Source organism: Marmota marmota, unplaced genomic scaffold (genome assembly GCF_001458135.2).
Source record: "Marmota marmota marmota unplaced genomic scaffold, marMar, whole genome shotgun sequence".
Lineage (NCBI taxonomy): Eukaryota > Metazoa > Chordata > Mammalia > Rodentia > Sciuridae > Marmota > Marmota marmota.
In genome coordinates, this window is record NW_026000026.1 from 80452311 (window position 1) to 80594811 (window position 142501).

A 142501-nucleotide genomic window follows, 5' to 3' on the forward strand; every position below is an offset into this window, starting at 1 on the left:
GCTTAGGTAGGAGGGGTGAAAACATCTAGGTACTGGCTGGCCAGGCTGGTGACCTGCTGTTATCAAAGAAAAGCAGATTATTAGCCAGCTCTCCATCAGGGGGAGTTGGTTGTCTTTTTTTTTTTTCCCCCTTCAATATGCTGTGGAGCCATTGGAGCATCAGTGAAGGTAATATAGGCATGATAGATCAAAATCCACCTTCATGGGGCCCCTGAGATTTTGAGGGGGGCACCATATTAAGCAGCAGCTGAGGATGTTAAACTGAGAGAGGTTCCAATGGCTGAACTAAAGCTTCTGTAGCACCTTCCCCAGCACTGAGGCAGAGCTGGGTGTTCTTAGATTTGAACATCTGACAGTTCTCAGAAATTGCCCTTGATATTTACTACCTGCCAGTTGTATGATGTTGGTAACAACATCCCGAGTTTCAATTTCTTCATCTGTAGTGCAGAATAATATATATGGAATAAAAAGAAGAAAATGATAGCCTTTATTAGACCAGTCTTTATTGATGTCTATTATATGTAAGGTTGTGGATAGATTCTTAACACTTGAATAGTATAGTGAATGTAGGGATTAAGAAAATGTGCTTTGCAGTCAGATGTGACTGGGTTAAAGTCATCTGTCACTTATTAACCATACACATTTGGGCAACTCACCCAAAATCTCTAGTCTCATTTCTTCTCATATAAAAGGAGACTCAAGGTATAGGGTCTCCTCTAAAAAGATGGGTTGTGAGAATTAACTAAAATATGAATATGAAGATCTCTATGAGACACGTGATAAACATCCAGAAATGGGCAATTATGGAGGTTCTGCTTGTTGGGCAATCTATAGGGAGCTGCAAATAATTTACATCCCATTGTCTTATTTGATCCTCTCAAAAACTCGGTGCTAGCCCATTAACTACCCTTTGAAAGGTGAGAATACTGACGCGCATTTAGACTATCTGTCCCCAGTCTAAAGGGGCAGCATAAGAATCAGAACCCAGGTATTGGTTGTTGATTACTATAGTGGTTAATTTGAATCGTCAACTTGATTGGATTAAGAGGTTCCAAGGCTTAAAAGGATTATGGGGGTGTGCCTAGGAATGATTGGCCTGTGGATAGTCAACTGAAATGGAGACCTTCCCCAAGCATGGGCAGCACCAATCAATAGGATGGCTTGTATGAAATAAAAATTGGAAGAACAAAGAAGCAGCAGCAGATTCAAGCTAAATTCTTCTTGAACGGGTTGTTGATTGCTGTTGCCCTCAGGGAGCGGATTCTCTCTCCTGGACTCTTCCAAAGCGGACTCTGACAGTGATTCTCCAAAAGGCTTAGGTCTCAGATTAGGGTAGCAACATCCATCTCTCTTGTTCTGGGGGCTTCAGCCTCTTAAGACTATGCAGCTACTGGTTCTCCCAGCTTTCCAGCCTGCAGCGGCCTTCGTGGACTACCCAGTTAACCTAATAAGTCAACTTTTTATCATTATACTTCCTTTGATTGTGTTCTCCTAGAGAACCCTGATTAATACAATTACCGATGTAGTTTGTGACCTTGGAAACTCTTAATTCGGTGGGCAACAAAACGTGGGGATCAATCATCTGTAGATAAGAAAATTTCTTAAATGATTGTGAAGAGGTTCGTGGCAAAGAAGTTAACCATAATTCATTCTCCATGAAAGCTACAAATGAACGAATGAATGCATACGCCATGTTGTCCAGACCTATGATTAAATCAAGAGGGCGTGATAGGGTGGGACGGGGTGGCTCCTTTACATAAGATTGTCAGGGATGTCCTCCGAGGAGAGGGCAAGAATTTAGAGTGAGACCCGAGACAACAGGTGGCAGCAACCAGTGTTCAGATCCCACAAGAGATGGCCAGTTCAGAGCAGTGAGGAAAGTGCAGAGGACACAGGGAGCGAGAGCTCTATAAAGGCCATGGGAAGCCACGGAAGGTTTTAAACAAGGGCTGGAATTACATTTCATACTTTTACACTTTTTGTTTTACGTTTTTAAAAAGGGCCTTCTAGTTATTGGGATCTTTGGTGGAGAATAAGTTCAAATGGGGCAAGTGCCTTAACTTTCTAGCCGCCTTTTCCCATTCAGGGCTTCAATTTCCCCTTTGCGGGTGGCGCAAAAGGAGCCCTAAAAAGTCTTGGATGAAGATGAGGCAGCTCACAATCTCAGAGCTCTCTAAAGCTCCGCGCAGAGCGCTTCCGCTTATCGATCCTGACATTTCATCTTCCCTACACTCTGCGGGTCACGGCTGAGAACCGATAGGTTGCCCACTTGGCGGTTGAATCACTCATCTCTGGGCCGGAGGAACTGCCGAAGGATTTCGGCCGCGTGGCCCCTTCTGCCAGGACAGCCAATCGAGAGGAGGAAAACAGATAGGGGGCGGAACCCTCGCCGGCCCGGGCCCAGTCATTGGCTGACAGCAGCTTCGCTCGCCTCAGAACCACGTGACCACCTTAGTCCCGGGCTTCAGCAACCGGAGTACGTTCCGCACCACCTTTGGCCGGTGCGTCTTCGCTGCGCTCCCTGGGTCTCGCTTGGCTGGTCCTCTGCCTCCTCCGGGGGCCGGGCAATGGGCGGGGAAGGGGACGGGCCGTTTAAAAAGAGGCCAGCGCTGGGCCGGACAGCCTCTGCCGGCGCTGAGGTGTCCGCTCAGCCCGGCCACGGCGGAGGAGGCGCCGCGGGGCCTCATTGCGTGCTGCTGTCCGGACCCCAGAGGTGAGCAAAGGGGAGGGGTCGGGGCGGCCGCTACGCGATCTGCGGGCACCTTTTAGGTTCAGACTGGCCTTGGTCCCAAGAGTGGTGGGAGGAAGCCATGACCTAGCTTCTCCGTGAGCGTAGTGGTCGGGCGGGGAGAAGTGGGCGTGAGTCCGGGTTATTCCCTTAATCGGCGGTGGCCGGAGCAGAGCCTCAATCTCATGAGGCGGCTAGCTCCTGCGGCCCATGACTGCCCATTTTTCATCCTACACCCCTCGCACCTCGCAGACGCGGAGCTGCTGTTCCTTGCTGAGGCGATTGGCACCCTGAGACCTGGGGAGCTGCACCGAGGTGGTAGGAGCCGCCCCACCTTGGGCAGATGGGGAAACGGGCCTGAAGAGAATACTTGGTTATCTTGGGTATTAAAATCAGACACCTGGTTAGATACAAAGTTAGGACTTACGCTTCCTTCCTTGACTTCCTTTCCTTTTTTTCTCCCTCAAAGCAATAGATTTATTTATTTTTGCTTCTGAGTCATAGAAGGGTATGGACTTGTACTTCTTTAATACTCATACACTGAAGTTGGAATTCTTTCAGTGGTTAGGTGAGGACACTGAGAAGACTTGTGGTCCAGGGCCTTAACTATAATTGCAGAGCTAGGGCTGGTACTCAGCTTGTAAATATCTGGCAGGGCCCTTTTTCTTGCACAGATTGGGGCCCACCATGAGTTAGAAGCATCCAAAACTTGCACTCCTTTCTGGTACCTATTAGTATTTTCACCCCTATATTCCCCCCCTTTTTTTTCCTGCGGAGGCTGGGGAAGAGAGTGGCTGGAGATTGCACCCAGGGCCTCTTGCCATTGCTCCATACCCACCCCTAGCTTCACATCATGGCTTTATGTGAAATCTAGAGCTAATGTGATTTATAGGATTGGGTTAAGCAGAAATTCTTGTTTTTGAAAGTTGGATCAATAGGAAATGGAGGATCAGCGCTGTTGGAAAGAAATGAGTCCGGCCTGGAGCTGTAGCTTAGTGGTAGAGCACCTGCCTTGTACGTGTGAGGCCCTGGGTTCAGTCCTCAGCACCCATAAAAATGAATAAATAAAGATATTGTGTCCACCTACAACTAGATAAATATTTAAAAAAAAGAAATGAGTCCAATTTTTTTTTTCCTGAAGGAATCTCAAAGATTGTGAGAGAGACTTATAGCTGTTGTTTATTAAATAATTGTTATATGCTTAGGTAGTTTACTTGTGTTACCTAATCCTGCAAGTTAGGTAATATTATCTCCATTTTGTAGGTCACAAATTGATGCTAAGTAGAAGGTTTCACCCAGCCCTGAACAACTTTGAACAGTGTAGCTAGGATCTAAATAGAGATTTGGTCTGACTTCTAGAATACAACTAGTGATTCTCCATATGTGGCCCTAAAGCTCATTATTATCCACAGTGCAGAGACTTAGATTCCATACTTGGATTTTTAGGGGCAGGCCTAAGAATCTGCATTTTGATCTCTATTTGAAAATCATTGTACCAGTACTTCAGTGTGCTGCCTCCTAGGGGAGGATCTAGAAATGAACAAATTCAGAGTTTGGGGGATCTCCAGAGGTATTTACTAGAGGTAGACTTTGAGAATCAACACAACATGTTTAGTGAGCATAAACCCCAGGCAGATGTTTGCCAAACTATAATTTCTTGATAAAAGTTTGGTTTTGGGGGGGCTGGGGTTGTGGCTCAGTGGTTGAGTACTTGCCTATCATGTGTGGGGCACTTGGTTAGATTGCCAACACTACATAAATAACCTTAATAAACAAAATAAAGGTATTGTGTCCATCTACAACTAAAAAAATATTTTAAAAAGTTTTGTTTTGGTATGTGGGGGTGGAAGGGTCAGAGTTGGTGAGTTAGTACGAATGGGGAAAATAACTTCCATTTTCTTCCTGAATAGCTGTTAAACTATCAACCATCAACAAGCACTTATTAGATGCCACATAACAGAGCACTCAGGATACAACTTCAAACAAAATAGAGTAAGTCACTGCCTTCATGGGAAAGAAACACAATTATTTATTTAATGGTGCTGTGGATTTTACCCTGAGCCTTTGGATGCTATGCAAGCCCCCTGCCCCTGAACTACCCCTACCTGCCCCCGCCTGAAAGACAGTTTAAAAACTGACAGGGCCATAGACTTAAAAAAAAAAAAAAAATTAGGCAAAGGGGATGAGAGTACAAAGCAGAGATAGACCCAGATGGCAGTGGTGCCATTTTCTATTGTGTCTAAGAAGGAACTAATTGATAAGGTATCCTTTGAGAAAACAGGCAGCAAGCCATGAATATAACTGGAGAAGAGCACTTCCATTAGAGAAGAAAAAAGGTATGGAGGAGGCAAGGGCTTATTTGCTTTGTTTGACTTTTGTCTTGGATGACAGTTATTCTGGCCAAAATGTAATACTGGAGTAAATTTATGTTTTTGCTTCTAATAGGGGAAAAAAAGAAAATGTTACCAAGTATGAATGTAGTATGAAACATAAAAGTAATTTTAGTCTTGGACTTTTTTTTTTTAACCAAACCTGCTTAAGTAGTGTGTTATCTTCACTTATTAAAATTACTAATATACTCAGAAATCCTGAGTTGAGTACTTGTCTACAGACTAATAGTTTGAACTAAAACCTTTTAACAAGGAAACAAATTGGGGGAGACAGTGTTGTTTTATAGAAAAAGCTAAACTTGGAAATTGGAGGATGAGATTTGAGAATTTGATGTTACTAATAGAGCAAGTGACTAAACTTGATTTGTCTCATACTGGAAAATGGGAATTTCTGTTGTGTCCTTAAGTTTATTGAGGAGGCAAGTAGAAGATGTGTATGTAATCTTGAAAGCTGTGAATTACTGCACAAGGAACTATTTATGTGATGGTGGTTTTATATTATTTTCCTCTTGGATATTTTATTATTTTGTCTTCGATTGTGCTTAATATCAGATATAATATGTCATGATGTTTACACTACTGATAAATGCTTCATATTGATTATTTTGTATCATAGACATAAATGAACATTGGTAATTGTGATACCTGGAAAACAAGTTTTATTGTCTTCATTGTATTTACTTGATACTTAGTTGTATTGGCTGCATTCAGCTGTTTCACATAGGTGTAATTCTAGCTATTTGGGGAGACTGAGATAAGAGAATCACAAGTTTGAGGTCACCTTAGGAAACTTAGCAAGACCCTGTCTCAAAATCAAATAAAAAGGGCAGGGGTATGCAGCTCAGTGGTAGAATACTTGCCTAGTATGCAGAAAGCCCTGGGTTCAATCCTCAGTAAACAAAAGTTGTTTCAAGTAAAGAAACATAAATGTTTATTTCCGTTAACGTGAATGCAAGTGTGAGGCGTTAAGTGCTGGGTTCTAAGAGACAAGGATGACTTGATGCCTGCCTATCAATGTGCTGTAATTTGAGAGACATGTTTGCTTAAGTGCTAAATCATTTTATGTAATGTGTCAAGGAAGATTAGCCTAAGAAGTTTAAGTCTCCCTGTGAGGTGGGCCTTCTAGGATTAGAAAAAGAACCAAGATAGAAAGGGGCTGAGAGTGTAGTTCAGCATGAGCATAGCATGTATGAGGGCCTATGTTCATTCCCCAGCACCACCACCACAAAAAAAAAAAAGAAAGAAAGAAAGAAAAAAAGAAAAAGGCATCCCAGACTGAAGGCATAGCATGAGCAAAGGAGCAGACTGCCTAATAGTTTTATGGATTGGTGATTGGAACACTAGTGAATGGAAGAAAGCAAGAGAGGCAGTTGCAGTCTTGTTCTACTTAGGAGACTGTACTAAGGTTTTATTAGACTGTTAAGAGGCAGGGAGCCCTTGCAGATTTTTGAAGAGTATATCCAAGAGGTAGACATCTTATGTTAATGATTTCTTCTTTTGAAGAAGAGGCAGATAGCATAGGGTTACAAAATGTAGGGTCAATGAAGTGTTTAAGGCAAAGTATGTCTGCAGCTTTCAAGTTGTTCAGAAGAACAAGACTCTGTAAGGACAAAGGGTGCAAAAGAACAATTGTCAGTTAAGTAGGTGAATTGTGAGTATACAGGTGTTTCATGTCTTGTTCTTTCAACTTTTCTTAAGATTTTTAAGAAGCTTCAAAATAAGCAGTCAGAAGGCAGAATGTACCTACAGAGTGTGTCCAAATCAGAGAGGCTAGTATTAGGGCTATCATCCTGCTGCTTGTAAGTGCTGGGAGTACTGGAAAATTATTTCCAAATTATACATTACCTATTCCAAGCTATTTTAGATTTTTCCATCTAAGAAGCGATGCTTATTTTGGTAGATGACTTGTTTACCTTAGTATTGAGTTAAGATTTAACAATTTTCAATAAACTTTAGATCTCTAGATTACTTTGGAGTTGACACTAGTTTTCTTGTAATATTTGATGATTTGTACACATATAAGGAGACTGATAATCTATTAGAGGAAAAAGGTTAAGGGGTCAGGATACTTGAGTTGTAGTTCCAGCTCTGCTTTAAATGATTTCACTATTCTGAACCCCTTATTATTATCTACAGAATATGAGGATTGCATTTCATGGTCTTTTATCTTTTCATATATGGCATAAGAGTCTTAGAATTTTGTCCCTTTTGGCTTTTGCGTATGTGTGTATGGTAAAATATATGTAACATAAAATTGGCCTTTTTAATCATTTTACTATTATATTACTTTACAGATAGACCTTGTAATTCCCCATTCCAAGTCCCATTCTTTTTGCTATTATTGTCACACATTTATTTTTTATATGCATAAATAAGACATTCAAGCGTTTGGTTTAGACAGTTATCTTTTAGAGAAATTGAAGATTTTTTAAACTGAAAAAGTTAAGTATATTTTATCTTCATTTGTGCCATTTCCTGAACCTTTATTTCTTTGATGTGTTGACCTAAATTTGTCTGGTATATTCTTTTGCCTAAAGAATCTCTCTGTAACTTATGAGGGAGGATGGGTGCAGAGGCAACATAGTGCACAAACGCAAACTAACTGACCTGCTGGTAATAAATTCAGTGTTTATCTGAGAGAGTTTTTATTTCTTCTTCATCTTTTAAAAGATTTTTTTTCTGCGTGTAGACTTCACTGGTGAAGATATAACTCCATTGTCTTGTGGCCTCCATAATTTCTAAAAAGAAAGATGCTGTAATTCTTACCTTTGTCCCTGTGTAAAGAGTGTGGCTTTTTCTTTCGTTTGTTTATTTTCTCTTTATATTTTGTTTTTAGCAGCTTGAATGTGATATGTATAGGTACAGGGTTTTGTTTTAATTTTATGTGTATCCTTCCTGGCATTCTCTCAGATTCTTGGATCTGTAGTTGTGTCTCATTAATTTTGGAAAACTCTTGGCCATTATGTCTTCACACATTTCTTCTCCCATTCTCTCCTCCTTTATAGATTTTAATTATGCACATGTTAGTTAGCTTGATGTCTCACATATCTTGGATGTTCTGTTATTTTGGTATTAGGTTTCTGGTTTTGTTACTGTTTGAATACCAAACAGCAAAACAGCATTTAGCTGATTTGCATTAGTTAATTTCTGTTGACCTGAGTTCATTGATTCTTTGCCTCTATTATAGTTTTTACAGCATTTCTATTTGATTCTTTTTTTATTTGATTCTTTCTTAATTTACAATTCTCTCATAATTTTTGTTGTTGTTGCTTTTTTGTGGTACTGGGGATTGAACCCGGGGGTGCTTAACCACTGAGCCACATCTCCAATCCTTTTTATTTTTTATTTTGAGGTGGTCTCACTAAGGTGCTTAGGGCCTTGCTGAGGTGGGCTTTGAACTTGTGATTCCTCTGCCTCAGCTTCCTGAGTCACTGGAATTATAGGCATGTGCCACTGTACCCAGCCTTCTCTTATACTTTTCAAGTATTTTTTCTTTTATTCTTTTCAACAGCTCCATAGAAGGCAAAGACCCAGATTTGTTTAGTTTTGCTTTATGTTTCTTTTTGTTTTTTAGGTTTGTCAAAGACTTTTGACCCAGAAATCAACAAGAGCTGCTCCAAACTAGGAGGTAAGAAGTGCATTCAAGCTGCTTAAGAAAGCTGGAAGTGAGAAGATAATTACAGACTGTTTACATTGAGGAACGAAGAGCTACTGTGTCTATCCATCAACCTGATTATCTGCTTAGGGTCAGTAGCCATTTGCATCTATCCTTTTTTTCCTTTTCTGCTTCACAAGACCATCAAAATAACTGTTATTTTACTCTTCAACCTAAATAAAATAAAATTTTATATATCTTGTATTGGTGAATAGGCCATGGGATCTTGGAATGTGGCACTTAGGTTTATACCTCACAAAGATTTGTTTTTCTGTCAGTTATAAAACAGAAAATTGGCCAATTGTAGTGGTACATACCTATGATCCCAGTGATTTGGGAGGCTTGAGGCAGGAGAATCAACAAGTTCCAGGCCAGCTTCAGCAATTAAGAGAGGCCCTCAGCAACTTAGTGAGAACCTGTCTCAAAATTAAAAAAAAATAAAAAGGGCTGGGGATGTAGCTCAATGGTAAAGTGTCCCTGGGTTTAATCCCCAGGACTGGGGGGAAAAAAGAAAATAGAAAATTTCCTGAGTCGTCCATCTGTCTTGACTCTATATATTCATAGTCACAAATTTGTTTGCTTATTTGTTCTTAAATTTATTCAAATATTCTGTGAACCTGCTATCTCAGAGTTATTATATTGTGTTTAGTGATGACTGTACTGATGAACAAGATGTCTTTTCTCCAGGAGACACTTACTTAACTAATACAGAGTGTGGTTACTACTATAATGCAGATGCAAAGTGTTGTGGAACACAGAAGACACAGTGATTCATTTGGATTAGGGGAAATTGGGTAGTGCTTTGTAGCAAAGGTAGCATTTTAACTGGGTTTTCAAAAATGATTAAGGTCTTGACAAGCAGAGAGATGGATGGATATTCTAAGCTAAGCACATAGCTTATGGAAAGTCACTAATTTGTGAAGTATTTGCTAAAAAGTGTTCACTGGACTCCTTTGAGAGCATGATTCTTGTTCCTCCTCTTTTACTCCTAAGATTTTTGTTGTCCCTTCTCTTTTTTGTTATTTTTATCTCCTTTATTTTCCTGTAGTTCCTAGTAGTAGATTTATGGCACTAGTTCTATAGTTTTGGTAGGACCTAGAGATGTGGAAGTTCAAGGCAACATTTTCATCTCTAGATAGCCTATGTTTTATTGTGTGTACTCATAGTAGTCAAGTGGGTCTCTCTTTGCATGAATATGGGCTCTGCCATAAGGCAGATAACTCCAAACTAGAACTCAGTAGAATGGACCAAAACCTTCTATAGCATATATTAGTCACGTGCCCTATCAACCCTCCCCATGCACTTGATATTTGTTAAGTTTCAACATTCTCTTATCAGCTTCTCTTCCCTATCTAAGTAAAGGAGTGCTATTTGAAGATTCAGATGCATTCTGCTGTAGTTTCTTTTTATTGCCCAAAACACTTATCTATACTCCGTCACATACTTTATCTTCTATTCTCAACAATTAGTGGGTCGTTTAAAAATGAACATATACATACACAAAGAGCCATCTTTTTTATTTTTATTTTTTGTTTAGTTTTAGATGGACACAATACCTTTATTTTATTTATTTATATGTGGCGCTGAGAATTGAACCCACTGCCTCACACATGCTAGGCAAGTGCTCCACCACTTTTTCAAGGATGGGTAGAGAAGAGTGAAGATTTGAGACTAGATCCTATTTTGTGGTATGCCTGGGAAGCAGACCATTATTGTATATAGAAAGAAGACAGAGTGCCCCAGTAACTTGTCTGAAGAAAAAACTGCAGGGGTAGACAGGCAAATATGGAAAATAATCCTTAGTGCTTTATACTCTTGGGGTGTCCTGTATCAACCAATTGTTTGCTTTGACCTAGCTGTTTGTGGTCTGGTGCTTGTCTTTTTTCCTCTAAGATAAACAAGGCTTGATGAAGAAAAGAAGGCATAAGATATGTATCCCCAAACTGAAGTCCTCTTAACTTCCATGTGTGTGACAAGTAGGATTGTTAATATACCTGAATACTGAGAACTACTTTATCGGTTAACACTGATATTTTCTCTGGGGTAGGAAGCGGAACCATTTGTCTCCGGAAATGTCTTTGGAAAGTAAAGAGCAACATGACCTTTCACCCAGGGACTCAGCTGAAGGAAATGACAGTCTTCCATCCGGTGTCCTTCTGAAGCCTCAAAAGGAATCAAGTACTGACTTGAAGCAATTTGAGACCAATGATCGACGCAGTTCTTATCCTAGGATCCATATGGAGCCTCAGGAGAAATCATATACTAACATCAAGCAGTTTGTCATCAAAAAGCTACAGAAGAGTTGCCAGTGTAGCCCAACCAAAGTTAAAAATATGATTTTTGATTTCCTTCCTGTTTTGCGATGGCTCCCAAAATATGATCTAAAGAAGAACATTCTAGGAGATGTGATGTCTGGCTTGATTGTGGGCATCTTATTGGTGCCCCAGTCCATTGCTTATTCCCTTTTGGCTGGCCAAGAACCTATTTATGGACTGTATACATCTTTTTTTGCCAGCATCATTTATTTCATATTTGGTACCTCCCATCACATCTCTGTGGGCATTTTTGGTGTACTGTGCCTTATGATTGGTGAGGTAGTTGACCGAGAAGTACACAAAGCTGGCTCTGATATTGCTCCTTCTTTAGAAATTATTTTAAATAGGAGCACACTAGTAAACCAGACATTAGACAGGGTATGTGATAAAAGTTGCTATGCAATTAAAGTTGGCAGCACTGTAACCTTTATGGCTGGAGTTTATCAGGTAAGAAACAGTGGAAGAATGGGTCATTTCTGGCAAAAGTAATCACTACATGAAATCTCAGATAGTGAGCATAATATAACAAAATGCTGGGCGTGGTGGTGGACATCTGTAATCCCAGTGGCTTGGAAGGCTGAGGCAGGAGGATTTTGAGGTCAAAGTCAGCCTCGGCAAGAGCAAGGTGCTAAGCAACTCAGTGAGACCCTGTCAATACAAAATAGGGCTGGGGATGTGGCTCAGTGGCCAAGTGCCCCTGGGTTCAATTCTTAGAACCAAAAAAAAAAAAAAAATTGATAAAAAGAATGGGGATAGGGAGAAGTGTGGATTAGGAATATTTCAAATTATAGATTCTTCTACCTTCCTTTAGAGTTGCTGCTCTGGTGAGTGGACTCTTAATAAAAACAGTTTGCTGGGTATGGTAGTGCATGCTTATAATACCAGCAACTCAGGGAGGTTGGGACAAGAGGATCATAAGTTTAAGACCAGTCTTGGCAATTTAGCAGTACCCTCAACAACTAAGCAAGATCTTGTCTCAAAAAATAAAAAGGGCTGGGAATGTAGCTCAGTGGTAAAGTACCCGAGTTCAGTCATCAGTGCCAAAAAAATATAAAATTTTAAAATGCAGTAGTTCTCCATGGTTATTGGGGAAGGAAGGGATAAATTGAGGGCTACTATATAGCAGCCAGGAGAAAGGATTAAAAATTAAATTATTCTTGGGTCTCCCATAGTAGCCACTAATTTGCTGTTATCATTATGCCCTGCCTGTTAGCATCCATAAGTCAGCACTGACATTAAACCTCTTCTCTAATGCAGGTGTTTGGAACCAGTGGGCAAAGGGGAAGATTGGCTCACTTAATTTGGTGTTTGGATGAGATAGGGAAAGGAAGGTGAGGTACAGATGAGTAATACTCTTTAGAGTCTGCTTTTTCTTTGGTTTTAGTATGTCTCACCAAGAATTAGAAAGTTGTGATAGAATTCTGAGGAGCTGGGAAGAGGAAGAAATAAAAAGGTGTTAACTGTGAAAATACAAGATTATTATTAATATTGGTGGCAGTGTGGTATAAGTATATACATACTTAATGGAGAACAAGTTTTACAGAAGTTAGATTAAAGAGTTCTACGGTAATTTTTAAAGTGTGATTCTATTTTGATGTGATTTTTTTTAACCAGTTATAGCTCCACTTTTAAAGTAATGATTATGACTTAATGAAAAATAAGTGGTTTCTTAAATTGGAGGAATTTTTCCAATTTGAGTTTGTATGTTTTCTTGTGGACCCTTGAGAATGTCCTTTTGAAAAGAAGTATGAACCTTATTCAAGTTTAAGAAACATTGTATGGGAAGATAGATATCCAAAGTTGCTCCTTCACTTGGACTAATGAGTGACAGTGTGACCTTGGGCAAGTTCCCTCTCCTTGTAATATGAAAAGATTGATGCATGATTGCCTTCATTCAATTTCTGACCTTCTGTGATGCTCTGATGGTTTGTTTCCATGCTAGAAATGTAGTGTAATAGAAAATTGAGAAGCACTTTTCTGTTTCCATTTAACACTTATATATCATCTATTCCAGGTTGCAATGGGCTTCTTTCAAGTGGGCTTCGTTTCTGTCTACCTCTCCGATGCCTTGCTGAGTGGATTTGTCACTGGTGCCTCCTTCACTATTCTTACATCTCAGGCCAAATATCTTCTTGGGCTCAGCCTTCCTCGGAGTAGTGGCGTGGGCTCATTTATCACTACCTGGATTCATATCTTCAGAAACATCCATAAGACCAATCTCTGTGATCTCATCACCAGCCTTTTGTGCCTTTTGGTCCTTCTGCCAACCAAAGAACTCAATGAGCGCTTCAAGTCCAAACTCAAGGCACCAATTCCTACCGAACTAATTGTTGTCGTGGCGGCCACTTTAGCCTCTCATTATGGAAAACTAAATGAGAATTACAATTCTAGTATAGCTGGACATATTCCCACTGGGTTTATGCCACCCCAAGCACCAGATTGGAGCCTAATTCCTAGTGTGGCAGTAGATGCAATAGCTATTTCTATCATTGGTTTTGCTATAACTGTATCACTTTCTGAGATGTTTGCCAAGAAACATGGTTACACGGTCAGAGCAAATCAGGAAATGTATGCCATTGGCTTTTGCAATATTATCCCTTCCTTCTTCCACTGCATTACTACTAGCGCTGCTCTTGCAAAGACATTGGTTAAAGAATCAACAGGTTGCCAAACTCAGCTTTCTGCTGTGGTGACAGCCCTTGTTCTTTTGTTGGTTTTACTGATAATTGCACCTTTATTCTATTCCCTTCAGAAATGTGTCCTTGGTGTGATCACTATTGTAAATCTTCGGGGAGCCCTTTGTAAATTTAGAGATGTGCCCAAGATGTGGAGGGTTAGCAGAATGGATACAGTTATATGGTTTGTTACTATGCTATCCTCTGCATTGATAAGCACTGAAATAGGCCTGCTTGTTGGAGTTTGTTTTTCTATGTTTTGTGTCATCCTCCGCACCCAGAAGCCAAAGATTTCATTGCTTGGTTTGGTGGAAGAGACTGAAATCTTTGAATCCATATCTGCTTACAAGAACCTTCAGACTAAGCCAGGCATTAAGATTTTCCGCTTTGTAGCTCCGCTGTACTACATAAACAAAGAATGCTTCAGATCTGCTTTATACAAAAAAACTCTAAACCCAGTCTTGGTAAAGGCAGCTCAGAAGAAGGCAGCAAAGATAAAGCTCAAAGAGGAAACGGTGACTCTCAGTGGAATCCAGGATGAAGTTTCAATGCAACTTTCCCATGATCCTTTGGAGCTGCATACTATAGTGATTGACTGCAGTACAATACAATTTTTAGATACAGCAGGGATCCATACACTGAAGGAAGTTCGCAGAGATTATGAAGCCATTGGTATCCAAGTTCTGCTGGCTCAGTGCAATCCTTCTGTGAGGGATTCTTTGGCCAGAGGAGAATATTCCAAAAAGGAAGAAGAAAACCTTCTTTTCTATAGTGTGTACGAAGCAGTGGCTTTTGCAGTAGAATCTCAAAAGCAGAAAGGAATATGTGTTCTCAATGGTCTGAGTCTGTCCGGTGATTGAGAAAGTAGTTGAAAGGAAGAATGTCAAGCCAATAGGTTAAGATTTTAAGTGTGCAACATTTTCCAATAATTTCAAGTTGCACACTTGAAATTATTCTTCCTTTGAAGTTTATGGCCTTTGTATATTCTCAAATGCAGCAGAGCTTATTGTTGGGCAAAGTTAAAAAGAAGAAAATGTTGTAGTTTCAAGCTTTCATACAGATATGAAGTATTTGGGGGATGCAATAAATATCTACTGAATTAAAGAGTACAGTAGTCCCAAGACTATTACCACCTTGTTTTAGGGGCTATACATTTGGACACTTTCTCCTCCAGGCAGAAAAGGAGTGAAGTTGGGATTTGCATTAGAAATATTTGTGCCTTTGCATGGCTCTGTAGACAGGAAGGAGAAGAAGTCAGGGAGAGTGTTGAACCTGCCCTTGAACGAGCAGCATAAGGGGCTTGTGAAGCATGAGGTCCTAACTAGACAAGCTCGTTCTTGTGCTTCTCTATTCCCAGTCTTTGTTCCCCAGATAGCAGTAGGATCTCTGGATTTCAGTAGGAGAGAACCAGTCCTATCCTTAAGGCAGGGAACTGTAGGCACAGTCTCATTAGGAGTCTGATGGCCAGCAGGTTTGTGACATACTAACATTTTACAGAATAACCTTGGTAATATATTTAATGTTTTAGTCATAGCTTTTTGTTTAAGGTCAGTAGTTCAGCAAAGAGTTTGTCAAAATTAGAAATGTTCTGCATTGGGAATTCTCTTTTCTGTGGTCTTTATCTGACCATTTATCTACCATTAAGCTCTGTTTCAGCATTAAGTTATCCTAGTGTGTTTTCCCATGGAATCTGTCCTAAGCTGGCATTTCTGAATATCAGTTTCAGTCGTGTCAGATAAAGCAGGAGCTGATTTTGCCTTTTCTAAAGTATTTTAATTTGCTACTGGCGACTGAATCTAAGAGTTCTTAATGACTGAGCCACATTCCCAGCTCTTTTTTTTTTTCTCTTTTCTTTTTGGATACAGGGTCTCACTGTGTTGCTAAGGCTGGCCTGGAACTTGTGATCTTTCTGCCTCAGCCTCCTGAGTCACTGGGATTATAGGCATACACCACCATGCCTGGCCTTACAGTATTTTAAATGAGCTTTGGGCAGACCGTCAAGGACAGATGGCAAAAAAGAATGGCTGACAGTTTCCCTTAAGAATTAGTTTATTTGGCAGTAAATTTTATATCCCTCCCCCCTCATATCATTTTAGCAAGGGTCTGCTGGGGACTAGATAGTCTTTCTTAAATATAAGCTGCTGCTCTGGAAAAGAATGCACAAGAGTGGCAAGAGTGCTTCCAAAAGGACATCAATAATTAATTTGTATATGTTTTAGTGAAAACAGTGCTGGTGCTTACTGCCATAGATGTCTGTTGATGTACAGTAAATATTGATGACAGTGACAGCTTTTAACTCAAGTCGCCTAAAACTATTACACAAAATAATTTAGAAGCACATTTGTAAAAACCCAAGTATGGATGTATTGTTTCTGATCATTGGCCACAAGTTGCGAGTTGAGAAATGGTTTCTTTAGAAAATCAAGAATATCTGACATTGAAAGCTTATAATTCTATATCTGGACCTTCAAAGGCAAGAAAAAAGCAGGTTCTCCAAGTTAGGAATAGGGGATTAATTTATGTGAGATTTAAACATTTAGCCAAGTCTTTTAAAAGAAGTGCAAAATAATTTTTTTAGCCTGCTTCTATGTTCTAAATAATTTTAGATATTATAAGAATCAAGCCTTATATACAGGGCTCCTATTGAGGTGGGATGCTTTTAAACATACTATATTTGTACTTACTTGACACATACATATATATATTTTCTTTCTTTTTTTTTTTTTGGTATTTCTGTTTGCTCCATAAACTGCCAGTGTTGCTTGTCTATTATAGGACTCTCCCGTTTGTTTACATGGAAAAATACCTTTCCATTATCTTGACAGAGCAGTTTCTGAGTACAAAGTCTAGATTTCTATCTTCTAGGTGATTAATGTTATGATTAGATGTAATGTTCTGAATTTTGACATCCTTTTAGAACTTTTGCTCCCTGATGTTTGCCCTTTCTATCCAGCCTTATGAATAATAATTGTCAAAACCCGTGTCTTGGTCAATTGCTTTTTGTCCCTTCTTGTCCCTTCCCCAAGCCAGGTTTGAATTGAGAATATTATAGATGTCAAACACTCTGACAGAGTAATGAGTACATGTTTACAACAACTCTATAATCCAGTACCAGCATAGCCAAAGAATTTCATTTTGGTCAGAATTTGGAAAATTTCTTAGGATGAATGACATTGTTTGTGCATTGCCTAAACTTTTACCAATGTGGATATGAACAGTTTGGGATCTTTAAATAAGCAGTGAGCATTATTCTTGAATAATGTTCTGATTTGCACCTGTCCTACCAAGATAAATAAGAGTAAACAAGAGATTCTGCTTTTAGTAGGCAATTATAAGGATATTTTAAGATTTCACTGGAGTTGTTTCATTCTTTACTTGGACTTGAGGTCTACGTAAACTTAAAAATTTTTAACATCTCTTTGGAACCAAAGGCTAATTTGCCATCGTCACTACAACCAAAAACTAGTGTGTGTGTGTGTGTGTGTGTGTGTTTTGTTTTGTTTTGTACTGGGGATTGAACCCGGGGGTTCTATCGCTGACCTACATCCCCAGCCCTTTTTATTTTAAAGACAGTTTTTACTGCCATCCTGGCTGCTTTTTGATATTTTTAAAATTGCTTTGATACAAAATTATTTTGCTTATTCTAAATGTGAGAGTCTAAGTGAAGCATTTTCTTGTTACTTATTGATAAATATATAATCTCTATCTAAATGGTTATCATTTCATTGAACTATAGACTGTGCATACAATTTGGATAGTTAAAACTCTTATAACCTGATTTTTAAAATTTGTTACAACAGAAGGGTAGAGTCTGTCAATGCAGGAATAGACATATGTGCAAGGAAAACAATGCAGGGAATAATCACTGAAGAGACTGACCTATAAAGGGAGACAAGGAAGGGACCCAATTGAACAGAATCCAACTCCTGGTAAACTCCACACAATAGTGGATTAGGATTAGGTAGCACACCTCTGAGAGCAAGGTCAGAACTGGTTTCTGTTTTCAGAAGAGAAGAGTCAGATTCACCAAAGCTGAAAGAGCTGGTTTGAACTATTCTAGAGCACTGTCTTCCCTCTAAACTATGTGACTCCAGTATTCTATGTGATTCTGATATGGTAATAAGATTGACATGTCTAATTGATCTTTTTAAAGTAGAACAAAAAGAAAAGGAGGGTTTTGTTTGTTTGTTTGTTTGTACTGGGAATTGAACCTATGGATGCTTAACTACTGAGCCACATCCCCAGCCCTTTTTTTGAGAGGGTTTCTCAAAAAAGAAAAGAAAAAAAAAAAAGTTGCTTAGGGCCTCACTAAGTTGCTGAGGCTGGCTTTAAACTTGCAGTCTTCCTGCTTCAGGCTGCTGACTTGCTGGGATTACAGATGTGTCCCATTATGCCTGGCAAGGTGTTTTTGATTGACAGTTGGCTTAGCTTTTAAATGATAGAGACATTGATTATAAAAATTTATTGTTAGATTTATAATATGGTAAACAGTGAACTTTAAAAATGTATGGAATTGTTGTGCATTATTAGACTTATAATATTAATGGCTACATTTTAATAAGAAAAATAATTCTGTGCAGGGGTATTCTCTTAGTAATTTGTTATTGAAGAACACACTGTCAACTGGGTGGGTGGCACATCTAGTAATCCCAGGTTAGGAGGCTTTGGCAGGAGGATCTCAAATTTAAGGCGAGCCTTGAAAACTTAGACCCTGTCTCAAAAATACAAAGGACTAGGGATATGGCTCAGTGGTAAAATACTCCAAGATTCAATCCTCCATACCAAATAAGAAAACAACCATATTGTCAGGCTTAGCCCTGATCTTAAAAGTAAGAAAAGGGATGAAGTGCATTTCTTGGGAACTTAAATTCAGTCTCCAAGTTACAGTGATAAACTCACGTTCTGTGACCCTTCTTAATGAATTGTTTTCCTCTATGTGTTGTTAGAGTTGGACTGTGGGTTCTCTTTACATTAATGTAGACATTACCTTGTATATTTGAGGACCTACCCAGGAGTCAGGGACCCTGGGCCAAGTACTGGTAGTATGGTACTCAATAAATAACACACTGGGGGGCTGGGAATGTGGCTCAATCGGTAGCGCGCTCCTGGCATATGTGCGGCCTGGGTTCGATCCTCAGCACCACATACAAACAAAGATGTTGTGTCCGCCGAAAACTAAAAAAATAAATAAATAATAAAATTCTCTCTCAATCAATCAATCACACACTGGGACCCTTAGGGGATGTGCTTTGTAGAAGAGTGTTGAGTTGAAGCTTGACTGAGAGTTGAGCAGGAGCCAGTGATACCCCTGGTTTATTCAAAGGAAGATTCCACAGGGAAATGGTAAAAATCCAGTTGATAGGAATTAGATTTTGCTCAATTTTTCTGTTCTTTAGTGGCCCCCCCCCCTTGTTTTTTATTCTAGTGATGCCTTATTTAAAACTGGGCTTAAAAACTGAAAAAAAGGATGAAATGGGAACTAGAGCACTTAAGCTTTGAACTAATTTGCTCCTCACCCCTTTTTGGTGGTGGTGGGGGGGAGGTGGGGAGAGAAGGTAACCAGGGATTGAACCTAGTGGCACTTAAACACTATGCCACACATCCCTATCCCTTTTTATTTGTTTTGAGACAGGGTCTTGCTGAGTTGCTTAGGGCCTCACTAAATTGCTGAGGCTGGCTTTGAACTTGGGATCTTCCTGCTTTAGCCTCCCTAGCTGTTAAGATTACAGGTTTGTGCCACCACACCCCTCCCCCACTTTTGCAGAAAGATTTTAGATTGCCATGAATTACAATAATAAAAGGTAGATGGAATAGGACAAAATAACAAACATGCTGGTTTGTTGTTATAGCCTATATATCTGTAGATGGACACAATACCTTTTTATTTTACTTATGTGGTGCTGAGGATCGAACCCAGGGCCTCAGACATGAGAGAGGAGTGCCGTAACGCTCAGCCCCAGCCACCCAGCCCAATTTTCAAGGTTAAAAAAAGAAAATAAGTAACTTAGAAATGGAGAATTTAGATGTAGGAGTGAGGAAGATTTATTTTTATAAATATTTTTATCCTAATAAACAATTTTTAATTTGCAACTCAGTTTTAAAGGAAACATGTTAAGTATTGTTAAGAAAGTAAACATTACACTAAACATTCTTCGGTGTGTATGTCTTTTTTTTTTTAAACTTTGTGTAAAATAGAAGAATATTGAATTATGAAGACTGAATCACGAAGAACACCACCAAATGTCTTTTTAAAATTAGAGATGCTGTTTGTAAGTCTGTGCTAGAATGGGTTTTTACCTTAAGTTTTAATGAACTTATTTGGGGAGTTCTCTCTTCCTTATCCAATACCCCATCCCTCAAATGAGATACCTGGAATCAAATAGCTCTTGCCTTTTCAATGCAAATCAATTGGAAAATTATGATTTGAGTCCTGATGTTGCCATGGCTTCTGTTTCTCAGAAATGTGTATGTGAAAATACCAAAATGGGCTACCTTTGCAACTTTTGTATGCAAATCAAGACAATATCAATTTAACAGGTGAATGAACTCCATCTTGTCTATTCTCCAAAAAAAGTATACTGTCTTTTCCCCCTTTAATTATATTAAGACTGATGACTTTTAGGAATATGTTTATACTACATATTTTTAATTGAAGTGAGTGCCTTGATGTTATTCCTCATAAGTCATTGTTTAATCCCCTTATGGGACAAGGATGAGTCAATAATGTATTATAGCCTATTGGAAAGGAGGGGAGTTGGTTAATAGAAAGGTCTTTTTCTGCTGGAAGGATGTTTGCCTTTTTTTTTTTTTAATGTAAGATTATGTGTATTGAGGTCCAGAGGTGTTATTTCTTTTGTATACTAATAAATTGTTACTATAATAAATATTACTCTAGTTACTTTTGTGTGGGGTTGGGAATCTGCCAAGAAATATTTAGGCACCAGTGGATTTTATAATACAGTCTGTTTATATTTGGAAAATGATTTACTCAGTAATTTTTCCCGACTATAACGATAGTATCTGTCATTATAGAAGGACATAAAACATAAAGAAACCAAATTCTTTTCCTTTGGGGACTCTGTTTTCCATAAGTGAAGAGGAAGGAGGACTAGATTTGCTTGAGGACACTTGGAGTTCTCATATTTCTTGACTCCTATTCCGTATCATGCTAGAATCAGAAAACCCAAATCTGACTAATATTTTACTATTGTTCTTTCTGAACTTGAAAAGGTGATCTTTGGTCCACATTTTCCCTATCAGCAAACTGAGGCTAACACATGATGATTAAGTGAGAGAACTGAGAGTGGCACTCCTAACTGGAACGTGCATTGTGAAGGAGACTGTACCACCACCCTCCCCGGTACCTGCCATGAGGCCTCTTCTGGGTGATACTCACCATTGTTTTTTTTTTTTTTTTTTTCCTTTTTCATCTCTCTGAAGTGGGGTTGTGGGGACAGGGCTAAGGATGGTTTTTAGTCCTCCTTTTGCAGGAGGCATTCTGATCTTGACCTTATTCCCATCTCACAGAGTGAAGGAATTGGACTCTGCATTTTGTGTACTCTCCGTGTCTGCAGACAGCACTGGCATTCTGAGACCTGTCAAATGCACTCACAGTCATTCTCTAGCATCTTCTTTGGCTACCCTGGAGAGCTCTGCTTCCCCCATCTGCCCTTTCAACGTTTGTATCCATGGCCTCTTCATTTAGAACCATTGCTTAAATTTGTTCTTTTCGGATCCAGTTGAGACTGATGAAAGTGTGACTCTTGGAGAAATATTCACATGTGCAGGTATGCACACATAACTATAAAAAGGATGGCTTATAAACTTCCACATCTATGGCTCCACTCATCTTACTTTCTGAGCTAGTAGCAGCTGAAAAAGATTTCTAGCCTGACCTTTCTAGAATGCCAACCAGCTTATCTATATATAAATCTTGTTATCGGACAGCTCAGCTGGGATGCCTAGAGCTATCTCACATGCAACATGTCTTCCAAACAAACTTGTCTTTCCTTCTGTTAACCTACCTTTTTTTTTTTCTCCTTGGTGCTGGGACCCAAACCTAGGACTTTACACATGCTAAGTAAGTGCTATACCACTGAGCTATACCTCTAACCCTGTTAACCTATTGTAATCATGGCATGACCCAGCTACTTAAGCTAGAAACCTGGGAATTTCTCTATTTTCTTTAACTCCCACACCAAATCCACCTACCTTGTAAGTGTCTATCAAATCTAACATCTTGTTCTTGCTCTCAATTTTCATTATTTCTCTTCAAGACAGTGCCACAGCCTAAATAACTATCTGCTTCTCTGCAATCCAGCCTCTAATTACTATATTAAAAACAAACACCTGACCCTTGCTATTTGTGTTTTCAGGATGAATAAAAGATTAATATTCTAGCTGACAAGACCTTTAAAACTGCCCTTACTTACACCTCTAGCCTCTTGTCCTATCACACATTCTTTGGTTGACATACCAACTACTGACCTTAGGTTTCCCCAACAGGCCATTTACTAAATAACACCTGTCTTTTACGCTGTTCTGCCAGGAGATGCCTCCTGGCTTCATCAACCTAACTCCCTACTCCTCCTCCTAGATATTTTTTAACAAGTATCCTTTGCTCTTGGCATCATTTCTACAGAACTCCTCTCCTTTAGGGGCTCCTTTGGACTCCATCTCTGTACTTCTCTATTTAGTCTATGCTTATTCACTAAGAATGACATTTACTACTCATTTTTTCCCTCTTCTATCTTTTGTTGTTGTTTGTTTTGTAAACAGGGCTTAAAATGAAAGCCTCACACATGCAGTGCAAATGCTCCAATGCTGAGCTACATCCTCAGACCTTTCCTTTTATTTTGAGACAGGGTTCTCCTAAGTTGCCCAGACCATCCTTGAAATCCTGAAGCCTCCCAAGTAGCTGGGACTATAGGCAAGTGCCACTGTGCCCCGCTGAAATTCTTGAGGGTAGAATTCTTAGAGCTCCTATGGCCAGTGATGGCTACATTATAAATTCCAATAAATTATTATTTCAAACATGGATATGCTTGGTGGATAATTATTCCTATAACACTGGCTCATTTCTAGAGTATATCTAGCTGTCCAGAGTCAACATGGTCTGTGGTATCAAGTCTCTAGTGGAAAAAGTCTCTAGTGAAGAGATGTGTGATGAGGTAGATTTTGTGGTCCTAGGCAGTTCGTTCCTGGTTGGTTGCTTGAACAAGTCTCACATCCTATGTCTCTTCCCCTTTTCCTTGTCTTCCCTCTCAATCTCTATCACATCACAGAATTTACAAGTGGCTGCTCTTAGGGTTTCTTCAGTTGACTGTTTCCTTTATGTCACCCACCTGTGCCCTCTGGTGGTTGAAATTCCAAGAAATAAGGCCTCAGCATGAACAGTTTTAACAGGTCTGTAACCTTGGAACTAAATTATCTGAGCCTATTTGTGCTTTTGTAATATATATATATATATATTTTTTTTTAGAAAAATTAAATGATAAGTGAAAAAATGCATGATAGGAAAGCAATCTTAAATTTTCTTCCTTTTGAATGAAAGTGCCCTTCTTGAGTTACAAAGAAAACTCTTGGGAGTTATCATCTGGAACACTGAACCCAAGAACTGCTAATGGAAGAAAGGATTGATTAAACCAATCTCTGATTCTATATGATGGTTAAGTTCCAAATAGGAATAGATAGTGATGACTATAGGTAGCATTTAAAGAACACTTAGTCTTTAACACTTTTTTTGTTGTTATTTATTTTTTAGTTCTAGGTGGACACATATCTTTATTTTGTTTTTATGTGGTGCTGAGAAACTAACACAGTGCCTCACGCATGCTAGGCCAGCGCGCTACCATTTGAGCCACATCCTCAGCCCCCAGACACATCTTTTAATCCTCATGACAACACAATTGAGGTAGGTACTGAGTTCTTGCATACTGGCTTACGGAGAGGGTTAATCAACCGGGGCAGAAATGTAATTGTTACTCAAATGGAGCTAGCTTGACCAGAGATTCAGGGAGAAGCCACAGAGGGTCTAATGAGAACAGGCCAAGAAGGGATACTATCAACCACTTTTAATCTAAAAAACAAAGTACCAAGCCAAAAACCCTAATATCCACTAGAATCAAAACCTTAGCCAATGTAAATTAGACTGCAAAGGACTCTGGGATATGATTTTCATCTCCTAGATCTATATCATGATGTTAAGTAAATCAAGAATGCTAGATTTCCTTTTTGTGAAAAAAGTTTAAGCACATATGTCCTGAACATCTATTCTATCTAAGGCCTTTTTAAATAAGTTCTAATCAGTTAAACATGACTGTAGAAAGCTCTTTGATTCATTGTACACAAATCGAGCACAATTTTTCGCTTCTCTGTTTGTACATGAAGTAGAGCCACACCATTCATACAATCATATGTGTACTTAGGATAATGATGTCCATCTCATTCCACCATCTTTTCTACTCCCTTGTCCCCTCCTTTGCCACACCCAAAGTTCCTCCACTCATCCCATGCCCCCCATCATTATGGATTAGCATCCACTTAGATAAGGCCTTTCTAACGAAAGTTCTCTGTGTACAAATAGAGGGGAGAGAAAATAAAATAAAATCCTGCAGTGTTTTTTTTTTTTTTTTGGTGGAAAGACACAGGTTTAACTCCATATAATAGACTTCTTCATTATCAAAAACCAGATTATGACTTGGATTGGAATTGTATTTGAGGTGATGATACAGAAAAATTTTGTAAATCCTTTCATATAGAATACATCACTCCCTTTTCCCAAGCCATTTTCTTATATAATCAATGCTGCTTTAAAAAAACAAGGTAGCTTTGACATATTACATGTGTATTGATTTCTACTTCAAGGTTTATTGACATGCCTAAGATGTACCTAGCACCGTGTTAGGCACCATTATAAAGGCTAACTGGTCTCTGCTCTCATGGGACTTACAGTCTAATCAAAGAGTCACAGAACATTGAGAAAACATTTAAGTGCTTAACTGAGTGGTAGAGACAATGAATCTCTACCACTATGGGATGAGGGAAAAGCATAGAATATGTGCTGGTGTCTTCAAGAAAAAGGATTCTACTTTTTTTCCTTTTCCCCTGTGGCACAGCAGATTGAACCCAAGGTACTTTGAGACAGTCTTTTTTTGGGGGAGGGGTAGTTCTGGAAATTGAACCGAGGGGTACTTTACTACTGAGTTACATCCCCAGCTTTTTTAGTTGCAGATGGACAAAATACCTTTATTTCATTTTATGTGGTGCTGAGGATCAAACCCAGTGCTTCATATGTGCAAGGCAAGCACTCTACTGCTGAGCCACAAACCCAGCCCCCTTCTCAGCTTTTTATTTTTTGAGATAGGGTCTCACTAAACTGCTGAGGCTACCCTCAAACTTATGATCCCACCTCAGCCTCCTGAGTCACTGGGATTACAGGCGTGCACCATGCGTGGCTAGACACAGGGTCTTGCTAAATTGCTTAGGTTGGTCTTGAATTTGGAATCCTCTTGGCTTAGCCTTCTGGGTAGCTGGGATTATAGGCCTACACCACCACGCTAGGCTCAAGTTAGTTCTTGGAGAATATGTATGGCCTAGCTTGATAGAGAGCAGGGCAAGGCATTCTAGTAAAGGCATAGAAGCAGCGATGTGTATGAAATGAATGATGACAATGGCCTGTTTAGGCAGCAAGGTGCACATTGTGCTGCACAACCAAGTTGGAAATTGCAGTCAACTACCTAGGGAAATAACACTCAGCTGAAAAATCTGGTCTTTCATTTTTGTAGACATTTTAGAGCCAACACAAACACTTAGGCAAAGTAAATGGCTTGATGCCAACAGACCTAACAATATGTGCAGAAAGGGACTGCAGGAGGTGAGGGAAAGGATTAGGAAACGTGTCTGTAATCCTGATACAAGAAGATGATGAGGGCAATTAAGGAGCTAAGGATGAGATATAACCACAGGATTTGGCTAGAAGACATTGTTTCCCTTTTCTAAGTGTTAATTTAAAATATGTACAATACTTTTAAATTCTCATACTAATTTGTTGAAAGGAAAAATATCCAAAATAAGCTTTAAAAATCTATATAAACAAATATTTTTTCATGATTGTTGTTTTGTTCACTGTAGAAGCAATACTTTCTATGATTAATCTGCTTTATGTGTTTCAATTAACTGCAGAAAGAAAAATGAATTCCTGTGGGTTTCTGAAATATCTACAAAATCATTCAGGGTGGGGGCAGGTTTAAAAAAAAACCCACCACCACAACATTAACAGATTCTGTGTGTACCCTCTAGAAATGAAATTTTATTTGTCTGGTTTACCAGGAGTATATTCTAGAATTATAAAGAATATTAAGAATGCCTTCTCTAGGGCTGGGGATGTGGCTCAGTGGTAGAGCACTTGCCTGACAAGCCCTAGGTTTGATCCCTAGTCCTGCAAAGAAGAAAAAAGAATGCCTTCTCTATAGGGAAGAAACTTTAATATAAATCTGATTATAAATTCATGTAATTTTAAATAACTCAGAATAAACTTTGATTTCTCTGAAGAACAAGCACAAATGGAAAAAGGCAATTTATGGAACCATTTTAGTAGAGGGAAAATGTAATGTGCCTTCATTTTGATTATACGGTACAGACTGGATTGAGAAGAGTGAGGGACTGGGGCTGTAGCTCAGTGGTAGAGGGCTTGCCTAGCATGCATGAGGCACTAGGTTTGATCCTCAGTACCACATAAAAATAAACAAACAAAATAAAGGCATTCTGCCCATCTACAACTACAAAAAAAAAAAAAAAAAGAACAGTGAAAAAAATCCAAATCAGGGTGTGATCCAAACACCCCCATAGGAGTTATCTAACAAACTCCCCTTTCATCCTGTCTAGAAAGTGAGAGGCACATGATCCTGATTAACAGGATTCTCTTTATTATACCTTCTGTCTCAGAGCATATCCATGTCCCTTTTATGCTCTTTATTTCCCTATACTCCAGCTTCCTAATAATTATATGTTTAAAGCACTATGGATATTTTAATGAGCTAGATGGCTCCTGTTAATTCCTTGGGCACAAACATATGTACCTCTACTGAAAACCTGGATAACTTTTGGGGCATCAAGAGGATAGCTAAGAAAGTTCTAGAGTTAACAAATCAGCAGAAAAGAAGGAGCTAAACAGCCTTGGAGTAAGAACAGCTGACACTTTTCTTTTTATACAGCAATGGAGAGTATTGAGAAGGCCATCTGAAGAGGAGGTACTAGAATCCAGCTATGTCAGTGGTTCTTTAAGTATGGACCTTGGATCATCAGGTGAGGACTTACTAGAAATGCAAGTTCTTGGGTTCCCTCTGAGACCTACTGAATCCAAAATTCTGAGAGTAGAAGTGATTCTGATGTGAGCTAAACTCTAGAAACCACTGATCTAGACTTGTTGGGAAGTAGTTGACTCTGTGTCCATAATGCACTTGATTTTCCTGTGGTTATTTCAGTAGTTCCAAACTTGTCTGTACATTGGAATCATCTGGGGAAATTCAAAACTACTAAATGCCTGTGACCCATCAACAGAGACTGTGATTTAACTCCTCTGGGATATGGCTTGGGCTTTGGAATTATTAGAAGATCCTCAAGTGCTCCTAAGGTGCAGAAAATTTGAAAACCAATGTATTAACCAAAAGGGAACACACATATTAGTCAAATTTCATTCCCAAATTCTGTTCAAGTTTCCTGATTATCTCTGAGTACTGAAAAATTATCATGATAATATTGCTTTACTTAAATTAGTTCAATATTCTATCTAAAGAAATCTTTATTCTTGAAAAATAGTTTCCAAAGTAAAAGAGGCAGTTAATTCCTACATTATTTTGCTTGGAGAAAATCTGTAATTTGGGAATCAGTAAGACTTTGTGTCACTTTTTTCATTAAATATTCATCTATTCCATTTAGTTGTCCAAAAACAGCATCAGGAACCCCTGCACAAGTGGAAAGGAACTGTCTAAGTTTCTGTACACTTGAGATGGCTTCTGTGATAGTGATTTTTGGCTGCTCTAGTAAAGAAACATCCTCTTCCTCATCTTCACTTCCAGCTTCAGCAGTATTTTTGCCAGTCACCATACCCTGGATGATCTCTGTGTCCACTAGCTCTTGAGAGATGATGAGATTATCATCTGCAGTGACAAAGTCCTGGAAATTTACTTCATTTGGGACACATGTGGCAACAGCCACTGAGTGCCACAACTTTTCAATAGCAATGTCTGGTTCTTTGGCTACCATTTCTGCATCAGAATCTGTAAATTCCATAGGGATGATGCCTGCTTTCTGCCAACATTTCACCACTGTGGACTGCTTGACTGACCACCATGCTGCAGCAATCATGTCAATGGCCTGCTTGATGTCCACTTTTTCTTGATCTTTATTGCCACTGAGCTTGAAGAGGATCTGTTTTAGAAGATGACTCCTATATAGCATTTTCATGGTGTGAATTATGCCAAGATTCAGTGGCTGCAGGACAGCAGTACAATTTGAGGGCAGATATCCCACCTGAATCCTTTCTAAGCGTGGAAGCATGTTGTGAGCAGAACAGTTGTCAATAAGCAGGAGGATCCGGCGTTCTGCCCTCTTCATCCTGGCATCCACTTGCATCAGCCACTCATTAAACAGGTCCTGCGTCATCAATGCCCACTGGTTGGCTCGGTAATCACAAGGCAGGGAATGGACATTCTTGAAGCAGTGTGGGCTGGGTGACCTACCAACAATCAATGGTCTCATTTTTTCAGTCCCTGAGGCATTGCAACAAAAGAGTGCTGTCAACCGCTGCTTTGCTTTCTTGCCCCCTCTACAATGGTCCCCTTTAGCAGCAAGTGTGTGCTGGGGAAGCAACTGGAAAAACACTCCTGCCTCATCAGCATTGAATATATCATCTGGGCTGTAGTCAGCAATTAGCTTTATAATTTCCCCTGCATGCCACTCGTTAACTTTATCTATTCCTAGACCATTCATTAACCTGTCACCATCCTCTCTACAGACAGCGTTCAAAGCAATTCCATGGCGATCTCTAAATCTGTTCAGCCAACCCACACTTGCTTGAAAATTGTCATAGCCAAGCATGTTGGCCAAGTTTAGTGCTTTTTTCCGAATCACAGAACCAGTCACGAGAATGTTTTTGGCATGGATTTCTTGAAACCAAGCAAAAACAGCCTTATCGATGTCATCATAGAGAGCATTTCTCATCCTTTTCCTTTGGGGCCCCACAGATGCTTTTCGCACTTTTTCTTCAAATTTGGCTCTATCCTTTAAGAATGTAGATAATGTAGAAGGAGTGATACCAAATTCTTTTGCCACATCACCTTTTCTTTTGCCTGAGTCAACAGCTTGTACAACTTTCATTTTCTCCTCCAGGGAGAACTGCCGACGCTTCTTGTTCCCCTTGTTTGCCATTTCCAGGTGATGAGGACTGGGCCACAACTAACAGGAATGCCAATGTTCTTTCTTGAAGCTTGTTTTGCCACAAGTGTGGAAAACTGAGAAGACAAAAATGGAGTATCTATCAGGACCTAAAGATAATGAACTTCCCCTTTAAAGATGGGTTCAGATTTTTAAAAATCCTATGAGGAAATTACGATGTTAAAGTGAAAAGAAGATAGGATTCATGCTACTGACTTTTTGTCAGTAGTAGACTACTTCCACAGACTCATAGAATGTTTGAAGCAGAAGGGATTTTACAGATAATCTGGTTTACTTAAACTTTCCAGCCTCAGTAAAAATGGGAATAACAAGATCTATTTTACCTGCTATGATAATAGATTAAGATAGGTGATGAAAGAGCTTTGCAAATAACAATGAAGTATAAAAATTCAAGGAATTATTTATCCAGATTGTTTTATGGATAGAGAAAATGAGCCCTGGGGAAGGGGATGACTCAGATTAGTGCTGTATCCACCACTCCACAGTCCTGCTTAAAATTCCACCAAAATGAGCTCTTCAAAGCTTTTGTGCCATCTGGCTTAGTTAAGATTCATTTAATAAATGTTTACAGGTGCCAAGCAGCAAGATGAACAGAGTGAAGGTCTCTACCCTTAGGAAATATAAAACATGATGGGAGACAAACAATAAGTAAACAGATAAATAAGAAAATTATAGTGTGGTTAAGTGCTATGAAGGAAACAAACTATGACAGGGAATAAAAGGGGAAGATAATATTTACAAAGGGTGGTTAGGCATGGCCTCACTGAGAAGATGGCATTTAAACTGAGATTTCCATGAAAAACAGGGGGAAAGGAGAGTCTAGCAAAGGACATAGCATCATTAAAATCTCAAAATCAGGAAAGAGCTTGAGGTATTCAGGAACTGAAGATTTGTATGATTCCTAGTCTATGACAAAGGTGGAGAACCAGACCATTCAAATATGCTGTAGTAAGGAGTTGATATTTTATTCTGAATGCAATAGAAATCCACTGAACAGGCAAGGGAAGGTCATTATCTCTTTTGCATTTAAAAAGACTCACTCTAGCTCCTTTTGTAGAAAATGTACCGAAGGGGCAAAGAGACCAACTAGGATACTGAGATGCTATTGCTGACAACTAGGGCAAGAGACGATGGCAGAAATGATGGGCAGGTTATAATTTAGACCCTTTCTGGGCCTCTTTTCCCATTTTAAAATGAGGAGATTAGACTCAACCAGGTAGGGCATATCAGAATCTGATGTCCAGGCCTGACCTAGGATCTACTGAATGAGAATTTCTATGAGGAAGTACAAAATTTTGAAATGCTCTAAGTGTAATTCTTATATGTCCCATGTTTGTAAACCATGGGACCAGATGACCTCTAAAGTTCCTTCCAAATTGAAGTACTGGACTCTAGTTAGGTGATCCAAAGAAAAATGCCTTTAGAAACCAGAATGGTGGGTGGCATAAGTGAGTAGAATTATTGAGATATATTAAGTGAGATATTTGGAGAATGTTGTCGACTGTGTGCCCTGTCCAGAGCTCTTAAGAATTTAAAACAAACACTTTCTCTGCCAAGTCTGGTCAAATAAAATATCATCCAGGAATAGCAGTTTTGATAATTGCCTGCTTAATTTTATCATGAGTCCTCACAGACAGAAGATGCTGTGCCTCTATGTAGTGACTGTCCCTTCCCAAAGAGAGATTTTTACACCATCTCCACAAATCTATCCTTCCATTCATGGCATCCTGTATGTTTTCAATGCCAGCCATATAGAGAGGGAGCACAGCGAAGATATGCCCTGAGTGTGTGAAATACTGTAACAGAGGTTATAGAATGCCATGTGAACACAGAAGTGGGGATAATCAACTGGAATGGGGCACAGACGGGGGCACTTCAAAGAGAAAGCAATGTGCTGGGCCTTAAGAAATAAACAAACTAGAATTACGAGATGTAAGGAAATATGAGTTAAGGCAATGAATTACTATAGAAAATAAAATGTCATGGTCAGGCATGGTTGGGTTGGGGGGAAGCAGAACCAAATCACAAAGGCCTAGTTAGGACTCTAGCTTGATCCTGGGTGCAGTAAGAAGACTTTGGTTAGCTGGGCACGGTGGCACACACGTATATTCCCAGCAACTCAAGAGGCTGAGGCTGGAGCCTAAGTTTGAGGGCAGCCTCAGCAATTTAGTGAGACCCTGTAAAAAATAAAGAGGTCTGGGGATGTAGCTCAGTCATAGAGTTCCACTGGGTTCAATCCCCAGTACCACAGACACACACACTCACACGGACAAAAAATAAATATAAAGCAGCCTTTGGAGGGTTTTTATAGAATGGCAAATCAGATTTGTACTTTAGAAAAGTCCTGTTGCAGGGTGGAGAACCTAATAGGTAAAATCCATTTTCCTAAGAGGTGCTCCTAAATCTGAAGATAAAAGCAAGCTAGCTTAGTGGACTGTATGCAGCTTGAATGTTAATTTGAATGCAACAGGAAACTACTGTAGGACTTAAAAAAAAAAAAAAAAAGAAAAAGCTTATTGCTGTGTGAAGAATGGAATTAAAAGGTGTTTGGGGAAAAGCAGGCATGTAGCTCAATGATAGAGTGCATAAGCAAGGCCCTGGGCTAGACCCCAGCACAAAATTTTAAAAAAACAAAACAGTCCAGACAACAGATGAGGTGGCTTGGATTAGAGTAGTAATATAGGAAATAGTGAGAAGTAATCAGCTGAGGGTTGTTTTTGCAGGCCTTGTGGTGGTGAGGATATGAGGTCAAAGAGGAGTCAATGACAACTCTCAGATTTCTGGTTTGAGCCTGAACAATCCAGTGGATTGTGATGCTATTTACTGAGATGGGAACCAAATATTGGGCATCTACTGCTTAAACAATTTGTGAAGCACTTTACATACTTAATACTGCTTACTTGTGGCAGGGCTAGGATTCAAATACAGAAAGGCTCATGACAAAATTAATGCTCTGAACACTAAAAAAAAATGTTATATCGTTTGTTCTGAATATTACTGATACTGAAAAGAGACATGTAAAGAGAATGAGGTGGAAGCCAAACCAAAGTTTTGATCAACCTAAGAAGTTTGGTTAATTTTTCTTTTGTGGGGAGATCTCTCCCATGCTAGGCAATGGTCTACCACTAAGTCAAACGCCCAGATCCAGAAGTTTGAATTTTATTCTAAGTGAAAGACAAGATATTGAAGAATGTTAAGCATTTAACATGACAAGACTTACAATGCAAAATGATCAATCTGATTGCTGTGTGAATAGACTGTAGAGAGACAGCAGAAGTGGGATAGACTGTAAAGAGACAAGGGTGGAAGTTCAGGCAGGAAATGATGTTGGCTGGGAGGTTGGTGATAGACGTAGACAAAAAGAAGAAAGCAGATTGTAATTACATGTGCAAAATAGTGAGGGTCGTGCATGAACTTGTTCAAATATAGCACAATATGTGACCCGGGAGACAATCCAGTCCAATCCCTGATTCCCGGAGCCTCTCCACACTCCAGGAACTTGGCTTGAGTCATTCCAGGAACTCACTGTCGTTACTGTCCGTAGGACAGTGGAGACGGATTGTGGACACATCACCGAAGTGAGAGAGGGGATTGATGTGGCCTCAAGTATCAACCTATCCTGAATGAGGACAGGCCGACTGAGGAGGGCTGGGGTGAGGACTCGGATGCTGCTCTGCAGAGGGTGGTGCGGTAGGCTCCCCAGTGCCCGACGTGGCTCTGAGACGTGAGGCGGGGCTCTATCCCTCACGCGTAGCACAGCCCCGCCCCTGTAGTTACCTGAACGCCCCACTGCAGTGCCCCGGGGCTAAACGGCCGGGCACTTCCACAGCCGGCAGCCACACCTTCCTCCTTTGCCCGGGACCTTTGGCCGGAAGCAGTCCGTCAGTCTTAACAGCCCCACTCAAAACCTCTAAACGATTCCTTTGGATCCACTTCCCAGCTAGGGCTAGACTGTTGCGCTTGCGCGAGCGATTTCACGCAGTCACGCGCCGCCGGCCACTTCCGGTGCGCCGCGAGGGCCGCCGGGACGGGTCTCCCTGGCGATCCGTGGTGTGCTGCTGCTGCCGCCGCTGCTGCTGCTGCCACCTCTAGACTAGTGCCGCGGCGATACTTGCGTCCTTGCGCTCTTCCTCGGGCTCCCCGGGGCTCGACCCCCGGGGTCCTCGGCAGGCGTCGGTGAGAAGCCTGCAAAGTGAACTTGAACTCCTGCATTTGCCCTTCCCGACCCCGTATCGCGACTCCGAGGAGGGGAGCAGGAGGGGTGGTCGCGACTCTGCGCCGTGTGTCTCCGGGGGGCCCCGGGGCCGGGGCTCCTCCAGTACCCGGGATGCGCGCGCGAGCCCTCGCCTCCACTTCCTTGTTGCCGCTGTCACGACTGGAGCCGCCTCTCTCCGACAGCGGGGAGCGCGAGTGCGCGGGCAAGCCTCCTAGTCTAGCCCTTGGGCCAGGCGCCTCCGGGAATGTGAGCCGCGCGGCTAGCACGCTCCTCCTGGTAAGTCTGGTTCACGAGGGTCACGCCGCCCTGTCTACCTGCTGGGCGACCTCGAACTAAGTGCCGTCGCTCTCTTAGCTTCGGTTGCCTCTTCGACAAAGTAGGACCAGTGAGCTTTAGTTTCCTCTTCCCTCAGCCCATGCCTTTGAGACATCTGAGACCCAGGGAGGGAACTAAGGTATCCCAGAGTCAAACCTGGCCGATAGTCGAGCCATCAGAAGGTCATCTTACGAGATTCCCAGGATCTGATGGGACAGTGAAAGTGTCTCTAGTTAAAGTGTTTTGCAAATGAGAAAACTAAGGTTTGGAGAGGGTAAATAGGTTTCTTAAGGCCGTAGGGGTCTGTGCTTCTGCTATTAAACAGTGGAAACAACATTAGTACCCAGGTCTTCTGTTCTGTAGAGCCCTTGGCTTTAACCTCATTTTATCCTGCCTCTTTTTGCCCTGATGCACTAGGCCTAGCCGCGGAAAACATTCTTCCCAGACAGATCAGGATAGTAAAACAAAAGCTTAGGGTAGTCTCTTCCTGCTCCAAATGTGGTTGTATTGATGTTGGTTCTTAACTTGTTTTGCCCTGGTTGCTAAAATCTTACATGTCATCCTTTACAGATGTTCTCTTGGAGATACTGATCCTCTCTACAAGGATTTTAAAGGCCAGGAAATCAATTATAAAGGACAAAAAAGCACAGTCCCCACATAACCTTGCTTTGAACTCCAGCTTCCCTTACCCTTTTGCCTTTTGTTTATCCAAGTTGTGAACTATATTTTTTTCCTGGGTTGCAAGTTTTTGTTTTTGTTTTCTTTGTTTAGAGGTTTTTGGGGGAGAGGGGCAGAAGAGGAATCATTTAGAGATAACACAACTATAAAAGACCTTAGGAATAATATGCTTATAACCTGGGATATATATCTTTAAAATATAGGTGAAATATTATTTGTCTTCATTTTCTAGGGGAGGTTTTTAGCTTTCACATTTGTCAAAAGGATTCTTGACTCCTCAAAGGTAGGAGCTACTAATTTCATCCTCTTTGTCCATAGAAAAAACAACGGAAATTTAGGTTGTGGATTGCCTTTGTTTGAGATAATTAAGTAAGAATTTAGAGTTGGATTCAGGTCCCCTGACTCCATGTATAGACTTCTTTTGCTCATTATAGTTGTAAGATGCCTTATCATTTGTGGAGTGAGGTCTAAATGAGATGCAGATGGGCTTTGTAGTACATACAGTCATGTGTTTCCTACCTCTTTCCAGAATCCCGCAAATTCCTTTTTTCCAGAATTCCAAATTTTCTTCTGATAGATTTTCATTAACAACTATTATTCCTCAGGAAATTCAAGTGTTTTCTGAGAATCTTGCTTCTTCAAGGATTTAATTGATAAAATTCCAACCTAGAACTTGATCACAAATAAACGATCTCTTCTTGACCTAAGCATTCAGTGTTTTTTAAAACCCAGAGGGGCTTTATCCCTAAGTCACATCCCACTTTTTTTTTTACCACTGAACTGAGCTAAGTCACCAGCCCTTTTTATGTTTTATTTTGAGGCAGAGTCTCACTAATTTCTTAGGGCCTCACTAAGTTGCTAAGGCTGGTCTTGAGCTTAGGATTCTCCTGTCTCAGCCTTCTGATTTGCTGGGATTACAGGTGTACGCCACCATGCCTGGCTAGGCATTCAGTTTTTTTTTTTTTTTTTTAAACAATCTTGCCATATTACAAGCAATTTTTTTTTTTTTAAGAGGGGGAGAGAGAGAGAGAACATCTTTTTTTGTATGTGGTGATGAGGATCGAACCGGCCGCATGCATGCCAGGCGAGTGCGCTACCACTTGAGCCACATCCCCAGCCCCAGGCATTCAGTTTTTTATCCCTCCTTTTTCCTAGACATAAAAGCTCTCAGTAGATTTTCTGTGTTTTTAAGCCAGCTTCAGAGAGCTAATGTTGATCTATCAGGTTACCATTTAGATCTGTGCTGAGTAGTATTTTGCCACTGTACTCGTATCGGCCATATACAGCTATTTTAAATTAATTACAGTTCAATAAAGCAAAATTAGTCTGGTTCTACATCTAAATAACCTTATGTGACTAGTGGATACTATACTAGACAGCATAGAGTAGATCATTTCCATTGGGGTTTATTGGACAGTTCTGGTAGGGAGAGTTGCCCGTAGCAGTGTAGCATTATGTAAAAAGGACTAGGGAGTTGAATTTTTTAATAAAAAATTAAAAAGGAGCCGGGCACACTGGCACATACCTGTAATCCCAGCGACTAGGGAGGCTGAGGCAGGAGGATTTGCTAGTTCAAAGCCAGCTTCAGCACCTTGGCAAGGCACTTAGCAACTCAACCTGTCTCTAAATAAAATACAAAAAGGGCTGAGTGCCAAGAGCCATAGCCGAGTAGGAATGATGCATGGCATTTTTGGTTGAAAGGTGATGCCAGCAAGCCATTGAGATGATAATGATTATGTTAAGATGTGCATTCAATTGGCTATTAGACCCCTGCTGTCCTCCTCGGCCTGCTACTTTGGAGCTCTTGCCGGGACTCCCGGAGAGTTCCCATTGGTTGGGGAAGTGCGGTAGGAGGGATTTCCAGAGGAGGAATTTCCTGTTGGTGTGTGTCCCGGGAAAAGGCCGCGTGCTTGGCGTTCGTGGGAATTTTGGAAATAAAGTTTGTTCCTGCTTGAGTGGCTTGTGATTTTGTGCCCAGCCAGACTGCGGCACTGAGGATGTGACCCAGTGGTTAAGCACCTCTGGGTTCAATATCCAGTACCAAAAAAATAAGATAAAATGAAAAGGTCTGGTGGCCTTAGGCAAGTTGTTAAGCATCTTAGTTACAAATAATAGTCTTTAATAATGAGTGCTTTCATTTGTATAATACTTGTCTGTTCTCAAATAATAGTTATGTCTGTTAGTTCTTTTGAGACTTATCACTGTAAATCTGTGGGGAGGTGAGACATCTCTTTTTATACATGAGAGAACTGAACCTAAATCAGTTAAAAATCACACAAACAGTTGAAATCACACAAGCTGACAGAGTGTAAAGAAATCTTTTGTACATAGGTCCTTATTGCTGTTTGAATTACTTCAATGAATTGAAGCTGTTTAAGTTGATGAATAACCCCTTAAGGGAGAGGGTGAGAACTTCTGACTCCTGGCCAGGTTGTCTTTTTACCTGTTTCCATGTGGAATTCTTATAACGTGGGGCTAAAAAGTCTTTGAGTTGAAGAATTGCAGTGTTCCATGAGTGAATATGAGTATGTCAAAGGAATCACCTAAGATATTTGTGAAGTATACAAGTTTATATACCTTCTAGAGATTCTGATTCAGAAGAAGTGGAGCCTTGATATTTGTATATTTAGCAAGTACCCATGTTTCTTAGTATCTGCTGAGTTTGGGAAATGACTAAGCCTTTAGACCATGATAGAAGTAAGGTATTATTGCATCTGGAGGCAGTTGCTTCTTTTAGGATAGATTTTTAAAATTTTGTGTTTGATTTTCCTTGCCTATAGCCATGGATGCATCATATGATGGTACTGAGGTAACTGTCGTGATGGAGGAAATTGAGGAAGCCTACTGTTATACCTCCTCTGGGCCACCTAAGAAGAAGAAAAAGTATAAAATACATGGAGAAAAGGCCAAGAAACCCAGGTTTGCCAACATGTTTTGGTTGCTGCTGAAATTTATAAACCTACTGCTTTGAGAGCCATGTTGAAGAATACTTTAAAATTCTTTTAAGAGTACAGTTGTTGAAGTCTTTGAATGGGCATTGGGATGTGGGGAGAGGAAGATGGAAAGTGGAAAGTGGCTGGATACATGCCAACATTTGCTGTTCCTGGCCAGACTTTGCTTATGTTTTCAGGCTGTCATTAAAAAAAAAAAAAAAAATTTGCACCAGACAGATGGTAGAAGCTATGTACAAAAAGAGCTACATTATTTTTTATTATACCGTTGTTTAAATATTAAAACAAGTCATTAATAAAATTATAGAATTATAAATAGTACCAGTGACATCTATAGAGAATATCCAGATTGTAGCTCTAATATCCCTCTTAAATGTGAACACTGCATACATCTTGCTGAGGCTTTCTTAGCCTTCAGGAGGTATTTTTGTTCAGTTAAATGACCAGAGGCCGTGTAAAGGAGTGAAAAGTTTGTGTGATAACCAGCCTGGGCAATCAGCCCCCTGATAGCCTTTCCCTGAGTGGTGCAACAGGACACCTGTGTCTTTCTTTGGCTACATTTGATTTTAAGCCAGTTGGTCCTGCAGGAAAAAGTGGTCCATGGAAAAGTACATCGCCTTTCTTCCAGGTTTCTGAAGGGAGAATAACCACTGACTTGTCTTTACTATTCATTTTGTCCCACCTCTCAAATACCATCTGGGTGTGTTATGAGTGTTTTTTTTTTTTTTTTTTTTTTTTTTTTTTTNTTTTATCTTTCTTGAATCTCACATTGTTTCCATTTTGATGATTCTCTGTACTGTCTTTTCCTCTTTGGTTATGACAGTACTAAAGCTGACATTTTCTGGAGTGAGCCTTAGGCTCCTTTTCTGAATTTTAGTAGAACTTGGAGCCCTTATCTCTTGGGTAGTTAGTGGTATTTTTCCTTTAATAAAATAGCTTACAAAGGCATTTCTCTTATATGTTTTCATATTGCAAATTGATTATGGTATAATTAATTTTACTGACTATTATCAACTATAATCAAGAATTATGCATGGTTAGAGGTAAGATGCCATTGCTTGTGTAGCATGGGGTTCTTTTGTTACTACTGGTGATTATGAAATATACTAGAAGCAAAACTGCAAGATTAAAGCCAAAGATGATGGAGGAAACTGAAGCTTTGAATGCTTGGATTAAAGAACTATCATGAAAGCATTTTGGTTTATATTTGTCAACCATTTTGTTATTTTTCCTTCACAGTGTGACCAAATACATTGGCAGCGATTTAAACAGCAGTTTGGTTTTTTTTTTAATTGAAGTTCCTGCAGGAAAAATAACCTTTCTCTTACAAGCTGAAATCTTTATACTTGAGCTCCAACTAAACAATTGTCTCTATCTTCTTTTTTGATGATATAAAGCAGAGGTTTCTTTTGAAGTCAACAAGTATGTAACAGAACAGGTTATATTAAGTTCATCTGCCACTGCCATTTAGATTTTGTTCTTATTTACTTGACAACTTATAGTCTTAAAGATACCACTTTCTACCTCTTTTAGATTTGTTTATAAGGTGTGAGTCTGGGAAATAATCCCTGGGGGTGGGGGTGGGAGGTAGAATCTAAGAAAAGAAAACCTATTCCTTTGGCTTCCCTATTATATAATTCACAATCTAAGAGCTGGGAGTGTAGCTCAGTGGCAGACAATGTGCTTAGCATATGTGAGACCATGGGTTCAGCCACCAGCATCCCCCCAACCAATGCAATATTTTTGTCCATGATGAAGAAAATTTCATGCAATCCTGGAATGATTTGGTTTTACTAGACACTGAGGATGTAGATCCTTATAAAGACTGAAAATTGTGAGTCATCGGTCATGATTCTTCCTTATCCATATGCATACTTAAATTTATCCTATCTTCACCACTACCACCAAGATCATGAATGGCTTAGCTCTGATACTGAGTGACCCTAGAAGAATTATTTAACTTTTGAGTCTTGGTTTACTCATCTGCAGATAGATCTAGTACCTACTCATATAATGTTTAAAAAGGGAATAAAATCACCTACCTAAATCCTTGCACATTCTGACTTTGTCAATAATTGTCACCCTTGAGTAGATTAAATGTCCAATAAACATATAAGTAAAGGTGTTGTTTATTGAGCAACTAAAATGTGCCAAGGCTGGGTGAAACTTTAGGTGCTGTTCATCTTCTCGTATTGCCTGGTGTGAGGCTGAGAATCTCCCTGCCTGAATGTAGTAGCTTGTCAGAGTCTTTGTGGCAGGCTGCCTCCTCAGCATCCCTTCTGGTCTCCTGCCAAGGGCAGGTCCAGTGTTCCAGTGTTATTCCTTCCAGCCTGTAAAATTAATGTCATCCAGACCATTTTGTTTTCTCTATGCTTGGATTTAAGTGTATTTGCCACCATTTAATCTTGTTCTTTTAATCAGCCAGCTTCAGAGGTTGACTAGAGAATGTTTCCTCATCACCTTCTCCTAAAGGCTCCATAAAGGATTGAGTCTGTCTTCTTTCATGTTTCATCTGAATGTTTCTTTTATTTCTTAGTGTTTCCTCTGTGCTTTAAGTAGTCTTATTAACTTTTTGTTTTTGATTCAAGGATTCATTTGTAATTGGTTTTAGTGTTTCTTCTAAAATATGCTTCTGAAATTATTTTTTTGTTGTTGTTGTTGCATTTAGTTTTAGTTCTCCCTATTTACTTTGAACTCCTACTTCCTTGTTAGATGACTTTCAGTTTAAGTTGAAAAAAATGAAACAAAATGCCCCCTTTTTTGGTGCCAGTTAACCATACAGGGTTATGTTTTTAGTCCCAGGTCTTCTTGATCTTGAGGAGACTTTGCCTTGAGTCAGGTCTTTACTACTTAATAAATTTGTGTTTTGGAAGTTTAATCTTCTTCAGCCTGAATTTCCTCCTGTGTTAAATGCAATTAATAATACTATCACCTAACTTGATAGTATTGTTTTTAAGGAGAAATTAGAGAATAGGTTTGAAAACATTTTCTAACTTTAATGTATTAGATCACTTTTTTTTTTTCTCTTTAATATATTCAGGACACTTCATGGAGCCCCTGCTATGTATATTTTTTCTCACAGTGCTTTCTCAACTTTTGACCTCTTAATCCTTTTTTTGTAAATCTGGGAGAACCAGTGAGGTCAGAAAACCTGACTTGCTGTGTTGAGTTCCATCTTGACCTATTGGGTTGTTTTTTTATGCTTTTAGGGTTTTTATTAAGCATGATACATTCTGGTAAAGCTTATAGACTACTTTATATACTTAGGAATCCTGAAGTATCAAAGCTCAAAAGGAACTCATATTGCCAGATTGCACTCCCTCATTGTATAGATGGGGAAACTGAGACCTCAAAAGAAGAAAGTATTTTCTCAAGACCATGCTAGGCCAGTAGTACAAGCTCATAGTTTTAGATGCCTACATTTTCTATGTGAGTCACCAAGAAGTAAGATTGATTCAAGTGAAGATGACATTACTGTTGACAGAGGCTGACCCTAACTAATTTAAATCAAGAGAGTAGAGTCTTTTTTGGTGCTTTTGCAGAAAAAAATGAGCTAATAAATATGTATCTATTTACTTTATCATTGTCTTTGCTTATCCCTCTTTCCCTGGCTTTCTCATCTTCAGAACTCTAAACTGTCTGCACTGACCGCTGTGGTTCCGGACATTCCAGGTTTCCGCAAGATCCTCCCCCGCTCAGATTACATCATTATCCCCAAGAGCAGCCTACAGGAGGACCGGAGCTGCCCTCAGTTAGAGCTGTGTGTAGCTCAGAACCAGATCTCCCCTAAAGGACCTCCTCTTGTGTCCAGCACTGCCCCAGAGACAGTGTCCAGCCATGCTGGCATGGCAGAGCAATGCCTGGCTGTGGAGGCCTTGGCTGAGGAGGTGGGAACCCTTGCTCATCCAGGTGCTGTACAAGAGATTGCCACCTCAGAGATGCTCGGCCAGGATGTGCTTTTGGAGGAGGCTTCCTTGGAGGTAGGAGAGAGCCACCAGCCTTATCAGACAAGCCTGGTAATTGAAGAGACCTTAATGAATGGTTCATCAGACCTCCCCACTGGAAGCCTGGCTGTGTCCCACCCCCAGGTTGGGGAGAGTGTATCAGTGGTGACAGTCATGAGGGTAAGTGGCTTTGGTACTCATGTTTTTCTTTATCTAGGAGTTAATAAAAAGGCAGCCAGCGCCATGCAGTGTGATTTTGGAGCAGTGATATGGTAAGAGTTCTTATATGGAACTTCTGGTGGGACTAGTTCTCTTGAGTATTTCTGACCTCTGTGCTTGCTCCAAAGTTCTCAGTTTCTCAGGCACTCCTATTAATAATTCTGGCCCAGCTTAATGAGAATTTTCTTCACATAATATGGCACATGAGATTCATTAGCAGGAAAGCTGGAAATTGTCAAAACCAGGACAAAACTGTTAGGCTATTAATACCAGTCAGGATTTTGTGTTCTTAATGACTATTTCAACAAACAGTGGCACCTTGATCTGTATATGAGAATTATTAAAATTTATTCCTGGGTACAGATGGGGTAGGAAGAAAGACACTTTCTTCAAGGCCAGGTTGATGGGATTAAGTAACTTAGCCTAAGACCTATGTTCATTTGAAGGAAAAGTAGCAGTTTCATTGATTGTTTAGCTGGTTCCCAAAAGTGGGGGGATTGGCTACCATGCCCCAGTGTATGGCTTCTGCTCTTTTCCCTGGATAGGATAGCATTCTCAGACAGGTGGGAATCCTAGTAAGTCTAAGAAGGCTTAGTGGTAGAACACTTACCTAGCACGTACAGGACCCTCAGTTCAATCCCCAGTACTGGAAAAATAATATTGACAGGGTTAGAAGAATTGGATTCTCTCACTGCTTATGTGATCTTAGGAGTCCCAAGACTCTTGGAACCTCCGTTTTTTTCATACGTAAAACTAGGATAGCAAATATTTTGTGGTAGTAGTTTTCTCTTTTTTTCCTCCTAATTAAACTTGTCTTCATTTTGAGGTGACTATATATTTGTTTCTACATGTGTACATTGATAAGCACACTGTTTATGAGTATTGGATTTATAGTCTTCAAGTGTTATGAGTGGTCCTGGGTGTTCTGCACTGTACTTCAATGAAACTGTCCTTCTCTCCATTACCTGCAGGACTCCTGTGAGAGTAGCTCCTCTGCACCAGCCACACAGTACATCATGTTGCCTCTGCCTGCCTACTCAGTTGTGGAGAACCCCACCTCCATCAAACTGGTCAGTATGTGGAGAGGTGATAGCATTTAGGGTTCTTCTTTTCTAAAGCAGTTTTTCTCTTTTGGGGGGGACGATGGGTACCAGGGATTGAACTCAGGGGCACTTGACCACTGAGCCACATTCCCAGCCCTATTTTGTATTATTTAGAGATAGGGTCTTACTGAGTTGCTTTACACCTCACTTTTGCTGAGGCTGACTTTGAACTCCCGATCCTCCTGCCTCAGCCTCCTGGGATTATAGGCATGCACCACCATGCCCGGCCTAAATTAGTTTTTCCTAAAAAGGCTCTGACCCTTTGACTGGGGAATGAAATTGACCAAATGATGTTGTATGCATATACGAATATATAACAGTGCTATATGTTATATATAATTATAACACACTTAAAAAAAAAAGGGAGAGAGAGAGAGACACTTAGACTGCTAGACAGTTGGGACTGGCAGAGGTCTCAGGGATTATCCAGGCCATGTGTTCTTAAATTGGGAGTTTTATAGAACTCCACAGGATCCATGAATTCCCTCAAGTTATATACAAACTGCTGGAGAGCATTTTCCTGGGATAGGTTCCATGGCTATCAAATTTTCAGAATCATGCATGCTCTCAAAAAAGGAGCCACTGATATAATTAAATATTGTTATTGTATAGATTAGGGAACAGACCCAGAGAAGAGAAAGGCCCCTAGACTACAAGAGAGCCAGAACCAGGATTCTAGTTTTTTTGATTCTCAGTTGATATTTATTTCATCACACACTATAGCATCTGGGCTGAGATTTATCCCTAAATATTTTCATGTTTTCGATGCTATCATATTAATATTTTTAAAAAATTATCAATATCTGATTGTTCCCTGCTAGTATTTAGTAATACAATTGATTTTTTTTTCTTACCTTATTACATTGTCTAGGTCCTCTAGTACAATGTTAAATAAAAGTCCTAAGGGCAGATAAGATCTTAGGGGAAATATTCAATCTTTCACTATTAAGTATGATATTAGCTATAGGTTTTTCATAGATCCTGTTTATCAAGTTTAGGATGTTTCCTTCTATTTCTGATTTGCTAGGAGGGTTTTGTTGTTCTTATTTTTTGTTTGTTTTCTGCATTACTGGGATTGAACCTAGGGGGCCTCTACCCCTGAACTACATCACCAGCCTTTTTTATTTTGCAGTGTGGTCTCGTAAAGTTGCTGAAACCACAAATTTACTGGCCTCAAACTTGTAGTTATTTATTCTGCCTTATCCTCCCAAATTGCTGGGATTATAGATGTGTACCACCTCACCCAGCTTTCTAGGAGTTTTTATTAGGAACTGATATTGGATTTTTGTCAAATGCTTTTTCTGTGTCTATTGAGATGATTGTGTGGATTTTCTTTTTCTAGTTGGTTAATGTGATTAACTTCATTGTTTTTCCATATGTTAAACCAACACAGCATTCCTGGGATAAACCCTACTTGGCAGTAATCTATTATTATTTTTATATATTGTCAGATTTGATCTACTAAAATTTTGTTCAGAATTTTTGTATCTGTATTCTTGAGGGATGTTGATCTCTAATGTGTGTAGTGTGGTTTTTGTATAATGGTTTTGTGTGCTTGCTTCATAAAATGAGTTGAAAACTATTTTCTCCTCTTCTGTTTTCTGGGTAGTTATAAGTGGAATTGCTGGGTCACATGGTAATTCTGTGATGTTGTGTTCATATTATTTCTTACAGTGTTTGGTAGAATTACCAGTGAAGTTGTAAAGTCATCTAGGCCTGGAGTTTTCTTGCTGAGAGGTTTTTAACTGCAAGTCCAACTTTTTAAAATATACATGGGGCTATTGTTTTTTAAGAGATAATCTTCCTTTATTCCCCTGGCTGGCCTTGAATTTATGATCCTCCTGCCTCAGCCTCTAGAGTAGCTGGGACCACTGTTGCATATCTCGTGCCCAGCTATATAGGGCTGTTTGGAGTACCTATTTTTGAGTGAGCTCTTTGTATATTGTCTGTCAGGGAATTTGTTATTTCATTTAGGTTGTCAATTGTATTGACATAAAGTTCCTAATAAACATTCCCTTATTACCCTTTAAAGAAATTGTGGTAAGATATGTATAATAATATAAAATTGACTATTTTAAACTTTTTTTTTTCTTTTGATACTGGGGATTGAACCCAGGGGTTCTACTACCAAGGAACATCCTCATCCTTTTCTATTTTTTTAAATTTTGAGACAGGGTCTTGCTAAATTTCCCAGGCTGGCCTTGAACTTGTGGTCCTTTTTCCTTAGCATCCTAAGTAACTAGGATTATGTGCATGTGCCACGATACCCAGTCATTTTAACCATTTTTAAGTATACAGTTCAGTGTCATTTAGTACATTCATAGTATTATAGAGTCGTTACCAATATCCACTTCTAGCACTTTTTCTTTGTTCCCAGTTGAAACTCTATATCCATTAAATAGTAACTTTCCATTCCCACCTCTCTTCTACTTTTTATCTATGAATTTACACGTTCTAAGTGCCTGTTATAGGTGAAATTATACAAATATTGTATAATACTTTTTCACTTAATGTAATGTTTTCAGGGTTCATTTATCTCAGACCTTGTATTAGGATGTTATGTCTAAATATTCCATTGTGTGTATATACCATATTTTGTTTATCCATTCATCTTTTTTGTTGTTATTTTTTAAAATATTTTTTATTTTTTTCATTTATTATCCATTCATCTTTTCATGGACATTTGGATTGTTTCTGTATTTTGTCTAGTTGTAAAAATTGCTGCTATGAACTTTGGTGTGCAAGTATTATTTTGAGTCTCTGTATCCTATTCTTTTGGGTACATAGTTATGAGTGGAATTGCTAGGTCACATGGTAATTCTGTGCTTAAATTTTTGAGGAATTTTTATCCTTTCCAATCTGTAGAATCTGTAGTGATTTCATGTCTCTCATTCCTGTTTCTGACAATTTGGGTCTTCCATATTTTTTTTTTCCTGATAAGCGTAGCTATAAGTTTATAAATTTTATTGATCTCCAAGAAACAGCTTTTGGTATTGTTTTCTCTGTTTTTGTTTCTATTTCACTTATTGTTCACTCTTTTTTTTTCTAGTGTCTTAAGGTGGAAGCTGATGTCATTGATTTGAGACCTTTCTTTTTTAATATAGGTGCTTAGTGTTATAAATTTCCCTTTAAGCACTACTTTAGTGGCATCCCACAAATTCTGATAGTATATTTTTATTTTCACTTGGTTTAAAATCCTTTTTTGGATTTATTTATTTGACTCATAAGTTACATAGAAGTGTGTTACATTTTTTGGAATATTTAGTGATTTTCCATATATTTTTCTGTTACTGATTTATAATTTAATTTCATTGTAGTCAGAACTTTATGGTTTATAAAATCTGAGTCCTTTTAAATTTATTTAGTTTTATTTTATCACTCAGAATATGGTCTATCTTGATAAATGTCCTGTGTGCATTTTAAGAGAATGTATATTCTGCTGTTGAATGGAGTGTTGTATACATGTCAGATTAGGTCAGGTTGATTGATAATGTACTTCAACTCTTTTATATCCTTACTGTCTATTTTTTCTATCAGTTATTTATGAAAAAAATTGCAGATTTGTCTCTTCTTACAATTCTATTTTTCTGTCTATATTTGGACTCTTCCTAAGTACATAAACATATAAGATTGTTATGTCCTCTTGATAAATTGACCCCTTCATTATTATGAAAAGATCTTTATCTCTAGTAATTTTAGCTTTGTAATTGACTTTGTCTGTGTCGGACCTGGTTTTTAAATTATAATTATTACATTAAGATCTATCTTTTTCTGTCGTTTTAACCTTTCACAAATTATATCTTGGTATTTAAAGTGTTTTCTTTTTCTTTTTTTTTTTTGCAGTGTTTAGGATTAAACCCAATGCCTCCTGCATGGTAAGCAAGTGCTATACCATGGGCTACAACCCCATCTCACAATCTATCTTAATTGGAGAGTTTAAGGCATTTTTATTTAATATAATTATTAAAATGGTTAAGTTTAGATCTCTTATCTTACTATTTGTTCCATCCATTTTTTTCTGCTTTCTTTTGATTTAATTGTATTTTTATGAATTCATTTTTTCCATTTTAATGGCTTATACACTATTAAGTTTATTTTGGTTCTGTTTGTGAGTTTCTTTAGTGTTAATATATTATCTTTAACTCCTGTTGCAGATAAATGATACATACTTTAATTTTTTTTTTTTTTTTTGGTTGTTGTTTTGAGACTCCTGGGCTCTTGGGCTGAAGCATTCTTCCTTCCTGAACCTCCTAAGTGTCATGGGCTATAGGCATGTGCCACCATACCCAAATAAATAGTATGTTCTTAGATGAAAAAGTTTCAGGATATTAAAACAGGAATAGCTGCTGCAACTTGAAGAAACTGCTTATTTTTTCTTAGTCTCGTGCTCCTGGAAATGACTATCATGTTCTAAAAAGTGTCTGCCAAACTCTTCTAGAACAGTATTTTTTTTGACAGTACTTGGGCCTGAAAATCAGCCTTGAACACTAGCATCTTTTCTTTTTTGCAGTACTGGGGATTGCATCCATGCCCACTATACCACTGAACTATATCCCTAGTCCCCCACCCGCTTTTCTTTTTTTAAAAAAAAAATTTGGAATAGTCTTGATAAGATGTTGAGGCTGACCTAGAACTTGGATCCTCTTGCCTCAGCCTCCCAAGTGTCTGAGATTACAGGTGTGATCTATATTCACACCGCTCTGAAGTCAGTTCTGTTTAAGAGTATTTCCAAGTTCATGGTAATTTTTTTTCCCCTCTTCTTTTTCCTTTTCTCTTTTTATTTTTAATATTTTAATTTTTTTCATAGCTTTATTAAGGTAAAATTGAAGTAAAATAAAATTACATATTTGAAGTATGCAGTTTGATCAGTTTTGACATGTATGTAACCAATACAATCAATAGAAAAAGGATTTCCATTACTTTTTTCAAATTTGAAATCATACAGACATTGTTTCCTGCATGATTTATTACATTAGAAATCAATCACCTTAAAATAAATAGAACCCCATCCCCACATCTCAACTACTTCAAAATTAAAAAGCACACTTTTAAACCAGCAAAGGGAGGAACTACACTCGAACAATAGTCAATCAAAGGAGAAACCAATTCAAAGTAAAAACCAGAAACAAATCAAAATGATATCTCACATGTCAAAGAAGAAAGCACAAAAAAGAAGTAAATAAAAAGTACTTTGAACTAAGAAATAATTTATTAAAATATTCCAAATCTCTGGGATGAAACAGTACTCAGATGAACACTTATAAACTTGAAGTACTACTATCAGAAAGAAGCTAGATTAACAGTCAAATTATTTTCATATTAGGTAGTAGGAAGGAAAAAATAACGAGTGGGAACAGAAATATATGAAATAGAAAAATAATACAGCTAAAAGTTGATAAAAAAATCTAACAAGTGTAATAAAAAAAAAGTAAGAACACAAAAATTAATGAAAGGGGAGCTATCAAAACAACTCTATAGATGCTAAAAATATATTAAAGTAATATTACAGTTGTATGCCAACATATGTGATAAGCTTACATTACATGGGGGAGGAGAGCTGGGTGGGTTTCCATGATCAGTTGTCCCCTGTGTAAGCCTTCTATGTTAGAGAAGGATCTGTGTGTTGCTGAGAAGAAAGTGTATTCTGTCATTGATGGATGAAATATCCCATATATGTCTGTTAAGTATAAGTTACCAATTGTGTTTTTTAGTTTTATAGCTTTGTTTAGTTTTTGTGTGGAAGATCTATCCAGTGGTGAGAGAGGTACATTAAAGTCACCCGGTATTGAAATTGAGAAGGATTTGTTTGATGTATGTATATGCTCCATTGTTTGGGGCATGAATATCATTGTTATGTCTTATTGATGTATAGTTCCCTAAAGCAGTTTGAAATGGCTTCCTTTGTCCTTTCTGATTAACTTTGGCTTGAAGTCTACTTTAATATCAGGATAGAAACAAACCCCTGATTGTTTACAAGATCCATGTGATTGATATATGTTGTTTCCCATCCTTTTACCTTCAGTTTGAGGATGTCTTTGCCTATGAAGTGAGTCTCTTAAAGGCACCATATTGTTGGGTTTTGTTTTTTAGTCCAGTCTGCTAGTCTGTTTTTTGATTGATTGTAGGCCATTGGCATTCAGTGTTATTTTTTAAAATTTTTTAATTATAGATGGACACAATACCTTTATTTTACTTATTTATTTTTATGTGGTGCTGAGGATCGAACCCAGTGCCCTCACCCATGTGAGGCAAGCACTCTACCACTGAGCTACAACCCCAGCCCCTTGATGCTGTTATTGAGAAATGGTTTTTATTCCCTGTCATTTTAATTTGTTTCTGGTTTTTACTTTGAATTGGTTTCTCCTTTGATTGACTATTCTTCGAATGTAGTTCCTCCGTTTGCTGGTTTTCACTTTTATTTTTCATTTTTTCTTTATGAAATTTTTATTGAGAATGTTTTGTAGTACAAGTTTTCTAGTTGTGGAAGTTTTTTTTTTTTTTTTTTAATTTCATTGTCACTTCTGTTTAATTTTGCTGGGTATAGCATTCTTGTCTGGCATCCAGTTTCTTTCAGAGCTTAGTATATATTATTCCAAGACCTCCTAGCTTTGAGGATCTAAGTTGAAAAATCAGCCGAGATCTGTATTGATTTCCCTCTAAATGTAATTTGTTGTTTTCTCTCTCAGCCTTTAAAATTCTATTCTTATTCTGGATGCCTAATATACTTATTCTGTATGTTAGGCATTTTCACAATAATGTGCCTAAGTGGGTCTATTCTAATTTTGTATATTTGGGGTCCTATTGTTACCTCTGTTGACCTTGCTTCCCCAGTGTTGAAGAATAACACCAGAGAAGCATGCAGAGGCAAGGTCAGAGTAGAAATTAGAAGTTTATTAAAGGACAACAGGAAAGACTTCTCCTGGAGGAAGAAGGGGACCAAAGAGGTGGAATCCATGGAAGTGCGGTTGTTTCCCCTTTTTGTAGTTCTTTCAGTGATGAAATGTAGGTTGGAAGGCCCAAGGGGTGGGACACAGGTGGGCCAAAGAAGTAATCTGGGCAGGAAGGACTTCATTAACACTTCTTTGGGATGGGCTATCTTCAAATCTGCTGGGGCTGTTCATTAACATTTCTTTGGGATGGACTTTGGGCCTAGAGCTTTTCTTGGGACTTCATTAACATTTCAAGAGTTGCTCAACTTTTCCGCAAATTCATTCTCAACATGGCCTCCATTTTAGATTTCATTCGATATTAGACCGGATTTACCTAACTACACTGACTGCCTAATTTTAAATCTGGCTTCACTATAAGCCTCCTGTATCTGATTTTTCATTTCATTCTTTAGGTCTGGGAAATTTTCTTACATTGTTTCATTGAAAAGATTGTGCATTCTGTTGGTTTGTATCTGCGTGCCTTCATCTATCCTAATAAATCTTAAATTTGGTCTTTTGAGGTTATCCCATATTTCTTGCAAATTCTGTTCATGGTCTCCTAACATCTTTTCTTCATGGTCAAGTTTATTTTCAAGATTATATAATTTGTCTTCATTGCCTGAAACTCTTATCTTCTGAGTGCTCTGGTCTGTTGGTGATGTTTTCAGTTGAATTTTTAATTTAGTTTATTGATTTCTTCATTTTGAGAATTTCTGCTTGATTTTTTTTCAGAATCTCTTACCTCTTTATTGAAGTTATCTTTCACTTCCTGTATTTTCTATCTGATTTTACTCCTTATGTCATCCTTTACATCGCAGATCAATTTGACTATGTATATTCTAAATGCCTTCTGACAATTCTTCTACTGTGGTATTGTGGGATTCTGTCATTGAAGTATCTTGGCTTGTTTGGGGTGATTTGTTCCTTTGCTTTTTCATGTTATTTGTGTGTCTACCCATCTAGCAGTCCAAACTAGCAGTCTGAGGGAGTAGAGTTTCTACCCTGTGGACTTGTAGTGTTCCTGAAGGTTTCCAGTACCTCATTCTTTTATGGGGAGACAAAAATAACAAAAAATGCGAAACCAAATAGTTCTTGCTGTGACATCTACAATGTTAATTGTAATAATAAACAGAAATGATATGATCAGTTATTGCCCACAGTAAAAACAGTTAATTTGGAAAAGCATTTACAATTTTGAATGGTGGAATGGGAGAGAATAGAAGTGATAAGGATGTGATGATTATGAGGGAGGATGAGAGAAGATATTAAAAAATGAAGAGTGAAAGAACAATAGAGATTGGCTGTTGGTAGAAAAAAAGAAAAAGAGAATTAAGGGAAACAGATAAAGGAAAGGAAAAACATACATATATGGTAAACTTTTTAAAAAATGAATAAAATAATACAAAACAAAATGAAATATACTGATCAGATATCCTAGTCCTCAGAATATTGATCAATGAAAAATAACTGGCTTCAAAAATGGTAGAAATGAGGAAAAAAACAAATATGAATATGGAAAAATGTCCGTGAACCATTAAGGTCACAAACAGAGAAAAGGAAACAAACAAACAAAAAAAAAAAACCAAAGATCTAGATGAAAAGTTAAAGAATTGTGTTCATTGGAGTTCAGGCCAAACTTGGGTTTGCCAGAAATCTGCTCTCTTAGCTACCAGCTCCCAACACCATGGCTACAGAATGGTTCCTTCCTCTCTCCTCTGCATGCAGCCTTGAGGGATGGTGGCTTCTTTCCTGAACAAGGATATTATTCAGCACGCCTTTCAGTTTAGTTGGTGTGTTTTTGATCCATAGACTCTTCATACCCAGACACACTCAGACCTCCTAAAAATACAGTTTCCTTTAATTCCCTTGTCCCTCCACTTTGCTTGTGGAGGGATTGCTCTAGCTGGTGACTCCAGCTGTGGCAGCAGCTGTGGTGTTAGAGATTTCTTATTATATCCAACCTCAGTCCCCAGTCTGCTTTGAATGTCCAGTATTAAATTCCAGTAAAGTTCCCTCCACCCTTTTTTTTGTTTACCCACTTTCTGAGAAGCTGCCTGTCTGCTTTCTTGTTTCACACCACAGAGCAGCCAGAAAAGCAACCTCCACTATTCTGCCATCTTGAAATTCCCATGGTAATTCACTTATAGAACTAACTTAAATTTTTATTCTGCTTCCTGGGAGTGTTCACTATGAAGATTATGTATGGGGTCACAGTCTAAAAAAAGATGAGAGATGTTTTACAGCTCAGTAATTTAGCTCTCACAAACCTATAGAATCTTACAATTTACTAAGTGAATGTTTCTTCATTCTCTGCTTCATTTCTTCCTCAAGAAACCAGTAAAATAGGAAGAGCATATGATTTTTACAGACATTAAACCCAAGGCCCAAGAGTTATGATGACTTACTTCCAGGTCATCCAGTGTGTTAATGGCAAAGTTGGAACCCAGAGCTTGGTCTCTTTTCCTTGGTGCCTGGCCACTTTGTACTCATGCTTTATTTGGTATTGCTTTGATAATCAGCTTTTCTTAAGGCTCCCTGGCAGAGGTAAAAGCTAGTGGCAATTTAGTGTTTCCCAAGGAAGGTTTTTGCTTTTTGGCCAGACTAGGGAAGCTGGAATTAATAGTTGAGTAAACATTATAAGTGACAAAACAAATCTGATAAGGAAATTATTTTTTCAGCTTTAATCTAGAAATGGAACATGGCTAATGAGTGAATAATTCCCATTTGTAGCTGAAATGTAATAACCCATTGTAATACATTTTGCTCAAAGGTTGGTTAGTAGAGATGCTGAGAGCCAATGGCTGACTATATTCATACGCAAACAACTAAATTCTGGTGAATATCAAAGGACCTGATTTCTACTCCTGCATTACCTTATCATTATTTTTTTCCCCGGTAATCATGGTTCTATTTTTATATCTCTGAATTCTAGGTCTTAGGTTCTCTGATTCTTAACTAGTAAGAAGGAAGAAGAAGCAAATTTTTTGAAGTATTGAATCAGAGGGTATACCTAGGTGCACAGAAGGAATCTCGGACCAAGAATCAGAGACATTTGAGTTCTAGTCCAGCTTTGCCTTTGAGTCACTATGTGATTTGAGATAGCATTTAACTACTGTGAACTTAAGTAGTGATAATACTTATCTACTCAGTAGCATTGCTGAGAGTATTAAATGAGATATTACTAAAACGTTTAGCGCTGTGTGTTACCTTGCTCAATTAATAGCAGTTACCACTGTCTAATAATTGTTGTGGTTATAATGGTCAGCAGGGTCTGAGAGGGGTTGGATTGTGATCTTGATTCTGATACTTTATTATTATTATTTTTTTTAACAGACCACTACATACACTCGCCGGGGCCATGGGACGTGCACCAGCCCAGGTTGCTCCTTCACATATGTCACTAGGCACAAACCACCTAAGTGCCCTACCTGTGGTAACTTCCTAGGAGGGAAGTGGATCCCAAAGGTAAGGTTCGTTGACCATTGTTGCTTTGGAAACACAACAGAGTAAGCTTCCTGTTGCCCTTAAGAGCAGATAACTTTTTAAAAATTGATACTTTTAATTTTGACCATCATTTTCATTATAAACAGTTTATAAAATTAAAAAATAATAACAGAAAACAAAATTTTGTGTGTAATTTTTTGTGTATGATGATGGAGATTGGGTCCAGGGCCTCATGCTTGTAAAGCAAATGTTCTACCACTGAGCTACACCTTCAGCCTTTATCCACAATCATATCATCCAAAGAAAAGCCTTATTACTTAACATTTTGGTATGTTTTCTTTTAGTCCATTTTTCTGCGAACATGTTATGTATATTTTTTCATTTAACTTAATATCTATTAAATATTCTTTAACAATATTATCTTTAATTCTTAATTTCCCATGAATGACTACAGTATGCTAATTTACTCACTTCCTGTTAAGGCTAACTTTTTTTTTTTTTTTTTAATTTTTTTTTAAAGAGAGAGTGAGAGAGAGGTAGAGTGAGAGAGAGAGAATTTTTAATATTTATTTTTAAGTATTTGGCGGACACAGCATCTTTGTTTGTATGTGGTGCTGAGGATCGAACCTGGGCCGCACGCATGCCAGGCTAGCGCGCTACCGCTTGAGCCACATCCCCAGCCCCTGTTAAGGCTAACTTAACAATCCATCCCCCACACTGCTTAATTATTATTGTTATTTTTGGTAATGGGGATTGAACTCAGGAGCACTCAAGCACTGAGCCACATCCCCAGCCCTATTTTCTGTTTTATTTAGAGATAGGGTGTCATGAGTTGCTTAGCGCCTCACCCTTGCTGAGGTTGGCTTTGAACTTGCAATCCTCCTGCCTCAGCCTCCCAAGTCACTGGGTTTACAGGCATGCGCCACCGCACCTGGCTTTCACTGCATAGCTCTCATCTTTTCACTGCTTAGCTCAAAACCTTTACTTCTTCTGTAGAAGTGGAAGTCCTTAACTTGGTATTCAAGTCTTCCATCATCTAACTCTAATGCATCCCCTTCCTCCTTCCCACCCTTCCTTCTTTTCTCTTTCTCCATTTCTCTCCTGTAGACAAACAAGTTGGTTATTTTTTCTGAAATGAATGTATAATGATAGATCGTGACTCAGTGTAAATGTTATTTTTTTTCTGTGAAACATACCTAGGTTTCCTTAGGGAAGAATGAATGACTTTCTCTGTATGTATGCCTTTGACACTTTTAAGTAGCAGTTATCACCATTTAACAGTGTTTCTGTTTGTGTCATGTCATAAGCTTCTCCATGATTTTTGCGTCCCCTGCAGCTTTTATCCCTAGAAGATGCTCTTATGGTGTTTTAGTTCAGCATGTTTGTTAACTTGTTGTACAGTTGGCATTGACTGGATAAAACGTACATGCTTGTCATGTTTTTTTATATGATACTAAATTTTTAGGGTCAAAATGAATGGAATAGCCAGGCATGGTGGCACATTCCTGTAATCCCACCAACTGGGGAGGCTGAGGCAGGAGCACGGCAAGTTCAAGGCCAACTCGGCAACTTAGCAAGGCCCTAAGTAACATAGTGAAACCCTGTCCCCAAAAAAAAGGGGTTGAGGGTGTGGCTTAGTGATAAAATGTCCCCAGGTTCAATCCCCAGAACCAAAAAGAAAAAAGAATGGTATACTTAATTCTCAATTAATTCTAAGAGAGATGCTTACCAGGACTGGAATGGATGGGGAAAGTTTTATAAGAGATGATCTTGAAGGATCAATAGCACGTTACATAAGTAGAAAAGGAAAGAGAGGGGTACTGTTTTTATGAACCTTACTTAGGCTAGAATTTTAATAGTCATGTGTTTAACTTGGCATGGTCCACTGAGTTATAAGTTATAATCAACTTATAAACAAAAAAGCTTCATTTGTCCCACAGTTTTGGAGGTTTCAGCCCATAGTCCATTAGCCCCATTGTTTGGGGGCCTGTGGCAAGGTGGTGGCACATCCTGGTAGGAGTGTTTGGTGACAGAAAACTTCTTACCTCATGGCCAGTAAGTACAAGGTAGAGAAAAGAGACCATGATCCCACAATCTCCTTCAAGGATGCTCTCCCAGTATCTATAAAACCTCTACTAGGTCACACCTTCTAAAGATTGTATGTCCCCTAACAGTACCATCCTGGGGAACAAGCCTTTAACACCTGGATATTTGGGGGATACCTTAAGATTCAAACAACAGCAATTATAATACAATTTTGGAGTTACCATCCTTAGATCAAACCTAAGCTTCTCAAGTTTTTAGCTGTGCAACCTTAGACAAGTTGTCATATCTGTATTCCTTAGTTAAGGTTTTTTCTCATCTACCAAATAGAGGTTAATAATAAGGGTCACTGGAAGGGTCCATGAGTGGATGGCACATTTTTCATATATAGTGAACCTTAGTAAATGTTCCTTGTTGGGGCAGCGGTTGTGGCTCAGCGGTAGAGCGCTCGCCTAACATGTGTGAGGCCCCTGGGTTCGATCCTCAGCACCACATAAAAATATTTTAAATAAAGTTATTTTGTTTAAAAAAAAAAGTTCCTTGTTGTCATGATTGACATTTATGTAACTATTATTGCTATGCATGCTGTCACTTCTGAAGTTTTGTTGAGTTTCTTGTTTTTGCTTTTTTTTTTTTAATATTTATTTATTTATTTTAGTTTTCGGCAGACACAACATCTTTGTTTGTATGCAGTGCTGAGGATTGAACCCGGGCCGCACGCATGCCAGGCGAGCGCGCTACCGCTTGAGCCACATCCCCAGCCCCTGTTGAGTTTCTTGTATGGCACGAAAACAATTTTTTTCTTAGCTACTTGCCCTGCCCCCACCCCCCCAATCTTGATTTGCTAAGTCAGAATTTTTTTCTCCAGTGTTAGAATGAATTTGAAAAGAAAAAATAAAAAGGTAACACTTCAGCATCAATAAACTTAAGAATTTTAGAGAAATAGTGACTGGTTTATCAAGTAATTCAACTCTTTTTAGCTGAGAGAAAAATTGAAGTGACTTGCTAAGTTCATATAGTTAATTATGCCAGCACCTTTTCCACTAAACATTTCTTGGACACTACTATGTCATTTAGCTGCAACATCTAAGATTTCTTGAGTTCTCATGTTTGAGGCAGCAAATATAAATTGTTTCTGTAGGCTCCATATGTTTTTATACCAGTCAGGAAATGACTTATCTTTTCTTGTATTGTTCTAGAGTTTATACTGGCTAAAGTTCACCCAAGGAATGTGTGGTATAGTTCCCAATTAATTGGGTGAGACAAAAGATAGCATATGAGGCTGTTTAACTCAAGGCTTCATTCATATAGAGTCTGATAGTGGTAATTGAGTTCTCTCTTAATGGACCGCTGGTTGCATTTACCTTCCATCTTGAAAGAAAAGCAACGTCTAAAAGGGTAGATTAAGTTAAGGAAATGTGGGATCACTGTAGAGTTGTTGCTCAGATTGCTTATAATATCATTCCTGCAAACGATTTTTGTCTGAAATAGCCTACTTATTAAGCAGTGATTTTGCTCAAAAATCACATCTCTAAAGATGGATATAGTCTGCTGTTTTTCTGCTCTTCCATCCTGTGCTAAAAAACTCTGCAGTTTACTTGGAACTTTCACCCTTGCTTATTCATCCTTGGGCTAGTGTGTGTTTGAATTTGAGAATGCTTTACTGGAGAGCTCTTAAATGTCATTGGTTATTGGTGTGTACCCAGAAACAGTACACTACCCAGGTAGCTTTGTGAATACGAGGGGTTTTTGGTAGTCAGTAGGTGAGTTTTAATAACATTAGCTTCGGATGCTAAACTTCCTGGAACATGCAGGAGGTTCCTGCACAATAAACTGAGCTATCCAAAATGCTGGCTTGCTCCTGCTGACAAACACTGAGAGTCCAACCCTCTGTTATTTCATAGTGGGAACATGAGGATTCAGAAGAAGCTTGTCTTAGATCATGTAACTCATTAGGAGTGAAGCTGAGCACAGATGGAACCCAGCTTTCATGTTTTGTGTGTGTGTGTGTGTGTGTGTGTGTGTGTGTGTGTGTGTAAATGCTATTGTCTGTAGAGGTGCTTCTTGGATAAAAGATAAGGGACCAAGGACTTTACTATAAAAAAGTAGATTTGAGATAGCAGATGAAGTTTTTAATGAATTGGAATATTTTCTAGCACATAATTAATATGGATGAATTAATTTGTCCCAGTATGAAACATGTGACATATATGCAAGTCATTCTAAAGACTCATCTGAAGGAATCTGGTGAAGGCAAGGTTTTCCACTAGGGAGTAGAAACATGATGTGACCATATTGGTACCACCAAGGTAAATAGCTTTGGACTTAGAAGCCCAATATGACATATGTCATCCTCTTCTCTAGGAGCTTTGAAAATTAAGACTAAAAAATTGCCAACGTTTATTTGATGAAAAAGCTGTATGCCAAAAAGAAATTTGTTAGAAGGAGAATAGATTTATCCTAAGTGAGTATTTAACTGTAGTGAAGGTACCTTGGGATCAGAAGACTTAGATTCATTTTGTACTTGTAAGTTAGCCCCTTCTTTGTGGACTTCAGTTTTCTATGTTATTATTAAGAGAATCATCTGAGAGAATATTTGTGTGTGGTGTTGTCACTTGTAAAATGCATACAATATAGTCTTTCTTTTTTCTAGGAAAAGCCAGCCAAAGTCAAAGTAGAATTGGCTTCAGGTGTCTCTTCCAGAAGTTCTATGGTTAAAAGAAATCAGCAGCCTGTCACCACTGAGCAAAACTCTTCTAAAGAAAATGCCTCCAAACTGACTCTGGAAAACTCAGAAGCTGTAAGCCAGCTCTTAAATGTAGCTCCTCCAAGAGAAGTGGGTGAGGAGAATGAGTGGGAGGAAGTGATCATCTCCGATGCCCATGTTTGGGTTAAGGAAGCTCCTGAGAGTCGTGGTACAGCAGTCCCTAAGACGCCAGTTGTCAAGAGTGGTGTGCAGTCCGAAGTCATTTTGGGGACAACTGAGAATGACATTCCTGGACCAGACATACCACCACCAGCTGAGGGGACCAGCACCTCTAGTCCGCTCTCTGCTCCTAAGAAATCTGCAGGGTAAGTCAATATGGTTATAGATTATTGAGACTGTGTCTGTAGCAGCTTTGGAAATGCCCCACATTTGCTTTGTCCCGTGTCCTTAACAGCATTCTTGTAAGAGGTAGCAGAGCCATGATAAAGGTTCCTCTTTTAGAGATACAGAAACCAAGGCCTAGAGACATGTAATGATTTGCCTTTCCCCCTATGCTTTGCTGTCCATGCTCTGCTTTCAGATTCCTGTATACTTTTTCTTGTCAATTCCTAAAGCATTTGTGAGAATCTCTCTGGTACAAGCTCTGGGCAGTATTAAAAACTATGAGTTACCAATCCTGGGTATCATATCTGGAAAGTGAAGCCTTATACCCTATAGAAAGAGTTCTTAACTGCTATTCAGAAGATGCAGTTCTAGTTATAACCTTCCCTTGGCAGAGTCATTTCATACCTCTTGGCTTCAGTTTTCTTTTCTGAAAAATCTTGAGTTGGATATTTAAAAATATCCTCTTTAGGCTAAGGTTGTAGCTCAGTGGTAGAGCGCATGCCTTGCATGTGTGAGGCACTGGGTTTGATCCTTACCATCACATAAAAATAAAGAAGTACAGTAAAAGTATTGCTGGGCGCAGTGGCACATGCCTGTAATCCCAGTGGCTTGGGAGGCTGAGACAGGAGGATATCCAGTTCAAAGCCAGTCTCAGCAACTTAGGCACCTAACAATTCAGCAAGACCCTGACTCTAAATAAAATGTTTAAAAAGAACTTAGGATGTGGCTTAGTGGTTAAACGCCCCTGCATTCAATCCCTGATAGCCAAAACAAATAAACAAAAAAGGTATTGTGTTCATCTACAACTGTGTGACTGTGTAAAACATGCAACTCAGCACCTTACAAAAGAGGCGGATGTCAGTAAGTTTGGGCCTTTTTTTCACTTGTTTCTTCTTTATTAAAGGCTTAACTGGATTCTCCGTGTTGCCCTTGTAGCAGGCTATTGTGTTCTTACAACTGAAGGTTTTTGTTTGTTTATATCAGTGGCTCTAAAGTGGGATCAGCTTTGCCCCCAGGGACATTTTGGCAGTGTTTAAAGATATTTTTAGTTGCCACAACTGGGAAGGGGTTTTTCTGCTAGAATCTAGAGGGATGCTAAACATCCTTCAATGTGTAGAATAGCCTTCCACAACAAAGAATATATCTGTCTCAAAATGTTAATAATACCAAGTTTGAAATTCTGGTTTATATTAATGATTTTTAATATTTATTTTTGAATAGAAAATATTCATGCGATCAAAACTCAAAAAGTACAAGGAATAAACATTAAAAAAAACTCACTCCTATCCCTTTATTTAGTCATTCATTTTTTAGAGACAGTTTTTCCAACAAAAAAGGTATTGTGTCCATCTACATCTGATGCTTCTAGAGATAGTTTTAAGCATATACAAATATGTATATATATGTGTGTTTGTTTTCCTATGTGTGTTCTTTAACACAAATGGTAGCATAGCATACTTCTATGTCTTGCTTTTTTTTTTTTTAAATCTGTATACTTTGGAGATAGTTTAATGTCCTCTAAGAATGAAGTTGTGATCTTTAAGTCAACTTTTGTTTGTGGCATGTTAATCACGTTAGCAACTGAGGAGGCCTTCTGTGATACAAGCCTTGTGCTTAGTATTGGTGCTTCTAAGATGAAGAAAACATATAGTTGGTTCTCCAGCCTCTAAGCTGCCTTTATGTGGGAGGCTTGTACCCTTTAAGCACTTGCTTTAATTAGAGGCAGTGAAATATCATAACTATATACCTATTGGTAGTATACACTGTTGACATTGTTGTATACTTTTGAATCTTTGTAATGATCCCATAAATATATAAGTAATTACTACCCCATTCTACATATTAGAAATTTGAGATTAACAGAAGAGTGAAATCACTTGCCCAGAGCCGAGATACATAATGATTGAATCTGAACTCAGTCTGTCTGATCTGATAGTTTAACTTCTGAACTATCTTCTAATAAAATGCTGTTTGGAAATACCATTTTGGTTTTCTTCCCCTTGGTCCAGAATTTCTAGGAGATTCCCTTCTTGTTTCTTTTTTTCCCCCTAGATTTGACCTGCTCACCACTGGACCCAGAGCCCCAGAGCTTAAAGGCAGAGCACGGGGAAAGCCCTCATTACTGGCTGCAGCCAGACCCATGAGAGCAATTCTGCCAGCCCCAGCTAATATAGGGCGAGGCAGCAGCATAGGACTGCCCAGGGCCAGGCAGGCCTTTCCCCTGAGTGGTAAGAGCTGAGACAGACCTTGGAGGAGGGGCTGTCTGATGGGAGGGGAGCAGAAGTGGGGTGGAGAGTGGAGAAAAGAGACTTGGGAAACTGAATGCATATAAGTCACCAGTTTGACTCCTGGGTTTCTCAGATAAGACTCCTTCTGTGAGGACTTGTGGCCTGAAGCCAAGCACACTGAAGCAGCTGGGCCAGCCCATCCAGCAGCCATCTAGCACCTGTGAAGTGAAGGTAAGACCTATCCCCCAAAAAGGGAGTTTGGAGCTATGGCTGCTTCTATATAATTTATCAAATCCCCTAGGCAAAAGGCAGTTCTTAAACTGGTAGGTCTCTGGGAGGAGGTTAATGTGAATGATTTAAGTCATGTCTTTTTATAAAAGAATATATGTTTTTAAATCTTCTATTTAGAAATAATGTACAATTTAGGGGAAAATTGCCCCCCCAAAAAAGTACAGAGACCACCCACATACTTTTTATTAAGTCACTTATTAGTGTATTAGCCCATTTTACTTTATCATTAATGTTTCTGCACAACCCTCCCCTGTATGTGTACACATACATGTGTATATATAAGATATTCATAATTTAAGAGTAAGTTATATGGCTTTTTACTCCTTAATACTTTGTGTATTTCCAGAGAATAGGGATAGTCTTTTATTGATACATTGATGCACCGTTTAAATAAATTAACTCATGTATTTTGATAGTGGGGATTGAACCCTATCCCCAATCCTTTTTATTTTGAGAGGTCTCACTAAATTGCTTGTTAAGTGCTAAGGCTCTCCTCAAATTTGCAGTCCTCCTCCTTTAGCTTCCTCAGTTGCTAGGATTGCAGGCATGCACCATCAAGCCTAGCTTGATGCATATTAATTTCATATTCATGTTCTAGTTTTGTCAGTTTTACAAGTTACATAAACATTTCCCCCTTGAGTATAGGATCCAGTCTAGGATTAGACATTGCATTTAGTTTTAATAATCTGTTTAGTCTCCCCACCCCCTTTAAAAAGCCACAAGCTGTTTTGCTAGTCTTAAGTCATTTAACAGGTACATGAAATTGTATATTCTAAAATTCAACGTAAATTCACCTTATAGAATAATTAATTTAGAATGCCTTTGTTTTTATTTATATGAATGCATGGTTATTATAGAAGATACAGAAAATTCAGGTAAAGAAAGAAGAAAATAAATCCTTTATGATCTGCCATGTAGAATTAACCTGCTGTTTCAGTTTTCAGGTCTTTTCCTGAATTTGTGTTTATTTTTTTAATATAATTTAAAACCTAAAACATGACTCTTATTCCATGTACTAGTTTGTATCATATCTTTCATTCTATTTAGTAATAATTGCTATTAAAGATTTTCCTAGGTATCAAAATTCCATGTATCCAAGCATATTCTTAGATTTTTAAAATTTTATTTTTTAATTTTTTTATGTAAATATGGTTAGCATAGTTATTCTCAAAAATTCTCTAGGTCAGCATTGTTTAGACTATACTGTGACTTCAGTGACACATCTTTTTGTGTTTTTCTCTTTTGTTTTTTGCTTAGAATTGAAGCAGGGCCTCCTACATGCTAGCCAAGAAATCTACTACTGAGGCACAGTGATAAACCCAGCAGCCCAGTAATAAACAAATTTTTACAGTATAGCCCAGTAAATAGACATATTAAGTATTTTAATGAAACAGTTCCCTTGTTATGTGTTTCCTATTCCTGTTGGTAAAATGGGTTTACCCTTTAAATTTATTTCATGACCTCTTGGGGTGGATTGTAGCCTGTGGTTTTTGAGTGGTCATGGACCAGGTTAGAATAGGAGAATCAATCTGCCATCTCCCTTGCTATGTGCTTCCTTTTTTTTTTTCCTGATACTTGGGTGCTTTACCACTGAGCTTTTTTTTTTTTTTTTTTTTTTCCCCACCCTTTTTATTTTTTATTTTGAGACAGGATCTTGCAAAGTTGATGAATGCTTCACTAAGTTGGCTAAGGCTGGCCTCAAGTGTGTAATTCTCCCGCCTCAGCCTCCTGAGTTGCTGGGATTACAGGTGTGCACCACTGTGCCCAGCTGCTTGCTATATGGTCTTTGTAGGTTGACTTTCTTTGTTTAACATTCTAAATTTGCCTTGACAAATAGCAACTAGCTTTTACTTGGAGGGTTGTTCTGTTTCTCACCCAGATGTGGTGGCAGCTCTGAGTGAATGTATATATTAGTTTGCTTTTCATTGCTGAGATAAAATACCTGAGAAAATCAAAAGAGGAAAGATTTTAGAGGTTTCAGTCCATAGTCACTTGGGGTTTTTGTTTTGGGGCTGTGGTAAGGCAGAACATTTTGCATTGGTGTACAAGCCATCAGCAAATGAAGCTTTGGGGAACATTCCAGATCCAGATTATAACAGTGTATGATTTGGTGGTGCAGATGGAAGGTATTAGTCAACTTCCAGCCCCTAGAATCCCTTCATGTATACTGTCACTTGAATAAACACTCAGTCTTCTCTGTAGTTTCCTTTTGACCAGTAACTCTGGGTGTTTGTTAAAAAGCCACAAGCTGTTTTGCTAGTCTTAAGTCATTTAACAGGTACATGAAATTATATATTCTAAAATTCAACTTAAATTCACCTAATAGAATAATTAATTTAGAATGCCTTTGTTTTTATTTATATAAATACTTAAAGAGCCTTTGAAAATTTTATAGGTAGTAGTAAAGGAGGAAAACAACCATGATCTTCCTCTTACCTTGTGACATTTAGTGACAAGTCTTCCACACTCCTTCTATACTAACATTTGTCAATTATATATTTGTGTATAGAGTTATTATATGTTTTTATCATGTGATAATTATCAGTCTGATTCATGGTGTTCTTGGTACACAGTGTTAGTAGCTATATGGAGAAGTCTGGCAACCCCTGGACATGCCATCTAGCCTTTGGTGGGCTGGTGACTGCTGGTTGGCAGTCCAGAGGACTTATTTGGAAGAGAGCTCAACAAATTCCCCAGGAAGCCATTTCCTTAAGTTGTTTGAGGACACAGACCTCAGGAGTTTGAGGTTTAAAAGTAGCACTAAATAACTTATTCTGATCCACAGATACCAGGTGGCCCGAACAACAGGACTTCTCAGGTGAAAGTTGTAGAGGTCAAGCCTGACATGTTTCCTCCGTATAAGTACAGCTGCACTGTCACACTGGTAAGCCACATGGTGGTATTGCTTTGGTACTTAGGAAGCATACGAAGCTGGGGAAGAAGGTGGTGGTAGCTTAGAGTGAGAGCAGGGTCAGATAAAAGTTGTTAATGTCAAAGATCCTGCCACCCGTACAGATGATCATTTCTGGGTGAGTGTGCTAGGCTGTCTAGGGTTTTTTCCTGATGTCTATAATGCATAAACCAGCTGAGATCAGGATATTTATGTTGAGAGTAGTCAGAGATGAGAATGTAGTCCAGATTTAGCATTCAGCAGTCTTTGAACTTTTTGGCCTAGAAAATGTGATTCACAAATAAGTTTTAAGCATTTTTCTCCCTAAAACAGACATTCAACACTAGTATCTTAAAGGGTTTGAGAAGGAATTTAGTAAAACAACTTGTTTTGTTTAGCCTAGCATTTCCAATGAGTTTCCTTCCCCTTTTTCCTTTTATTTTTACCCTAACACATATTAACATCTTGATAAATGAATGTATGACTTTTGCAAGGTAAGCAGCATGGAACAGTGGAACAAACACTGTAGACAGTTGGAAGACTGTTCAAAAGTAGTTCTGGCTGTGTTCCTGGCCTGCCATACAGTCCTAGATGAGACTCTGTATCTTGTCCTCAGTTTTGCCACCTATAAAATGCTGCATTAGTTTAGGTATCTTTGAGGCTCCTATCACTCAACATTCTGTAGTTCTGTTGGTCCTTAAGGTTACAACCAGTCAGATTGTTTATGGCAGTCTCTCTGGCTGATTTAAGTAAGTTAAACAGATTTTGAAAGCAAAAAAAAAAAAAAAATCCCACTTTATAATGACAGGTTTTGAAAGTGTCTTTTTTTTTCATTCGAAAAGTATTTTTTAAAAAATATTTCTTTAGTTATAGATGGACACAATACCTTTATTTTATTTGTTTTATTATTTTGATGTGGTGCCAGGTCCCAATGCCTCATGCATGCTAGGCAAGCGCTCTACTATTGAGCTTACCCAGGTGTGATGGGGCATGCTTGTAGTCCCAGCTACTTGGGAGGCTGAAGCAGAAGGATTACTTGAGTCCAGGAGTTCCAGACCAGCTCTGTGTATATATATATAATTTAGCATTTTTGTGCCTAGCTGTATATTGAGTATTTAGTAGAGAACAAGATATCACAGTGTAGAGGATTAATGCCTGCTCTGGTCTTATCTCTAAGAAGATTGTCACTTATCATGGAGATCTGCTTATGATTTCTTTTTCTAATGACCTAATTACTGCCTTTCCTATACCTTCCATATCCTCATTTGTTTTGGCAACAGGAAGCTAGTAGGTTTACCATCTACCCAGCTCTCTTCTTGGGTTGATTAGACAGTATGGTCATAGGAGCCCAGATGCTAAAGTTGTCAAGTTTTTCTTAGCTTTGAGTCCAGAAGTCACAGTTTATTCATAGGAGGGCTTGAAATCTTAGATTTGCCATAGAGTAGCACTCCTCATTCAAGTAGATTGCTTACTCTGCCACTGCATGGACCCTGAGGTATTTAGGTTTCTTACCCTTGAAATTCGACTCACTAATTTCATAGATAGTGAAGGATTAAATTATATAGACTGTTAAAATTGAAAAGCATCTTGCTTCAGGACTTTTTGGAAACTAAGCTAAATCTGGTTTGTAATTGCCATTTTCTTCTCTGACTTACAGCTAGTCATCCTGGTTTGAGGCTCTGCCCAGGTTCAACCTAACATTAGTAGAATTAAATGTTGATCTTACTTTTTTAGGATTTGGGCCTGGCTACATCAAGAGGCCGGGGAAAGTGCAAGAATCCCTCTTGTAGCTATGTCTACACCAACCGGCACAAACCTAGGATTTGTCCCAGCTGTGGTTTTAACCTTACCAAAGACCGGACTGAGAAAACTACCAAGGCCATTGTGAGTTCTATTCTCAGATAAGTCCCTTAGCCTTGTGATGGGCTCTGTTAGTAAACCTGCTTTAATAGAAATAAAAGTACATTGAATAGTAGCTAGAGCATCAGAACTGACCTAGGTTGTATGTTCTATACCTCAGCAAATGCTTTCCTCCTGGACCTTGTCTTTGTTGCTGAGGTGAGGGAATTGCCCAGTGTTATAGTCTGTTTTTCTGTTATCCAACAGACTACTTGAGACCAAATAATTTGTAAAGAACAGAGTTTTATTTAGTTCACAGTTCTGGAGGCTGGGAAGTATAAGAACATGGTATCAGCATCTGGGTCATAGAGCAAAGAGCCAGAGAGCTCACTTTATAACAAAGCCACTTCTGTAGTAACTCTTTAATCCATTAGTCTGCTCCTGGATTAATTATTCATGAGGGCTCCCAGTCACCTCCCAAAGGTCTTGTCTCAAATTCCTTAATAAATGGAAAAAAAAAAAGTCTTGAGGATTTAAGTTTCAACCACCAAAGTTTGGGAGATGCATTCAAACCATACATTGATATCTGAGAACCAAGTGTTCATCCACTGAAAAGAATGGAAGCACAGACCTTAAATAGGAAAGGGCTGCGTCCTCTTAGCTCTGAGGCCTGGTACATGACCTGTCAGTTGATTTATTCTTTCAGTAAACAGTAAATTCCAACCTTAAGACTTTTGTCGGTTAAATTGTCATTTCTCACCAGGTTCCTTGGAAAGCATTTTGCTAGTCACAAAGCTCTTGTTATAGCAGTCTTAACAAACCTGTTCACTGAAGCTGGACCAGAGTACTTGAATAGTAACATGCATTCCACTTGGCTCCTTAGGGCTATTTTTTAAAATTGTTAGAACCAGGAAAAATAGGCATTTTCAAAGGTCCTTAGAATTTCCACAAGTGCCTTTAAGAAAATTCTGGTTGTGGGTGGACAGAATGCCTTTATTTAGTTTATTTATTTTTATGTGGTGCTGAGGATCAAACCCAGTGCCTCACAGATGCTAGGCAAGTGCTTTGCCACTGAGCTACAGCCCCAGCCCCAGCCCCTCCTTAGGGACATTTTTTTTTTACAAAGCTTTTTTGTTGTACAGAAAGTAAAAATGCTTTTACAATCTCAGTGTAACTGGTAGTCACGGACAGTTGACTCACCAATCACAGCTCTCCATGTTACAGCAAGAGTCTTACACAAAAAAACCTAACAATGCTTACAATTTTCTGGGGCAAAATCCCCAAGCTTGGTGGTGGATTACCAAGAGGGACTAAAAGGAGGAAGGCGGAATATCACAGGAGCTATTCTTTGGCTTATTGGGTGGGTGGGCGTCCTTGGGTTTGTATCACAGCTCCCTTTTTTTTTTTAAAAAAAAAAAAACAGCTATCAAATCTATGAGCAGTCCAACCAATACTGAACAGTTCTGTTTTTGCAGTTTGTCTGGGGTCTTAATCATCTTCTCCTTCATCATCTGTTTCTCTCTTCCTCTTTTCACCTTTCCCTTACGGGCATTTTTTAAAGTGGAAAAAAGAGAGAGAGAGAGAATATGAATCTGAGAGGCATAAGATGAGGGTAAGCAGATCTGCCTTGCGGGGAGTTGGGAAGGGAGGGTACAAGGTCTAGGGTGGAGTCTGGCCATTCAGCGTATAAACTGAACCTCAAAAGATAAAAGCAGGATTTGGATAGAAGGGGAAGGCATATTCAAGGATGGGCATGAGCAAAAGTAAAGAGTGTGTGGGAAGTTTGGCGTGGGAAGTAAGGAAAACAAGACCTAAAAACATTGGGACCGCATCATGGAAGGTTTTGAATGCCAGGTTAGAGAGTCTGTTCTTTAGGCAGTGGGTCCCACTGAAGGTCCATGAGCCAGGGAGAGGCTTAGAGGAAGGTTGTTTCAGGAGAGAGGCTTATGGGAGTTTGGGAATAGACAGGACTAGAGATGGGGAGAACTACTTCAAGCTGAAAGTTTCTGCATGTGGCCTTTCTGGTGATGAACACCACACCACCACCACCACCACCACCACCACCTTTCCAGTCTGTTTCTGGCCTTGAGGAAGTATTCTGAGGTCACTGACCTTGTGATGAGGGGAAGTGAAACTAAAGTATATAGGTAGTAGTGGCTCCATGGGAAAAGTACTGGGACTAGGAATGGAGAGACCTGGCTGGGAGTGACTCCGAGTTGGAAGCTTCCCTCTCCTGAGCTTTTGTTTTCCATTTGGTAAAACAAAGCAAGTGAGCTGGGCATTTTACTCCAAGCCAGGAGCCCTAGGAAAGACCCAAAATAGAGCTTCAAGGGGTCTGTAAACCCCTGCACTTGTGTGCAAAATTGGTCTATAGCCTTTACCAGTTTTTCTTGGTCCACTGAAGTGCCCTCTGCTGGAGGTGAGCTTTCTTCCTGGATTTTCCATGAATTCTGTATGTTCTTCCCATAGCGTTAATCACATCCTGTATCAACTTTTCTTAACTGGAGACCATAATCCCTTCTAGGTAGTGTATCTGTTTTCCCCACCTCTGACTCTAGAGCTCATATACACATGTGTGGCTCTGTAAATTTGGGGATGGAATTGAGTCTGTGTAGGTAGGTGTTTTGAGCATTCCTTTCTCTTTCCATTTATTTCCTTTTGGCTCTTTATGTGATTTGCAGTATAGAAATGGATGTTGCTCTGTAGGTCTAGGATGGTGAAATAATTTAACTTTTCAGGCCAAGCAGGAACTGTTTAAGGACCTCTATTAAGTGGTAGCTGCCCATGCTCAGGACCCTCATCTTCAGACTTTCCCTCAACATATTTTCCTTCATTCTTCAATCTCCTGAAGATTGGAGAAATGAAATGTAATTATTGTTTCCTAAAAAGTAAAACTGAGGTCAGAAACCAGGGCCTTTGTGTCTGTTGCCCTTTGGAGCCACCTGGTGGCCATATATATCCAGGCAGTTTGCCTTCAGCTACTGTAATTAAGACGTCTCTGGGCTGGAATAGCCTTCAGTTCTTTTTCTTTTTCTTTTTTATAATGTTTTTGTTGTTGTTGTTGTAAGACATTTACTTATTTATTTTTATGTGGTGCTAAGGATTAAACCCATTGCCTTGCATGTGCTAGCTCTACTCAACCTCAACCCCAGCTCCTAGCCTTCAGTTCTTTATCCTTCATTACTAGGTTGGAGTCAAAGGATAGTATTCCTTTCATGTAGTCTTCCAGTTCATGGTTCAACAGGTCATGTTTGGGAACATACACGATCTCCCAGCTTGTCATTCAGCTCTTCTGAAGCCATTACTTCTTTCTTCCTTTCAACTATCTTGCCTGCCATGGGCCAGGCCTTCAGAGGTGAATTGGATGGCTTCTTCTCCTGAGGAACTTAGAATCTAGCATAAAGAAAGATCTGTAATCAATTGTTACAGATAAAAGTTGTTGTAGGTATACAGAGTTAATTAAACTCCTTATTAAGCAATTAACATTATAAAGCCATGTAAGATGTGTCTGGCAGTTTGTGTGCCTTGGGCTTTGTAGATTATCTGGGAACTTAACTTATGAAAGGGTGGGGTATGGGGGAGTGTTGATTTAGCAACTATGAGAGGCTGAATCCTCTAGTAGAAGGATGCTCTTGGGGAGCACAAAGGAGTCAGTGATTCAGGTTGTATTGGCAAAAAGGATCAGGGAGGAGCCTCTATTCAAAAGCGATCCACCTGAGAAGGATCTGTTTCTCATGAGTAATTCAGAACCTTGTTCCTAGAAGCCTCTGTATAGTGTGTAAAATTCCCTTATACCCAGAAGCCATAAAGAATTAAAGACAAATACTTCAAGCAATACAAACTCTTGAGTATTAGAACTACCATAGTCTTCATTGTATCATAGGCACTATGCTAAATTGTTTACTTGTTTTATCTCACTTAATCCATGCAATAACTCTAGATTTCTAGTATTTTTCATCCATCATTTCACAGATGAGGAAATTGAGGCTCATAAATTGCCTTCTACAGGTACAGCCCTTAACTGGTATCACCGGAATTAAAACCCAGGTCTACTGCTATCCTCCTGATGAATGGGAGCTTACAATTAAATCCATTACCAAAAGATGTGTATAATCTCATTTTCCTGAAAGAAAAATAGTCCCTGAGAGAGAGAAAGAGAGAGAGAGACAGACATACAGACAGCCTTTAGCCACACAATGAGTTATTTGCTGAGCTTTTCAGGAATGTAGCTAGGTTTAACACCTCTTAGTCATGGGCCCAGCCCTCTGCTGCCTGCCAGCTTTCATGGTTTTAGCTGGAACCTAGCTCATTTTTCCCTGATAATTATTTCATTCTGTTCCCAGGAGGCAAGCTCATCACTTTCAGATGGGCTGAGTGCCACAGAGCCCCTGAGTGCAGCCCAGAGGGAGATCCAGCGCCAGTCCACACTGCAGCTACTGCGAAAAGTCCTGCAGATTCCTGAGAATGAGTCAGAGCTGGCTGAGGTCTTTGCCTTGATTCATGAACTCAATAGCTCTCGACTTATCTTGTCCAACGTGAGTGAGGAGACAGTCACCATTGAGCAGACCTCTTGGTCGAATTATTATGAGTCTCCATCCACGCAGTGCCTTCTCTGTAGCAGCCCATTATTCAAAGGGGAACAGAAGTAAGTACCCTTTTACTCTGCCCCTAGCTCCCAATGCACTTGACATATTTCCCCTTTCTTCAGACAGCTTTAAAGCTGTAATCTTTAAAGATGTTATTCTCTGCTTTCCTTAGACTTCCAAATCTTTCCAGTTGCTAAATGTAATTAGTAATTGTTATTTCTATTATTATGATCACTTTAGGATTTAGATTACATTCTGGACTACCCAGCATAATATGTGGGTTTGGAAGTTCAACAGATAGAAACATCCACCTAGAAAAAATTAGATCCCAAACTCCAGTACCTTCCTTTGCCCATTGAATTAAAGTGTTGAGAATTTTGCCACTGGTCACTGACAAGTCAGTCTTATGCCCAAGACCTGCATGAAGAGATTAATTTCCCTGTTTTTTGTTGATGATGTTTTTTGTACCAGTTCCCTGGCCGGGCCCCAAGAGTGCTGGCTGCTGACAGTTAGCCGACTGCAGGTGGTGACCGCCCAGGTGAAGATGTGTCTGAACCCTCATTGTCTGGCTCTGCACAGCTTCATGGACATCTACACAGGTGAGTACCAACCTTTTATTCTCCTCAGGCATTTCTAAAGCAGGCTTAAGAACTGCTGTCTGGGTCAAAGCTCTGGTCCTGTGTGCCCTGAATCTACTCAATGGGGCTTCTGAGGAAAAGGGGTCTTCCTTCTGACTGGCTCATCTCCAGAAGATGACGTTTACCTCTCAAATGTTAGGGCTCTGTTGTGAAGAGTTTACAACAAAGTTAGCTTAAAAATTATGGATTTTGAGGGTGGATACATCAAAGTACATTACATGCATATATGTGAATGTCACACAGAAACCTATTATTGTGTACAATGAATACATGATAATAACAATAAATCAGAAAAAAAATAGATCTTAGCCAGGCATGATGGTAGTGCCTATAATTCCATCTACTTGGGAGACTGAGGTAGGAAGATGGCAAGGTTGAGGACAGCCTAGGCAACTTAGTGAGACCCTGTTTCAAGATAAAAATTTTAAAGGGCCAGAATGTAGCTCAGTGGTAGAGGATTTGCCTAGCATGTATGAAGTGCTGGGTTCAATTCCTGCATTACCAAAAAAAAGAGAGAGAGAGAGATTTTTCACTGTGAAAAAGCTGGAGAATGTACACAAATAATAAGAAGAACCTGAAAATTAATAGTGATCCTATTGCCATGAGATGAACACTTGTATTCTCTAGCCGACCAGATATGTCCCTTCATCTATGCAAAATATAAGAAATTATGGAAAGGTTTTTAAGTTTTTCTTTGAACAAAAGGGTATTATGGAACAAAAGGGTACTATGGTAGCCTATTTTTGGAAACATACTTTTAAAATTTATCCATATATCATGTGCCAGCAAATAGAGAAATGACCTTTTTTTTTTTTTTGGTGTTTGAGGTGCTAGGGATCAAACCTAGGGCCTTGAACATGCTAGTCAAGACTCTATCACTGAGCTATATCCCCAGACCTACATGAAAGTTTTTTCAAGAGGTGTGTGGAGCTCCATTTTACAGTCTTGCTTATAATTAGATATTTGTGTAGATCCTTAATTATTTCTCTGGACAAATTCTCACAAGTAGTATTGCTGCATGTTTATGCCCTTGCTTCCCATTATTCATCAGTGTCATGGATTATTGAACACCTGTCATCTACTAACCATTGTTGAGAGTTTGGTTGAATCCTGAGTTTTATATGTGAAATTGAGTACTACTAACCATTCAAAATACTTATTTCTTCTCTTGGTCTTAAGAACCTTATGTTCCCTTATTTTGAATTCATGTTTTTAATTAGTCTTGTGTTGAGTTTGTATTATTTTATTCTCTTGCCAGCAGTTAATGAGAGTACTCATTTCCTTGTACTCGATTATAATAGAGTACCTATTTCTGTATAGACCAATACTTAGGATTATATAGTTTTTAAATTAAAATTCTTTTTCAAATTTACATGTAGTAAAATTTGCTTTGTTGTTGTACAGTTCTGAGAGTTCTGATATATGCAGAGTTGTGTACCTGCCACCTGTCAACATATAGAACAGGTCTGTCACTCCTAAACATATTTTGTTCTTTTATTGCCAAACCCACCCACAGCCTGCTAACCTTTGGCAGCTGATTGATCTTTCTCATCCCTGTAGTGTTGGCCAGAATGTCATATAAACGTAGCAATAGTATGTAGCCTTTTGAATGTGGCATCTTTGAATAAGCATAATCCTGTGAGATTTGTCCATATTGTGTGCATCACTGGTTTGATCTGTTTAACTGTTGAGTAATTTGAATATGCCATAGTACCTAGGATGTTTGGGTTAGTAGAGCTGCTACAAACATTCATCTGCAAGCTTATTAAGTTCTCATTTCTCTTGAGTAAATACCTAGGAGTCAGATTGCTGTTTCATGGTAAGTTTATGTTCAGTTTTACAAGAAACTACCAAACCATTTATGAAAAGTACCATTTTGTATTCTCTCCGACACCATGTGAGAGTTGCATTTATCTTTGCATGCTAGCATTTGGTAGTGTCTTTGTTGTTTTATAGCCACACTACTATTGGTGTGTATAGTGATACCTCATTGCTATTTTAATATTTATTTCCCCAGTTACTAATAATGTATGTATGAATATATGTAGTCTTTGGTAAAAGATCTGTGTTAACATCTTTGGTCTGCTGTATTAATGTTGAGTTTTTGAGAATTCTTTGTATATTCTGGACACAGGTTTTTGTAAAAGTTTTATAATTCTATTCACATTTAGATCTATGATCCATTTCTAATTTTTATATAAAATATGAGGTCCAGATTGAATTCAATGTTTGTATATGTATGTCCAGTTATATCACCATGCGTTGAAAAGACAGTCTTTTCTCCATTGACTTGTTTTTGCTCTTTTATTAAAAATTAGCTGACCACATATGTGACTCTATATGTCTCTCCTTTGGCTAGTACCACAGTGTTGACTATTATAACTGTATGGTGAATCTTACGATCAAGTAGAATGAGCCCTCCAATCTTTTTTTACAGAATTGTTTTTGGTTAGTTTACTTCTTTGGTGTTTCCGTATAAATTTAAGAGTTGTGAATAGCTGCAAAATCCCACTAGAATTTTAATTGAGATTGTGTTGAATTTATAGATGGAAAATATAATATGCTTAAAAATATTAGATCTTCCAGCTCACAAACATGGTTTTTTCTTCATTTTATTAAGTTTTTGTTTTTAACTGTTAACAGTTTTCATCTTTAAAAATTCCATCAGTTTTTGTAGTTTTCAGCACATAGGTCCTACGTGTATTTTGTTAAATTTATGCCTGTGTCTGTCTTTTTCTTAAAGTAAAGGACATGGTTCTGTTTTTAACTATTCATTGCTAGTATAGAGATAGGGTTGAATTTTGTTGACTTTGTATCCAGTGACCTGGATAAACTCATTTATTAGGAGCTTTTTATAGATTAGCATTGGAATGTTTTAAAGTTTGTCAGTTTGATAGTTAAGAACTGGTATATCATTTATTAATGTGTTTCTTTGGTTACTAGGAAGAGAATATGTGTTTTTTATGCCCTTTGTGGGTTTCTTCCTATGTTGTAAATTTCTTTTGTGAATGTTTCCATTCTTCTTTTGGGCTTTGTTTTTCTTTTCTTAGTTTTTTTTTGTACTTGGCATTGAGCCACATCCCCAGCCATTTGTTTTCTTTTGAGACAGGGTCTCCGCTAAGTTGATTAAGGCCTTGCTAAGTTGCTGAGGCTGGCCTTGAACTTGCAATCCTCCTGCCTCAGCCTCTCGAGTCACTGGGATTATAGGTGTGCACCACCATGCCCAGCTTTGTTTTGTTTATTTTGTGTATTGTGATTTTGGGGGCACCAAGGGTTTCTTTTACTTTTAGTTTTGATTTTTGGGTAACTAGAACTTTGACCTTATTGTTTCAGCCTTTGCTATCATACTTAGAAAGTCCTTTCCCTCTCCTCTATACCCCTTTTCACTGGGAACATATATGTCAGAATTTGCTTTTGTGCAAATTTGTGTGTTATATTTCATACAAATGTAAAATCACCTTCCTTTATTTGTCTTAAATTGACTGCGTTTAAATTCCTCTGGTTGTTTTATTCCAGGATTTGGTTTAGGGGTGATTTTATAGCCTTGGATATATCCCCTACACACCCCTGGGCTAAAGGATGCCCCTGACTCTTCCCCATGGTGCACTTGTGTGAGGTATAGAGGAAGAGTGATTCCTTCGGTCCTGAGGACTGAGCTGGGGGGGTAGGGAAATGTTTCTTTCTTTTTTAATTGGAAAAAATACAAATATACTATACATATTATTTCATTACTTTTTTTATTTAATAGTACATTGTAGGCAACTTCTTGTCAGAGCAGTTAGGTTTCCTTTGTTTTAAAGATGCATAGTTTCCTATTTTTTGAATGTACCATAAGTATTCTTCTATTGATGGGCATTTGGCTAGTTTCCATTATGTATGATGTTACAGTCAACTCCTTGTTGCCTTTTTACCTGCAGGTCTCTTTAATGTGGGAAACAAGCTGCTAGTAAGCTTGGATTTACTTTTTGCAATCCGAAACCAGATCAAGCTGGGAGAGGACCCCAGAGTGTCTGTCAGTGTTGTGCTGAAGTCAGTGCAGGAACAGACAGGTAAGGTCATCTTCTTCCCTTTTCCAAGGTTATCCTAAGCATCCTGAAAATTTTCAGTGATAGGCCTTGGTTATGTCCCAGAAGAGTCTGGTATTTTGAAAAGAAGATATTCTTGACTTCCTAATATACTCTTCCTTTTGAGTTTTATAAATGCCAGACTAACTTTGGAGAGCATGAGTCTCTCCATGCACCCAGGAATCTTCAGCAAGGGATCACAGTTGACTTTTAGAATCATATCCTTTGGTCATAAGTAGTGTGGCCTCACAGCACGTCATACTCATTGTGGACACACAGCTCCTGGATGTCTGCTAATAGTCCCAACCTTGTGCTGAGACCTGAGGGTGAGGATCATCCTCTTACTATCTAGAGGCTTGGCCCCTTTGCTATTCTGCTTCTGTTTGTGCTTTCCTCATCCCATTCCCACAGGCTCCAGTCCTTACTTTTTCCTGCTGTGAGTGGAGTGGAGCAAGATGCTAGCGCCACACAGACCTGTGTTTGAGACTTAGCTCTGCTACTTAGTGGCAGTATGAGTTTTGCACAAGTTATTCTGTGCTTCTGTTTCTTCTGTGATTAAATGAGGATAATAATAGCTCCTGGTTTATAGAGAATTAAACTCATGTGAGAATTAAATTAGGTATCATTTTCAAGGCCTTCAGAACAGTATCTCGTACCTAGGAGATGCCTCATACAAGGCAACTGCCATTTCAATTGGTATAGTCCCTTAGGTTGCGTCTGAGCACTGGAAGGCCAAGTGTCTACCTTCCAAATCATTAGTATGCTTGGGTGTTTCTAGGGGAGAATCAGTGTTATAGGTTTCTGTTCTTGCTGGGCACTGCTAATCTCTAGTGCCTTCAGGTCTTCTTTGAACTTCTGAGTGTTCTTGCTGTCCTTCCAGAGAAGACTCTGACCTCAGAGGAAATGAGCCAGCTGCAGGAGTTGCTGTGCAATGGTTATTGGGCTTTTGAGTGCCTCACTGTGCGAGACTACAACGATATGATCTGTGGTATCTGTGGCGTGGCCCCCAAAGTGGAAATGGCTCAGAGGAGTGAAGAGAATGTGCTGGCCCTGAAGAGTGTGGAGGTAAGTGTCTCTCAGTCACCATGGGTGACCCTAAGAACTGTCCTCCCACTTTGGCAGCCACCTTCCAGCATGATGTCCCCAGGGATAGATGGCTCCAGTCCTGTCTAGGGGAAGCCAGTGTCTTTTTTCCTTGCACAGCCCAGGGTTTCATCTGAGGAAAGCCAGAAGGAAATAGGCATTTGTTAACTCATGTATACATGTAACTAGAGGCCCTTTTTAAACCTTTTAGTTATTTATTTTTTGGTGCTGGGGATTGGACCCAGGGCCTCATGCATGCTAAGTACACGTTCTACCATTGAGCTACCCCAACCCTTAGATATACTGTTTAGACCCTTGAAAAATAGTAGTAAAAGATGCAAAGTTTCTTTTCTCATGGATCTCACATTCTGATTTTGGGGAGATGGATAGGAAACTAATATTTGTCAGATAATGATGGGTGCTGTGGAACACAGTAAAGCAGAGCAAGGGGAAGGAAAGGGTGGAAAAGGGCATTTTTTTGTTGTGTTTTAAATAGTTGGGAATATCTCTGAGACGATGGCTTTTGAGTAGAGATCTGAAACCATGTACCTTTGGGAAAAAACATTCCAGACAGAGGAGCAGCAAGAACAGGCTCTGAATCGTGCTCTGCTGGGCACAGTTGAGGAGCAACAAGGCTGTTGTGGCCGGAGTGAGTGGTAGAGGGAGTGTAAGAATGAATGAGGTTCAGAGGCTTCAGGAAGCAGGGCCCTACCTAGGGTCTCGTTAAGTAAGGATTTCCACAGTGAAATGGTCGAAGATATTGGAGAAAAAGAACAACCTAAGCTGATGTGGGTTCTAAACTGAAAATTTCCCAAAAAAACGCCAAATTCGGATGTTATTATGGACTCATTGTAACAAATATCCAAGAAATGTATTACTCCAATCATAGGAGAAGAATACAGCAAAAGCAGATAATGTTTCCCCAATTTATTGTGTAAGACAATATAACTATTTAATTTAATAAAAAGAAAGAAGAAACTGGGACTGATTGTAGTCATGAATACGGATGTCAAAGTCCTGAATAAAATATAGCAATCATATCTAATAATGTATCAAGTAATGCATCATGACCAAGTTTATCACCAGAAGGCAAGATTGTTTTATCATTAGAAAATATATCAGTGCAATTCACCATTTAGCATATTAAAGGAGAAAACTCATGCATAAGTAGTTGGGTATTTTAAAAGCTTTCAGTATGATTCAACACCCTTTTATGACAAAGTCTTAGCAAATTAAAAAGAATAAGAAAAGCTTGTACAGAATTTTTAAAAATCCCATAGATGATGCTTTCCTGTAATAAATCACATGGAGAAGTTAGGCATGGAGTGCCTCTTGGATATGCTAATAGTTGAGCTGAGGTTCGAGGTTTCTACCTCTGACTTCTGTCATAGTGAACTAGAGGACTGGGAGGAGATTAGGCACCAGACCTGCAACTCATGTGTTTACTTCCAGGGAAGATTCAGGAGCTCTGCAGAACAGTTTGGTATCTTTTGTCAAGGCCAGCTAAGCATATTAGGAACTTTCATGCATTTTCCTATCTCTTTCCTCCTAATTAGAAAAACAAAGCACATATACTGATCAAATGCTAATTTCTAATTGAAGGATGGTATGCATAACATGATATGTGTGTCAAAACAAGCATAATACCTCCTGAAGCCTATCTATCTATCTGTCTGTCTGTTTATGCCGAGGATGGAACCTAGGGCGGAAACTAGGGCCTTTGGCATGCCAGGCAGTGCTCTACCACTGAGTTGTATCCCCAGCCTTCCTGTAGCTTTTTAGGTGTTCCTTGTAGATAAAATGAACTAGATAAAAAACTTTATGTGAACCATTGCTTTTGTGCATTTTCTCACCAAATGGCTGTTTCCCCTCTCATTCAAATTGGCTTTCTAATGGTAATAGTAATAATAATGCCACTAAGAATTATTAAGCATTTTATTAAATATGCCTAAGCCTAATATTTGCTAAGTGCTTTACTGAATGACTTAATTCTTACAACTCTATGAGAATTTTATAGATACAGGCACTGAAGCCCATGGGGATTGGCCTAAGCCCACTCAGCCTGGTAGTATGGGTCTGAGATGTGCACTTGGATCTGGCCTGCTGACTCGAGCCTGTGCTGTTTAAGCACTGCTGGGATCACCAAGTACCTCCTGGGTTTTGGAGCTCTGGTGTTTCTCATTTCATCTGACCATCACGGGATTTTTGTTTCCAAAATAGATAGAGGCCTTCCTCTTTGCAAAGCCTGCACATCTCCTAGTCATACCTGGCACCTCCCCTGTCCCAATCAGGGCTCCTCCATCTCGGCATGGAGTAGTATTCCTTCCCTCTCAGTTTGTAGCGTCTCTTCCCTTCTCTGGTATCAGTTACTTCTTTCTCGAAAACCAGGACTTTATTCTGCTTCTTTTGCATGTGAACAGTGGTGTGACTTGGAGGGGAGAGATGTTATGAAGTCTATGAAATAAAACAGGAAGTTATTGAAGGAAAACTAACAGTGCAGTTAGTCACTGAGGAGACTGCTTCAGGGACTAATGATAATAGCCATTCCAGTTGGTATACTCAGTTGGTATTTCATGTCCCTAGCTGCTTGTGGAGAGGGTGGGCTCATTTGGCTCCCTTCCTAGGCAGGTGTGAAATGGTGGTGGTACAGAAGTTTGCCCTTTACTCACAGCTTGCACTAAGCATCCTGTGAAGTGGTGAACAAAGAGGAATAAAATGGGGGAGATGCCTTTGTTGTAGAGCAGTCTCCCAGATTTTAGCACAGTGATTCTTAAACTTTTCAGTGTGGAGGGCTTGCTGGACCCCTCCCACAGGGTTTATGATTCAGTAGGTCTGGAGTAAGGGCAAAGACTTCTAACGAGTTTGCAGGTGATGCTCATGCTGCTAGTCCAGACCACTCACCTAGGGGAATTTTTTCAAATGCAAAACAAGGGGTAGAGTTCATACAGATTAAGACCCAGGTATTTATTTGCTTTTCATGGTCAGTGCTGGGGATTGAACCCACGGCCTCACACATGCAGATGCTAGATGCCTATAATAGATGAGTAATGCTGCCTAGAAGAGGAAATAGCTGTGTACTACACAAGGAGCCTGGGAGAGCCTTCTGAAGGAGGGGAGGAATCCACAGGGCTTTGACCAGTAGAATTTAATTAAATAGTGTTCTAATTATTCTTGTATCCAGGTATTGGGATTGAAGGTTGTGTTTTAGAATAAAACATACATTCACATTCTTGTTTCATCCCTAGCTCTAGTATCTCACCTCATAGATTCCCCCAGACTCATTTATTAGGACTTAACTAAAAAAATGTCTGGTATTATAGGCACTTAAACAGTAGCTCCCCTTCCCTTGCAGACTGTAAATGACATGAATAAAAGAATAGAAACAAAGGGACTTGGGGACTGTTTCAGTCTGGAAGAGTACTATGGCATGGAAGAAAGAAAACGCAATTGGGTACTGAATTGTCAAGTTCAAATTCAGAAGTAGGCCCACAGTGCATGGCTGTCAGACCCCATCCTTCACTGAGCCTTGGTTTCCCGTGTACATAACAAAAGGGAGAAGACTGTTGTGTTACTAAAATTCTGTGGCTCCTACAGCTTGCTTTTTTATTTTATCTTGGCCCTTTAGTTCACCTGGCCTGAATTCTTGGCCTCCAGTGAGGTGAATGTGGAGGACTTCTGGGCCACAATGGAGACAGAGGTGATTGAGCAGGTGGCGTTCCCTGCCAGCATCCCTATCACCAAGTTCGATGCCTCTGTTATTGCCCCTTTCTTCCCACCACTCATGAGAGGAGCTGTGGTCGTCAACACTGAGAAAGACAAAAGCCTGGATGTGCAGCCAGTACCTGGTAAGGCTACCTGGTGGCTGACAGGGGTCAGGGAATGAATGACTCACTCAGAGTCCAAGACATTGTCTGTGGCAAGACAGCATAGTGGTAGAGAGAAAGCCAGGCCCACCTAGAGGACTCCTTCTAGAAAGGTGATAGCCCATGACAAAAAGCCCCTAGAGTTTAAAGTCATGTTTGAGAGTTTTGAAGAGTTATCAGACTATGCCATAGAACACACACAGCTCCCTGTCAGCCCTCTAGGGTGTACTGCACTGAGTAGTGGAAATCTTACAAAAAAAAAAAAAAATACTGATGATAAATCTCCAGTCCCAAAGATTTTCATTGAGAAAGTGTAGGGGAGGCCATGGAATCTGCCTTCAAAACTCATTTTTCAGGTGTTTTTGCAGATGGTTTGAAGAGCCCTCGACTAACTATACAGAGCATAATTTTCTGACAACGTGAGTTTCATTCCTTATTATCCCATTTAGCAGCTCTGTGACCTCTGGCAAGTTCATGGTCTTGAGCCTTTAACTGCAGCTCATAGTCAGAAATGTTTTGCATCATGACATGAAATGATATCTACATATATGCATATGTGTATATATATATAACTGAAACAAAACTTTCACAAAACAGTACCTTTCTTTACCAAGTGCAATATGCTTTGTTTTTTATTTTATGTTTAAAATTCTGGATATGGCCTATTGGGTTGATTTCCTTAAGATACTGTGATCTACTGGTTCTCAAACATTGTTTCCAAACATTAGTTATTGAAGTTCTGTCTAATAGTTGCTGCTTCAAGACCCAGGAATTTTTTGTAAGACTACTGCACAGTTTCCTTGATAAGCCAGTTGGAGCATAGTATATAGAGAGCATTTTTAAAGAGACAGCTACTACTTCTCATTGCTGTAGGTGTAGTAAGTATCTGTCCTCTTGGTTCTAAAAAACAGAAGGATCTCATCCTTAAGCATGGGGGTAGGGACTGCCCATGACCTCTGACTGCTGGTGGCACTGTCTCCCATTAGCACTGTTGTCTCTTGCAGGCAATGGCAGTGCCTTGGTGAGGTTGCTCCAGGAGGGCACCTGCAAGATTGAGGAGATTGGCTCCTACAGTGAGGAGGAGCTGCGGCACCTGCTGGGTCAATGTGGAATCCCCTTCGGAGCAGAAGACACCAGAGTGAGTGTCTGGGGCAGTGGTGGACTCTAGGCTTTGGGAATAGACTGGTTGGTTTGTGTTTCTAAGAAGGATATGAACATTTGTTAGTAGGCACCTGTGTTGGGCAGAGGGTGCTTGCTGGTAGTCGGGGAACCTGGGAGATAGCAGCAGCCAGATCGTGACTTCATGTAAGGTGTTGACCTCCAGTAGGTTTCCATCTGTTGAAAGTTGTGGGCCCAGGAGTTTTTTGTAAGGCTGCTGTGCAGTATCCTTCATTAGCCAATTTCATCAGCATAGTGTAGAGATACCATTTTTAAAATGACAGTTGCTACTTTTCTTGTTGCTGCAGGTGTAGTAAGCATCAGTAAGTAAGTAGTAAGACTCTGGGATCAAGAATCCTGACTCTAATTACTGTGTGTGACCTTGGATAAGTTGTCTTATATTTTAAACGTCATTTTTGTCACTCGTAAAATTGAAATAACTAAAATACCGGCCTCATGAAGTTGTTATAAGAAATGCACATTACATAGTGTCTGGTTTTCAAACTCTTAGAAAGTGGATGCTATTACATACACATGTATGTATGGGTTATATCAACCCATTATTTACTTTCCTTCATATTTCTGTAGTGTTAAAAATGTTATTTTTCCTTCAAATTCAGATTCATGTGTTAGCTCCTCATTGAAGGTTTCTCTGACCTTTAAAAAGCAGAAAAACCTAGGCCCCAGAGTCTGTCAGTCTTGCTGGCTTGCTTTGTGACCCATTCTTTTGAGCCTCCTGTTGCCTGACTGGAAGAGGTTGGGCTGGGTGGGGCTCCAAGGCCCTCTCTGGCCAGGCAGTTGATCCTTTTGCTTTTGGTATGGAGTAGGCACTTGGTGCTGAGCACCAGGCCTGGTCCTTTAGCATTCACTCCTGCATTTTTATTTTGTCTTCCTTCTCCAGGACCAACTCTGCTTCTCCTTATTGGCCCTCTATGAATCTGTACAGAATGGAGCCAGAGCTAGACAGCCCCCACCTCATCTCACTGGGGGTAAGATCTATAAAGTGTGCCCCCATCAGGTAAGAAGATAACAAAGAGCAACTTGGGGTGAACTAACTAATTGTGAACTGCCCACACAGAATTGGAGCCAACTCATTCTTTGGGGGTTGGGACTTTAGTCACCCTGCAGCCTGTGGAGTAGCTGGTGCCATCCTGTGGGCTGGTAATGGAGCTTGGGTCACCTCAGTGTGTGTTTATTAAGCACCCTACGATGTGCTGGACCCTGAGTCACCTATTAAGGGTAGAGGGGTAATAACAAGATGTTATTCCTTTCTAGTTGACCTCATTTTGGGGGGGGGGGAGTAAAGTCACCACAGCTTATGATGATAGCTCTGAAGAAAAAAATATGGGCCAGAGATACAACGGAACAGACCTTCTACCTATAAGACAGCCAGAGAAGGCTGAGACCTTAAAGGATAGGGAAGAATCCCAGTGTCAAGCAAGAGGAAGAAGTGTTTCCCAGCAAAGGGACCATTAGAGGCCAGATATCACAGAGCTTTAGAGGCCAGAGTAACTATTGGGATTTTTATTCTGAGTCATGGGGGACCTTTTGACTGGTGTTGAGTGGAAAATGGCAGTGGTGACATGGTCTGATTTTGGTTTGGGGAAGATATAACTCCATATCTATGTTTTAAAAGAGTGGACAAGGTAGGCACCAGGGTATCTCTGGGACAAGTTGTATACCTGAATATAGCCCCAGAGGATACCAAAACCAAGAGCCAAGTACTGAATATGGTGGTTGAGGCATGTTTCAGCAGAGCCTCAGTTCACTGAGATGTTGGGGTCAGCAGGATGATCTGGCTCTAAAAAGAGGATAAGGTTCCCAGCTATTTGAATAGAAGCTGTATCTTGAGGGAGATGCTTGATGCGCTCCCGACCCCTCCTTAGCAGATCAGAGCCTGGGGTCATCTCATGAAAAGCACCTGTCAGCAGAAGGACTGTGGCGGATTGTCAGGGGAAGCATATCACTTGGAAGCAACAACTGGTTGGATGTGAAGGCAGAACTCTCCAGTATACCCAGAACTGTCCCACAGTGGAATGGTGGTGTGGAGGTGTTCACTAGACTCCACTAGACGTCCTACCTGCACAGCACATTGGGTTTTAGGGGTGGGAGGTCTTGCTCAAAATACAAATACTTTAGACTCAAGAGATTCTAATTTCTTAGGTTTGGGCTAGGGCCCAAGAATCTCCATCTTTACCAGCTCTCAGCTATGGGTGCTGTGTAGCTAGTATTGGGAACCACTAGATGACGCTTGATGGTGTGATGTGGAGGAAATGGGGTTTGGAGGAAATGTCCTGAAGCACCTTTCCGCCTAAATGGAGGGTAGAATGTCCTAATTCTTCTCTCAAGAGAGGATGAGCTGGTGAATTCATTCAGGAATGGAAATAGGAGGAGAGCAGAATGTCATGGATCCCGCTGAATGACTCTGACTTTAGTCTTTAGTCATGAAATCTTCCTGGGAAGAGGTGAGTGAGGATCCTTTTCAGATTGCCTGCAAATTGGTTCCTTAATCCTGGCTGGGCCCTCCATCTCCCCACAGGTGGTCTGCGGCTCCAAGTATCTTGTTCGAGGTGAGAGTGCTCGTGACCACGTGGATCTGCTTGCCTCTTCCCGCCACTGGCCACCTATCTATGTGGTAGATATGGCCACACCAGTGGCCCTGTGTGCTGACCTCTGCTACCCAGAGCTGACCAGCCAGATGTGGGGGAAGAACCAGGGCTGTTTCTCTAGCCCCACAGAGCCACCTGTGGTGAGTCACTTTGCGCGGAACTAGAAAAATCCTTCAGGCTGACCTTGTCTCAGCCCCCAGTTCTTCATGGGTCCCATCTGGGAGCCATCTCTTTTATCATTTTTCTTCACAAATGTTTTGTCTTCATACGTGGGAACCAGCATTGATTGCACAAAATTTTATTAACCTCTGTGTGTGAGGCCATGGAATGTCATGTATTGCATCTGAGGTATCTCATACATGGGTATCTTGTGTTAAAAGAAGTTGCCTTCCAGATAAGATAGAGAATTGGCATCTTTGAGTCATTGTGCATACTGACCAGCCCTGGGGCACGTTGTTTCATTCTGTATCTTAGATTTGTCCATGAGTACACTACATGGTATGCCTTTTCATCATGGGTTCTATTATTATAGTGTCCTGGTTTGTTTGGGGCACTTTCCTCCCTTGTTTTTTCATGTTGTCTAAGTGTCTTCCTTTCTTACAGTGTGGATCTGAGATATTACAGTTTCTTCCCTATATTCTAGTAGTACCTGTGCAGATTGTCTGTACCTCACCTTGATGTTGGGCTTCCAGACGCTGCTGGTGTCCCTCAATGAATGCTACTGCATCCTGGGTCTGGGTCCTGCGCAAGTTGGCATGGGTAGATCTGGGTGGCTGGCTTGACTTCCCGTGGTAGTCTGCTGGTGGGAAGGGGTGGTCCTGCGCCAGAGGCTAGGCTCTAGCGGGTGTCTGCCCTGCCAGGGGAGGGGTGGACCAGGCCTACTGTGAGCCTGGGTCCCGTGCAGGCTGGTATGGGCCCATGGTACACCTTTTGTGACATAAAGACACAGCGATTTTAGAAAACAGTGATTTTGCCTACAGAATGATGAGCTAAATAAACCACTATTCTTTGTAATTTAAAAAAAGAGGAGGATTGGGGTGTAGCCACAGTGAGGCCTTGGGTTCAGTCCCCCAGTACCAATCTGACCTGACCCTCTCCTTTTAAAGGGGGAAATTAAGACCTGGAGGAGACAATGGACTTAACCAGGACCACATAATAGATCAGTGGCAGAGTGCTTATCTCTGTGTCTTGGTATATCATACCAGGCAGTAGTTCTTACCAGAGGCACACACCTTCCAAGGCCCTCCTTTGGCCTTTGCTTGAAGAGATATTAGGAGATACCAGGAAGAAGAAAAAATAGTGAGAGATGATTGTCCCTGCCAGAGTGCATTATGAGAGGCGAAAGCCTCTGGCTTTGCATTGGAGTTGACATTGTCATCACTCCCTGGGGCTCCTAAGCTCTAAAAATTTGTATAGGGGACTCCAGAAAGGTATCTTAGTCTCCCTCAGAGCCAGTGTCTCCAACTCCCTGCAGCCTGAATTAAGTAGGCACAGTGAAAAGAGCAGCTCAAGCATTCCAGTATCTATTGTGGAGGGTCCTATCCCCAATCTCACCTGAGGAAATGGGGACACAGAGGGAGAAGGGAGCAAGCTGGCCCAGGAGAAGGAGTGAGCAGTGATGCTGGGATTTAACCAGGACTAGCCAGCCTCACAGTCTGCTCTCACCTCCCACACAGGTTCTCCCTTAGTCATTGCATTCCCTCATGACTAAGTGACTTCTCATCTCTTCCAGAGTGTGTCCTGCCCTGAGCTCTTGGACCAGCATTATTCTGTGGATATGACAGAGGCTGAGCACTCCGTCCAGCACCCAGTGACTAAGACTGCCACGCGGCGCATCGTCCATGCAGGCACACAGCCCAGTCCTGGTGACCCCAGCTCTGGGCACCACTCCTTGTCCCTGTGCCCTGAGTTGGCACCCTACGCAAACGTCCTGGCCTCCATCGTGAACAGCAAACCAAACAATATCCGCCAGCGGCCCATTGCCTTTGACAATGCCACCCACTATTACCTCTACAACCGCCTCATGGACTTCCTCACCAGCCGTGACATTGTCAACCGGCAGATCCATGACATTGTGCAGAGCTGTCAGCCTGGCGAGGTGGTCATTCGAGACACCCTCTACCGCCTTGGGGTTGCTCAGATCAAGACAGAGACAGAGGAGGAGGGTGAGGAAGAAGAGGTGTCCGCAGTGGCAGAATAAGCCAGGCTGCTGTACAGGGATTGCACCATCTCTCTCAAGCCATAGTACGGCCCTTGCCCAATGCAGATCTCTCCAGGGGACCTGTAGAAGCAGTCACCTGTGGGAAGGGCCTCTGACTGCTGGGACTGACCAAAGAGCTTCCATCTCCTGAGCATGGTGGGGCCCAGGGTTCTTGCTTCTTAATCCTTTTGGGCTGAGGAGAGTTGCCAAGAAACCTCTCATTGGCCCTGAGAGAGCTTGGGGGACATGGTGTGTTTAAGCTGAAGGAGTGGGGCTGAGGGATAGGCTCGCAGTGGCTTCCTGGGGCTTGCTGCTGGTTGGGGTAGAAGCCTGGGTGGGCTGAGGCAGGAGCCCTTGCACTAGGTGGGGCAGCTGCTGAGGTATCTCCCCCACCCCCATCTCCCCTGGGATGAGCCCTGGTTCTAGTCCTCTGGCCACATGAGCTCCTTAGCCTATTGCCTTGACTAGGGGCCTTGGTGCCCTCATTCACACTAGGGTTCTTGATTCTCCCCAAAGGAGGGATGCATTTTTCTCTGACTCTTCCTGTACCCACCTCTGGGGGAAGCTGGGGAGGGAGGGACAGTCAGCCACAGCTCTCTTCCAGGACTGTTCTCTGCCCTGAGTTTTGGGGAACAGAGTCCCCTTCCTGCTTTCCCTGGCCACTGCTGCTGCACCCTACATCCTCTCTGGGCCCTGGAACCCACACCACAGAGGGGATGTGGCCCATGGTTGTGACATAACCTGGCAGCAGTAGGAAAACTCCCTTCTGTGAAGGGGAAGCAGACTGGGCCATATGGAAACAGCGGGACTGGCTCAAGTGCCCACAGTTTGCTTAGGGCCCGAGAATTGGCCAAGTACTTAATTTATTGAGAGGAGTGGAGTAGGTGGCTTTTCCCCCCTCTCTTCCCCAACAAGAATAAAGTTTATTAAATTATCTGGTTTTGATGACGCAAGAGCCAGTTCTATGGTCATTGTGTGTGGTACATTGTGGTGGAGTTCATGAGGTGTTAAGCTTATCACTTCATGTGAACAAGGGATAGAAGGAGGGCCCAGGGAATTTGCAGGCACTTGGGTGGCGCAAAGAACCAGAGACCAGCTGTGTTAATGCTGTTAGTTTAATGTTGACAGGGATGTCCACAGTATGATTGTTAGTTATGGTGAGTCAGCTTGGGGAGTGCATGCTTCTTGCTTGGTGCGGCCTGCCACACGCAAAGGTCCCCTGCCTTCCAGCCCGCGATGGGCAAAACACCCCTCATATAGCTGCCACTTGGCTCATTGTAGCAGTACCAGATCCAGGGTGGGGCGCACTGTGGAGTGAGTAGGCTGCGCGGGATAGAAGGCCTGGTCACACTGTTGCAAAGGAGCCGCTCTGCGGTCTGCAAGCACCTTCCACTCCTGCTCCACATGGTCAGAGCTGTCCTGCCACTTGCAGGGCTGCCTAACCCCGAGGAGCCTTATTTCTTCAATATCAGGATAATTCCTAAGGACTTCATAGACACAAAATCAGTTCATTTCCATAGAGATTAGGAGGTCAGGCAAGTAGAGTGGTTCTTAGAGATGGGAACAGATTAAGAGAAGGAGCTGGGGTTCCACTAGTTGGCATAGCAAATGTGAGGCCAACAATGTGAGAACGGTAGCTGGTGGGTGAGGGGCAGGGTTCAGCCCCAGCCCCTTCCTGGCAGTGGTAGCCCAGGCTCTAGAGTGGGGTCCTCAGTCCTCAGGATCCCTCACATCCCCAAGTTTCAGAGCTGGGCCGAGCTGTTGAGTGAAGTGATCGTGGGTAGAGTGTGTACATTCTCCCCACATCACCCTGTCCTGGAGAAGAGGAGAGGCAGGGCTCAGTCGGCTGCCTCAGCAGAACTGGTAGTTATTGGGCTGCAGCAGAGGCTGGGTGCTCTCTCCTGACTCACAGCAGGCCAAGTGCTCGCTAGAGCTCTCCTCCTCTGGCTCACTGCTGCTGCTGCTGCTTGGCAGGTTGGCATAATCCTGAGAGTGGAGACGCCGGAGACAATCAGATTGGCTTCATCAGGCCCAGTCTTTGCTAGCCAACCACCAACACCCTGAGCACTTCCCCACTCACCTGCTCTCTCCTGTCCACTTGGGCCTGTTCTTGGAGGAGGGAGCAAATCTGCTGGAAGGTGGGTCTGCGAGTGGGCTCCAGGTCCCAGCAGGCCTGCATTATGCTGTATCTGGAGACAGGTTGCCCACATGAAGCTCCCAGTCACCCTGGGAACCATTATATACCCAGAAGTCCCGAGAACTAGTCAAAAGTGTGTTAGGAGCTGAGGTGTAGCTTTTTTTTGTAGTGCTGGAGAAGCCCTGGGTCCAGTCTCCAGCACTGCAAAACAAAGTTCAGTGTAAAACCTGTGCTAAATCCTTTGCATGCCTTCTCAGTCCTCATGGTGACCCTTGAAGATGGGTACTTTCATCACATCCATTTTGACAGATGAGGCCATTGGGATCCTTAGGATCAAGGTAACTAACCATCTGAGTTAAAAGCCCACCATCTGAGGTTAGGACCAGCCCCAGTTCAGAGTCCTCTCTTGGTAACAGCCCCATGCTAATAGGAAACCCTGAACTCCATCAGAGGGGCTTGTTTCAGAGTCCACTGTGGAGGAGGAAAAGCCTAGAGCATTCTGGACAGAAACCAGGGCTACATGCCTTCTCATCCCCTTCCAACCAAAACCTAGGTGTCGTCCTCCCTCCCTGGGACCCCTTCACGTACATGTTCTTCGGGGCAAATGCAGGCTGGGCCATCTGGTATCCATCCTTCACCAGCTTGTAGAACTTGCTGTTCACCAAGATGCCTGGGTAGGGGTTCAGCCCTGCAAGGGCCAGTATCATGCCATGGCCATATTGTCGCTTGCCTTTCTCTTCCCCACTCACATCTCAGGCAGAATGTGAGGGGTCCCACCTGGACTGTGGCTCTAAAGCAGCAGCTGCTCCTACCCAGGACTGGCTGCCATGCCCTGAGCAGCTGGCTTATACTTGGGAGGTGAAAGAAAGCCTCTGCCAGGCCTTTCTATACCACGTGGATAATTTTAGCACAGGCTTTGGAATTGGGTGGACAGGTTGGATTTCAGTAAAGTAGGGGCAATCCCAGGTAGTTATCGAGTTGGTAGAGCACTGTATTTGAGGACAGCATGAGTCCCTGTGGCTAGTCCCAAGGAGCTAGCAGGTAATGCTGCTGCTTCAAGGTTTTGCACAAAGGGATGCAGCACCTGGGCATCCCCAACTGCAAGAGCAGAGATGAAGGAAGAGGCCAGAGGGTGTGGGTGTCTGAGGGGGAGGGTCTGCCAAGCCCACACAAAAGCTGCCATCCTGGGTTTCAGAGTCCTTGCCCAGCCCTTGCTCTGCTCTGGGCACCAGGCATCCTTGGCTAGATTCCTTGAGGTACAAGTGGGGTAACAGAGGAGTGGGCCCCAGCCTAGGCCCACAGTGGGCTCAGTGGCTCACCGAGTGAGAAGATCTCCCAGAGGAGGATACCGTAGGACCAGACGTCACTCTGAACTGTATAGACACAGTCGAAAATGCTCTCTGGGGCCATCCACTTCACAGGCAGGCGGGCCTGGCACAACAGTCCCCATTACTCAGGGCCCTGGCGCTCTGTCCCCCTCCTCAGCGTGGCACACCTTCCCCCAGCACTCACGTTGCCCTTGACAATGTAGTTGGAGTCATTCATGATGTCCCTGGCCAGCCCAAAGTCCCCAATCTTGGCCACGTGCCCATTGGTCAATAGCACGTTTCGAGCTGCCACGTCTCGGTGGATGCACTGAGGGAAAGCACTGCAGGATTAGTATGGCTCTCCACCCGGCCCAAGGTGAGGGGTTACAGAGGCCTGGGTGGAGAGCAAGGCCTGTCCCTGGGAGGAAGTGGACGTGTTCTGGTCCTCTACCCTGAATGCCTGTCCAAACATACCAGGACCCAGGACTGGAGAAAATGAAATACGGTCAATTTGATGTTTAGAAGCCACTGTCACCTGCTTCCTTGCCCTTCTACACCTTTGTCTGTGAGCCATAGAAGCTGTCTTCAAGCTAGGCTCTCGGCCATGGGCCCAGATGTAGTGAGCCTGCCCATTACAAGCAAGGGCAGTTGCTATCTTCTGGGCCCGACTGTTCCAAGTCCTCCGCGAGCATTTGCACATATTCCTAGTTTACCCTGGGACTGTGCCTATTTTTATAGGTATAGACACTGAAGATCAGAGAATTTAATTAGTTGCTCAAAATCACAGCAAGTGGCAGGGCCGGCCACTAGACCATTGACTCCCAATCCTGTCCCAAGGATGATGGCATGAGCTCTGTTCCTAGGCACTGTTCCTGGTCTAAGTGTCTTCTATATGTCATCTCATCCTCATAACTGAGAAAAGTTCTGTTTTCTTCCCTGAAATGATGTGCTTTGTAAGGGGACATAAATGCTGTCTCCTTCACACTATTAAGTAAAAATGAGTGAGTGAAACAGCCTGTCCAGGCTGGGTACCCCATTTCTGCTAAAGTATGAGCATCCCTGGGCACAGCTCCTCCCACTCACTCCTGAGGCCTTTGGGGCCACTGCCCTCCTGCTCTCCTGGACTCCCACTCCTCCCTTGCCCCTCACAATCTCTCCTTTCCTCCCCTACATCCCACCCTCAGGAGTTCTGCCCCCTTCCCCAAAAGGGACCTGGGCCACCACAGGCCCAACTGGTTCTGACTCACATTCTTAGAAGCAAGGAAGGCCATGCCCTGTGCCACTTGGCTGGAGAAGTGGAGCAGGTCCCGGAGCTCCAGAGGCCGGCAGTCCTCCTTGTTCAAGTCTGAGAGGGGAAGAGACATCAGGGCAGCCTCACCACAACCCTACCCCATCCCCCGTTCCCCAGTAGCCCTTCCTTTCTCCCCTGGCCATGTTACCTCCTCACCTTGCTCAGAGAAGGAGTCATTGGAAGAAGAAGTGGAAACAGGCCTCATCTCCACATAGGTGTCCACACCCTGACTGGAGAAGCCACTGTCCCTACATAAGAGAGAGGGTTGAAGGCTGGTCAGTCCCCATCACTGCACTTCTAGCTCAGGCTTGGCCTCCAGCCATCCTTTGAACATTCCTGGCTACTCAAGGGAAGGAACCTCAAGGACGACTTGAGCACCCCTTTCTGATAAGAAGCCCTCCTGCTACATTCTGTCTGTGCGGATCATTGAGCTGGGCCTGGCAATCCCCAGTGCCAGCTACAACCCATTCTATATTTAGATAGATAGATGTGGGCTTTGCCTTAGAAAGTTCTTCACTGCACCTAATGCCAACATGCTCCTTGGATTTTCCTCTTTCTGATCCTTGCTCTATCCTCAAGGGACACCAAGAAGTTGGAGCATAGTTCCCCATAACAATCCTGCTGGAATTTGAGCACATTCTATGGCCACTTCTTTGAATCCTTTCTTCTCTAGATGATACCCTCATCCTTGGCTTCACATTAAAATCACCTGGGGAGCTTTTAACTCTCCCCAGGCCCAGACCACCCTCAGAAACTCTAGGGGCAAGACATTCACAGTTTTCAGTCTTTCCAGGTACAGGAGAGCTCCTTAAACTAACTCATGCAGATGAACCATCTGAGGAAGCTTCTTAAAATGAGAATTCTGACTCAGCAGATATGGGCAGGTGGCCTGAGATATACATTCTAACAATCCCATAGCAGAGGAGCCTGAGTTTGAGAAGTGCTATTCCAGACTGGCCAGCCACTTCTGTTGCTAAAAGTCCAACAAGACACGATCTCTGAACTCCTTACATCCTGTCCTTCTGCACTGAAGATAGGCAGCCTGACCCTACCCACACTCCAGTGTTCCTAGAAAGGGAACTTTATTTATGACCTGATTATGGCAAAAACTACACTCTCCTTTGTTTTAGAACTATGCTTCTTATTAACATAGCCTGGATCCCATTGGCAGGATTGGTTCATGTGCCATTTGCCCTTGAAATTTCTCCACTCTGGAAATACTTTCCCTCTGCAGATTTGAAGGTTAAAGTCAATACTTTTCTTTTGACACTCATTTGGATTTGGTTTGGCTTTTGAAGAGGCCTAGCGTGTGCCACCTGTGAAGGGGTGTCGGGGAATCAGAAGAGGAAGCAGACCATGCTAGCTCTCATTTCTGAGAAGACTAGGCAAAAACAGATGATCTCCTTCTCCTTTTGCCTCCCTGTGCTTGGCAGTAGCTAGTACCTAAATAAGGGCACAACACACACCCTTCTTGTTTTGCTCTTCTCCTAGCCCCAGTAGCCTGGCTCTGGAGCCCCACTGAGCTCCCAAGACAGAGCTTCAGGGTAACAGCATGGCTCCGGTGAAACCTGGACCCAGAGTCAGAAGAGCAGAATTCTAGCCCAGGTTCCACCTCGGCCCACTCATGTGGATGAAACTCGCCACTTCCTCTCTCCAGTTCCCCATGTGGCTCTGTCCATCTGTCTCTGAGTGGCCTCCAGGAATCACAGCACCACAAAACAACAGCAAGAAAGACCCTGAAAGACTCTGATGGCTAACCTGTGGACACGGAGGCCCAGGTGAGCCGGGGACCTGGCTGTGGTCCTGCTGCTTTGGCCTCCTCTCTCCCTACAACTAACAGACCCTTGTCAGTGGTGATATGGGGACTGAGGCTGACTCCTCCTGAGTGGAATGACACAGGGGTGATGGGCAAAATGGACAATGATCCCCCAAGTCTTCCCATCTCTGCTCAGGGCTCAGACATGGACCTCAGTGGTCCTTTCCACACACTGGCAGTGACTTAACATTTTTCTCTGCCATCTTTGGTGACCTCCCATCTTTGCCGTCCACATTTCCAGAAGGTGGTAGGTGCTCAAATATTTGCTCAATGATGGGAATATGTGGTGGAAGAGCAGAGTTGCCCTAAAATTTGGGGTGGCCCAGATGGGAATGTGCAGGAATCCCAAGGCAGAGCTGACCCTTCACATAGACCCCGGCCCCCACTCCCTGTCCACTTCCCATCCTTTGCCAGGGTACTACCTGCGGACATATTTCTTCTCCAGGTGAATGTTTTTGTAGCCAGTGTCTCCCTCAGGGTCCTGACCTGAATCCAGGATGGGTCCCAGCATAGCCTCAGCCTTCCTTCGCAGGAAGTTGAGCAGGTCGCCATAGCAGCAGTACTCGGTGATGACCAGAACGGGCCCTGCAGCGGCCAAGGGTGCAGGGTGAGGGGGTCGCCCTGTATCCCTGCTCCCCAGAGTAAATAGCAGCATGGGGGCTGAGGGCTACAGGGCCCCTGGCTTGGGACCCCACACCCCTGAGTTCAAATCCTGGCTCTGTGGTCAGGTTTTTCTGTGCCTATGGTAACCCTGGCTGTCTAATGTGGAGGAATTCAAAAAGAACTTCAGCTCAAGGACTTTTTCTTCAAAGGAACTCTATGGTCATTCAGTAGAGGGCAAAGCTGTCTTTGTGAAGACAATGGAAGTGGTTTTGGAGTCCTGGGGCACCTCTGTGGTACCTGGGGTGAGTGTACAAGCATCCTTGGGTGGGGCTCTAATCTTTTGTGTGTGTGTATGTTGTGGTACTGGGGATGGAACCCAGGAGTGCTCTACCACTGAACTACATCCCCAGCCCTTTTTATTTTATTTTGAGACGGGGTCTTGCTAAGTTGATAAGCCCGGGTTGATCTCCAACTTGGGATCCTCCTGCCTCACCCTCTCAAGTCTCTGGGATTATAGATGTGTGTCACCATGTCTGACTGGGTAGCAACTCTTAAAAGGTAGATTTGGGGCCTTCACTCCAGACCTACAAAATCAGATGCCCTTGAAACAGAGTCCAAAAGTTTGTACTTCCACCCTCTCCCCTAGGGCTGTGGTGCTCAAGGAAGTCCAGGAGCCACAGAGCAGCTCCACAGAGCTGGTGTGTCACCCTAAGTAGTTTCTCCCTAACCTAGGACTGTGGCCTAGCGGTTTCAGGAAGGCTGAGGCAGGGATCCTACTGGCACTTGGAGAAGATGAGAAGGGGAGCATGGAGCTAGGTGGTCCTGGGACCCTCAGATGCCCCGAAAGTTCCCAAGACCATGGGCCCCCATTCTTGCAAAGGCCCCTCACCTCCATGGGTGCAGGCCCCCAGAAGGTTCACTATGTTCTCGTGCTGGCCCAGGTGACTCATGATCTTCAGTTCCGACATCAGAGCCTCCTTTTCATCTGCATGAGCCGTGGCTGGGAGATGGGCCACAGGTCAGAGCAAGCAGGAGTTTCCCGAGGCCCAGACACATCAGAGGTCAAAGTGGGAGAAAGAAAGCAGACATGCAGATGGAAGAAAGAGGGGGGTGGGCCTGTCACTGAGCTGCTCTTGGGGGGGTTGGAATACAAGCTGTGACCAGGCCATGGTCCTGGCCTCTATGCATCCCAACCTCCCTTGGGCTTAGTCAGAAGCCCCCGCCCACCCAAAGGTTGACCAAGAGCTCCTCGGAGACAGGAGTCACTGTCTGGAGCGTCCATAAAAAGCCAAGTTCTCAGTCCCCAATTTTGGGCTCTATCCTGCAGACTCCAATAGGCTGAAAATGTAGGTGTTGCAGGTGTGACCACAGGGCCAGCCCAGTCCCCAATTCCCCTCTCCTCACTCACACTTCAGCATCTTCACAGCCACCTTCAGGACAGCGTCTTCCTTGCCCAGACCAAAGGCTGTGGCCTCTACCACCTTCCCAAAGGCTCCGGCTCCGAGGGTCTTACCTGTCGTACACATAGTCTCCTTAGGTCCCTGGGTCCAGCCTCCCTCTCAGGGCCCACAGGCTTCTGCAGCCCCCCCGGGTTTCCACAATGGAAGGTATGGGGTGCTGAGACCCCCTCTCACCAAACTGCAGGTTGTTTCTTGGGAACTCCCACTTCTCATTGTAGGGCAGCTGGGTGGGGTCGATGAAGGTGTAGCTGTTGCCCTCGTAGCTCTCGATGATCTTCCAGCGCACCTGGTATTTGGGCTTCTGCAGGCGCGAGAGGAGGCATGAGGTAACTGGGGCTGGCGGGACAGACCTTGATCTCACCTCCCAAGAGCAGGGGGTACAGGGGGTCCTAAAGCACTATGCTGGAGAAGTCAGGGTGGGGCCCGCCATGGGAGGGGGTCATGGCAGCTCGTGGATAGTCAATGCTCAACTCTGCCTTCCCTTGCCTTCAAGCCCCAGTTTCCCTTTCTGCATATTAAAGGACTTGGACAAGATAACCTCTAAGGGCCTTGATATCTCTGATAATTTGGTGATTCCTGGGCCAGGAGGGAGGGTAGAACTCAAGATCTATCCATGGTCATTCACCCACTTGCCCAGCCTCTCACCCAGATTTCTTGTTTTTTTCTGCTGAGGATTGACCCCACGGCCACATGCATGCTAAATGGGCACTCCTCCACTGAGTACTCACCAGCCTTTTTTTTTTTTAATTATGGTAAAATATACATAACATCATATTCACCATTGCAACCATTTTTAACTGTGTGGTTCAGTGGTATTAAGTACATTCACACTGTTGTGCAACCAATTTCCAGAACTCTTTTCATCTTGCAAAACGGAAACTCTTGTACCTATTGAAGAACCACTCCCCTGTCCTCCTGCCTCCCACCACTGACAACCATGATCCTACTTTGTCTGTATGAATTTTATTGTCCTAGGTTCTTCGTTTAAGTGGGATTAGACATTATTTTCCTTCTGTGGCTGGCTTATTTCACCAAGTATAATATCCTCAAGGTTCATCCATGTCCTAGCATGTGTCAGAACTTCCCTCCTTTTTAAGGCTGAATTATAGTCCCATCTAAATATTTTACTGAGCATCTACTTCTTTCAGGCACTGCTGATTCAGCATCATACAACACAAACTCTAGACTCCAGTGTTATTTGCACTTTAGTGGCTCAGAGAGGCATTTAATGCAAGCAAATGTATATGCAGGGAATTCTGCAAATAGTGTTAGTGTTGTGAAGGAAGTGAACAGGGTCACGGTATAGAGAGCAATGTCAGGGAGAACACTTGAGGGGCAGCCATAAGGGTTTTCCAGGCAAAGTACACACAAATGCTATGGCTTGAGATGGGAAAGACCCTGGCAAGTTGGAGGGACAAGGAAGTGGCTGGTGTGGAGGGAAGGTGAGGAGGAGGTCCAAGAGGCAGGAAGGTCTCAAGGGCTATGACAGATGCAGTAAGAAGCCCGCAGGGTCTGGCACAGGTCTGCTGATACAGCCTAGGGGGGTTCCCTGGTGAGCTTCTGGCTCACGGAGCTGGGTGTGGGATCTGGAGAGGAAAAGCAGCTGCCTCTCCCTTCCCTGCCCCAGGCAGCTGCAAGGGGCAATGTGCCAAGGACTGCCCGGGAGAAGTGCTGAGGAGGACTGGGGCAGTGGAGGACACTGAGGACACAACTCTCTTTCCCAGCAGGCCTTGGGATTGGGGATCGACTTGGCCGTGTTTAGTAGATTCTTCCCCAGATACCCCAGCTGGGTGTGTGAACAGATGGTGGCTGCCAGTCTTGCCAGGTTAAAAGACTCTAGATAGCCATAGGGAGCAACTTCTAGTGGGTAAGTTGGGGAAAAAAAGACTGCAGTTAGTCATAAGGAAGAACTTCCAGGCTCTATTCAAGAGGGTAGGCTACGGGCAAACTTAGGAACATCCATGTTATAGCTTGGAAGGAGAGTCTGAAATGAGGCAGAGAGAGAAGCTTCCTGAGTCTCTGGGGATGCAGGCCCTGCCTGTAGGGGCCTAACCCTAGAGACGAGATACCAAGAGTGGGGAGGGCACTCTGACCTCTCCGGCCACTTCCATCTCCAGGAGCCCCTGTGGCCACGGCTGTTTTTTCTCCTTGCCACTTCTCCTTCCTGTGTCCCCCTGCAGCTGGGCTGAGTCAGCCCATCCCTGCCCCCCACTGGGCAGGGGTGAGATGAGGAGGGTCAAAGGGAGAAGAGGTGGAATTTCACATCTGGATCCTAACTCCAGTGCTGAGTTCTGCATCCACCTCGGGAATCCCTACCATCCTCCAGCTCAGCACAGACCCTTCCCAAGGCACTCGCGGCGCCATCCCTAGGAGGACTTGTCCTGTCCTGCAGCCCTGGATGGGCTCCCACGTGGCTCCAGAGCTTCTGCCCAGAAGAGCCTCTCACCACCAGTGAGACTTAAGGTCAGGGCGTTGTCCTGGCCAGATCTCCCAGGAAGGGGACTAATGGGGCAGTGGGTGCTTCCCGAGCCCCTCCTGTGAGCTGGCCCTGGGTAGATACTCGCCGCACATAGCTCATCTGCTCCTGGGCCTGTGCCCCATGACCACCCCTGGCTTCCCTTCTGGGATCCAAGTGGGCATGGAGACTTCAGGAACCATCTAGGCCCGGGGGGTGCCGTGGGCAGATGTCCTGCCTCAGGAAGGTGGAGGCCAGAGCAACTCCCATGGGAAGCTCAGGGGGACCTCCTGGCCCCAAGCCCAGTCCCGGCCCCAGGATCCTAGTCTCTCCAGCGGCCTTCCATGCTGTCCCTCTTTGGCTCCCTCCCTGTGTCCTCTCCTTGCTGCTGGCTGACTCCTGCCCTTTCCTCTTCCCCTGCAACCACACCCAGGTTTCTTTGGGGAAAGAAGGCAATGACTCAGCCCTGAGGCAGAAACAGCCCTTCTTCAGGCCGGGCTACTCTTCATGCCAGGCCTGGCCATGAGGGACAGGTCAGGCTGAATACCTAGCAAAGGGTAAGGTACAGGAAGACTGGATGGCAGACCCTGAGGCAGAGGAATGACTGACTTGACTCTTCTAAGTCTTGTCCCATGGCACCTCAGCTTGGGGGAGCTTAAGGGTGTGTGAGGGGGTGTGGGGAGGAGGACCTCCTGAGGCTGCAGGTCTACTCTTGACCTAGGTGGTCCTCGTTCAAGTTCTAGATGGGAGCAAGGAGGTGACGGTGAGTACATGTTCCAAAAACAGCCCCTTGGGTGAGAGGATATGCTGTCCCTAAACCACAGCCAACGGAGGCAGCTCAGCCCAGGCAGGCAGAAGGGCTGCCGCGGGGGTAGAGTAGGGAGGTACTGGTCCCTTCTCAGGAACCTCCATGAGGTGGCGGCTCTTTGGGACACTGGGAGAGAGTTTTCAATTCCACATAAGGAGGAACTTTGCACCAGTCGGAGCTGCTCTGAGAGGGAACCGGCAGCCACAAGAGTGAGTAAGGTCCAGTGTGGAGGTGGCAACAGGGCCCAACCACCACTCTGGGTGCGTAGCCAAGGAGCCCAGCCTCAGGCCTCGTCCAGTCCCAGATGCATGAGCTCACTTGGGTTCCCCAGCTGACTTCCTCCTGGGTCAGGGTGTGAGCTTCTGCCCTGGAGCACTGTCTGCACCTCATACTCTGCCCAGTCCCTCCCATGTGGCAGGTACAGACCAGAGAACCCCTGAGACATCTCGCCACTGTAACCCCACTTCACAAATGGAGAAACAGAAACTTTGAGACACAGACTCCCCATGATCTGACCAGCAGAGCCAGACCAGGATTACTAACTCCCTGTCCCTGACTACTAAAGCAGACATGCAGATTTTTTTTTTTTTTTTTGTACAAGGGATTGAACCCAGAGGTGTTTAGCCACTGAGTCACATCCCTAGCCCTTTTTTATGTTTTATTAGAGACGGTCTTGATGAGTTGCATAGGACCTTGCCAAGTTGATGAGGCTGGCTTTGAACTTGTGATCCTCCTGCCTCAGCCTCCTGAGCCGCTGGGATTACAGGGGTGCACCAGAGCACCCAGCCCAAAAACATCTTAATATTGGAGGAGGAGGAGCTGGTAAAGGTCACCAGTCTCTTCATACAGGAGGGGAAACTGAGGCCAAAGAAGATAGTGAGTCAGCCAAGGTCACCTGGCAAAACAGTCAGAGGTGGGCCCAGACCCCTGAGTGTTCACATCTTGGGCCCTGTTTCCTTGGGGCTGCATTCAGAGCACCTTCTCCTGTTGTATGCTGGCATGAGCCCAGGGAGCCTGACCCTGTGATCCCCCACACCTCCCATCCTGCCCACTCCAGGTCCCCTTCTCACAAGATCCAAGCACAGATGGCCATGAAAAGGCAGCCAAGGGACCATCCGCCCCCTCATCACTCCCTTGTTCAAACCCACCCACAGCCCTAGATCTACAGGCTGGAGTCCAACCAACCCTGCAAGCCCTCAGCCCCAGCCCTGCTGCCTCCTCTTCCAGGTCTCGTTTCCAGAAATTACCTTGGCCTTCTCTTCATGTGCCTCTCACACACGGCCCTCTTGCCCAGAGCAACTTTTCTCCCAAGCCTCATCTCTCCTTTCTCATCCCCACCCCAAACCTGTTCCATCAAAGCCAAGCCACCTCCCCCAAGCAGCCTCCAGGACCCCCTTGCAGAGGGGACCTCTGCCTCTGACCTCCACAGCCCTCTGGCCTCCACAGCCCTCTGGCCTGGCCCCTTCAATGGCTGGTCATGCTGGGCATCATCTTTTGTGTGAGGAGGAGGCCAGCCAGGTGGCAGAGGCTGTGGGCTCTGATGTGGAGGCACCTGGTCTCCCAGAGGACCCAGCCCTCCATACCATGAGCACATTCTGCACTTGCTGAGCTCAGTGTCCTAACGTGCAGAATGCTGACTTGTACCCGACTCTGCACTCCAGGTTGTCGTGAGGATAAAAGGAGATGATCTGATATTTCACATAATGGCTAAAGATGGCTTTGGGGTCGGTCGTTTCTGGACTAAAAGCTAAATTCTGCCATCCACTGGTCACTGAGCAGGGAAACCATCTCCATTTCTTAAGACTCAGCTTCCAACTCTGTACAATGGGATCAGTGCCAGTGCCTATGTCCCACAGCTGCGGAGGGTGCTCACTGAGGTGACATCAGTAGTGCACTTCACAAAATGCCCCTAACTAAACTTGCCATCACATTGGTTAAGCAGCCAGCCAGGTGGCACACTGAATGTGCAGCAGCAACAGGTGGCAGCTCTGGTCCATGTGGATACTAAACACGGAGGAGGAGGACAAAGCCCAGAGGTCTCTGTCCTCTGTGAATCCGCATGCTACCTGGGGCGAGACTCAGGCCCAGCCCAGGGATGCCCTCTGTGTGTCCATCTTGTCCGCTGGAGTGTGGTCTGGAAGCCCTAGCCTGGGACAGGATCCCATGCCATCCTCTCCCGGGATCCCATTGCTGGCCTGATGGCACCTTTGGCTCCACAGACATACCGTCACTTCTGTGGCTATTGGACTAGTGGCCATTCCCTGTCCTGGAGAGTGAAGCCTGTAGGGCTGAGCACCAGGCGCCTCCAGGACCTAACCCATGTTGGGACCCATCAGACGCATGCTGAGAAGCTGCCATCTGCATGACTGACTGACAGTGGGTGAGAGGGCGCTGCAGGGTGGACTGTGCAGCTGTGGCACGTCCCGTCTGGCTCCTCAGGACAGGGCGCCCCTCCCGCTGCCCCAGCTCACCTGCTTGTACTTGTACAAGAGCAGCAGCAGCAGCAGCAGCAGCAAGGCCATGGTGGACATGCAGGCGACCACCACCGGTGTGAAGAGGAACTCATCCGGGTCCTGCCTATAGGCTTCTGAGGGGACAGGGCAGAGGAGTGAGCAGCTGCAGGACCTCTGTGCCCCCTCTCCCCCCCAGGACCAGGCAGCGCACTGCCAGGAACACAGTGGGTCTCACTAAGTGCTTGTTGACTGAATAAAGTGACCCTGTGCTGAGAAGCCCTCAGAGCCTCAGTGGCCTCTCCTGCAGAACCCCCTGCAGGTACGCCCTCCTCTCCACTCTGTCATGCCCATCCCCAAATCCTGTCCAGAATCATAGCCTCCTATAGCTAGGACACAGGGGGAGGGGGAGGGTGCTCTGGGGTCATTCAGTCTCACCCCTCTGCACAGCCTAGCTCAGGGCCCAGCAACAGCTTGCCAACACCACCTGTGCCCCCAGTGATACAGGAGTCACCAGCTCCACCTCTGGGCAGCTGAGCAGGGCTGGGGTATCTCTCAGTGGCACAGTGCTTGTCTAGCATGCCTGGGGCCCTGGGTTCAGGCCCCAGTGCTCAAAAAAAAAAAAAAAAACAAGCCAAAGAAGGCCTGGTGGTTGCTGAGTGTGGTGGTGCATGCCTATAATCCCAGAAGATCTGGAGGCTGAGACAGGAAGATTGCAAGTTCAAAGCCAGCCTCCGCAAAAGTGAGGCACTAGGCAATTCAGTGAGACCCTGTCTCTAAATAAAATACAAAATATGGCTGGGGATGTGGCTCAGTGAGTGCCCCTGAGTTCAACCTCCAGTATCCCCCTCACTCCCCGCCTCAAAATGCTGTAGGTCACACTGAATTTGCCTCCCCTGTATTTCCCTTGAAGCCTCTCCATGTGTCCTAAACAGCCCCTGGAGGGTATGCGAGCCAGGCTCATGGGTCTGGTGTCTTTTCTTCCCTGGATCTAGAACCCTCATTCTCTCGATGTTGTTTTGAATGACATTAATTTCCTTTCCCTTTTTGGAGCAGGTAGGGGGTCCATTTGAGTTATGAGGTCAAATCCCACCTCTGCCACCCAAGATGGGCGACACTGAACCTATGACCTCAAACTCAGGTTTACCATGCCCCAAACAGGAAGGAAGACAGGCCTTCCCTCCTTAAGGTTATGAGAACTAATTGAGGTAACACCTGCAAAGAGTTCAGCACAATGTCTGTCAACAATGCCAACAACCCAATGTCAGGCTCATTACTTAAAATGCACAGCCACAGTGAGCAGAGAGCAGAGAGGCCCTGAGAGCCATGCTGTAGGCCAGCAGCCTGGGGCACATGAATGATGGATCCCTAAGCCAGGCTGAGGCCAGGGGCCCGCTCTGTTCCCTCTGGGCCCAGAACCTCACCAGGATTTGGCCACAGGAGGGGATGAAGCCTGGTTCTTATGGGCCTGAGGGTGCTGAGGGTGCAGAGAGCCAGAGACCTAGCCCAGGGACCCTTTGTGAAAAACAGAAAGGCCACCTACGCCAGTGCACAGCCCAACAGCAGCCCTGGGTGGCTCACGTACAGTGGCCCTGAATGGCCATGTCTCAGGGTAGGAGAGGAGTCATGAGGAGATGGAGAAGGCTGTCTTGGCTGTCCCTGTATAGGCTGTGTTTCCAGACTCTGATGTCCATGGGGGCACCGGTCCCCTGCACCAAGCGAGTGTATATGCCACTACTTGCTTGTATGAATGAGTGAGTTACAGTGCAGGGACTGAAAGGCCAGCTTCTGCTCCTCCTGCTCTTCCCCCTCAGCTTCTGTCTCACAGGGGTCAAGACGTCCCCATCTCCCTGCCTTGGCAGTCCTGTAGGTCAGGAGGAGCCCGAGGTTGACCCAGAGCGGTGGAACTCAGTACTGCTGGGATCTGCTCCAAATAGCCCTGGTTTCCTGGGGATGGCATTTCTAGGAGCAGCTCGGCCAGGATGGGGTGGGGAGGAAGGCTCACCTAATGAGATGGCCCTGAAGGACTGAGAGCTGTTCCCCACGCTGTTGTGGGCCCTGCACTCATAGGTGGTGTTGTGTTCCAAGGTCCCAATGGTCAGTTGGCTCTGGATGGTCACTTTGTGGAAGGGCTCCTGGCTCAGGACTTTGGGCTGGGAGTCTACCCAGACCTTCAGCACCTGGGCTTCATCACATCTGGGAAGAGCAGAATGGACCTCAGGGTGGGAAGGTCCCCAGTATGGGCATGTCACCCTGCCCAGCTCCTTGGCCCAGGTGAGGGAGATGGGAGGAACCAACTTACTTATCAGTGTGGCCCCTGCACTGCAACCATGTCACATTGGGCTGGGGGTATCCAGAGACATCACAGAACAGGGTGTCAGAGCCATTGATGGGGATCCACATGACACTGACTTTGGGGGCATCTGAGGAGGAAAGAAGAAGTGGAAGAGGGAAAGATGAGCCCTGACCAGCCATCCCGACAGAAGGCCACCTTCCTCACCCCTTCCTGTACACCTTCACCCCCAGCAGCCCAGGAAACCACACCCAAACCTGCCCATCACTCACAGCACAAGGTGAGTTCAAAGGTCAGCGAACTGGAACCCCCTGCATTCATAGCCAGGAAGGAGTAGCGGCCGGCTTCAGAGGGCTTCAGGCGGGGCAGGGAGAGGCTGGAGGTGTACCTGCAGGACAGGGGCAGGCATCCATGAGCCCAGGACAGTGGGGCTCATAGTTTTTGTTTTCTTTTTGTCACAGTGTCTAGAACACAAAGTCTGGCTGAACCAGGTACTTGAGCAGGGGTGCCATTAGGAAAACCAGATAGGGGAAAATCAGTCATGCCATTTCCTCTACTGGTCTTCTCATTAAAAAAAAAAAAAAATTTGAGGTTTAGAAGAGGTGATTCTATAGGTACTGGAAGTCACAGCCCAGGCCCCCTGATCTTATCACCTTCTCTGGACTAGACAGCCCTGCCAAAAAGGACTGTGGTTAGGACAAAGGACAGGATGTAGGGCCTTTGTTCTGAACCGGGTTGCTATAGACTGGGGGTCAAGTCCTGGTGCTGGCATTTCTTGGCTGTGTGACCGTAGGCAGATACTTCACCTCTGTAATCCTCCATTTCTTTTGGGGCAAAGGTGATACTGATGGCATGAAGATTAAAGTAACCTGTACTTGGGGTGCTTGATCAGACTCATTGTAGACACACCATTGAGTGGTACCCTTTATTATAGAAAAATCCTGCAATCAAATACTAGTGACAAAAGTCATTCTAGACTGGTTCCAGGTAAAAATTTTTTTTGTTGTTGTTATTTTCTTAATCACATTTTATAATGTGCCCGAAATAAAGGCATTGTTTAGGTAATAAATACGTTTGTTCAAAATAAATGACAGCAGGGCTGGGGGTGTAGCTCAGTGGTAGAGTGCTTGCCTAGCAAGTGCAAGGTCCTGGGTTCGATCCCCAGGACCAAAAGAAAAAGAATAACAATACAAAAAATTTAAAAACTATATCACATTATCAATTCTTGCTCAGAAAATGTCTTCAGCCACTACTAGACTAAAATCCATGATATTCAAAAGACAGTCTCATTCTGCCAGACCTTCTACACAAGTCAATCTTTTTTGAATGGAACATTCCATGAATTTTCATGTCATCCTTGGGCACGGGCCCTGCTGATCGCTGTATCATTCCACTTTTCATATATACGCTGTTGAAGTGAGCCCACGAGATAACTTGAGATAACTAACATCTACCTCTCCAGCTGGAAATAACTGAACTTTCTAGGGTGACTCATAAGCATCACGAGCTAAAATTCAGTGGCTGTTTTGTGTCCAGCCTTGTCTGCCCTGTGCCAAATGGTCCCAGACCACTGCATCTTAGGAGATCTCATGGTTTCTTTCCACAATGTCTCTGTTTCTTTATAAGAAAACCCCAAACCTGTCCATGGAGCAGCCTCAGACCAGAGATCTACAGACACCAGTTCCAACACTTCTGCTTTAGGCCAGAGACAGATAGAAGCCCAGGTTAGAAGGACCAGAGGGGAACTGAGAGGAGGAAGATGAAGACAAGGGGAATCTTGTGCTTCTGCCAGTTGACAAGCAAGGTTCTAGGAGTCAGTGAGGTTGGGGCTTCAGGAAATAGAATGAGCTCCCCAGAGCGTTTTGAAGACTGAGGATGGCTAAGAGATTATCTGGCCTAGGCATGGCAGATGGTTTCCACCAACTGTGCTGGAAATTGTGTCTGGGGACTGTGTCAAGAAGAGCTCTGAGGCTGCATCTAGACTCTGCAGGAACGGGTTGTAGAAAAAAGCTCAGGGGCATCTGTCATGAGTGTGAGACATATTAGCTGTCCTTGGCCAAGCTGCACTGTCTCATCCTGATAGAACAGGCTAAGAAATTTATTTTAATACCCAGCACTTGTGTCCACTTGGGGAGGAAACTTTCTTGTTTAGACTCAACTTGGTTAGGCCATTTTGGATGGCAAGGGAAAATCCTGACACAGGCCATAGGAGATAGGAAAAAAGATGTCTAAGATGCTGGACGTGTGGAAAAAACAGAATTCTTGGAGTGGAAAAATAGCAGAAAAGAAGACATGGAGTGAGACTGTGCTCAGAGGTGAGTTCTGAGCCTGTGGAGAAGGTCAGCCAGGGAGAATTTCTCGTGTGTGTGTGTGTGTGTGTGTGTGTGTGTGTGTGGTGAGAGAGAGAGAGAGAGAGAGAGAGAAAGAGAGAGAGAGAGACACCACAGGACCTTCAAGAACTTCTGATGCATCTGTGATTGTTTGACACTGAGTCCTTCTCACGGTAAACCTATATGTGTGGCAGAGACTTTGTGCACTCAACATTGGAGTGTGTTTCTGGGTAACAGTCTTGGGGGCACAGGTTGTTTTCCACATCTGCACTGGTCATGGAAGAGAAGAAGGAATGCTGACACTGAAGTTCCATAGTCATGGAAATTGAGACCCAGAAAGAGGAGGAGACTCAAGGTCACACAGCAAGGTTGGGATGTGACCCAAGCATACTGATTCCTGGCTAAAACATCATCCATCTGGCTGACAGACTGTGCAGACAGGAACTGACAGATAGTACCTGTAGGTTTCCTTGTTGGTGACAAAATCAAGCTTGTGCTGGTAGTCAGAGAAGGGTCCCAAATATGTCCAGTTGAAACCCTGTAGGCCAGGGTAGGCCTCCACCTTGACATTGAGGTTGAGGTTCTCACCCACAGTCACCTCCTGGAGGAGGTTCTGCTCAGAGGTCAAATTCAAGTAGGCACTCTCTGGAAAGCAGGACACATGGAGATGTGGTGTCAGTGGGAAGATAGATGCCCTGGCATACGGTTCATTCAATCATTCAACCCTTCATCCAGACCTTGAACACCTCACAGTGTCCACCCCACCCAAGACTTGCCTCTGACACCTCTCTTCTCACCATCCATCCATCCAAATCCCACCGCTGCCCACTACCTCCATCACCACTCCAGTCAAGCCGCCATCACCTCCGACCTGGACCACCACAGCAGCCTCCGAACTTGTTCCCTTCATTCTAACCTTGTCTCCCTACAGACCATCCTCAACAAAGCACCAGAAAGCCCTGTTAAAGCTTGTCACTGAGAGACTAATGTGACTCCATTTTTAAAAATAAATAACAGCAGCTTCTACCTCAAGGCCTGTCCTAAGGAAGGGGGTGTGACCCTTGTCCTTGGAAAAACCCACAGAGAACTCCTAAGCACATACCCACCCTGTTGAGTTGTTTGTCTGTAAATAACGAGAGGTCTGCGGCGCCAGGTGTCCCTGACTCAGTTAGGCTAGTTGAGGACCCATAGCAACTCCCCTAGCAACCTCCAATCAGCATGAGACAGGGAAAATACCTGGAATGCCAGATGACCCCCAAGTAGTTTATAGTGGTGGATAACATGTTGGGAAACCATGTAGTTTAGCACATACACCCCTCGTGGCCTAAACCAATCAGTTCAAAGGAATCCTCCTCTTGTATTAACCAATCACCCATGACCCAGGTCATAGGTCAAGGGACCAGGCTCGAGCTTGCAATAAAGACTCTTGTGTGCTTGCATCGGATTCAGTTCCTGAATTTCCCACGAATCTGGCATAACAGTCACATCCAAATCTGATCATGTCATTCTGCTACTCAAACCTTCTAACCACTCACCCATCTCTTTCAAAAAAAAGCCCAAGTCCCTACATTGGCCCACAGGGCCCTAGGAATCTGCCACCTTATCTCTCTGACCTCATCTCTCACTCTCTTCCTCCTGCTCACTCCACCCTGGTCAATTTATTCCTCCAACGTGGCAAGTACAGTTCTGCCTGAAGAACGTCGTTGTCCCCCTGCCTGGACTTCTTCCTCCTTTGCCAACTTTGAGTCTTTGCTCAAACGTCAGCTCGCCATGGAGACATTCTGTTTGGAACTGCGAATGCTGCTCACTTTATGTGTTTTTAAGATTCTGCTCATTGCGTTTCTTCTCCCAGCTGGAACACAAACTTTTGCACGTGGACAAACGTTTCCATCCTTCGCTCACAGCTGTATCCTTGGCACCCAGAGCAATGTGTGGTTGAAAGCGTAAAGGAACCCAAGCATTTATTGAATGATGACTGTATGCCTGTGCTAGAAAGCGGATGGCATTAGATGCCATAACTGGGTGGGGGGGACAATTCTAAATGCTTTTGCCCTTCTTCCCCTGCAGAGCTCCCAGCACAGTATGGGGTACAGCAAGGCCCATATTCCACGCAAGTCTAGCGCATTGCCTAGGCTCCCGGGTGGTGATTCATGCTTCCTTCCCTACCTCCTACCCCTGCCACCAACCACCGACACAAAAGCCATGGCCACGGTTAGATCAAGATGACTCACCCTGTTCCCACCCCAAAGAACTCCTTCTTCACTCTGGGGTTCCCAGTCCAGTGACTTCCACTGTCCCCCCAACCCCGTCACTGAGGCATACTGAGGGAGGCTGTCCTCTCCTGCACCCATTCACCTCAGCAGCCAGCAGGTCTTCTACATCATTCTGGGCAAGGTGGTCTAGGACCCTTGGCTGGCATCCCCAGCACCAAGCCCTGCAGCCACTTCCCTGACCGGCCTGTCTCCACCCTCCATTCCATCCACCCAGCACCAGACTGCACCTGCTCAGACAACGTCCCCTCCAGCACACTTAGCACACACTGTGTGCCAGCATATTTTTTAGATATGCACTCATTTAGTTCTCCCAACAAATCTGTGAAGTAGTTACCATCACTATCCCCAACTAGGGAAACTGAGGCACAGAGATGTCAAGCAACCTGCTACTTATTGGCAGAGTCAGGTCAGAATGCTGTCCGGAAGTGTATGTTCCTGACCATCACAGAGTGTTCCCTTTGCAATCTGAGCCCACCCTCCTCCTTTAACCCTGCAGGGACTGCTCACACACAGGGTGAGACGCAACTTCTTCACCTATTAATTCTCCATTATCACCTGGCTTCTGCCTCTGTCTCCTCTCCCCCGTGGCCACTGTCCCAGCACTCCTCAGCCTGCTGTGGCCACCTTGTCTCCCTCGGTGTGTCGTGTACACCATGCTCTCTTTGCTCTTTGAATATGCTGTTCTCTCTGCCAGAAGGGCTGTTCTCTGCCTTGGTTATCCCCTGGCCCATCCACTTACTTTCATTCCTCTGGTCCCAGCTTGGAGGCCATTTTCTCCTACTTGAGTCAGAGGAACCCTAGGACACCCCAAGCTTCCCCCATGATCACGCCAGGGGATCATTGTTCATGTGTCCCTGTGACATGAATGTCCCAGGCTTAGAGGAATAAAGGAATGGGTGGGTGAACAGATGCTGTTCAGTAGGGAGGTACCGGCCTCCAATCCCCAAACAGAGAGCACGGTGCTGACCCCAAGACCGCAGGAGCTCCAGGGAGGGAGAGCGGGTCCCAGGGAGGATCTGGGACGGCAGGTGCCGCTGCCCAGCGGGGCTCAGGATGAAGCAGCGCCCTCTCTGCCATTAGCCTTTTCCTTCTCAGACCTTGCTGCCCCTCCCCCAGGATTTCCACCCCCCTCCCTGATGCTCACCTACCACCTGGAAAATCATGGAAGTGGAGTGGGTGCCCTGGGCATTGGTGGCCACACAGGAGTAGTTGCCAGCGTCTTGGAAGCCTACGTCATCCAGGTTGAGGGTGAGGACTTTGTGGTAATGGTTATCATTGAAGTCCGATTGTTGAGCGATTTTGAGCTGAAGCCAGAAGGAATGGAGATGATATACTGAGGTTGATAAGGGATTGGAAAGCTCTGAGTTCAAATCCTCAGCCTTTAAGAGTGCTACTTGCCTGTTCTCAGCAAGGGACCAAACCCTAAGCCTAAGTTTCTTCATCTATAAAATGGGATAACTGGCCTCAGCTCCTAGGACTGTAGTAAGGAGTAAATGAGATTCGCATGCAGAGGGCATAGGGCTGTGCCTGGCCCACTGAATGCAGTAATGTAGGGGGGTGGGGTTTCTTAAAGCAGCCTCCTGTCATTTCCTCCTGTAATACTGCCCCCTTCTCCCTCTCTGAAAGCATCTGAAGTAGCCTTTCTATCCCTGGGCTTTGAAGGTAGCCTAGGAATGCCTTGCTAGGTCAGCCATGAGCTCACATCTGGCTCTGCAGCAAAGGTCAAGGGTCAAGGGACCAGCAAGTGACCAGAATAACTCCTCCCCCCACAGCAGCAGAAGCCTGAGTCCTGGTTCTGGATTACCTACTGGCTGGTGGTGAGATCTTGGTGAGTCCCCTACCTTCTCTGGGCCTGGGCTGTGTCCTCAGCCCGGAGAGCCAGTTTGGGTTGAGGCTGGAGGCTCTGCCTACAGGGGTTAGTGTGCTGAAAGGATGGGCAGACTTCCCCTTGCCTACTTCCCGGGGCTGACCTTAGTGTTTCCATGTTTGAGGAAGACGTCAAAGTCCACGTCCAGGTTGCTGGATGAGCACACAATCTGGGCAGCCTCCCCTCGGATCCGCACTAGCTCTGCAGGCTCCAGTGTCAAGGTTGGGGGCCCTGGGAGGACTGAGGAAGAGACAAGGTCCCTGAACACCTAGGGCTGAGCTGTCACCCTGCTCCCTGCTATGGGCCAGGCTACTGGCCAAGGTCCCCACCATTCTCCTATCCAGAACCCTGGAAGGCAAGCTCTATGCCTTGGTTTCCCCCAAAGCAAATCCTGTCTCCTAAAGAGACCTTGGGATGTCCCCTCTCTCCCTCAGTACCACCCACCACCCATCCCAGTCCACTACCACTCCATGCTCCCGACTTTTGCAATAACCCTCTTAAAGGCCTCCCTGCCTCCCCTCTGCCCCTTATAGCTGAGGGTCCTCTCAGCATCCAAAGTGACCTCTGAAAAACAGAAACTGGATCATGCTTCTCTGCCGGGTAAACATTCAGTGGTTTCCTGTCACCCTCAGAATAATAGCCCAAAGTCCATTGTACCCCTTGACCTGTGTCCCTGCACCATGGCCACCGGGGCCACCTTCTTTCCTGAGGACCTGGCACTCAGCACTCCCTCCTGGAATCCTTTCCCTCCCGGGTGGTGAAGGGTGGCTGTTCTCATCCTCCAGATCTTGGTTAGGTTAGGACCTTTCTCCGAGAGGCCTCCTGTGACCAGCGTGGAGAGATCAGCTCTCGCCCATGGCCTGCCTCGGCTTCCCCAGGTGTTCCTCTTGGTTCATCTCAACCCCTATCTACTGTCTCTCTAGTCTGACTCTCCAGGGCAATGTCCAGTCCATTCAGGGGACATCCCATAGCCAGCACAGTGCCTGGCACACAGCAGGCATCGAATCAATCCCTGTGCCTGTGGCTGTGTTGAAAGATGCTCTGGGCCAGTTTCCCAAGGTCCAGAGACACTCAGGAGGCAAGGAGAGTGCTTTCCCTGCAAGGCGTCTCCACCCACCATGCTGTCTCCTAGCTGCCGGGTTTGGTGTCTGTCAGCATCTCATGGTGGGAGATGATCTGCCCATGGTCAGTTACTTCAGTGGTCTGCATCCCACCTGACACACCTCGCCCCATGGATGACTGTGGGCCGATCGGAAGGAAGACGGGCCAAAGGGAGACATCTGTTACCCACCTGCCCTCCACGCCTGGCCGGTCCCCTCCTGTCCCACTCACCTTTCTGCACATTGAGCCGGATGCCAAGACTCTTCACCATCCTGCCGTCCACCAAGACACAGCACTGGTAGTCCCTGCCCTCTATGAACTTGGCCTTGTGGATGGTGAAGCCATACCAGGGTGAGAAGGAGTAGTTGGTTTGGGGCAAGACCGACCGGCCACGCACACGCATCAGCGAGACGCCTGCCTTTAGCGAGGGGTCGGTGAGCAGGCAGGGCAGTAGGGCATCCTGACCCTCAAACACTGTCACATACTCTGCCAACAGGTTCCAGGGCCGGACAGGGTCTGGGATAGAGGGGGATACAGGTTATAATGATTCTCCCTCCCTGCACAATTGGTGACGGGGAGGCTCAAAAGGCTGAGTATTTGTCTAAGGTTACACCATACCAGGGCCATTCAACCAACACTTTAGAGTGGGCTTCTGGAATCAGATGCAGCTGGGTACTGATGCTGTGTGACCTTGGGCAAATGACTTAACCCTCTGAGTCTCTGAAAAATGTGCATAAACATAGACCCTACCTCACCGGGTTATTGTGAGGACCATGATAAATCAGAGACACTGCCAGAGGTCCTTGTTCATAGTCAGCACTCAATAACATGTGGAGTTGGTTTATTCTGAATGTTAATAGGGGCAGAGCTCCTGGGCATTACAATGGGGCCTGCGGGGCCAGGCTTCTTGGAAGAGGGCTCAGAGTGCTCACCTTTGACGAAGAGGTGGATGGTGGCGCTGCCTGCCAGGGGGTCTCCGGGTTCCGTGCAGCGATAGGTCCCCGTGTTTTTGAAGGTGGCATTGTTTGTGGTCAGGACACTGCTGGGAGCATTAGGGTCCAGGGTCCAGTAGGGGGAGATGGGGCCATCCCATTCCACACTGCCGTTGCCCCTGCATCGCAGGGTGACTGTTGTTCCCGGCTCCACCACCAGCTCAGGGCCGCTGGGCTCAATTACTGGGACCCCCTGACCTGCTGAGGGGTGGCAGACAGAAGTGAGGCCTGGAGAGCACCCCTGGGCCATCCCTGACCCTAAGCACCCCTGGGCCATCCCTGACCCTAAGATTGGTGGTGCTTTGGCAGGTTAGGTGCTGAGCTGGGGGTCACCTTGAACAAGTCTGTGCCCCTCTGGTCATTTGCTCAGCTCCCAACCCAATCCTGCTCAGGGATGGCCTGTCCTCTGAGACAGGAGGCCAGCAGCTTCCTTGGCTGCTGTCCCACCTGTCCCCAGCCTCTCGCCTCAGTCATCCCTGTGTGATGGCAACATTTGCTCTCTCCAAAAGTGGACGCACAAGCAGCCATGTCATCTGTGCTGAGCAGAGGGCCCCCGCTCCAGCCAGGGCTCAAAGAAACAAAGGAAGACCCAAAGGAGTGGAACGTGCGTGGTCAAGTCCTCTGACTTAATTCACTCAGGGAAGAAGAAAAGGGATGCAGGCTCTCAGCCCAGCGGTGAGGGAGGTTCTGGGTCTCCTGCTGCACCCACCCCCACCACTGCACACTTGGTCTGTAGCACAGTAGGAGAGCTCAGAAGTGCCATGCCTCAGTTTCCCCACCTGTAGAATGGGGGACAATAGTCATACCCATTCAGCGGCATGTTAGGTGGTTTAAATGCATGGAGGTCTTGAAATATCCCCTGTGTCCACAAGTACTCCGTAAGGCTTGGTCACTCTGTCTGTGACGTAGGCCACGCCCAGCACCCCCGTCCCCACTGCTGTGTTTACTAGGGAGCCAATCTCTTTTAAGGAAAATTTTCTTGAAGGAGAAAAGAGAACTTGAAACTCCTATCTGGCCCTCGGGGAAGAAGGCCCGTTGCCTCTGCTGTGTCAGCATTTTTTCCAGGGCCTAAAATAGGGGTGAAGGAGGGAAGTGAGAACTGATTCACGGCCTGCAAGGGGCTGCCAGGCGCCCCCGGTCTGCGTGGGCGGAAACACATTGCTGGCGTCCCACTCGGCCCCGGTTTCCGCTCAGCCCTTCTACCAGGGATGTTCTCACTTCTGCTTCCTGGCCCTCCTGGCCACTGCCCCTGCTCCAGGCAGTGAGACCCCCGGAGAGACAGGGCCATCTGCTGGGCTTCAGGACGCCCTAGGGCTGGCTCTGCCACTGTCCCCTGGCTAGTCCAACCTTCCTGCTGTAGCCCTTTCTGTTTCTAGTGATGGGCATAGTGACAAGCCAGCTGAGGGCCTCAGGGCTTCCAAGGAATTCAGGGATCTCCACTGTCCTCTATTAATACTCCTTAACTGAGTGTCCCCCTTTGAAGAGCCCCAAATTGGAAAGGTATCCTCTCCCTAATGATTTCAGGATGGCTTAATTTATGTTCTGATTTCAAGTCTGTCAGAAATGTGCAGCCTCCCTGCCTGAGCTGCTCCTGCTGCTTTTATTTTGGAAGGGGGGGGGGGTTTACCAAGAATTGAACTCAGGGGCACTCGACCACTAAGCCACATCTCAGCCCTATTTTGTATTTTATTTAGAGATAGGGTCTCTCTGAGTTGCTTAGTACCTCGCTTTTCCTGAGGCTGCCTTTGAATTTGCAATCTTCCTGCCTCAGCCTCCGGATCTGCTGTGATTACAGGCTTGCGCCCGTGGCCCCCTGCCTGGGCTTCTAATCAGCAAAAGGGATTAAGTAAACTGTGTGTACTGCCAAGGCCCAGGGACACCTGGGGTTATGGCTGCCAGCAAGAGGGACAAGTGTCATTTCTTACAGTTTTGTGGCAAATCTCAGCAGAGCCAGCACTGCCCAGTCACCTACTCCCTGACACTCCAGGGCCCCAGCCTGGGCTTTCTTGTGGGAAACGGCTTGCAGAGTGGGCGTTCACCAGCGCAGGTTCGGAACTGCTCCTCCCCTTGCCTGTTGGGGAGGTTGCTGTCCCTCAGAGCCTCAACTGCTCTGCTGGGAACAGTCCCAGGTCCCACCCCCCAGCTCTGCTGAGGAGGAGATGACAGGCGGCGGCCAGTTCCCAGCGCTGCTCCTGCCTGGGCCACTGTCGCTCCATTTCCAAGGTCCCTTCTGGGTCGGGTCCTCTGCTATCTAATTGTCAGCCTGCTCAGGCTGTGGTGGGGACCTGAGTTCCGGCCTCGGCCTGTGTTCTTTTCTGGCCCTGCCTCTTCTCACAGGGCCTCTTCTCCCTTCCCCTTCCCCTTCCCCGCCTATTCCTCTGGCCCCACGTTGGCCTTCTGGAAATGTGGTCAGGGAGAGGCTCTGTCTTGTTTCATCCTGCCCTGTCGTCCCAGATATTCACGCAGGACAGGGCTGACGCTCTCCACTTCCGCCCCCAACTTCCCCTTGCTGGCTTGGCTGGCGGGAAGGCCAGCCTGCTCAGCTCCCCCGCTCCCTAGGCCCAGGGGCTTGGTGAACAAGACCAAGGTCTTCCCTGAGCTGTCCGTTCTCCCCCTCTCTAGTCTCAGCTCCCAAATTTCTCCCATGTCCCAAACCTTCCCACCCATTTCCATTTGCCTGACAGATGCTGCCATGGTCCGCTCCCAGAAGACACCCCGATCTCTTTCCTGCACCCTGAACATAGCCTTCCTCAGGCCAGGAGCTCATCACCTGATGGGGAGCAGGGAGCCTCTCCCTGTCTCTAGGTGCTCCGGCACCACCCTGACCCTACGGCAGCCCCCTCTCCCCACTTACCACTAGTCTGCTGGGATGAAAACAGGTTTCTAACACTGTGTCCCCCATTTTTTCTTTCCTTTACAGCTGGACATTAGCCGCAGCACACCAGCCCTAAACACCCCCCTCTCCCTCCCCCCACACACACTCACTCTGCCCCACAGCTGCATCCCTGGGATAAGGATAAGACAAGGCTTTGAAATCAAACTCATAGAACTTTCTGGAGTGAGAGGAATAGCCTCTATGCTCACTGAGACAGTGGGTACGTAAGCATGTGTACTTCACACGCTGCACTGAATCATACATCTAAAAATCTGTGCTTTCTAATGCATATAAGTTGCATCCCAATAAGAAAAAGAACAAGCAGGCTAGCCACTGGTGTTGGCTGTGCCAGCAAAAGGCCCTGAGTGTGCCATCTCCTCAAGAGGGGAGAGACACACCAACTCCTCAGAGACCTCTGTGGGAGGCCAGAATGAGGCTGCCCTTCCTCCCCACCAAGCCCCACCCACCCGAGACCCCTCTAAATAAGCAGGCAATACAATAGGAAACAGGCTTGTTGGGCCACCTGTGGCCCACTGTGTTTTCTGGGCCAACAAGTCCCATCCTGCAGCCCCTTCCCGCTAGTTAGGCAGGGTCCTCTATGGAAGTTCTTAACAGCTGCTGCTGCCGGGAGTTTGGAGGTGGGGTGGGATCCCCATGTAGCTTCCCCTCCTGAGACCTGGCAGCCTATGTCTGGAGGGGGCTCTGCCTGGGGAGACCCTCGCTGGTCTTCCTCAGGGCCCCCTCCAGCCCCGTACCTCTCTCTCACCAAATCCCCCATTCCTGAGCCCTGGGCCAGAGAGGCCGGCCTCTTGTCTCCCCGCTTAGCTCTCACCCCAGCTTCCCAAGGAAGGCCCCCTGCCCCTCAGGCCTTTCTGAGTAGGGCCCTGCCTGGAGCCTGGACTCCTAGGGTGGCAGAGCAGGCAGAGCTGACGGGGCTTTTTAGACTTCTCTGCTCAGTGCAGAGCTGGACCTGCAGCCCACACATCTCCTAGGAACTTGTCAGAAATGCAAAATATTAGCCAAAGACCTACAGAGCCACAGTCTGCCGGGTGACAAGATCCTCGGTCAATGTCCTGTACACACAGGACAGTTCCAAAAGCACTGCATTAATCTAGCCCAGCACCACACCGCCACCTGCCACGGAGTCAACAAAGCCCTGAGAGTATCCGGGACTTGCTCGGGACACTTGGTGTGTTGATAGCTAAGCCGGGACAGACCCACAGCCCTAAGCCAGGCTGGTTCCACCCCACCCATGCTCTTCTTCTCCATGGCTTTTCCAAAGCCGATAACCACAAGCCTGCAGTCCAGTGCTAGGGAGATGGACGCAGAGCGTGGGGACACCCCAGAACGGGCTCTCAGAGCCCTTTCACAGGCGGTCTCTGTCATACCCCCATCAAGCCCCCAGTTCTGTTCTTACCATGCCAAACTGTGGTCGCCAGCAGGACCAGCAGAGTCCCTGGGCCCATGGCCTCCATGGGGCAGCAGCAGGCTGAGGCAGGACTGGACGACGGCAAACCGGCTCCCAGCTCCCAGCTCTGCGGGGATGGGGACCTCTGGGCACACGCTCCTCTCCACGGCGCTGGCTGTTTGTCTCGTTTTCCTCTTCCTCCTCCTGGGGCTGATCCTCTCCTTCCCCTTTTAGCTAGGCAAGTAACCACAGAGTTTGGAAATCTTGGGTCTCTAAAAGAAAACAAGCCGTGACCCCCAGGGGGAGGGAGTGGAGCCTAGAGCAGGGCCAGACTGACCACGGGGGAGCTGGCTACACTGGGAGACCTCTGGAGCCACTTCCAAAGGGCTCCTGGAGAAGATGATCCCTAAGAGCAAGGCAGTCAGTCAGAAGCACAAACGGGGGGCTCCTTAGCAAACGGGGGGCACTGTTTGAACCAAGAGAAGTTAGGTTGGTCTAGGAGAGCCTCATCATGATGGCATGAGACTTCCATGGACACTTACCAACCCTGACATTCACACTCACTGTCTCCTTTGCTTCTCACAAAACTTTATGTGGCAGGACGCCATTGTGACGTATATTTGTCATTATCCCCCCTTTCTTGGTATTCCACTCCCAAAACCCTTGAAATCTTTTGAGATTTTTGTCAGCCTTACCAGGACTGTGGCAGCCCCTAGGCAGTTTCAGGATGGGGACTAGTCTCCAGAAAGACCAAGACAGGATTAGAAGGCTGGGACTTTCAGCCCTGCCCCACCAGGTGGAGGTTCCTGGAGGACCACACAGCCCCTTCTCTCATACTGTGGTCCATCTACCTCTTCATCTGATGACGATGGGCACTCTTTAAAATCTTGTTTGTAACAAATCAATAAATAAAAATGTTTCTCTGACTTCTGTGAGCCACTCTAGCCAATTAATCAAATCCGAGGAGGGGTCTTGAGAACCCTAATTTATTGGCAGCTCACAGAAAGGTAGCTTCCCATGGGAAGGAGTCTGAGCCCTCAACCTCTGGGACTTGAGCTATCTCTAGGTAAATGTTGTCAGAAATGAATTAAATTCAAAGACGAAAAGCTGGGCATGGTGGTGCACATCTATAATAGCAAAAGGGCTGAGGATATAGCTCAGTGGTAAACTGCCCCTGGGATCAATCCTTAATACAAAAACAAAACAAAACAAAACAACAACAACAACAACAAAAAAAACAAATTCTTTCAAAAAAATAGAAGATGAGGGAACACACCCTAACTAATTTTAGGAGGCCAATTATTATCCTGATACCAAAACCAAAAATAAATATAATTTGAGAAAAGAAAACCAAAGACCAATATAGATAGATGGATATAGATGCAAAAAATCTGACAAAATATTATCAAGCCAAATTCAAGAGGATTACACAGAGCATGCACGATGACCAAGTGGAATTCATGCCAGAATGTAAGGATGGTTCAACATGTGAAAATCAATGTAATGTATCACATTAACAGAGTTAAAAATAGTACATTATCATCTCAATTGATGCAGAGAAAGCCTTTGACAAGATCTGACTGTCTTTGTGATTAAAAAATTATCTATATCTGACAAACTAGTAATAAGAGGGAACACATGATTAGGGGCAGTTCTGAAAACATACCTAACTCAATGGTAAGAGACTGAAAACTTTTCCCCTTAGATCGTGGATGCTAACTCTGATAACTTTTATTCAATATTGTACTAGAAATTCTGGCCAGAGCAATTAGGAAGAAAAAGAAATAAAGACATCCAAGTTAAAAAAGAAGAAGTTAGGGCTAGGATTGTGGCTCAGCGGTAGAGCACTCACCTAGCATGGGTGGGGCCGGGGTTCCATCATCAGCATCACATAAAAATAAAGGTATTGTGTTGTGTCCATCTATACCTAAAAAATAAATATTAAAAAAAAAAGAAGAAGAAGTAAAATTATCTCAGGCTGGGATTGTGGCTCAGCGGTAGAGCGCTTGCCTAGCAAATACAAGGCTCTGGGTTCAATCCTTAGCACCACATAAAAATAAATAAATAAAGGTGTTGTGTCCAACTACAACTAAAAAATAAATATTAAAAAAGGAAGTAAAATGATCTCTATTCATAGATGACATGATCTGATACATAGAAGAACCCTAAAGAATCCACAAAAATAAACTATTACAGCTAATAAGTGAATTCAGCAATGTTGCAGAATATAAGATCAATACTGAAAATTCACTCATATGTCTAAATACTAGTAATAATCCAAAAAGAAATTTTTAGTTCTCTTTTTCCTCCACATTTTTTGTTGGTGCATTACAGTAGTACATAATGACAGGATTTGTTGTTACATATTCCTACATGCACACAATATAACAATATAATTGCCAATATCACTCCCCAGCATTTACCCCCTGCCATCCTTAGTCCCTTTCCTCTACTGATCTCCCTTTGATTTTCATGAGATCTGTCTCCACCTTTCTTTTGCTTTTTCCACTCTAGCTTCCGTATATAAGAGAAAATTTTTCACCCTCGACCTTCTGGATTTAACTTATTTTGCTTAACATAATGGTCTCTAGTGCCATTCATTTTCCTGCAAAAGACATAATTTTATTTTTCTTTATGGCTAAATACAATTCCATTACATATGCATACTACATTTTCTTTATAATTTCATCCATTGATGGAACCTATACAATTAATAAAATATTAGCAAATCATGTTCAACAACATATTAAGCAGATTGTAAGAAGATTGCTAATATTTTATTGATGTATAGTTTTCTTGGTAGAGGTCTTTCACCTGCTTGGTTAGGTTTACTTTTAGATTTTGTGTATTTGTTGAGGTTATTGTTTTTAATGAGATTGTTTTCCTGGTTTCTTTCTCAGCAGATGATTCCATAGCTTGGCTATTGTAAATTGTTCTGCTATAATCATGGGTATCTATGTATCACTATAGTATGCTGACTTTAATTCTTTAGGATAAATACCAAGGAGTTGTATAGCTGGGTCATACGACAATGCCATACTTATTTCTACAGTAGTTATACTAATTTACAATTCCACCAACAGTGTAAAAGTGTTCCTTTTTCTCTACATCCTCTCTAGCATTTATTATTATTTATATTTTTGATGACTGCCATTTTGACTTGTATGAGATGAAATCTCAGTATAGTTTTGATTTGCATTTCCCTAATTGCAATGATGTTGAACTTTTTCATACATTTGTTGGTTATTTGTATTTGTATTTCTCTTTTCTTTCTTCCTTTCTTTCTTTCTTTCTTTCTTTCTTTCTTTCTTTCTTTCTTTCTTTCTTTCTTTCTTTCTTTCTTTCAGAAGTGTCAGTTTAGTTAATTTGCCCATTTGTTAATTGGGTTATTTGATTTTTGGTGTAAAGTGTTTTAAGTTCTTTATATATTCTAGATATTAATCCTCTGCCAGAAGAGTGGCTAGCAAAGGTTTTCTCCCATTCTGTAAGTTCTCTCTTCACATTCCCAATTGCTTCCTTTGTTGTGAAGAAGCTTTTTAACTTGATGTCATCCCAATTATTAACTCTTGACACTATTTCCTGAGCTTTAGGGGTCCTGTTGAGAAAAATCTCTGCCTTTGCCTGTATGCTGGAGTGTTGAACCTATATTTTCTTCTAGGAATAGTTTCTGTTCTTATTCCTAGATATTTGGTTCATTTTGAGTTTATTTTTGTGCAGGGTGGGAGATAAGGATCTAGGTTAATTCTTCTATATATGGACAACCAGTTTTCCCAGAACCAGTGGTTAAAAAGCCTGTCTTTTCTCCAATGTATGTTTTCAGCACCTTTGTCAAGGATCAGATAGATGTAGATGTGCATGTCTGTCTCTGTGTCTTCTTCTGTACCATTGGTCTATATGTCAGTTTTAATGCCAGTATTATGCAGTTTTTTGTTACTACAATTCTATAGTATAACTTGGAGTCAGGTACTGTGATATCTCCAACATTGCTTTCTTGGCTTAGATTTGCTTTAGCTACTCTGGGTCTTTTATTCTTCCAAATGAATTGTAGGACTATTTTTTTTTTTTTTTTTTTTTTTTAGTTCTGTGAAGAATGTCATTTGTATTTCGATGGGGATTGTATTGACCCTGTATATTGCATTTGGTTATATGCCCATTTTAACAATATTAATTATGCCTATTTATGAACATGGGAGGTCTCCTCATCTTCTGAAGTCTTCAATTTCTTTTTGCATTGTTGTATAGTTTTCATTGTAGAGGTCTTTCACCTGCTTGGTTAGGTTTATTTGTAGGGTTTTTAAAATGTGTTTGTTTATTGAGGCTATTGTGAATGGAATTGTTTTCCTAGTTTCTTTCTCAGCAGATTCATTGTTGGAATATAGGAAAGCTAGTGATTTTTGGTATGTTGATTCTGTAACCTGCTACTCTGCCACATTTGTCTATTAGCTCTAGCAATCTTTTGGTAAAGTTCTTTGGGTTTTCTAGGCATAGAATCACATCACCAACAAACGGTGATAATTTGACTTCCTCCTTTCCTATTTTTATGCCTTTTATTTCCTTCTTTTGCCTAATTGCCCTGGTTAGAATTTCTAGCACTATATTAAATAGGACTACTGATAGTGGACATCCTTGCCTTGGTCCAGATTTTAAAGGAAAGGCTTTCAGTTTGTCCCCATTTATTATGAGGTTGGCTTTGGGATTTCATAGACAGCCTTTATTATGTTGGGGTAGGCTCCTTCTATTCCTAATTTCTTTAGTGTTTTTATCATGAATGGGTGCTAAATTTTGTTGAAGACCTTTTCTGTATCTATTGAGTTTACTGAGTGATGTTTTCTAACCTTAATCCTATTTATGCGATAAATTTCATTTATTGATTTGCATATATTAAATCATCCTTGCATCTCTGGAATAAAACCAACTTAATCATGGTTTTAATCTTCTTAATATGTTGCTGAACATGATTTGCTAATATTTTATTAAGTATTTTTGCATCTAAGTTCATCAGGAATATATTGGTCTGTAGTATACTTTCTTTGTTGAGTCTTTCTCTGGTTTTGGTATGAGTATGATTCTGACTTCACAGAATGAATCTGGAAGTGTTCTCTTTCTGTTTCATGAAATAATTTGAGTAATATTGGCATTAGTTCTTCTTTAAAGGTTTTGTAGAATTCAATTGACAATTCTTCTGGTCCTGAGCTTTTCTTTGTTGGAAGACTTTTTATTACTGCTGCTATTTCATTACAGGTTATTGGTCTGTTTAGATTTTCTAGGTCTTCTTGATTCAGTTTTGGCAGATGGTATTTGTCTATAAATGTATCCATTTCTTCTTGATTTTCAATTTATTGGAGTATAAATTTTCAAAATAGTCTCTAATGATCTTCTGAATTTCTGTGATGCCTGGGCTGATTTCTCTTTTTTCATCTCTAATTTTATTAATTTATATTCTCTCTCTCTCTCTCTCTCTCTGTTAGTTTGGCTAAGAACTTATCAATCTTGTTATCTTTTCAAAGAACCAACTCTTTGTTTCATTGATCCTTTGTATTTTTTTTTAAATTCTGAAGTTCATTGATTTTTGGCTCTGATCTTAATTATTTCCTTCATTCTACTGGTTTGTTATTGGTTTGTTTTGTTTTTTCAAGGATTTTGAGATGCATTATTAGATTGTTTATTTTGGATCTAATTTTTATGCAGGCATTCATAGCTATAAACTTGCATCTTAAAATTGCCTTTGGAGGTACTATTATGTTGTATCACTGTTCTTATCTGAGTCCAAGAATTTTTAAACTTTTCCTTGATATCTTCAGTCACTCATTCATCATTCAAAAGTATATTGTTTGATCTCCATGTATTTAGAAAATTTCCATAGGTTTTTGTCATATTGATTTTTAATTTCATTGTTATGATCTGAGAAAATGCAAGGAATAGTGTCTTTTGTGTTTTGTATTTGCTAAGAGTGGCTTTGTTGCCTAAAATATGATATATTTTGGAGAAAGTTCCGTGAGGTGCCGAGATGAAAGGGTATTCAACAGTTGTTGGATAAAATATTCTGTAGATGTAGATGTCTGTTAAGTCCATGTGATTTATAATATTTTTAGGTTCAAAGAGTCTTTGCCAAGTTTATGTCTTGATGTCCTATCTAATGGTGAGAGAGGTGTGTGTGATTACCAGTATTATTTACTGGGCTCTATCTGAGTCTTCAATTTAAGTAGTATCCCTTTTATGTAATTAGATGTACATTTGGGCCATAAATATTTATTATTGTTATATCTTCTGGTTGGATTGTTCCCTTTACCAGTATTAAGTGACCTTCTTTGTGTCTTCTGATAAGTTTTGGCTTGAAATCTGCATTTTCACACATTTGAGTAGCTATTCCTACCTGTTTAGGGGCTCCATTCACATGACATACCAATTTCCATCCTTTCACTTTTAGCCTGTGACTGTTTTGATTGTAAGGTGCATTTCTTGCAAACAACATACAATTGGTTCTTGTTTTTTAATCCATTCTGCCAACCTATGTCATTTTTCATTGAAAAGTTGAGAATATTTGCATTCAAAATTATTATAAGAGAAGTTTATGAATTTCTGTCATTTTGATTTATTTATAATGTTTAATTGGTCTTATTTCTCATTTGCATAACTACTTTTCAAAAGAGATTTGCTCATTTGTGAGCTCTGGGGTTTGTTTTTTATTTCTTCTGCGTGGAATATTTCTTTAAGAAAGTCCATAGTGCTGGCTTAGTAGTCATGAATCTTTTAGTTTCTGGTTATCTGGTAGATTTTTATTTCTTCTTCAATTTTGAAGGATAGATTTGCTGTATTCAGCAATCTTGGTTGTTAAGTTATTTTCTTTCAGGATCTGGAAGATATCATTCCAAGTCCTCCTAGCTTTTAGAGTTTGTACCGAGAAATCAGAAGTGATTTCTCATACAGTAAATGTGGACTGTATGTTTTTCTCTTGAGGCTTTAAAAAAATCTATCCTTTATCTGTAAGTTAGATATTTTAATTATAATATGTTGTGGAAAGGTTCTTTTTTGATCTCATTTAGTGATATGAATGACTCCTGTATGGGGACATCCATCTCATTCTGAAGGTTTGGAAAATTTTCTGTTATTATTTCCCTGAAAAAGTTATCCATTGCATTAGCTTGCATCTCACAACCCTCCTCAATTCAATGATTCTTAAAATTAGTCTCTTAATGTTTTCCCAGAGTTCATGTATATTCTGATCCTGTTTCCTTATTTTTTTTTCTTTAATGCTGTCTGAGTATTCAAGGCTGTCCACTTTGTCTTCTTACTGAGAGATTCTGTCTTAATCATAGGCTACTCTACTAGGGAGACTTTCAACTGAACATTTTATTTGATTTATTGTGTCTTTCATTTCCAAAATTTCTATTTTTTTTCCCAATATTTCTATCTCTCTATTGAATTTCTCATTCACATCCTATACTGACTTTCTACATTCAGTTGTTTTTCTGTATTCTCTTGGAATTTATTGATCATTTTTATAATGATTCTTATGAATTCTTTATTGATATTTCATCCACTTCAATATGGCCAGTTGCTGGTGAATTATAAACTTTAGATGTCATGTTACGTTGTTTTTTCATATTTCTTGTGTTCATGCATTGCATTTTATGCATCTGTTATGAGAAATTTATCTTCCGCTCTTATGTGTGGGCATTTTCAGGGTGCAGATTTCATTTGTCGAAGTGTCCTAGAGTGATGTAGATTGAGTCCACCTTATAGGTGTGGTAGTCACAGCCTTTGTGTTAATTTTCTCTGTTTTTGTTCTAGCAGTGGATGTCCATAGGTGGGATCTGGGGACCCACCCCTAGCCATACATATTTAGGACCTGGTCATTAATTTGGGTTTTTTTTCTCCTATTTTTTGAATTAAGATCTTGCTGAAAATTGAGTGTCATTAATTTGTGTGTGCAGCAAAGTGCAATGTATTTTGATGTAGTTTAGTTCAGTAGAAGAGTCTCTACCCTGTGAACTTGTAGTGTCACTGTAGTTTCCCAACACCTTACAGAATAGGGAGAAACACACAATAGCTACAGCCAATGCAAACAATATACACCTTTAAAATAAATACCTTGTTCCTATTAGGACAAGTATAGTGTTAAATACTACAAATAAACCAGATATCATGGGGTCAGCAATTGCCAACAGCAAAACCAACAAGTATCCATAAAGTAGATCTGACATTAAACAATAGGTGTCAATTATTTCATCCACAGAAGTAATAATTACAACAGCATTAAATGTGGGGGCAGAAACTATATAAACCAATTTGTTCTAAAAGATGGTAAAATACTATTAATTAAGAGAAAAGAAAATGTGATGGGAAGGTAGAAAATAGTTTACAATTTCAAAAAGTGAAAAGAGAAAGTGCAGAAGAGATGTAGCAAGTGATGGTTATGAGGAAGGAAGAAAAAATAGGAGATACAAAGTAAAGGGAGAGAGAAAGAGAGAACAATATTATTTGGCTGTTAGCAAAAGGAGAAAAGAGAGAAAGAAACAAATGGAAACAATACCAAACAAAAGCAAAATATTACAAACTCCAAATCCTAGCCCTCAGAAGTCAAGGCATGGAAAAGTAACTACATTTATTTTTTTTTTAAAAGGACAAACAAATATATAGATGAATCAATCAACACAGCAAAAACACACACACACACACACACACACACACAAGATTCTTAATGAAAAAAATGAAGGAATCATTTCCACTAAGGTGGTCAAAATAGTCAACTAGAATGAAAAGTCACTGTCAATGCCTGACTGTCTTTCTTTGTGTTTCTTCTTGAGCTGTGTACTGAGAGCAAAAGCAAGGGCAGGGGGTTGTTAACACCTTCCTGTTTTTTGTTATTCCCTTAGCTGGGTAGACCCAAACTAAGGCGGATTGAAATAACTCTCAGCTTCTCTTCTTCCTGGTATGAGGTAGGATGGAGTGGAACGTGCTGGAAGTAGGAGCTTTGTCTGCACAGATCAGATTGATGCACTCCCAGGGAGTTCCAGCAAGTGGGGCTTAGGTATAATCAGGCCTCAGGGGCTTTGTTGTGCTCAGGAGAGATTACATCTACACACCCTAGGGCCTCACAGGTGCTGATCTCTGTCAACAGTCTTGAACTCAGAGGCTTCCCGAGAATTGTACTTAATATGGATTAATATCTATTAAACGGTTGTCACTTTATATTTGTCAGTCAGTGTTAACAGCTTTTCTTTTATCATAGTAATTTATAGTATTTCTAATAAAATAGGTTATTCAGAGAGGAGGACTTCTGATCACAGAAAGAAAAAGAGCTGACTTTTCCACAGAAGACATTTATCAGGATCTAAATAGGTTGTTGAAAGGCAAAAAGGGAGAACAGATGATCAGGGAAGCCAATCCTCCACACCCCTCCCAGGCTTAGTCCCTGGGGGTATTTACACCCACCTGCTCAGATTTCTTACCAACTTTACCTGGTCACATGACTCAGCAGACTTGAAGGAGAAGCCAGTTGGGCTCCCCTTCACTTTTCCAACTGGAGTCCCCCCACCCTCATCCCCGGCTGCAGTCTTCTCATTCACCCTCTGCTGGGTACACTCTAGGCCACACGGTAGGGGCTTGCCTGGACAGTGTGGCAGTGTTGGCTTTGATCTCCAGGCTCCGGCACCAACTGCGGCTGTGGCTCCCTCAAGAGGGCTCCCACCTTGGATCTTCACCCCAGTTGAGAGCCCTTCTCAAGCCCCAGTGAGCGCCCTGTGCAGCCTCTGGATCGGTTAGGTCAGGCTGCTTCTCAGATCTCGTTTTTTCCATTCTGAACTGTCAGCTGTGTTTTCCTCTGTGTTCTCCCTCCCTCTGAGGTAGACCAGACGACTCACTGCTGCCGCTGCCACACCTGCTTTAGCTCCAATGTAGTCCTTCTTCTTTATTTAATATACCCAATTTTGAGTCTTCAAGACACTCTGATTATCTAATATTGAATTTCAATGAAATCCCTCTTTCACTTACCTCATTGAGAAACAGTAATCCTGCTGCTTGAATCCTGAGCCTTGGAGTGACTAGGAATGCAGGCTTCCTCTAATCCGCCATCTTGAATCCTCCCCTAAAAGGAAATGAAGAATATGATTCTTACTGGTGATAACATCAAGAAGAATAAAATACTGGGGTAAAATTAACCAAGGGGATGCAAAATTTATGCACTGAAAAAGCACCAAATGAAAATTAAAGATCTTAATGTTTGAAGACATTTTGTTTTCATCAATCAGAAGAATTAATATTATTAAGATGGCAATACTCAGGGGCTGAGGTTGTAGCTCAGTGGTAGAGCACTCGCCTATCATGGGTGAGGCCCTGGGTTCGATCCTCAGCATCACATAAAAATAAATAAATTAATTAAAGATATTGTATCCAACTACAACTAAAAAATAAGTATTTAAAAAAATGGTAATAACTCCCAGAGTGATCTGCAGATTCAAAGCAATCCTGATCAAAACACCAGTAGTCATTTTTAGCTGAAATGGAAAAGCTGATTTTCAAATTCATATGGAATTTCAAGGAATGCTGAATAATCAAAACACTCTTCAAAAAGAAGAACAAAATAAGAAGAGTCACACTTCCCAGTTTCAAAAGTTACTACAAAACCACAGAAATCAAAACTGTGCAGTAGTGACATAGAAATAAATATATAGACAAATGGAATCAAAATGGGAATCAAAACACAAAACCCTCACAACTATGCTCAATTGATTTTCAAAAAGGGTGGCAAGATCATTCAATGGTAAAAGAATGTTTCTTTCAATAAATGGTACTAAGAACAATGAGTATCCAAATACATATGAATGAATTTGGACCCTAAATTAACTCAAAATGAATCAAAGAAATGAATACAAAAGCTAGAACTATAAAACTCTTTGAATAAATCCTAGATAATTTTTAAGAGCTAAAACTAGTACTTGATTTCTTAGCTATATCACCAAAGTACAGGTAACCACATAAAAATAGATAAATTAGATTTTATCAAAATTGAATATTTGTATGCATCAAAGGACACTGTGGAGAGAATGAAAAGGTAATACAGGATGGAATAAAATACTTGGAAATAATATATCAAATAAAGGCTAGATATCCAGAATATCTGTATCTATCTATATCTCTACATACATTATATATCTCTCTATATAGGTGTTGAGTGGAAAGTAACTGATAGCATCTTGTACAATTCAAGAACAAAAAGTCAAACAATTTAATTTAAAAATGGACAAAAATTTGAATAGTCATTTTTCCAGAGAAGACATAGGAATGGTCAACATTATATGGGAAGATACTAAACATCATTAGTCATTAGGGAATTGCAAACCAAAACCACAATGAGAGATATCATCACATTTACTAGGTTGGCCATAATTTTTAAAAATCAGAATATAACAAGTATTGGAGAGGATATGGAAAAAGCTAGAACACTTGTGCATTGCTGGTAGAAATGTCAAAAAGTGCAGTTGCTGTGGTAATTGGTTGGATGGTTTGTCAAAAGGTTAAACATAGATTTACCATATGACCCAGCAGTTCTGCTCTTAGGTGTAACTAAAAGAGACTCAAACAAATGTTTGCAGAAGAATGTTCAATGCAGCATTGTGCTAGTCAGGTTTTCATTGCTGCCTCATAAGAACAACTTAGAGGAGAAAATGTTTATTTGGGACTCATAGTTTCAGTGGTCTCAGTCCATTGTTGGCCAATTCCATTGCTCTGGGCCCAAGATGAGACAGAACATCATGGCAGAATGGTGTGGTGGAAGGAAACTTCTCAGCTCCTGGAAGCCAGGAAGCAGAGGGAGAGAAAGCAATGAGCTAGGGACAAATACAACTCCTAAGGGCATGCCCCAGGTGACCTCCTCCAGCCATGCCCCATCTGCCTACAATTACCACCCAGTCATCCATTTAAATTATTAATCCATAAAATGGATTGATCTACCAATTAGGGTAGAGCTCTCATATTCTAATCATTTCACCTCTGAACATTCCTGCATTGTCTAACACATGAGCTTTTTTGGGAAAAACTTATATCTAAACCATAAGAAGCACTACATACAGTAGGGAAGAGGTGAAAACTGTTGACAAATGGATAAACAAAATGTGGTGTACCTGTACAATGGAATATCACTTAACCATAAAAACCAATAAAGTACTGACACCTGCTGCAATATGAGTGAACCTTGAAAACATTGTGCTTTGTTAAAGAAGCCAGTCACAAGGTATTAGATATCCAGCCTTTTATATGGAACAACCTGAAGATGTAGATCTATAAGGACAGATGGTGAACTAGAGATTTCCAGGGATTACAGGGAAAGGAAATGGAAGGTGATGTCTTAATGGTTATGAGGTTTTCTGTAGGGGTGAGGAAAATATCTTGTAACTAGATAGAGGTGATAATTGTACAACATTGAAAATGTAATAAATGCCACTACATGTTATTTTGTGAATTTTATGTAGAAAACCAAATGAACAACAACAAAAAAGGAATAAAAGACTTTAAATAAATAAAAAGAGAATTCATGTGAGCATCACAATAGATGCAGAAAAAATGTTTTGAAAATATTAAAAGTCTGTATGGTTTGCATCTGGATTGTGCCCCGCAAGTCTCCCAGTGCAGCAATGTTCAGAGGTGCAGGCTGTGAGAGGTAGGCCCTGAGCAAAGGGGGTGGGTCCTTGGAGACATGCCCTTGGGGTCTGTTCCTTGTCCCTAGCCCCTTCCTCCCTCTCTCCTTGCTTCCCGCCTCAGTGAGCTGAGCAATTCTGCCCCACCATGTCCTCTCTGCCATCATGCTCTGCCTCTTCACAGACCCACAGCAATGGAGCCAGCAGACCATCCACTGAGAACTTGGAGCTGATGAGCCCAGGTCTCTCCTCCTCTTAAGTTGTTCATGTCACGTAATTTTTGTCCCAGTGATGAAAACATGACTGACACGTGTCAATTTCTGATGAAAACTCTCTGTAAACTAGAGGCTGTAGGAAATGACTCAATGAGATAAAACACATCTGCATGCAAAAATGCATACAGCTGGCATTATGTTTGCTGGCAAAGACTGAATGCTTTCCCCCTAAGATGAGACACACGGCCAGAATGTCTGTTCTCCTCTTCTACGTTGTACTGGGGACCCTAGACACCACAGCAAGGCAAGAAAAAGTAATAAAAGACATACAGATTTAAAAAGAAGGAAAAAAAACTATTCCTATTTGGAGAAGAAATAGTTGTCTTTATAGAAAATGCCAAAAAGAGAAAAACCTACAGAAAATTATTGAACTAAAAAGCAAGTTTAACAAGATCATAGGCTACAAGATCAATATATAAAAATAAATTAAAGCTGAAATATATCTATGTAAAGTATCATTTTAAATATAAGCATGGTGGCATAAGTCTGTGATCCCAGTAACTCAGGAGGGAGGATAGCAAGTTCCAGGCCAGCCTTGATCACTTACCAGGACCTTGTCTCAATAAATAAAATAAAATAAAAAGGGCTGGGATTAAGTTCAGCGGTAGAACACTACTAGTTCAATCCTCAGTACCCGCCTCCCCCTCAAAAAGAATTTTTTTATAATAGCCCTGGAAATTTTCATGAAATTCCTATACATAAATCTTACTAAATATGTGCAAGATTGGCATATAATGTGCAAAACATTGAGGAAAGAAATTGAAGAACTGAATAAATATTGGTAAGATATGTCACATGTTTATGGTTTGGAAGGCTTGATATTTTTAAGTATGTCAATTTTGTGCACATTGATTTATAGATTCCATGAAATTCCAATCAGAATTCCTGCAGAACATAAAAATTTTGTGTAGTAATTAACAAGTTGGTTTAATTTTTTTAAGAAAAAAATAAGAAGAATAACCAAAACAACTTTGAAGGGAAGAACAAAATTGAAAGACTGATACTATTGGGCTACATATTCCTGGAAGGCTGCTGCATGTTCCTGGGGACCATGTACACATGTACAGCAACAGAGCAGAATAAAGCCCACGAATAGACCCACCTGTGTGTGGTCAATTGATTATTGCTAGAGATGTAAAGATAATTCAATGAAGAAGAGATAGTGAGAACTCTCTAACTGCTCCTTTGAAGTGTCAGTGCACCTGTGGAGGCTCCACACTCAAGGCTAGAGATTCATCCAAGGCCTTGTAAGAAGAGCCAGTCCTTCCCCTTATCACACTCTGCTTCTGTAGACATGCTTCCTGCTAGAAATCACTTGCACGGTCGTGTATCAGGTTGACTAGAAAATTTATGACACTAGATAGCCTATTAATGTTTTGGAAAAGGAGTGATGGGCACTCAGAATTTGGAGTCTGATGTCCTCTGGGTTCTCTGGCCTAAAATTAAGTTTGAGTTCTCCAACTCTTCCTGTGTCCTTGGCTCTTCTTGCCTGCAGGAAGTATCACTTCTTCAGTAAGAGTATCACTACGTGGTGAGCTGCTCCCATCCTTTTGATACCAATTATTTGGAAAAAAGAATGAATTGAACACCTCAAATATAGATATGATAAGGTCTTTTAAAGCCCAGAGTTATTAAAAAACTGTTAAACTTTAAATGAAAATTCTATTGAATTACTGTCAAAATTTTAATTTTTAAACAAATAAATATCAATCTCCATAATGCACTGAAGCAGAAAAAAAAGTCAACATAAACTATATCCCATGCCATGAAGCAAAGTTACCTAATTTAAAAGAATTGAAATTATACTCAGTGTGTTCTTTCTCCACAAAGAACTCAAACTAGAAAACAATAAAACTAAAAGAAAATCTCCAAAATGTTTGAAAATAAGCACAATTCTAAACAATCTACGGGTCAAGGAAGTTTAAAGGAAATAAAATAGACATTGAATCTAGTGAAAAATGACATTTAAAAAATTTGTAGAACACATCTAAAGCAGTACTTGGAAACTGATAGTATTAAAAACACATTACAAATAAGGAAAAGGCACAATTTAATAATCATTTTTACCACCTGGGAAATCTGGGTGTTGGCAGGGAGGTGGTGGAGGAGCAAATAAACCAAAATCAAGCAGAAGAAAGGTTTAATGAAGATCAGAGCAGAGATTAATTAGATTTAAAGCAGAGACAATGGAAGAAACCAGGGAGAAAAAGAGCCGCTTGCTTGAAATGAATAAGAAAATTCACAAATTTTTAATAATATCAATGAAGGAAAAAAGAGACAAATTTTTGACATCGAGTATTAAATGGAATATTAATTATGACAGACCCTGAAGACATCAACAGCCTATTAAGGAAATAGTGTCCCCCTCCTTCCCCCACAGAGGGTTTGTGTGTTGGCAGCTTTGTCCTCAGGGTGCTGATGTTGGCCGGTAGAATTGTTAAGAGGTGGAACAAGTGAAGGATTATTGGGTCATGGGCATCAGGACTTGGCAAGACCATACCCGCTAAAGATATGCACTTCATTCATGAGCCCAGGATGTCAGATGATTGAATGGGTGGATGCAGAAACGTCATATGACAAAATTCCACATCTATGGATAAAAGCTCTTAGAAAAATAGAAATGGAGCAAGTTGTGGTTTAATTATATCTCTCAGAGCCGTTGTATAGGTTCTAATCCTCACCTAGGAATAGGTCTTTTTTTTTTTTTCAGCAGAGGCAATACTATGATGTAATTACCTAAGATGGGGTCATAAGGGAGTAGGGCAAGCTGTTGTTTCAGTGTGACATGTGACCTTATAAGGTGAGGAGAGCGGGCAGCTGGTTCAGTAGCACTTTTGCCCTTATAAGGAAAGCAAGGTGGGCTGCTCATTCAGTGGGCCTATGTCCTCATAAGTAGAGCAGGACAAGCTCAAGATTGACTGTGCCTTGTGTCCATTAATGATTATCTTCATCCTATCTATTGATTTTTTTTTAGTGAAATATTTGAATTTCCATTCTTTGATTTTAGGTATGTCCTACAGGTATATCTGTGCAGTTCCCCTGGGCATTTCCTTTAGCATGAGATGGAGAAACAAGTCCGGTGTGAACCTATAGCAGCATAGCTTCAGTACCAGAAAATCCTGTTCTTGTACATCTCTACCTGTCCCCCTCAGTTGCTGGTGTCACCTTGTAACATGAGTGCATTTTGTGTATGAATGTATGGAGAAATTATGAGGAACCTTTCCCCGCCTCACCCCCACAGGTGTTAATACTGTGCTCTGTGGTATCTTAGGGAACAGATCATTTCGTCCCAGTATCACCATGTGAGTGAGGTGCTGCCATCCTTTGACACCAGTATTCACAGTTGGAAGAAAAAAGGAATTGGATATCTTGAGTGTAGATATGTTGTGGCCTTACAAAAGCAAAACTTATTACAGATTTTTAGACTAAAAATAAAAGTACGTTAAAGTTCTGTACAAATATTAATTCCTAAACAAATAAATAGCAAAAAATGTCTGGGGTCTATCCTTATTCTTTTTTTTAATATTTATTTTTTAGTTATAGTTGGACACAATACCCTGATTTTATTTATTTTTTATTTGGTGGTGAGGATCAGACCTAGGGCCTTGCCCATGCTAGGCAAGTGCTCTACCTCTGAGCCACAACCCCAGCCCCATCTATCCTTATTTATTCAGGAAAATGGAAGAAGTTCTGGAGGCCTAAAAAGGAGATGACCACTTGGAGTTATGGCCAGGCATGACTGGGTTATTACTTGCTCTGATGACAAAAGGAGCCATTGAGTAAATGTCAAAGTGCAGGTATATAATAGAGTGGCCATGGCTGGGGTTTTGTCCACAAGTACAGGAAGCTCTTGGTGGTGACCTGTCAGACTGCCAGATAGTTGGTGGTTGTCTTTGGATATTGGTTCTTTAATTTGGGTTTCTTGTTTTGCTTGTTTTTGTTTTTGATTTGGGTTTGTTGTTTTAGTCTGTTATTATTATTATTATTTTTTTAGCTAGCATCCGTAGTTGGTGTTCCTGCTTAGGATGGATAGCCAGAGTAGTGAGAGTAGTGGAGTGGGGCAGGGGCCCAGCTCCTGCAAGACTACAGTCCTGAGGGACCAGTATGAGGTCCTGAGGGACATTGGGCATGATGGGTTTGGCCAGATCAAACTAGCCCACCATTGCCTCACTGGGGCACAGGTGGCAGTGAAAGTCCTGCAGAAGAAAGGGCAGAAACTCCAGGTCCTCTCCGAACAGGATATGATGAGGAGCCTGGAGTATCCCAACGTGATCCAGTTATTTCAGGTCATTGAGACCCGCGGAAATATCTACCTGGTGATGGAGCACACAGGTGGGGGCCAGCTATTGGACCAAGTCCCGCTGGGTGGCATGCAGGAGGAAGAGGCGCGCAGACTGTTCCGGGAGGTAGTGTGTGCTGTAGCCTATTGCCATGACAAGGGCATGGTGCACCGAGACCTGAAGCCAAAGAACATCATGCTGGATGCCAGAGGCCTCACAGTGCCTGGGCCTCAGTCATGTGGACTCTGAACAGCTGCAGGAGAAGATGTGCCAATTACCTCAGGTCCCTCTGCACGGGTTCCAGCCCAGAACATTTGTGCATCCACCTGGACATCAGGAGTCTCCTCTGCCCCCACCTGCAGAAGACATCAGAGACTGCTCCCCTGGGACACTCCCCCTGCCCTGTTCCTCTGTCTTTCTCTGAGATGTTTCTTAATAAATTTGTTTCAGACAAATTGTGGAATAAATTTATTGTTGAAGATCCTTATCATCTGTATAAAACATGAATAGATTTTGATAAATTAGACTTTCATTGATTGTCAGGTGCTGCATCTGTGAACCCTATTGTCATGAGTGTGAAACGGTTTCCCCGCAGCCCACCACTTCTCTTTTATGGGTCTTCTGGTGTCTTTATTCCCACAGAAGGTTCTACTTTGTGTGTAGTCCAATCTGTGATCTTTTCATTTCTGGCTTCTGGGTTCCGTGTCCTGCTGAGGTAGGCTGAGCCGTTTATTGTTTACGGTGCACTTTCATTTCCATTTCTCCTATCACTCTGGGTCATAGGGATTTTCAAAGTGCACAGTATCTCCGCCAAAAAGATAAGGAAAGGAAGGTCATGGAGGGTCAGTGACTTATCTGGGGTCACACAGCTACTTACGGAAAGACTAAGAGCCAAAAGCAGATGGTCAGAGCCTCAGGCCCAGGCTGAGGGTCTCCATTCCCTATCACTCAGGAGATCTGGCCAACAGCCCGTCCTGCACCCCTCACGGATCCTGACGTCCCCCTTGTGCCTCCTGTTGCTGGAAAGCTGTGGGCACATGTTTCCCCATCAGGGGCAGGACCCGCCTCTCCATGGCACTGCCTGTCTTCCTGCTGCCACAGGGTGGACCTCCAGGAGCCCTGCTCCCTGTCCCCATCAGGCTGCAGCAGGTGGAGGCAGCCCCTGTGGGCCCTGGAGGCATCATGCTTCAGGGCACACTCAGGTCCCTTAGCCATCCTCCTGGGACAGGGTCTCCATGCGCATCTGGTCCCCTCCCCCTCATCACACCTGCAGCCATGTTTTTAGGTTCATCCAGGCAGCAGAGCATCTTGTAGTCTGGCACATTTGGGTGAGAACCCCTAAGGGGTGGGGGACACAGGGAGGTGAATCTCTGAGGGCTCCCAGAGCAGTGGCTTTGGAGCTGGCCTTGAAGAAGCAGGAGGGCAGCAGGGGGGAGAAATCAGGGCTCCCTGTGGTGAGTGAGAAGGAATGGACAGGAGGTGGGAGCAGGAGGGGACGAGGTCTGTGCAAAGGTCCCTGATGAGCTGGGTGCTCAGGCTTCATGTTGGTCACAGGGTCTCAGGGACCCGAGGACTGTAGAGGGTGTGTCTCCAAGAACAATCCAGGGACCCCAGCTGCAAAGTGGCAGGAGGGCCTGATACAGGCAGATTCCGGGACTCCAGGCCTGCCGAGTTAGGAGGGGGCAGCTGCACAGTGTCCAGCTTCCTGGGGGACTCTTCCTTGCTCACCACTGAGGCCACTGCCCTGAAAGCCCCTGGGTGGCTGTAAGAAACTGTGAGGCCCCCTAACTCGTGTGCAGTGGGAGTCTGCTCTTGGCCCAGGCTGCCAGCTGTGATGCAGCTCCCACCAGGTCCCTGACCCCAGAAGGGGGAGACTCTGTCTGGTGGAGTGTGTCTGGGAGAAGCAGGGGGTGGCTGGCCAGGGGAGTGGAGGCCACCTCTGCAGACCTGTGTCTTCCCCGAGATGAGCGGAAGCTGCTCCTGCCAGTTAACTCCTATGGCTCCCAGACTCCCTCCAGGAAGCCTCCCTGTCCCTGCCAGCTGGGCAGGGGCCTTCCCTTGCCCCCCAGGCCTCCTGCACTCCCCTCCTGTCCAGCACTTTGCCAGTGTGGAGGCCCTGAAGGCTTATCAGGCCCTCACTCTGGGTCAGGCAGTGTGACACGTGCTCTTTGGAGTCCTCTCATGGAATCCTCAACTCTAGAGGTGGGTCCAGGTAATACCATGGTTTTGTTGAAGAAGAAACTGAGGTTCTGAGAAGTTCAGTCATTTCCCAGGTCACATCACACAGCCAGTGAGGATTGGTTTCCTCCTGTGCTTGTTGAGTAGCTGACCACCCTGACCCACCAAATTTAGAAGTATTGAATGAGTCGATGAATAAATGCTGTATCCCAAAGACCTTTGAGCCAGAAGCAGGAAGGAGCTCTTCCCTTCTGGGAAAAGAGCATTTGGAGATGTCACATTTTCTGTCTGTTGTCTATACACTAGGCACGATGCCTTAGCATGTTTATGACGTTTAATCCTCAACCCAAGAGGCTGCTCTTGATTATGTCCATTTTGCTGATGAGGAAACAAGGCTCAAAGAGGATGTTAGGTCACTTGCCCAAGGCCCCAGAGCCAGTGGGGGCAGAGCTGAGGTTGGGAGCAGGCAACCTGACTGCAGAATCTATGTTAGTCACCCCCATGCCACCTGGGTGGCCTCGGGTCTTCCCAGTGGTTGCATTTTGAATGCCAGTGGACTTGGGGTGGGAGAGCCCTGGGACTCAGGGGGAGAGAGCCCTGGCGGAGGGAGCCACATGGCCGCTGCCAGGAGGATGACATGACAACAGGGACCGCAGGTTGACGTCAGTCCTTCCTGTGGCAGAGGCACTTTGAGAGGGTTCGCATGGCAGCCCACGGATGAGGAAAGCCTGACGCAAGTGTGTGGGCGATCTCAGGCTTCTGCACACAGGGACAGCAGAGCCCTCCCTCCCTGTCTGACTCCTGGTTCCTGGCTCCTCCAGACACAGGGTGGTGGGTTTCTGAGCCCCTACCCCATGCCCATGACCTGGGACCCTCCTGACTTGGGCTTCCCCACCAGAGAGTGGAGGGGGCCCAAGCCAGAAGCCTGGCACCCAGCATCCTGGCAGTTTGGCAGCTCCCTGCCAGGGCCTGCAAGACCCTCCTGGTCTTCTTCATGCCTCTTCCCCACGGCCATGGCAGCAGGTGGGAGGTCAGTGACTGCCAGGTGCATGTGTCCATGCATCCACTGGGGGATGAGTGGAGAGAGGGCAGAAGGAGTCCTCCACACTCTGAGACCGATTCATCTCGTAATACTTCATACCTGGGGCCTTGATCTGGGCCCAGGAAGGCCTAGGTGCAGGGCTCTCCCTGGTGCAGGGCCTGGTGATGTCCCAAGCATGACTGGAATGGCATGAGGACAGCCTGGGCATCTCTGCCTCAGAGGTGATGCCTGAGCTTCTGGTGGAACCAGGAGAGGAGCCCTCGGGGGAGTGGCAGAAGCTCCTGGCACTGCAGAGGCAGTAAAGGGAGATTCTACATGAGCAGAGAAGGAGTCGGGAGGCACCAGGAGGGTGGAATGTTCCAACAAGGAGAAACAGCGTGGAGAGGCCTGGCAGCAAGAGAGTCCATAGTGCCCCAGAGGCTCAGGGTGCTGTGCAGACATGAAGGCCCCCAAGAGCACAAACGAGGACGGGAAGCTTGAGCAATCTGCTGACCTTCAGGTGCAGAGGGTGGACATTCTAGGGGAGAAAACAGCACCAACAGAGGGCAGGGGTTGGAGGGTCTGTGGCCCACACAGGGAGGACGGGTCTTGGAGGGCAGATGTGGTGAGGCTGTAGGAGAGGCTGGACCCAGGTGAGGGAGGGCCTTGAAGACCACAGGAGGACCTTGTTGGACCATGGGGAGCTACCAAAGGCGACTGAGCAAGGGACAGCCAAGGTCATCATTATGCTTTAGGCAGATCACTAAGAACAAAGAGAAGCTCAAATGTGGAAACTTCCATCTTGTTTCTTCAGAGAGGAAACAGGACAAAATTTCTGTGATTTTCCTGAAATTTTGCTACTTCCCTACATTCGTGATGTTTCTAGTTCCTTGTAGTGATCAGCCACAAACCCTAAAGCCAGAAAGAGACTGTGGAAAGTCTAGTTGGAGCAACCAGCAAGTGGCAGCCTGCTGGGAGGCCTCTCAGGAGCAGAGGAGCCCTGAGGTGGGGTAGGGAGCTTCTGTGGGTGCAGCAGGGACACCATGGTGCGGGGCTGTGGGATGGCACAGGGAGTCAGTCCTCCTTCAGTGATGTCCCTGAGGCCCTGCCCCTGCCCGGGGTCTCCTCCCCTGGCCTGAGGCACACGTTGCTCTGAGCTGTGGACACTCCCCGTGGCCCAGAGCAGCCCCAGGTCTGTAGCCCTATTCTGAGGAGGAGCCTCACCTAGAGCAGGTGGCAGCAACCTGACCCCAGGCTCCGCCTGCTGCCTCCACCTGGGTCACCTCAGACCCCAGGACTCACCCCACACAGGAACTGGACACTCGCTGAGGGAGACAGTGGCAAGGCCGTCAGCCTGCGTGGACCCTGAGCGAGCCACAGCACAGCTCTGAGCCTCAGCTTCCTCGTCCAGGCTGGCCTCCCCTCAGCCCTCTCCCAGGGTTGTGGTGAGGACGGGAGGGACCCCAACAGGGATGCGCTCCCACACCGTGGGCTGCGTGTTCTCTCTGGGACTGCAGACGGTTCAGTGGAGCTGGGCCCCGGGCTGGAGAGCACTGAATGGCACAGTGGGCAGATCTGCCTGGTTAAGGGTTCTGGGTCATGCCAAGGAAGTCTCAGCTGCTGTATCTCTCTCTCTCTCTCTCTCTCTCTCTTTGGTACTGAGAAATGAACCAGGGGTATTTTACCACTGAACAACACCCCTACCCCACCCTTTATTATTTTAGATTTTGAGACAAGTTCTCACTGAGTTCCTTAAGGCCTCGCTACATTGCTGATGCTGGCCTCCAAGTTGCAATCCTCCTGCCTCAACCTCCAGAGTTCCTGGGATGACAGGTGTGTGCCAACATGCCTGGCTGCACCTCTCTCTTTACTTTTCTCTCTCTCAGTTGTTTACAACAAACCTCAGAGATTCCAGACTTCCTCCAGAAGACCAAGGCCACTCCCTGGCATTAAACAATGTTGTTTTCATGTTTGATTTTCTTGGCCTCCGAGAAGCACTATGATATTTTTTGCATTTAGGGAACTTTCATACTCTACTAGCACTTCAAATGTTTATTCTCCCAACAACTCTGTGTCTAGAAATTGATTCTATGAGTAGAAACATATAATTGTGAAAAAATAAACAGATTTTTTAGACAAGGGTCATTGCATCATAATTCATAACTCTAAGAATTTGAAAACAATGCAAATGTCTATCAGTAGGGGATCAGCGAGCTAATCTCTGGCTAAATGGGTGCAATACTCAAAATAGATAAATGAGAATCTGTATATGCCACTGTCCTGTGAGTGTGTCCATAATGTACTGTTAAGTAGAAAACAAAGTCACAGAATAGTAGTGGCAGATTTAAAAACAACTGTAGGGGCTGGGGATGTGGCTCAAGCGGTAGCGCGCTCGCCTGGCATGCGTGGGGTGCTGGCTTCAATCCTTAGCATCACATAAAAATAAAATAAAGATGTTGTGTCCACTGAGAACTAGAAATAAATATTGAAAAATTCTCTCTCTCTTCCCCCTCTTTAAAAAAAACTGTAATTCAATTACATGCAAATACAAATATTAATATGCATATGAGTAGGGGAACCTAGAAAAATAAAACTGAACTATTAGCAATTTAAACAGAATTTCCATAACATAAATTCCTACACACAGAGTGGCTGACTAAAGAAAGAACCCATTTACAATGTTACCAGAGTCTAAAATACAAAAACACACACAGGAAAGTGTTCTCTTTCTGTGTTACCTACTCTGCTAATGGGTTTGGGGCATGTGTTCTGTAGACACTGTTATAAATTCATTATTGTAAAACTGGAGAATAAACTCAGGTCACAGAGGCCTTGGAGAGACAGGGTCCTAATTCAGAGAAGGGACATTAATGGGGCTGAAGGCCCCTCCTGGGCTGCAGCTCAGGGCCCAGCAGAACAAACTCTTTCAGTCTTTCCCTCTTTTTCCAGGAAGAAGGACCCAGGCGGACAGTGGGTGGTGGAAGCAATGTGTAGTCCGAGTGGCTCATCTGTCTGGGAGGAAAATTCCAGCTCGCCCATCTCCCCTGGGCAGGACCAGGCAGGGGCTGACCCAGGTCACCTCAGCTCCCTGCACCTGCTCTGCACAGGGCCCCGAGGTCCAAGCCCTCTCCCAAACTATGTTTTCTTATTTTCACCCAGCCCTCAATTCACCTGGCTCTTCCCTCTCAAGAGCCTTTCCTGACCTTTCTTTTAGGGACATGTGGCACCAGAGAGGTCATGTGGTGGGAAACAGGGTTTGGAGGCCAGGCTCCCTGTATCCCTGGCTCTGCCCCTTTGGGTGGGCGCCTTAGCTCCCTGAGATTCAATCTGCAAGGCAACCAGGCCCAGGCTCCCTCCCTACCCAGACACACTGTCCAAATGATCCTGGGCAAGTCGTTTTGCAATCTCCTCTCTCATCTGTACCTGTACTAGGTTCCTAGGACTGATGAGGGGGAAATAAGAAAAATGAATGAAGCACAGACAGCCCCCGAGCACCACCTACTGGCTGATGGCAGCCAGACTTTCATCCTGCCTCCTCTCTGTGGCCTTGTTTTTTTCCATTAGCCACAAGGGAACTGGGCTCTGATGTGGTGTGACCCACCCAAGGTCCCAGGAGGAGCAGGCTGAGATGGGGCCTGGAGTCTCCTGACCTGCAAACAGGCTTTCCCATGAGCAGAGACAATCCCTTCTGGAATGTGGGTTGTTTATTTTCTTTCCAAGGCAGATCCAAGTTTTGCCTTAATCAACTACTGCCACAGCCAGGAGAGAAGAGGTCGTGAGTTTTGGGTGCGCTGTAGAGCAGGACCCCAGGGGTGGGGGTTGGTATGTCCAGGCCCTCACTGGTGGGTTTCCCTGTCACAACTCAGCTGCCCCTGAGTTGGCTGCAGGGCTATGAGTCAGAGCTGGCCACAGTCCTGTCCTCTGCCCACTTGCCACAGCCACAGTCTACTGGAGACAGTCCAGGGAGACCTGCAGCTCCAAAGCAAGGCACCCTTCCCCCAGGTCCAAGCAGAGACGCCCATCTCTCTGCTCAGTGATGGCTTGAAGACACACAGCAAGCAAATGATCGGCGTCAGGCTGAAACCTGGGTCTACCTCAATGAATCCTCCCAAATAGCCCAGGTAGAGGGCACCCCTGGCCTGGCTTGGCACCCTTGCATCTGTCCCCTGCTTCAGTGATATATTGCCCCTGGTAGTGTACAGCCAGTGGCTAACAGGCCCAGGCTCCAAGAGGAGCTGATGGCCAATACTGAGCTGGCCAGAGGGACCAGGACTCCCACCTTGTGCTAGCCCCATAGCCACTGAGCTGCTGAGACAGTGAGGCCTGTGGTCTGCTCTCCACTGTCCCACCTGACTAGACTCTGCCTCAGAGCCACAATCTGGTGCTCCATGACGTCCCCTGGCCTCTCCTTCCTTCCTCTCTCCCCTACCTTCTTCCCATTGCTGTCTGGGGCCCTTGTGTGCTCTGTCTCTTCTGCTCCTATCTGGTCCCAACCATGACTCACCCTGACTTGGAATCCGGGCTCTGGCGATGCATCTCCCCAGCCACAGCAGACTTGTCTGGCCCACAGGCAGAGAGGAGGGCGTGCAGGAGGGTGCCCCAGCTTAGTAGCCAAAGCCAGAGCACATGGTGGGGAAAAAGGGGGGCAGGAAGGGTTTGGGCTCCCAGGGCTAGAGCCTCTGAGCAGGCCTGTAGGCTCAATGTTCTCCTACCCAGAACTGCTCAGGCACAACAGAAATGAGAAGCTTCCTCACTTCACACCTGGGAATCCAAGGCCAAGGTCAAGAAAACCTAGCCACTAGCAAGGGGTGGGAGAAATGAAAATCCCTTTTTTAGAAGAGGGAAAAGAGAACAGAGCTGAAGGAATCTGTCAGGGGATGAGCTCTGACGGCCCTCAATCCATACCCAGCACCCCAGGAACAGGGTCCACACCCAAGAAAGACCACAGCGTCTACGAGAGGAAGCACCAAGTGTAATATGAAAATATCTCCTTTAAAAAAATACACAAAACTACGCTAAGATTTCATCTTGCTCCAGTAAGAATGGCAATCATCAAGAATACAGGCAACAACAAATGTTGGCGAGGGTGCGGGGGGAAAGGCACATTCATACACTCTGGTGGGACTGCAAATTGGTACAACCACTATGGAAAGCAGTATGGAGATTCCTCAGAAAACATGGAATGGAACCACCATTTGATTCAGTTATCCCATTTCTTGTCTATACCCAAAGGACTGAAAATCAGCATACTACAGTGATGCAGCCACATCAATGTTTATAGCAGCTCAATTCACAATAGCTAAACTATGGAACCAACCTAGGTAGATGGATAAATGGATAAAGAAAATGTGGTATATATATTCAATGGAATATTACTAAGCTTAAAAGAAGAATAAAATTATGGCATTTGCCGGTAAATGGATGGAGATGAAAAAAATCATGCTTAGTGAAATAAGCCAATCCCCCAAAACCAAAGGCCAAATGTTTTCTCTAATATGTGGGTGCTAATTCACAATAGAGGGGGGCACTAGAGAAGAATAGAGTCACCTTAGATTAGGTAGAAGGAAGTGAAGGGAGGGGAGAGGTTGGGATGTGGGAGTAGGAAGGATAGTAGAACGAAACAGACATTATTACTGTATGTGTATATATGACTGCATGACCAATGTGATTCTACAACATGTACACTCAGAAAAATGAGAAATTATACCCCATCTATGTATATCAAAGTGCATAAATGCATCCTACTGTCATCTATAACTAATTAAAACAAATAAAAAATTTTTTAAAAAGAGAAAAATACAGATAGGAAAACTGAACTGCATACAAAATAGTGCTTTTGATGTATAAATGTGAGTTAATGTGAGTCCTAAAACTACTTGTAAATGTAGGTAATTATACCTTTGGTAACACAGTAAGAATTGATTCCTTTCCTTGGGGGACGCTCTGGAGCCCTGGGGTTGGGAGACACCACCAGCATAGGCACTGTGCCCAGGAGGGCTGAACTTGCCTCAACCCCTTGCCATCGCTTCCCCTCCTGAGGGTAGAGGCCAAATCCCTCACTGACCTGGCACCACCAATGCCCACTGGTTTGAGGACAGTGAGGTGTCACTAACAGACCTGGGCAGTGACAAGACTCTACTCCACCAGGTACTGCCTCCAGGATGGGGCAGGTGGCAGTTAAGGAAGCAATCCCCTCTTGTGCCCTCCTCTTGTGCCCCTTTCCTGGGTGCTGACCTAAGGCTATTGTCCTTCATGGGACACAGTCTTCCTTACTGTCCATTCTCTCTGTGGCACATACCTTGGGGGCAGTGTTGGGCTGCATGAGGTAATGACCTCCCTCCCTGCCCCCTTGCCCAGGATACCTCCAGGGTTCATCGTGGGTGCTCAAGGGGGTCTCGTGGTCCTCCCGTGTCCCTGGAGCAGCTGCTGGGGACTTTCCTGAGCAATGACTGTCACTCCAAGTCAAGGTCCACACAGCTGCATTTGGGGCAGAGAAAGGGTCACGTTCCTGAATGCCCGGGTGTCATGTGTCATCTGGAATCTCCCCAAAGCCCCTCAAGAACGTGGTTTAGGGTACTTGACCTTGCCTCCTCTGGACAAGCATGCAAACCCCAGGAATATTCCAGAATATTAGTGTTGACAGGGCATTCAGAGTGAATGAGTCCAACTTGCTCATTCTTCAAAGGGGAAAACAGGCCCAGAGAGGGCAAGGGATTCCTCCAAGGTCACAGCAAGTCCAATGCAGAGTCAGGGCCACCTACTGGTGTACACATGTGGACATAATGATGGCACATCAACACATTTGTCACAGATGCAGGATCCGCTGGGCCTGCAACAAGAGACCATGAGAAAAAGCCTCAGAACACAAGGGGCCTGGAAGACATGGGCCCTGTCCACAGCCAGTGTGCCCCGAGTGCCCTGGGCTGGGTCTGCAGGCTGGGGAGTGCTGTACTTGGTTCAGTCCCAGCAATAATTACAGCACTAATTAAGCATGGCTGGCCCAGACCTGCTCGGGCCTGGGAAAGCAGAGACTGATGTCAGGGGA

The 142501-nt window shown here is 43.1% G+C and overlaps 5 protein-coding genes and 1 pseudogene across 10 annotated transcripts in view; 2 read left to right on the top strand and 4 right to left on the bottom strand.

The window, feature by feature from the left end:
• The first annotated feature begins 2388 nt into the window (after positions 1–2388).
• On the top strand, positions 2389–20647 carry Slc26a2 (solute carrier family 26 member 2). 3 transcript variants are annotated; one of them, XM_048811789.1, is made up of 4 exons: positions 2389–2501; positions 8693–8864; positions 10821–11535; positions 13103–20647. In XM_048811789.1, exons 3-4 carry the CDS (start codon positions 10846–10848, stop codon positions 14621–14623), a joined length of 2211 nt encoding a protein of 736 aa, XP_048667746.1. In that variant the 5' UTR covers positions 2389–2501; positions 8693–8864; positions 10821–10845; the 3' UTR covers positions 14624–20647. The 3 variants fall into 3 exon arrangements, with proteins under 3 accessions (XP_048667746.1, XP_015341587.1, XP_048667745.1); XM_015486101.2 differs by lacking the exon at positions 2389–2501 and adding an exon at positions 2515–2713; XM_048811788.1 differs by lacking the exon at positions 2389–2501 and adding an exon at positions 4495–4720.
• A 6902-nt stretch (positions 20648–27549) lies between these two features.
• On the bottom strand, positions 27550–33146 carry Tigd6 (tigger transposable element derived 6). 2 transcript variants are annotated; one of them, XM_015486141.2, is made up of 2 exons: positions 32997–33146; positions 27550–29275 (listed from the first exon to the last, which is right to left on the bottom strand). In XM_015486141.2, exon 2 carries the CDS (start codon positions 29190–29192, stop codon positions 27615–27617), a length of 1578 nt encoding a protein of 525 aa, XP_015341627.1. In that variant the 5' UTR covers positions 29193–29275; positions 32997–33146; the 3' UTR covers positions 27550–27614. The 2 variants fall into 2 exon arrangements, with proteins under 2 accessions (XP_015341627.1, XP_048667747.1); XM_048811790.1 differs by lacking the exon at positions 32997–33146 and adding an exon at positions 32662–32966.
• A 4062-nt stretch (positions 33147–37208) lies between these two features.
• On the top strand, positions 37209–86554 carry Hmgxb3 (HMG-box containing 3). Its single transcript, XM_048811879.1, has 18 exons — positions 37209–37396; positions 40943–41503; positions 42514–42612; positions 52908–53039; positions 57715–58133; positions 60205–60380; positions 60514–60611; positions 63457–63555; positions 65296–65445; positions 69744–70045; positions 70458–70585; positions 74542–74673; positions 75569–75753; positions 79397–79616; positions 80639–80772; positions 81694–81810; positions 83332–83541; positions 85134–86554. The coding sequence occupies exons 1-18, from the start codon at positions 37211–37213 to the stop codon at positions 85599–85601; spliced, it is 3816 nt and encodes a 1271-aa protein (XP_048667836.1). The 5' UTR covers positions 37209–37210; the 3' UTR covers positions 85602–86554.
• Positions 86555–86698: 144 nt separating this feature from the next.
• On the bottom strand, positions 86699–115307 carry Csf1r (colony stimulating factor 1 receptor). 3 transcript variants are annotated; one of them, XM_015486127.2, is made up of 21 exons: positions 115077–115307; positions 110725–110982; positions 110024–110308; positions 108795–108931; positions 107969–108128; positions 105010–105196; positions 102494–102609; positions 102231–102351; positions 101934–102124; positions 99950–100065; positions 94390–94516; positions 94164–94268; positions 93645–93755; positions 92575–92737; positions 90493–90584; positions 90293–90390; positions 89251–89373; positions 89058–89169; positions 88327–88426; positions 87682–87790; positions 86699–87587 (listed from the first exon to the last, which is right to left on the bottom strand). In XM_015486127.2, the coding sequence occupies exons 1-21, from the start codon at positions 115132–115134 to the stop codon at positions 87453–87455; spliced, it is 2904 nt and encodes a 967-aa protein (XP_015341613.1). In that variant the 5' UTR covers positions 115135–115307; the 3' UTR covers positions 86699–87452. The 3 variants fall into 3 exon arrangements, with proteins under 3 accessions (XP_015341613.1, XP_048667743.1, XP_015341602.1); XM_048811786.1 differs by having other exon boundaries at positions 99950–100062; positions 110725–110985; XM_015486116.2 differs by having other exon boundaries at positions 110725–110985; positions 115077–115306.
• LOC125619295 lies at positions 103542–103641 on the bottom strand (annotated as a pseudogene).
• Positions 115308–142113: 26806 nt separating the features above from the next.
• The window catches only part of LOC107135698 (platelet-derived growth factor receptor beta-like), a 2464-nt gene continuing 2076 nt past the window's right edge, over positions 142114–142501 (bottom strand). Inside the window, exon 2 of the mRNA XM_048811791.1 lies at positions 142114–142501. This exon is cut by the window's right edge and continues 694 nt beyond it. The gene's annotated coding sequence lies outside the window, so the exon portion shown is untranslated.

Coding starts and splice junctions, on each gene's coding strand:
- Csf1r (XM_015486116.2), bottom strand. CDS start 115,134: ATGGAGGCCATGGGCCCAGGGACTCTGCTGGTCCTGCTGGCGACCACA. Junction 105,197..107,968: donor CATGATTTTCCAGGTGGTAG/GTGAGCATCAGG, acceptor CCTGCTTTCCAG/AGAGTGCCTACTTGAATTTG. Junction 89,170..89,250: donor ACTACATTGTCAAGGGCAAC/GTGAGTGCTGGG, acceptor CTGTTGTGCCAG/GCCCGCCTGCCTGTGAAGTG.
- Tigd6 (XM_015486141.2), bottom strand. CDS start 29,192: ATGGCAAACAAGGGGAACAAGAAGCGTCGGCAGTTCTCCCTGGAGGAG.
- Hmgxb3 (XM_048811879.1), top strand. CDS start 37,211: ATGGATGCATCATATGATGGTACTGAGGTAACTGTCGTGATGGAGGAA. Junction 37,397..40,942: donor AATTTATAAACCTACTGCTT/TGAGAGCCATGT, acceptor AGCTAATAAATA/TGTATCTATTTACTTTATCA. Junction 60,612..63,456: donor CTAGCACCTGTGAAGTGAAG/GTAAGACCTATC, acceptor TCTGATCCACAG/ATACCAGGTGGCCCGAACAA.
- Slc26a2 (XM_048811789.1), top strand. CDS start 10,846: ATGTCTTTGGAAAGTAAAGAGCAACATGACCTTTCACCCAGGGACTCA. Junction 11,536..13,102: donor TTATGGCTGGAGTTTATCAG/GTAAGAAACAGT, acceptor CATCTATTCCAG/GTTGCAATGGGCTTCTTTCA.